At 42.2% G+C, this 102479-nt stretch overlaps 4 protein-coding genes and 1 long non-coding RNA gene across 5 annotated transcripts; 4 read left to right on the top strand and 1 right to left on the bottom strand.

Annotated features, from left to right (window-relative positions):
* Positions 1-9878: 9878 nt before the first annotated feature.
* On the bottom strand, positions 9879-14291 carry LOC124988776 (uncharacterized). The gene is made up of 3 exons (XR_007109487.1): positions 14047-14291; positions 13292-13472; positions 9879-10011 (listed from the first exon to the last, which is right to left on the bottom strand). It is a non-coding gene; the product is annotated as an uncharacterized LOC124988776 (long non-coding RNA).
* A 165-nt stretch (positions 14292-14456) lies between these two features.
* LOC124988775 (UL16-binding protein 1-like) lies at positions 14457-25412 on the top strand. Its single transcript, XM_047558523.1, has 5 exons — positions 14457-14564; positions 21863-22126; positions 22349-22624; positions 23211-23335; positions 24568-25412. Exons 1-4 carry the CDS (start codon positions 14459-14461, stop codon positions 23330-23332), a joined length of 768 nt encoding a protein of 255 aa, XP_047414479.1. The 5' UTR covers positions 14457-14458; the 3' UTR covers positions 23333-23335; positions 24568-25412.
* Positions 25413-36837: 11425 nt separating this feature from the next.
* On the top strand, positions 36838-39458 carry LOC124988871 (ubiquitin thioesterase ZRANB1-like). Its single transcript, XM_047558678.1, is given in 4 exon segments — positions 36838-37451; positions 37453-37769; positions 37892-39024; positions 39027-39458. Coding segments are annotated over 4 exon segments (2124 nt in total). The 5' UTR covers positions 36838-36953; the 3' UTR covers positions 39203-39458.
* A 13790-nt stretch (positions 39459-53248) lies between these two features.
* On the top strand, positions 53249-73970 carry LOC124988965 (UL16-binding protein 1-like). The gene is made up of 5 exons (XM_047558816.1): positions 53249-53446; positions 70307-70570; positions 70790-71065; positions 71576-71683; positions 72939-73970. The coding sequence occupies exons 1-5, from the start codon at positions 53263-53265 to the stop codon at positions 72941-72943; spliced, it is 837 nt and encodes a 278-aa protein (XP_047414772.1). The 5' UTR covers positions 53249-53262; the 3' UTR covers positions 72944-73970.
* Positions 73971-78457: 4487 nt separating this feature from the next.
* On the top strand, positions 78458-79473 carry LOC124989012 (glucose-induced degradation protein 8 homolog). Its single transcript, XM_047558915.1, is given in 4 exon segments — positions 78458-78521; positions 78642-79045; positions 79048-79281; positions 79284-79473. Coding segments are annotated over 3 exon segments (681 nt in total). The 5' UTR covers positions 78458-78521; positions 78642-78654; the 3' UTR covers positions 79340-79473.
* Positions 79474-102479: the final 23006 nt, after the last annotated feature.

A 102479-nucleotide genomic window follows, 5' to 3' on the forward strand; every position in this document is an offset into this window, starting at 1 on the left:
TAGTCCATCCAATGGACTCATCCACTGATGAGGTACAGATCTCATAATCTAGCCATTTCACTTCTGAACGACCCTGCAGTGTCTGCCACAAGCTTATTGGGAAACACCTCCCAACCAACCATAATACCCAGCAAGTGGTCGTAGAATGAGTGAGGCAGCTCCCTGGCCCAGTCCTGTGACAAAGTAGACACCGGTCAGGAAAGAAGGACAAACAACACACTGTATCCCAACCAAATCTAAAAGACCCCCTGGGTGAGTTCTTTGGGGATAATTAAAATTGGCTCTGTGTGATCTTCCAGCAGACCACAGTGAACTTTCATCCCAGATATTTAGTTATTGATCATCAGACTCTAATCCTGACCCAAATGAAGCCATAACACAAGTGGTAAAATAATAGCTTGAAGAGAAACAGTGCAAGTTTGAGATTAGAAGGAGAGTGTAGCTCAAAAACATTCAAGTGGCTCTCTTTACCTAGCATGTCCCTCTCCCAGGCCAGGGTTTGCAGCTGAGGTCTCAGAGGCACAGCTATGCTGTTCTCTCCTATCACGGTAGCGAGTGGGAAGCCAGATAATTGCCCTGGCTGCCCGTGAAAACCAAGCCTCGTGTGTACGAATGCTTATCAGCCTTTCCAGGGGAGGCCCCTCCAGGTCCCGTCATTTCATCCCACACCAGGAGAGCACTCCCGAGGGCCATCAGAATCTTCTCTAAGGTCAGCCCAGCTTGCATAAAGAGTATTTGCCAACTTTCTAAAGAACACTCAGAATTCATTAGTATGAAATAATCGTGGGAGAGCTGAGAGCAATCGCCACCAGAAGAGCTGGGTTTAAACTCATTTATTCCTACTCAAATTGTGTATTTTCCTCATAAGGCACTGACCATCAAGGACATTTCCAGTCTGAGATTCAGCAATGACTTCCAAAGGGTCGGCTGGGCTGAAGCCAGCACCAAAGAAATTCCCTTTTCTAAGTTTTGTGTCAGGGATGCGAGAACCCCAACCCGCTGGAAGGGGGCCAAGGCTGTAGGAGAGGAGGCTTCAAAAGAACTTCCGGGGACTCATAAACCAGGCTGAACTTTTCATTTGAGAACTTACTATTTTAAGTGCTATTTATTTATTTCACTCATGCATCCATGTACTCTATTGTTTATGGATCTCACAACATTCCATGTCCTGGACTAGGTGACAGTGACACAGAGAGCATATGAGCATCCCCTACCCTCATCCATCAAGGGAGACAGAGGCACAAACACTGGAGAAAAGAGAGGAAACCATGTAGCCACGTCAAAGAGCACCAAGGGGGGAGTCCCTAACTGGGGATCCATTGAGACAGGCGACCCAAAGCTAGGTCATAAACACAGGATGCAGGAGTCCACCAGGAGAGAGGGATGAGGAAATATTCAGATAGACTGACACAGAATAAAGCGCTTAGCTTCTTTCAGCTTTGATGCCTTCATCCAATAAGACAGAAGAAGGCATGGATGTGACATTCTTGATGTCATCCCTACTGGTGCTCCTGAGAAGATCAGGGAGCAAATGGTGAGAACAACACCTGACATGTGCACAGCACCCAAGGAGCTCACCCTCTGGTGGGACCATTTCCCTGCCATGGTGAGTGGATTTAAAGAGATTCCTTCCTGCTGGGACCCTTTTCTCCAGTAGAATGGAGTATGACTTTAGCATCTAAGGACCAGAAATAGAAGGGAACCCGTAGCCAAGGAATAAAACAAAGTCTAGCAGTAGAAGTGGATTGATGAATCACCAACCACAGGCCATGCAGATAAAGCAGCAGCCAAGGACACCAGCTTGAAGTGAGACTTGTTCAAGGCAAGCCCACCTCCGGCCTGTTGGCAAAGTGCCTTCAACCACAGGATTCAGTCTTTGGGTTCCATTTCCTCATTCAGCACTTCAAACTTCATTCCCCATCTGTTATCTGGTTCAATAACAAGTGGGATGAGAATTCAGATTTCCTTTTGTTTTACATACATTTTTCTACTGCTGAGGAACTGAGACATTAAATCTCTCATCTGAGACACACATTGGTTAATGGCACAGCAGGGACTAGGTTCACGGACCATCTTGGGTTCTTCCATAGGCTACTTAATCATGCCTTCTCTGAATTTTCTAATTGGTCAAGAAGTATCCAAGGTGAAATCAAAGATGGAAAGTGTATAAAGTCAAAGTACATTCACAAATCAAGTTTTCTCTTTGTACCTTAGTTTCCTTGGATGTCCAATGAGATTGTTAAGAATGTATCTTATCTGCAAATGTTTAAAGAGCATGAGTGAGCATTTGTTTTAGTCCTAAGACCCAGGAAATTCATCTCAAAGCTCTCTGCTAGACAGAAGTATTTTTGAAGTTCTTGGTTCTTGCTGGAAAAAAACAACCATGATGAGTTTTGCACTTTACTCCATAACGTAGCTGGATTTGCTTTAATAGAAACATGAATAATGGGCTTATCCTCTGCAAGTTTTTGACTAAAATAGATTCTCCCAGGCAATGTATTAGCTTTCCTTCACTCTTGTCATTCAACAGAGAACTAGCAGGTGCATGCAAGGTGAGATTCAGAGACTTACACACCTCTTCCACCTCTGTCCCTGCATCTTAAAAGGCCTTCACTGGGTTTCAAAGAAAAAAAGCTATGAAGTCACATCCAAATTTGATAATGAGTACCAAAAAGATAACAATGCAAAATAATGATTTTTACATTTGTATGTGCTCCATAATGGGGCAGACCTTCCACTTGCAGTCACACCAGCCTAGCCCAGGACCCAAGTGTTCCCTGGAAGAGGATCAGCCAGGTTCCAGGTGAAGCTGCTGCCAAAAAGTAACACATCTCCTTCATGCCAACACACTAGTGTACTATGGATCTTCAAATGACACTCATTGACTAGGAATTTACTTTAAATATGAAACATCATCCCATCATCTATTAATCACTAAGCAAGTCTATAGTCAGCTGCTTTGGGAAAGCATGCTTCCTTTGATAGCTATTGGCAACCAAGTATATTGTCACCGTTGTGTGTAAGTACTTCCTTCTATGGAACTACCTAATGTACTGTAGAGGTATCTGCTCAATTTTGGGAATTTTCATATGCTCAAGTTGGGATGTCCATTTCTCTTTATGCTCATGTCAGCTACAGTTACAGCTAATGAGGATTTCTAAATTAATTTTATTTTCTCCCCCACCACCTACCCGCCCCCACTGGTGCTAAGAACCAAACCCAAGGTTTACCAAGCACTGTGGCACACTGCCATTGAGCTCCCCACCCCAAGCCCAGAATCTCTACTTTTCTAAACCTGCAGTGCTGAGATCAAGATGGAGAGCAGCAGTTAATGAAAACTTCCGTTATCTATGAGAGGCTTTATTTGTCTGAATTTCCATTATATTTTAACCCTCAGGAGGTTTATTGTATTATAAAAGGTCATTTGCACAAACATCTTTATTTGTTCACATAGAATATGTTAACTGGGGAAAAGTACTATGTAACAGGATAAAATCCCTTGCCATATCAACAAATAATGGGAGAGAATTTAAGAACCCTGTATAGAATTTCATGTTCACGAGCTCTTTTTCTGTAAAGTTCCTTATTTTGAGAATCAAAACCGGTTCAATTGAATAACATAATATATAATATGGGCTAATGTGGACTGCAGTCACTGTATGTATACTAAAGCTTAAATCATTTCCAGGGGTCTCTCCAATAACTACAGTTGAAAGTCTAGAATCTTGACAGGCTGGAAATGTGGGCATTTTCTCATTCATCCAACACTAGACTGCTGGGCACACTTCCCATTGCATAAGAAACCACAGCAAAAGTAAAGATCTTTACTTTGTTATGTGTTTTTGTTTTATTATTGTGACCCTTTAAGCTTTATAACAACCATCTGCCTGAGGGTAAGAAAACTACAGGGTTGCTCTCCCAAGGCGGGCACATCCAGGTAGCTGAAGATTGCATTAAACAACCTTTTTCCTCTTGTTTTGCATGGAAGACAAATGTCCTGCTACCTTCACTTGCAGCCTCTGCACTCAGACTTTTTCTCACCCCATGGAAAAACCTGGCTAGTGGACCTTCCTTTTCTCCATCTTGTTCTTTGACTGAAGCGCCCTCTGGTGTTCGTCTTAATTTTAGCAACCAAAGTCATTGGCCTCTTTCTATTTCAAATGCTTCAATGTGGACGTTTTAACATGTTTCTCTCCTGCAACATCTACAGATAAAATTCTAGGACTTCAGAGCTAAGAAATAGCTCATTTTGGAGAGTGCTCCCCTAGCACGCACAAGGACCGCGGTTTGAATCCCTGGCGCCTTAAAAGGAACAAAAAAAAATTCTAGGACTTCACAAAAAAATAATAGTAATACAACTGAATATCCCTTATCTTCAAGGATTACTAACAGAAGCATTTCAGATTTGGGATTTGTTTAGATTTCTTAAACAAAATTGTCTTGTAGACCAAGAGTTGGGCTGGGACCCAAGTCTACACACAAAATTCATGTGTTTCATAAATACCTTCTACGCACAACCTAAGGATAATTTTATAAAATATTATTAATGAGTCTTCATTTGGCTGCAAAACATCACTTGATGCCAGGCGTGGAATCTTCCATTTGTGGCATCACGTCAGTGCTCAAACACTACCCGCCTCCACACCGCTTACCATTAAAGTCTAAGTAAATAACCTCCTCCAGTCCTCACTTTCTCTCTAAACGGACCTGGAGATTGTCAGCTCAGGCATTCACCTTATAGATTACTTAGGAAAACTTCCTCATCTGAAAGACCAAGAAATCAAGATCCAAAGAAAATTAAGTGACTTGTTGAGATGATGTGAGTTGGTTTTACCACCTAGACCATCTGCTACTAATAACAAAAAGAGTTGCAATTTACTTCGTGGTATCATGAGTCAGGCACTACACTTAGAATATTGCATGCATTATTTTAATTGAGACTCACAACAGTTCTATGAGGTAGACTGTCCTTACACCTATTTTAGAAAAAAGGAAATAACTAAAAAGAACAAATACAAAAAGAAAATGTTAAAAAAAAAAAGAGAGAGAGAGAAATAGGGAAATAAAATATCTGGGAGAGAAGTTGAGGAAAGATGGGTACCCACTCACACACAAACAGGTTTTGAACACCAGGATGAATCTGGAACCCATGCTTGAAATCACTACTGATCTCACTGCCTTTGTGGTAACTGTATATGTAGACACACAGGTAAAGATGTATGGAGATACTTTACTTATATATATATATATGATAAATCAATAAGCAAGATATAATATTATTTTTGCAGGTGTTCAAACCATAACTAAATGGCATTTCAACTGTAGGGTGGACAGAGGAAACAGGTGTAAAACATCCATTCATTCTTCTTTCAACTGTACTTTCTATACCACACAAACCATAAAAACTAACCACTACATTTCCCAGACTCCTTTGCAACCTAACTCCTGCAGGTGCTTTAGATTCTGTCAATCAAATGTGGAAGAACTGGAGCAGAGACCAGGCATCTGGTGTTCCTGCTGCTACACTGATTGTGAAGACATGTGGTTTCTTTCCTGTACCACTAACAGAGGTCACTGGCCTAGGAGGGTTGAGAGCAGGGCCTGGGCATCCATTCTGAGGGTACAGATGCTTACAGGCACAGTGTGATTCTGGAAGCAGCAATATTGTTGTGGCTATTGTGGTGAGTTACTGATTATGGTGGTTTCCCAGCCTTACTTGATGGCTTTGTGGTTGTGACAGAGCGATATGGCAAAGACGTCAGCAGTCTTTTGATCACAAAAAGGGCCCCTGTCTTGGTGACTCATGAAGATTTGGATAGCTTCCTGGGGCAAAGCAAGAAGTCAGAAGTCCAGGGCCTGCCAAAAACAGGGACCCTGATAAATTCCCTACTCTTTGGATGGACTTGGACCCTCAGGGTAAGGATGAACTGGAGGATAACCTGTCTTCAGACAGACTCTAGTCCAGCTTCAAGGCTTCTGTGTGGCCCAAAATAGCTTAACTCTGAAATGTAAGTAAGAAATTCTGAACTTACGACTACGAAGTGTGATGCAAAACAATGAAAGTAATTCTGGAGGAAGGAAATATCCCAAACTTCACATCCATTCAATGGCAACTTTTAAAACAGCATATCCACACACAGACCATGATAATCAGCAAATATGACAGTAAGAATGAGAACCAGCAGAAACATACAATAGAAACAGAAAATATACAGAAGCTGTAGATCAGAATTCTAAGAGAAATCTAGTGCCTGTTACAAATACACTTTAAAACTTTCCAGGAATAACATCAAAAAGGTAAAAAATAGTTTGTAAATACTTTTCTTCAACTCAATATATTCTAACAGATACTTTTACTTAATCACTATTATTTCAACAGTCACTCACCACAGACCACATCTTCACTCCTTTGACTCTCACAGTTCAATCCATCCCCCTTCCCACCAAGGGCTACCGAACAGCTGCTTCCTCTAGGAACTGCAAAAAAATAGGCATGGCTTGCACTGCACCTTGACTCACAGTGGAATGACAGGGACACTGCGTGTTATAATCAGGAAGATGCATCTTGTGGACCAAGAGTCGAGGCCAAAACAATTGTAAGAAAGAATTCTTATAAAATATGAGAGGAGAAAGCTAAAGTTCAAGTAGTACTTACTTGGTAAGAATGTTCTAGAAGCTGAACTCATACAGAAGGCAAGCATATTCCTTTGAGATAAGGATTACTGATATAAAGAGATATGAAATATTTTGACAGTAAGAAAAATGGAGAGCATCCTCTGAAAGGAGCAAGATTTTAATATTGTGGGAGGAAGAAAAGAAAAATATCTTACAGTTTTAAAAAAAATTAGAAAAAAAGGAAAGTAAAAGTTATCATCTGCTTATTTAAAGGTCAAATTCAATATTTGGCACATGACTAACAGAAGAAAACATTCTCATAAGAAATGTGTGTTGTTGGCCTCTCATTTTCTGTTCATACACTGTTTTTAGATAAATAAATATTAATTCACTCTATTTTTAATTCACATCCAGTAGTGCAGGAGTCATGACGTTGTTCATCATTGTTGTTGGTGTTGCTTGTTTGTTAGTTTGTTGGGGGAGGAGGGACCTTAGACAAAATGCTTTCCAAAAGAAGATTTGAAATACACCACAGTGACTCTCCACATCTGTACAACCACAAGACTGGGGTCCTAATTCGAATAAGATGGACTCCATGTTTGTAGAAATATGTCAAACTACACTCTGCCGTCATGCATAACTGAAAAGAACAAATGAAGTAAGTAAAGAAGTTTGAAGTAAGTTTGTTTCTAGTAGGAGCGTTTCCTGCTCCTCGGAGGCTAGGTCACATGGGGTCTGCCAGCCAGAGCTGAACAGCTGGTTATGCCTATGCGGTTTCCGGGCAGAAAAATGCTCACGTGACAGTGAACACCAAGGCTTCCCAGAAGGTGGCTCCAGGAATGGGTATTTCCTTGCTCATTTGTACTCTTAAAGGTACAATTCTCCTGACTTTTTACATGTTTTCCCAGGTGCCATTCTGTATGTGAAATCCAAAACTGATTTCTTTTCAAAGGCAAAATGTTACTATAACTCATATAGTCTAAGTCTAATCTTTAAGAATATTTACATCTATTTACAATTTATTCATTAAACTTCTTAGTCACAAAATGTCTCATAACATCTGATGAACTAAGGTGACAGTATGACTATTGTGAAGCCTAAGATTCACACGTGCCTCCAATGACTGAAAGGATTGTATACTTTATTAAAATACATATTGTAATTACAATTAATCTAGGATAACATGGACTAGTTTTTTGAAATCTATAAAATCCTGGAAGTCAAAGTGAACTTAAGTAGTTTCAGCATTCATTTGGTCTAAAAGCTAAACTGTTTTTACTTTTAAAAAAAATTAGGTTATTTTGTTTGTTTGTTTTTCCCTCTGCAAACCTGAAGACAGTGTTGCCTGGAAATACAATTTTCAGGATTTATAGGTCGGGAAGATGACGCATGGCAGCAGTAATACCATGCATCTGTTTTTACTTCTGTATCCTGGGGATATTCTGCATAAATTAGACATACTTTTTACATAATCTCAAAGATAAGGAACTTTAAATTCAAAAATGAGTGGTGTCTTAAATTATTTCAATTCATTTGATTTTTATAAAAAGGAAGAGGAGACTAGTAGCAGCTGAATAAAAGAAAAACAAGGAATTTCTCTTAGCTACAAGTGCACCCAAGAGACACAGGGAAAGAAATTCCGCCGCCCCACCTCCAGGAGACCATGACCCGCAGGAAGTAGACTCCAGCACTCAGCAGAGATGGTAAACCAGCACAGCCTTCTGGCTCCCTTCCCAGACGGCCTTGAGAAATAAGTAAGAAGGAAGCAGAGCGACAGACTCCTGGACAACCACCATGGTCACGTGAGGACAAATGTTATTTCTAAAGTACTGAAGAAAAGAATTTAATATCCAGTCAAATTGTCATTTAACTGGGAAGGAGTTGGTATTTTTTTCTATTGCAGTCATGACAATTTACCCCAAACCTAGCTGCTTAAATCAACACATTTATTATCTTATAGTTCCGTAGACCAGAAATCTGAGTTAGCTTAACTGATGTTTCCACTTTGGGTTTCACAAGATCAAAATCAAGATGTTGAAGAGCTAAACTCTTATGTGGAAACTCTGGAAAAGATGGGCATTCAGATTGCTGGCAGAATGCACTTCCTTGCTGGCCAAGAGCTAGGACACTCCTTAACTTTAAGAGGCCTCTGTCTAGTCCACACATCTCAGATCCAGCAACAGCACATCTAATCCCTCTCTTGCTTACAGTCTAACTTCTTCTGCTTCATCCTTCTTGCCTCTAGCCTGAGAGATTTCTCTGATTTTAAGGACTCATCTGATGGCAGTGGGCCCACTCAGGTAATCTGGAAAGATCTTTTTATTTGGAGGTCAACTGATTAATAATTATAACTACAAAACCCTTTCAGAGCAGTGTCTAGATTAGTGTTTGAATAACCAAGGGATAGAAACTTTAGAAGACAGCTTTAGAATTTGTCTGCAAAGTGTGCTAAAAATATTTTGAACACAGAAAGTCTAGAGACTATTTGCCCCTTAGCGATCCAAGTTGGTCATAGAGTAGAGGAAATGGAGAGGTAGGGAGGAGAGAAAGACATAAGGACAAAGACATGCTATGTCCATGTATGAATGGACCACAATGAATCCTGCTTATATATATGACATTCTAAATAATGTAATAACCATAACAGAAGGGAGATCAGTCGAGTAGAGCAAGTGGGTTAGGAAGAGGAGGGGAGGAAGGAGAGAGAAGGGGCTGGGGAAGAAATTTGACCAAATAAAATTTATGTGCATATACAAATATGGCATCATGAATCCCACTATTATAATGCACCAATACATTGTTTAAAAGGCCTATGTTGAAAGTACTTTTTTGCAGAAAACACTCCAATTTTAAGAGAAAAAAAAGAAGAAGACAAGAGAACCAAGGAAGGGGAGGAGCCAAGTGAGGTGTTAAAGACCCTGAGTGGGGAGCAACAAGGGGAGGCAGGCAGAACTGAAAACGGATCAGAAGGATGCTGACGGATGACCCAGACATCCTTCAGAGCAGCCTCAGAGCAATAGGGCAGCAGGGGGCCCACAAAAGGGATGTGGAACTGTGCCACATACTTGTTATTAGGGGCAAAGCAAAACTCAGGGTAAATGCAAATAAACCTTAGTACTGGACACAGGTGAAGGGCAATGAGCATGGCAAGAAACACAGAATGCATAACTCATGAACCAGCAGAAGAAAATTCAACACAGTAACGGAGAGGGAGGAAATCCCCATAATACACAATAAATAGAAAATATGGTGACCGGGAAAAGTCCAGATATTTAAGAAAAAGTCCAAATGAAACTCGTATAAATTACTCACCTCAGCAATGAAAGACCTGAAATGCTCAGGTTGAATGTTTAAAAACTCTCACAATGTGCATTGTGTTTGCAAGATACCCTTAACCTGAAAAGAAAAAAATGAACAATTTTAAAAGTAGTGTATCAGTCAAGACAGGCAAGGTTTGACCACAGGAGTGAATGCCAAAATGTCAGAGACCGAACACATTTATTGTACACTCAAAATAGTTGTAATGGTAAATTTTGTTCTATTTTTATCACAATTTTAAAAAATTGCCCAAATTGGAGTGGCAAGAAGACTCTGCACATTAAAATAAAGGACAGCAATTAGAACCAGTTTCTTAAAGTCATACTTGTTGATTTTGAAATCACAGAGGTTTGGCACATTCCACTCCCACTTAAGGAACTGTCCTTCCTCACGCCCACTGGCTGCTGATTCATATGGCTCAGCAGTGCTGGGCAAGGTGCATACCTGTAATCACAGGAGCTTGAGAGGCTGAGTCAGGAGGGTTGCAAGTTCAAAGCTTGCCTCCACAACTTAGCAAGGCTCTAAAACCTCAGCAAGACACTGTTTCTAATTAAAATATAAAAAGGGACTGGGATGTGACTCAGTGCCCCTGAGTTCAATCCCTGGTACCAATAAATACACACATACATACATACATAAAATAAGGCTCAGCAGCACCTCTTTGTTTAAGCATTAAGGTCCTTGGGCTGGGGCTGTAGCTCAATGGCAGATTGCTTGCCTGGCATTCTGGAGGCTCTGGGCTCAATCCCTAGCACTTCCCCAAAAAGAGTTAAGTCTCTAATGGTTGTTCATGTGCCACTGGCACGGTCCACGCCTCCAGCCCTGCATCTTATATAATTCTGTGGTTAAACAGTAGAATCAAACCAACAAGCACAATGGTTGGAACTGTTGATCCTCAGATTCATAAAAGCTAAAAAGCAAGACAAAGGAAGGTGGACGCTGCATGAGGAGGACTGTGCTCAGGTGACAGAGGCATGAGCAGCGTTTGGTTCACGTCAAAGCAGCGAGTCCACTTAGCTGCCCACGCCTGTTCTCACCGGTTGGCACAGGGGATGGAAACCATGAGAGGACAGGTAAACACCATCAGGTGGGGACTGGAAGACTTGGAAGCCTGTTGGCAACAAGGGCATGTCAAGAAGAGAAGGTGGTCACTTCAGATGAGGGGAGGAAGTTCTTCGGGCTCACAGGCCGAGAAGAGGATGCCATGATACGCTCAGCACTCATGGGGAATGGCTCCCTCCTCCTGGACTGGACACCACCTGCCCCCAACCCAGACCACGCTTCAGGAATAGAAGGGAAATGGGAGAGCCCAGGAGGATGGGCAGTGTTTCTGGAAGGTCTCAACTGAGGATCACAGGGCAAAAGCAAACTAGGAAAAGCTCCTTGTCCCTGCAGAGAAAATACAGAGCTGACAGGGGACCAACGGACAGAACAGGAGTTGGCAGCTACCTGAGGTGACCTCAGCCCGCTTCTCTCTGAGCGTGCGTGTTGGTACGAGTGGGTCAGGCATGCACTGCGGGGACCTGCCTGCACCGAGGCCCAGACAGCTGGTTCCCCCCAGATTTCCTCCCATAGCTCACAGCTGCCCTAGCAAGTCCCAGACCTCCTCACTCCACCATCTCTTCCTCTCCAACACCCCACGGCTGAGCCTCCTAGTCCACCCACTAGTCCTCACTGTCCTGCCGCCAGGCTTTCTACCGGGCACATTCCTCTGCCTGGAGGACCTGCTTCCCCCTGGCCAAGAGCCAGTCAGCCTGCTAGGTGGACACGATCTCTTCCTCGCCCTCCCAGGATGAAGACATCCTTCTCTCCTGAGTTCTCTAAGCCTGAGTTCACAGTAAGAGTACCTCACGTTGTGATCACTGTTTACATATTTCAAGGAATGAGGTCTTTGAATATGCAAATCCCCTTATAACTTTCGTTTAAAATAATTTACAAAGGACCTACCGGAAACTGTGGCTCTATGATTATGTGATACATTGTATTTCCATGGGAAGCAGCGGCTAAGGGAGGGCTCTTCCTGTGTTTGGGGGTCCCTTTCCCACAAACCATCAGGGACAAAACAATACCTGAATCCACAGCTGTCTCCACACCTCCCCTCAGTTCACCCCTAGGGTCACTGCAGTCATCCTCAGAGTGTCCCCTAGTTGCAGCCCTGTCCTGGTCAGCATGAGGCCAGCAGGTCATGGGCAGAATTGAGAGTAAGTAAGGGCCAGTGGCTTCTGGCTGCTGAGGAGACCAACCTGGGATGAGGACTGGGGAGAGGACCTGAATCCCACTCTGACCCCATCCACTGAGCCTTCTCCCCATTAAATGGTCGCATGGACAAGACATGCTACCCTGCACAGCCGTCGGCGGGGAGGATAGGTACCGACTGACCATAAATGTCATGGTCCTCAGGCTGTAGAAAGTGGAGGGCTGCTGAACCAAGTGCAGAGCCTGCTGCTGCTTCAGGACAGGGGCACAGGACACCTGCAAACCCAATTCCTTAGGTACGAAGAGCAGAGAAGACTCTGGCCTGATTCACCAACATCTCTACCCAACAGGGCCATGTGGAAGGTGGGCCACAGGACAACAGAAACACAAGGCTGGGCAGTACACAGACTTGGGAGGAACAGGGCTTGGTGGCTCCAGGTGCTCTGTCAGTACCAGGGCACTCCCATGCACAGGGCTGGGCACAGGAGCTTGAGTCATCTCTAGGGGAGGCAGCTGGGAAGGGCTTGGCACCCGTAACTCACCAGTCTGGGTGAACCAGGCAGTAACCTGGAGAACAGAAGGAACAGAGGGCTGCAGTAGAGACCTAGGAAGGATGGCCAGGAGAGGAGATGGGGAGCACATCCGGGCACTCCTGCCCTTGCTTGGCGGAGGCTCCTGGCAGCCAGACTCAAACCAGATCCCAAGTGGGGATGGAATCACTCCAGAGTTGACTGAAAGAGTATGAGTTGTAGACCGTACTTAGAAATAGAGGGCATGACATTTTGACTGAGGAGTGCTGCACTTCCTTTTTTAAGCATTTTCCTGTATCAATTTTCACTCTGTCATGTGGGATGAAAGAGGTGAATGAAGAGACTATGCAACTGCCCTGCACTTAGACAAGTGGATGACTCAGCAGGGCTTTCCTAATTAGGAATTAGCTCCCCCTTCTCTGACGCCCACAGGCCTGCGGCCCAGGCCATGACATAGGGCCCTGTGTGCAGTTCCTGTGTCTGAACCTCTGAATGGCAGTGTAAGAGGGGGCAGAGCAGGAGCCACTCATCAGGAAGCCAGAGTCTTCTCAAATTCACGTGACCATTTCACTCATCCACACACTGACCTGAGATGTATATTTGCAGGTATGGTGACCAGGTATGGTGCTTACCTGGTGGTTGGATGGATGTTCAAATGATTGGCTCTGCAGATGACAATGAAAGCGAGCAAAGGAAACTTTCAGACGTTAATCACAGCCAGGCTCTGCGGCACATGCCAGCGATCCCAACTTCCCTGAGGTTGAAGCAGGAGGACCACGACTTCCGGGCTCGCCTGGACGATTTAGCGACATCCTGTCTCAAAATTAAAAAAAAAAAAAAAAAAAAAAAAAAAAAAAAAATTTAAATGAGCAGGGAATGTAGGTCAGTGGCAGAATGCCTGAGGCTTCAATCCTCAGTACCTGAAAAGAAAAAACGCTTTCTTGGCAAGCCTCAAGGGGGCAGCAGAGCTGGACATTTCCTGCCTGACTGCCTGAAATTTTCCAAAAAGAGAAGGTGCTTTTGTTTTTGCTTTCGGAGTTTTTGCTGAAGGTTTCAGACTCCAGGGGCACAGAACAAAAACTATCCTGGATGACAGCCTAGCTAACAACTGGCTTCAAGCACGTTAATTTTAGCCGAGATTTTATTGGGGGCCCGAACTTCTTTGGTCCTTTCAGAATGAAACGGAGGAGTCTGCAGGTGGGGCTGCAGATGGTTGAACACCCAGGCCCAAGACTTCGGCAGAAAGGAAGGAACGAGGATGAGGTGAGGAAGACGAACACCGGGAGGATTAAGAAGTTCAGTAACGTGGAGCAGGCAGCGGATGCGGCCCGTCTTGGGGACCAGTCAGTGAGGAGGCTGCTGATGGTAAAAAGGAGATTTTTCTTACCCTCGGACTTAGGTCGCCAGCTTCCAAGGCTGGAGGTGCCCACTGTATCCTCTACGTTGGGTTCCTCTTCTGCGGTAAGAGCCGGGGTGGCGGGGAGAGTGCGGGGGGAGGGCAGAAGGCGGTGGCGAGGAGGCACCGCCCCGCGCTGTCCCAGGACTTTGTACCCGGCCAGGACCTGCAGAGGCGGCGATTCGGCCCAGGTCTCTGGAAGACACCGCGGGCCCAACACCCGAGGGGAAAACCAGCGGGTGGGTGGAGCGCTGGTTGGGGAGACCCGAGGGGCGGGGCGACTCAGACAGGCGTGACGCAAGAGTACAGTGGACCAATCAGCAGGAGGGAGGGCGCGGCCTGGGGATCCCGCTATAAGGATCGACCAGCTGCGCGGGCCCCAGTGCGCGCGAGTCCCTTGGCCATGGCTTCTGCGGTGGGCGCTGCGCTGGTTCTCGCGGTCCTGGCTCAGCTCCCGCCTCTCTTTCTTTGCGCGGCGCCGGCCGGTTTGTCGCGGGATGGAACTTTCGGTGAGTTGCGGGATGGAACTTACGGGGACACCTCTGTCCTCTCCTCAGTCCCCAGACTTTCCCTGCGGCTCCCTCGGTCCACACCCCAGCGGCAGGTTCAGGACCCTGCACCTCCGAGGGAGCTCAGGGAGTCGGAAAGAGAGGAAAAGTGAGGGCAGGAGGATGGGAGGGAGCGAGATGGCAGGAGAACGAGATGGCTTGCTGACGGTCCCCAGTCCCCTCCGTCCTCAGAGGGGGCGACAGAGCCTCTCTCTCCCCGGACCCCTGAGCTTGGAAGAGCCACTGGGGAAGGGTGTGCGTGTCCGCGCTGCGGCGGCATTTGCTTCTGGACACCAGGCTGCCTTGTGCGTTTCCAGTTAGGAATGGCCATGAACTCCACGTGGCTCCTCAGCCTCGGACAGATCCTCTGTCACAGGCTGTCCTGAGTCACAGTGGCAGGTCCAGTCGCTTCCTAGTTCCTGTGATACCTACTTTTTAGAATTTTCTTTTAAAGGAAAAGAAAGGTGGATGGAGATGTCTCATGAAATTCGAAGGGAGATCAATAAAGAGACCAGGGGGAGGGAGAAGAGGAAAGAGGAAGTTCTGGGGAATTATAGTGCCCAAATTCTGTCGCTACAGCGTGCGTGTATGAATTTGTAAAAACAAACGCCACCTTTAAGGACACCTATAATACACCAATAAAAATAAGGAATGAAATTAAAATTCGTCAAAACAATTTTCTTATATTTGAAATATCCCTATTTCAATCACTAGAAAAATAAAGTATAGGAAATCCTTATAAGAGAGAATTATTCCGTTGTTATAAAGTACATCTGAAATATATCTGTATTTCTGATAAAAAGAGACAAGTTAAAAAAATTTTTCTTTAAAATATTTTTTCTTCTTTATTAATTGGTGCATTATAATCATACACAATAGGACCAGGGATGTAACTCGGTAGTAGGGCTGCATGCAACAGACCCTGCATTCAAGGAAGACCTTAGAAGGTGAATCGGTGGAATTAAAATTGTTAAAATGACCATTTTATCAAAAGTGTCACAGATTTGATGCAATCCCCATTGAAATATGAGTGACATCTTCACGAAACTACAGGGGGGAAAAACAGTTGTAAAATTTATCTGGAAGAATTAAAGAACAAGAATAACCAAAGCAGTCCTGAGTAAGAAGAGGTATGCTGGAGGCACATGTAGTATAATTGATCTCCAATTATAATACAGATCTATATAGAAGCGGGGGAAAAACTCCATGGTATTGGGGGGCACATATGAAGACCAAAAGAACAAAATAGAAAACACAGAGAAAAATCCACATAGATACAGTCATCTGATCCTTGACAAAGGTGCCAAACATATATGTTAGAGAAAAGATAACCTTTTTAACAAATGGTGCTGGAAAACCAGATATTCATATGTAGGAGAATAAAACTAGATCCCTGACACCCTGCACAAAAGTCAAATCAAAATGAAACAAAGACTTTGGAATTCGACCAAAAACCTTGCAACTGCTAGAAGAAAACAGAGGGTCAACACTCCAACATCTCGGTGCATGCACTGGCTTCCTTAACAACACCTGCAAAGCTCAAAAAATAAAACCACGAATAAATTAAAATTCTTTGCCAGCTGTTACTCTGACAAGGGATTAATATCCAGAATATATAAAGAACTTGAAAAAGTCATCGCCAAAAAACAGAAAACACAATGCAATCAACAAATGGGCAGAAGGACTAAAGAGACATTTCTCAAAAGAAAGAACACAAATGGCCAACAAATATTTTAAAAATGTTCAACAACCATAGTAATTATGAAAATGCAAACCAAAACTACATTGCCATTTCATCTCACCCCAGTTAGAATGACAGTCATCAAGACAACAAATACCGATCATTGCTGATGAGGGGAAAACATATACACAATTGCTAGGAATGTAGTTTAGTGTGGCTGCTTCTGAGACACAAGAGCAGGGTTGAGTGGTTGTAACAAAGACTGCAAGGCCTAAAATATATAATAGCAAACCCTTCACAGAAAATTTCAGGATCTAGCCTGGGAAGAACACAGGAGAAGTTAGAGTTGGCCCATGTGCATCCTTCAAGGTTTTAGACTGGCACAAATCTCCATGCGTTCTCCAGGATGAGATAGTACTTTAAACATAGTGTCTGGGGAATGGGGAAGACTGTCAGCAGACTGCCCTTGGCCTTCCCTACTAAGGTAGCACTGACTCCACAAGGGACTCACCAAGTCCTTGATTGTTCATTTCTATTACAAATTCAGGGAATTTGAAATGACCCCTATGAGCAGGACCTAGGATACGTCCATGCATTCCTAGCCCCACATGTACCTTGTCAGTACCAGGGGACATGGTGTTGCTTCAGATGCTTGGACATGAGGTCAGCTCACACTGTCTCCAGGATGAATGAATGCCTGTTTTCTGCTTCTCCACGCACAGAGACCCAAGTGAATGGGCAGATGGTCCTGTGGGGCAGGCTGGGTTCCCTCCTGATAGGAACCTGGCCTCTCCTCCTAGGAATGTGTTCAGACTGAGACAGGGCTGAGGTCTGGAAACTGAGCAAACAGCCAGACTTTTGGTGGGCGTCAGCTTTCAGCCTCCTGATCATCCATCCTTGGGCTTTGCTTTACTTCTTGATATCAGGCAGAATCTGGATTGCCTGCCCAGGGGCTTTGCCATGAGGTTCCCTGTGATCTCTCAGCCCCAGGCTTAGCTCCTGAGGATCAGACCCCTGGCAGGCTTCCTCCTTTTTAACTGTATGCATCGCTGCACACGCTTTTCCTCTGCCAGTTCATCGCCTCCATTTGGGGTCTATGGTATCAGTAGTTTTCTTCCCTTTACTTCTGGGACCTGGTTCTGAAACCCTAACTTCCACCATAGACCCCAGCCTTTAGCAATCATCACCAGTGACCTTCTAGACAATGCTGGTGCCCTTGTGAGCAGACTTTATTTTACATTATTAACTGATACTTCAAAACATAAAAATTATGCATATTAAGTGGTGCCATGTGTAGTTTTGGTACATGTGTACATTGTACAATGTTTAAAGTGGGTTAAACTTATATCTCTGCTAATTTCAAAATCCTTTCTTTTTTATTGGCATTAGAGCATTATAGTTATAGAAGGTAGCTGGATTCATCCCCACACAATCACACATGCATGGGATCTGACCCACTCCATTTTAGGCCCCGTTCTCCCCCACTCCCCACCCCATTCCCCCTCCACTGAACCTCCCCTCACTCATCCATTTATCCATCCTTGATTAATGCTTTCCACACACACATGAAGGGGAAGTTTCCTGTGGTATGTTTATATATGAACAGAATGTGATTTGTTAACTCCATTCTGCATTTCCTCCCTTTCCTGTCCATCCTGCCTGCCCCATCTCCTTCTCCACTGATCTACCTTGGGAGAATAACCAGTGTTCTACATGACAGTAGCATGCATTCTGACACACCATACATAAATGGAGTATAACTTCTCATTTGTCTAATTGTAGGTGATGGAGATTTAACAGGTCATATTATCATATATGCATACTGGGTAATAATGTCCAATTCGTTCTATCATTCCTACCCCCATGTCCCCTCCCATTCCTTTACTCCCCTCTCTCTAGTCCAAAATAGCGCTATTCTCTCCTGCCCCCTTATGGAAGTAGAATCCACATATCAGAGAAAACATGTGACCTTTGGTTCTTTGGGATTCGCTTATTTCGCTTAGCATAATATTCTCCAATTCCATCCATTTACTGGCAAGTGCCATGATTTCATTCTTCTTTAAGGCTGAGTAATATTATATATATGTATATATATATGTGTGTGTGTGTGTGTGTGTGTGTGTGTGTGTGTGTACCACAGTTTCTTTATCCATTCATCTGTTGAAGAGCACCTAGGTTGGTTCCATAGTTTAGCTTTGTGAATTGAGCTACTATAATCATTGATGTGGCTGCATCACACCTGTCCCACCACTGAGCAATATCCTAGCCCTACATTCAATTCTCATCACTTTCACTGTGTTCCTGTTGACAATGTCACTCTAATTGTTTGTAACATGCACTAACGTTAGGGACCTCCTCACTCGCCATCTTGCCCTGGCTGCCTAAACCCTTCTAAATCTCCTCACTCTGAATTGACTTTCCCAATAACAATATACAAGGATTCTCTTGCCAGCACTTACTTTCTTTTTCTTTTTTCTTAGCAAACACTCTTACTGTAGTGAGATGATATCTTATTGTGGTTGTGATTTGCATTTCAAAGATGATTGGTGACACTATTTTTGCATACATATTGGACATTTGCTTGTCTCTTTTGAGAACTGTCTTTTCATATTTTTCTCATTTTTTATCAGCCTACTTGTTTTCTAGGTATTAAGTTCTTTGAGTTGCTTATTTATTCTGGATATTAACCTCTTATCTGATGCACAGCATGCAAATGTTTTCTGACATTCCATAGGTTGTCTCTCCACTCTCAATATTGTTGCCTTTGTTGTGCAGACAATTTTTTATTTCCATGTCATCCTATGTCTGGTTGTGCTTTTGTTTTCTGTTCTTTTAGGAACTTCTCCAAAAATCTTTTCCCATTTCAATGTCTTGAAACATTTTCACTATGTTTTCTTGTAGTAACTTCATAGTTTCAGGTCTTACATTTAAGTCTCCAACTTTTTTGTGTGTTTGTTTTTTCCCATCCTGGGGCTGACCCAGGATCTCCTGCATGGAAAGCAAGCATTTTACCCTTGAACTACACCCAGACAATTTAATCCACTTTGACTTGATTTTTGTAAGTGAAGAGCCGCAGGGGTCTAGTTTCATTCTTTGTCCTGTGCATGCCCTCCCTTCTTTTCTTCAAAACTAGGTTGCTGTAGGTGTGAGGGTCTGATTCTGTGCTCTCTCTTCTGTTCCACTGGTCCATGCTTCTGTTTTTAAGCCAGCACCATGCTGTTGTGATTCCTCCAGCTTTGTTGTGTATTTTGAAGTCAGGTAAAGTAACTCCTCTTGCTTTGTTCTTTCCATGAGAGATGGCTTTGAGTCTTCAGGAATTTTGTTGTGCCATAGCAATTTTAGGGTTGTCTTTTCTAGTTCTGTAAAAAATGCCCTTGATGTTTTGATAGGGATTTCAGTGAATCTGCCATTCTTTTTGGGTAGAATAGATACTTGAACAACATTGATTCTTCCAAACGATAAACATGTTTATCTTTCTATTTGTGTGTGTGTGTGGTTTTCAATTTCTTTCTTCAGTGCTTTATAGTTCTCATTGTAGAGTTCTTTTACCTCTGGGTTTAAATTCATTCCAAGGTATTATATTGTATATTTTGCAGTTATTGTAAATAGTACTGTTCCCTTGATTTCTATTTCAGATGATTTGTTATTGGTATTTAACAACTCTAATAATTTTATTTTTTGTATTCTGCAACTCTGCTAAATTCATCTATTACCAGTAATATTCTTCAGTAGAGGCTTTGGAGTTCTCTATATGTAAGGTCAGCTCATGTGTGAACAGTGAGAATTTTCTTCCTTTGTTTTTTCCAGTTTGGATACTCTTTATTTTTTCTCTTGCCTGACTGCTTTAGCTAGCACTGCCAGAATTCTGTTGTTCAAAGGTGGTAAGAAGTGGTCATCCTTCTCTTGTTTTAGATCTGAGCAAGGAAACATTCATTGTTTACCCACTTGATATGATGCTAGCTGATGGCTTATTTTGTATGTCCTTTATTATATTGAGATATGCTCCTTCTGTACCTAGTTGGTTTGACATTTTCATCATGAAAAGATATGGATTTTATCAAATGCCTTTTCTACATCTTCATTCTATTAATGTGGGGTGTTTCATTTATTGATTAGCTAGTGTTGAACCATTCTTGCATCCCTGAGATGGGTTCCACTTGATCATGATGAGTATTTTTAGTGGGCACTTGGATTCAGTCTGCTAATACTTTGTTCAGGATTTTTGCATCCTTGTTCATCAAGAATATTAGCTGTGGATTACTTTCTCTGTGTATTCTCAGGTTTGGGGTTCCTGGTAATGCTGGCCTTATCACATGTATTCAGAAGAATTTGTTTCTCTTCTCTTTTGGGGAATAACTTAAGGAGAACCTAAAACTGTTCTTCTTTAAATGTTTGACAGAGCTCAGCATACAGTTCTCTGATCCTGGGATTTTCTTTGATGGGAGGCTATTACTACTGATTCAATCTTGTTACTTCTTATTGATCTGCTCAGCTTTTTTTATTTCTTCATGATTCAGCATTGGTAAGATATATATGTGTAATGTTCAGGAATTTCTCCATTTCTTCTAGGTTGCCAAATTTTTGCTAATAATAGTAAACATGGATATCTTTGTTCCTACTAATTTCTAATGACCCTTTGAATTTCTGTGGTCTCGTTGCAATGTCTCCCTATGCCTCTCTGAATTTATTTGAGTCTTCTCTCTCATTGGCCTACTTAGTCTAACAAAGGGTTTGTCAATTGAGGTTATCTCTTTGAAGAACCAACTCTTTATTTCACTCATCTTCTGTGCTCTTTTTCAGTCTCTAATTCATTTATTTATGCTCCACACTAATTTTAGTATTCCTTCCTTTCAACTAATTTTGGTTCTGGGTTTAGGTACCGGACATTTTCTCATACACTTAATAAACAAGTGTCTGCCAGGCTTTCTTACAAAGCACAGTGGACTGGGCATTTTTCTGGCTTTTATAAATAATCCACCTCACAAAGACACTTTTCTGAGCCTCGATACACATGCTTCTGAATCCTTCCTCTACCACCTTGCTTTAAACTGGATTTTCCATTTCATTCAGGGTAGGATATCACTTTCCACCCTACAAGGAGGCAGTCTACTGGCACACTAGCGCGTCTCCTAACAGTCACGCTGGAGGCTCTGAGCCATAACTATCCACCCTCAGCATGCAGCTGTGGTCCCATCCTCACTGCGCCCACCATGACCCAGCTGCACACTGTGCCCCTCCCTCCCCAGGTCCAGTGCACTGCTTCTCCACATCCTCTGCCATCAGGCCTGTCCCTCACAGCAGGCCTGGCACCGCCCTTGCGAGGTCGTGCGCTGCTGGATGTAGGCATTGTTCAATGGGCAGATGGGAAATGAACCATGTCCTGAACATGAGGTTGTTCACCAGGTAGTGTCCCCCTCCTCCTCACACAACGGGAGCATGCCCACCATAATCAGGTGGAGGAGACAGCATGGGAAGATCACACTTACTCTTACAGCTCAGCCCTTCAGAGGGATGTGGAGGGGCTGCCTAAAGGGTCCTGTTCTCACCACCCCAACCCTTGCTTCCCTTTCCTCCACAGGCACTCACTCTCTCTGCTATGACTTCACCGTCAATCCTAACCCTGCACCTGGACAGCAGTGGTGTACAGCTCGAGCCCAGGTCGATCAGAAGACCTTTCTCTCCTATGACTGTGGCATGGACAAGGTCAAATCCTTGAGTGCCCTGGGAGGGAAGGTGAATGCCACAGTCACCTGGGAAGAGCAGAACACCGCACTGAGAGATATGGGGCAAATGCTAAAACAGAAACTGGCTGACATTAAAGCAGAAAATCCCAGAGCCAGGGGTAAGTCTGAATGGTCCAAGGGCATGAGAGAGCCGGCTGTGGGTTTAGGGTGATGGTTATATGCATGTTAAAGAAAAAAAATTGAATGTTGGTCCTTCCAAAAACCCCTGACCGGGCTGGTTTGGAGCACAGAACAGCCAGATCAGGAGACCAGGGAAGGGGGTGCTGGGGGGGGACAAGGGATTGTTAAGAATGGAGGCTGATCTCTTTCTGTTGGGGCAGATTTCCCCATCCTGGAGGGCAGGATGTCTTGTCAGCTTCAATCCAGTGGAGCCACCAGCGGGTCCTGGCAGTTTGGCTTCAATGGACAGATGAGGCTGCGCTTTGACTCAGACAACCGAAGGTGGACAGAGGTTCATCCTGGATCCAACTGGATGAAAGAAAAGTGGGAAAAGGACAGGGAGGTGACCGAGTTCTTACACAGGTCCTCTAAGGGTGACTGTAGAGCCTGGCTTGTGAAGTTCTTGGAACACTGGAAGGCCGAGCTGGAGCCAACAGGTAACTGGCAGGAGGGGAGGAGGTGGTGGCTGACTTCATATGAGATGCTCCTACTTGCGTGTGTGCCTGCGTGTGTGTCTGTGTGTGTGCATGATCCCTCCACCGTGAGTCAGGCCTAGATTAACAGCCAAGGGTATACCCTTCCCATCTGTTCCCTCCTCACCTCCTCATACTTCTGCCTCAGTGCACATAATTTTGGTCTGGCATTTCCTGTGGAGTTCTTGCTGGCTTCATCCTGTGAACATCCTGGTCTTTCCGGGACTTTTCATCTTATTGTTCCCTCTATTTAGAATCACTTTTCTTTCTCATCTCGCCTGGTCTCTTTTTCAGAATTCTTGTAAGTCACTTCACATGTCAGCTCCTGAGTCCTTCTCCACCACCATCCTCCTGGGTCACCTTCTATTCTGCACCAGTCATCCAGGCTTCTCCAATACCTGTAGGAGCTCCTTAAGGACTTGGCCCTTCTCCAGTCTCCTTCAGTCCTCAGGCGACACAGCAGCTGCCACGGAGCAGTGCTCTAGGGACTATTTGCCTGCCCAAGTGACTTGGTCTAACAAGGACTAACACTCTGGTGTTTCTATCTCAGGACCCTCAAGCACCACCACAGACACAACCTTTCAGAAGTCCGCAGCCAGCACTCTTATTCCTCTGACCCTGCCATGGATCCTCACCTGCTTCATCAAATGGGCATCCAGCAGTTCCACTTGACAGGTGCTGTGGGCAGAACCAGGAGAGAGGCAGGGGGCAGATGAGTGAGGAACAAGGACAGGAAGTTGAATTCCCAAGGTCCCAGTCTGCATCTTGACTGGTCCTTCTGATCCTAAGAAGAGACAGGAGAATCAGAACTCCTGTCACTGGTAGCAATAGTTTGGCCATGCTCAGCCCTGAATTCTAAGAAATCCTCCCTTTCAGGACCCATGGGAAAGAGGAGGGACCGTACTAAGATGGCCTGTGGCTTCTAATGGGTGTTAGCTTATGCAGGTCTGATTCAGACAGATTCGTATATGAGAGGGGCCAGCGGTGCATGGTGTGGAGATAACAGGAACACAGGAAGGAAAATACCCACTCCTGGATGATGGCAGCATGGTAGCTCCATTCAGTGTAAAGAGGATGGGACTCCAAGCCCACAGTCAAAAAGAGAGTGTCCTATGGCTAATCCCAGAATAGGGAGTACAGAAGGCCTTTCTCACCCCAATTTGGAAGGCTGGAGTTCAGGGCTGCTTTCCCACAGGAGGCTCATTTCCAGCAGTTGTAGGGCAAACTGAGAGTAGAGTCTGTCCAGGGTGAAGGCAGAGGATGCCAGCTCTCAGGGGACTCTTGGACTCCAGGCCTTGCCCTTTGCTGTGGCCCTGGAACCCAGTCTCCTGCAGACTCCAGATCCTAAGCCAGCTCAGCAGCCTCTGCCTTGAGCAGAGTCTCTGCAGAGACTGGAGGGTCTGAGCAGCGGCAGGAGTCTTATGCTGCAGCAGACTTAACAGAAAACGAGGGAGTAGGACAGGGCCAGTCACTCTTAGAGCTACGCTGCTCCCATGTAAGGAGCGGTTGAGAGAGGAGAAGAAAGATGTGTGTCTGTAATCCCACCCAAAGCTTGGGAACCAGGTTCCAGGCCCCTCTCTTTGGACAAGGCTCTTCCTACCCACCATGACCTACGGCCCCTCCTATGGGGTGAGGAGCAGGCTCCCAGTCAGGGAGCAGATCCTGTCATTACAGCTTCAGTCCTGAGACAGCAAGGCCAATGGCAGGCCTGGGGCTGATTCTGGACTGTGGGAAAGAAGGGAGGAGGTTGGTAGAGGCTGCAGGACCCTTGGGTGATGGTGGAGGGAAACACATGACCCAAGGTGAGCATGGGTCTGAGATGGGGAGTGACCGGAGTGGGGTCCCCCAGGAGAACTGACTCAGGATATCTTCAGAGAGTTGAAGGAACATCTGTTTCTTTTCTGAAGGTTGAAGATGCTCCCAAGAAACTTCTGGAAATGTGATTCAGTTAAGTGACTCTCCTGGTTGGTCATCTGCCAGTCTACCACCTGCTATTCCTCCGTAGAGCAAACGAAGATAGAACAGCGAATCCAGAGGCCTCCAAGATGTCAGTCAGACTTTCCCACACAGCCTGGAGCTCTTCTGCTTATTCAGGTCTAGGTAGGATTTGGAAGAGATAGTGTAGTTCACTTGTGGGAACACCATGAGCCCATACCCTACTTCTACAAGTGTTGGACCATCCTGACTGCTGCTTTCTCTCTCCTGTCCATTGTAGCAATGACACTCACCTTTCCTTTGCAACCTTTGGCCTTGGGCACCCAGGATCTGATTATCCCCATGAAAATCATGTAACATCAAGTTCAACTTCCAGCTCTTTATTCTGTTTTGTGGTATTCTAATTCTGCACTTTTTGTTAAGATGTTAGGTCATGTCCTTTGCTACCTATGGAATTGTGCTCTTAGCCTCTGGTAGAGCAAGAAATTCAATATTTCATCTTGGTCAAATACTTCTCTGCACTTTGAGCTGCCCTTTGTATAGTTTGGATCTGGAATGTCCCCCAAAGATTCATGTGCTGACTATGGTGCTTTTAAATGTGATGCAATCTTTAGGAGAGGAGGCATAGAGTCACTCTTTGAAGGGCTATTTATGTCCCAGGCCCCTACCCCCCTCCTCGTTAAAAAGAATAAATTTTTGTTATCATTATTTATCATTGCAATATGGTGCAATATTGTCTGTTAAGTACCATGGCAGACAACATTTTTAACATCAGCGACTCTTTGTATGTTTTATTGTATTTAAATAAACATCTGTGTTTTTAAAAAAATCTTAATGATTTTGGAATTTTTTCTCTACACATTATGATGGTTAATTTAATGTATCAACACACTGCCTAAGGTAAACCCTGATAGCTTGTACAACATTCTTTCTGGGTGTTTCTATGCTGGTGTTTTTGGTAAAGATTTGTTTTAAGGCAGTACAATGAGCAAAGAAGTCTCCCTCCCTAGTGTGAGCAGGTATTATCCAATCCTTTCAGGACCCTAACAAAACCAAAAGTCAAATTTGGAAGGAAAAATTCCTCTTTGTAATCTGAGATGTCCATATTCCCTGGTTCTGGGATACGACAAAGCCTCACTGTTTCTCCAGTTCTATGAATCAGATCAGGACTTACACATCAGCCCTCAGTCCCAGGTCTTTGGTTCAAACAGAATTATACCCCTGGCTGTCCTGTTTGTCCAGCCTGCAGACAAAAACTGGAATTTCTTGGCTCTATACCCATAAGACAATTTCTACAATAAGTCTCTTAGTTGTTTCCCTGGAGAACCCTGACCAATATATCTTCATAGACTGAATGTCATTTCATGCTTCCTTCCCATTTTAGAGTAAATAAAAGCAGTAAAACCAGGGATTCTGCTAAATTGTTTATATATGTAGAATTTAGGAATCACTCTTAAACTAACAGGTAGTCTGGATGTCAATCTCAGACATTTTGTTGTCTCAAAGTATGTTCTTGTGCCTAAGGAATGAAATGTTTTCCGGTTTTACCCCAACACAGTTTTTTTGTGTTATTCCTCAACCTCCCCTCACCTTCAATTAGAAGTAAGTTGTATGCATGTGGTTTTGTGTGGATACAGTGGAGAGCAAATTGGAAAATAGTTCCATTTATCCTGTTCCTTGCCCCAGTAGAAATAAAACAAATCTTTAAGTTCAAAGAAGAAGAAGAAGAAGAAGAAAAAGAAGTTTTTGCTGTTGCACAGAAGAACACTCTCTACTTTAAAAAGTCATTTTATTCATTCCACAATAGAATTAATATCCAAAATACATGAAGAATTTCTACCCAAGTCAGTTCTTCTGAGATACGGAGAAATGTTGTGATCAATTCACAGCATATAACACTGCAACAAGATTCAACATATCTGAAAAAATCAAGAACACAGATGAAAAGCATAATGGGCCATTATTACAACCACCAAATCGAAAACTTCTTGAACATACCTGTAGCACGTGGAGAATAGGAAAATGACTAACAGAGTTATCATACATGTTGGTTGAATCCTTTGATATGTAATTTGATAATAACCAGTTGGTTAACAGTGTGCTCCTCAAACTTCACAACAAACCCAGCTTTACTTCTGGGCTTCCAAACATGTTCCATATAGCATTTAGATATATGATGGTTTATTGCAGGGTAGTACCATAAGCCAGAAAGAGTTCCGATTATTTCATTTTTCCTAGTGTGCAGTGACCCTGGTGATAGGCCTTAAGTCTATTCTGGGGAAAGTTGAAAGAATCATTAAAAGTATAAATATTGAATTAGTGTTCCAAGATCTTACTCATCACGGCACACCTCCTCTGCACTCAAAGGATCTGGGTGTGTAATCTGGCTTAAGTCTTGGAAGTGATGGAGGATATATAACTGTTTTTCTTGTTCCAGTTGGACCTTCTCCCTTGGACTTAAACTACGATGCTCATTCAGATCAAGAGAGGATTTAGTAACCCTTCCATGTATTTCTCTTCCAGAATCACCATGAACCTACGTCCTAGGGCTGCAGGAGTCAGACTGCTCATTTGCTGCTCTGACTCTCCTTCCCATTACCATGGCCTCCTTTGCTCTGCAGGTTGAGTGCCATCAAATTACTCCCATTGAGTTTTGGTTCCCAATTCAGTGAGTGCAGTTCCCTCTTTGAGGTCTGGTCTCAGGATTAGAGTGACCACAGAGCTCTTCAAGGATGCCAGGGGTTGTCTTGTAAGCTATTTTGCACAGAGGTGGTGACATGATAAGAAGCAGTGGGGATTCTCAGGGTGCCACTGCCACCACCAACCAGTGGAGGTCCATTGCCAGGGTGCTGGCAGCCATCTCCATCTTGGGACACTGGCCAGGGCCTGGGGGTCCAGGGTTCCTGCAGTTTTGCCACCACCAACAACTCAGGGTGCAAAAACTCTGGGGACACTGGCCAGAGCCTGGAGGTCCAGTGTCAAGGTACCTGCAGGTTTGGCTGCACCTGAGATTCTCCTGCTGGGAGTGCTGTTGGCCGACATCTTGCTGCTTCTTTGTACAGTCAATCCTTTGTGTGAGTGCATCTAGGGTGGTCTCTCTGCAAGTTGGAATGGCATTGAGATCCTGGGACTGCAATGTGACCTATCTGAAGATCCTTCAGATAGTGACTGAATTTGAGTGGACTTGAGTCTTGGTCAGGTGATCCTGTGAAAAGTCAGACACTGGGGACATTATGCCAAGGGCAAGCACAGATTGGAGAGGATGGAGAGAGCCAGGCTACCCAGCTCCACCATTCCTGAAGTGCATGGAGACAGACTGGGCAGTCTTCATCTGGTGGGAAGGTTGGAAGAAGGCATGAGGGCCTCTTGCTCTCAACTCACCCAGTCAGCCAGTTCGGCACCCGTCTGACTGGAGCTACCATCAAACTTCAGACAACTCCACCATCACAACTCTAAATGAGCTCAAGTCCTGCCCATTTGGGAGCCATTCTAACATGGAGTTAGGTGGGAGGCAGTCTCATCACACGTAAGGCAGAATTCTTGACAAATATCAAACACAACTTTACAACTAAAACACAAATCAAACACAGGCTATGGAAGCTTTTAGCTTTCTTTTTGTGGAAAACGTGGCAAAATGCTTCCATGTTTTACAATGTCACCTTTGAACAGACCAAACTCTCCTTATTATCTTCCAAAAATGCATTTAAATTCCAATTCCAGAGTGGAGAGTAACCCAGAATTGTAAATATAACTTATTGACAACAGGTTACTTGATTTAGCTATCAAACATCAAATGACGTGAATAAAAACCAACCACATTTGTTATTTTGGTACAAATCCAAGATTTTCCTACACATAATTTTAGTTTAGAGAACACCAACTTGGCAAAGCTCTACACTTAACTAAGTTTAATTTTTTTTTTGTTCAATTTAGAATTGAAAGTGTGTGGTAACAATAATCAAAGTTCTACATGGATTAACAACAATCAAAGACAGCCTTACATCTCTTATACATTTAGGAAACAGGGTTATGTCGGGGTTTCCGGGACCCCCAGCCTTGAGCACGGTCAAGATGGCGCCTGACGCTGAGCCAAAAGCGGCCAGCTATGCAGTAAACAACCAGCGAGTTCCAATGATTGGCTAGTTAACGATGTGATTAGAGCATGCCCCCCTCGTGTACCTATTCTATACCTGCAGCTGTCCGCGCGTTTACCTCGTGTGCTCTCCCCTGATTGGTTGAGGTGTATATAAGCTTGATGGGCGGGGGAGTAGAGGAGAAACTGGGAGTAAGGCAGAAGAAGAAGCTGGGAATGCGCGGGAAGCTGGGAGTGCACGGAAGCTGGGAGGAAGGGGAAGCTGAGAGTGCGCGGGAAGCTGGGAGTAGCGGAAGAAGCTGGGAGTAGGAGCAGAAGCTGAGGGAAGAAGCTGAGAAAGGGGGGTAGAAGGGAGGAAGAAGAGTGCGAGCGAGGGCGAGAGCCCAGCGGGAGAAACAAAGCCGCCGGAGCAGGCGAGAGCCGAATGGGAGAAGGGTGAAGTGCAGGAGAGGGAAAGAGAGCGAGAGAAAGGGATAGATAAGAAGGAAAGAAAGGAAGACTGTACGCAATAAACCCCCAAAGCTTCAGACGTTTGTCGTGTCTCCCTCTGCGGGCAGAGGGAACGCGATAGGGTTAGTGATCAAAAATTGACTTAGTCAAAGCAAACATATGTAAGATAGGTCTTCAAATGTCAGTGAAGTCCTTCTATGTCAAATACAATGTATAAAAGAGAGAACTTAATAATTATCTTGCCAGGAAACTTCAATAAACTTTCATTTTACAAACTTTTCCATAACACTAAGACAAGGCTTAGTCAGATACAGTTCTCAGATGCATACTTATACCTAGTCACATATATTTAGGGTATCAAATATATTGTTAGGTTTAGGTAACCGTTGTTCGTTTAACCAGTAACAAAGTAATCATTTGTGACGTAAAGAGGTACAAACCCTAATTCCTTTAAGACTTAGTTTCCCCAAGTAATAAAACCTGATAAATACAAGAAAATTTTGTTGATATGTAACTTACAGTCAATTTAATCACAAACACAAAATTTTTGAGATTTCCCTTCCACAAACCTTCAGCAACTTACTCAGACATTCACACTTCACATCCTTAGTTTTGTCCTCTTTCATCTTGTAATTTTCAACAAGAAGATAACATTACCAGACAAAATATTTTCTCACCTAGAAACATTTCTTTTACCTTCCAATTTTCCATACCAAAATATATTTCCATACCTGTAAGTTTCTTTTATATTTTCTAAGTTTGAAGCCTTTCTTAAATTCATATTCTGAAATAATCCTGATGAATGTTATCTGCACATTTAATTAACACAACTAATCTCATCCCAGGAGAGGATTGGAAAATGGAGTGTATACACAAACTGTGCTTAATCTTTTTTCTCCCAGGTTGCATTCATCAAGTTGGAGCACAGGATATTTTTGAGCCTGACCTGCCTCTGTTATCATTATCACAATGCCATCCCCTTTATGTGAGTTCCCCACTGTCAATTGCACCCAGAGGCTCCTTTGGGCCTTTATCTTATACCAGGCATATTCATACATGATGGAGGAGGCCCTCCCCACCCTTTTCTTTAGGCTTCCTTGAAGATCCTTTTGCAGAGGCTGCCCGCAGAACACAGGTTGGCCTTACTTTCTGTCTTTTTCTTTTCTGGGTACAGTTATTTATTCTGCCAGTCTCCCCAGGCATTTAGCTTGATGGAATACTATTATAGCAAGAATTTCTTTGCCCCAGTGATGAATATCACATGGGCATATTGGGTGTTCTGTCAGATCTTAAAGGGGACAATTTCCTGTCCCTTGGTCATAAACTGACTGTGCTGAGACCTACTACCACATGCTTCGTGGCCAGCAGCCTTTACCCCCTAGGAACAAAAGCAGCTAGAAGGCAGGGCAGAGGCCAGGTTCTCTTTGACCATTTTTCTGCAACCTAGGCAGCTTTTCTGGAACACTACCCCCACCCCAGTTTACTGCTGGTGTCCTAGATCCACAGTGAGAGGTGATCTGTGACTGCCTGGGGTCAGGCTGAGAAGCAGACTGGGAGTGCCAGTCCTGGGTTTAGCAGATTGAAATCTATTTTCACCCTTTCTTCTGGTGCCCTGATATCCTTGCATACCAGTGGCAGGGCCTTCAGCACCTTCAGCTTAGTTCCTGATGGTTTAGACCCCTTACCAGGCAAGTGCATAAGTACCTGGACATACAGAATCTCTTTCACATACTTTACCCCTGACAGACTAACTTCAGTTTCAGAATTGTATAATAATCCAGAAAAACCATTCACAGGTCAGGTTCTGTTACAGTAAATCATCTTTCTCTTATACAGGCTTATATCTATTGGTGGCCCATTCAGACAAGATCTCTCGGCTCAAGAGTCTACTAGTAAGATCAATGCAGCATGGACCATGCCTTAAGAACCAGTAACAAATACAAAAAAACACAAAGAGAGAATCACAGAAACCAGGGCTGAAACACGGGAACCATTAAAACAGACAGTCCTGCACATACGAATTTCTCCACTTACTTTAACTTTGACAGACCAACTCCAACTGGAAGATGTATAATAATCCAGAAAGCTAATCAATAGCCAGATCATTACAGTAAAACACCATCTTAGACAGGCTTATACCCATAAGTGGCCCTTTCTTCAACTCAAGTGTTTTTTTCTGACAGATCAACTCCAACTGCAAGATTATACAAAAAGAAACAGAGAGACAACCATCGAGGAGCCCCCAAACCATGACTGACAAATGGGAACCATTACATTGAGCAGCCAAGACCTTTCCCTAGAGGCTCCCTGTGTATCAATGCTGTACTGACCATGTCTTAAAAGAGGCAGAAACCGATACAATCAAAATAGATAAACAAAGGAAATTCCCAATCCCAAGGCCAACATCCAGATGAGAACCTAGGACAGATGAGAAAGGAGTAAGCCCCTAGGTTCCTGAGCCCTGCTTAACCATGACCCCTACACCAGTTGGGGCACACATGTCCCATAATGAGGGATGAGATGTTCTCATGAAGAGGAACCCGATGTGTGGAATAAAGGGTCTCATTGTGCACACCAGGGGACTTACCAAAAGGTCAGGGTGTCGCAACATCACTGAGTTCAGTCTCCTTTTTCTTAAAGTGGACCAGGATGGTGCCACCTGTGCCATTCAGGCTCAGGGAGAGAAGCAGGAGTTCCCCAAAGAACAGGATCCTCGGCAGGTGCTGGGATGGTGCCTCAGACCCTCCCTTTACTCACAGGAAGAGCTCCTCTGGTCTGACCCAAGGCAAGCTCTCCATCCCCCAACTCTCCTGCCCTTGGTTCTCAGCAAGTCTGCCAGCGTCCTAGCATCCTCAGAATGGAGGGTGGGGTTCCTTGGAGAGCCAGGCCTGTCCAAGAAAGTCGGCATGGGGGCTGCTCTCGGGTCCCTTCTGGGGTGCCAAATTTGTTGTCACTCTCAGTCCTTGTCCCCAATGCCAATCCAATAAGGAGGACATGGTTTTCAGAAAAAGGAAAAAGATGGTTTATTGCTTTGCTAGCAAAGGAGAAACACAAGGGACTCCAGTTCCAGAGGCTGTGATTCTGCCCATCAGCAGAACCAGGGAGCTTCTCTTTATTTATGTGTTTTTATTAAATTTTTTTCTTTTCACAGACTACATTTTTATTTCATAGTTCACAAATGGGGTACAACTTTTCATTTCTATGGTTGTACACAATGTAGATTCACACCATTCATGTAATCACACACATACATAGGGTAATACTGTCTGTTTCATTCTACACACCCACTTTCACCTCATTTTCCTCTACACCATCCAAAGTTCCTTCGCTCTTCTCTTCCCCCACACCAAACCCCCCTCATTATATATTGTCATCCACTTATCAGAGAGAACATTCAGCCTTTGATTTTTTGGACTTGGCCTATTCCACTTAGCATGATATTTTCCAAACTCATCCATTTACCAGCAAATGCCATAATTTTATTCTTCTTTATGACTGAGTAATATTCCATTGTGTACATATACCACCGTTTCTTTATCCATTCATCAACTGAAGGGCATCTCAATTGGTTCCACAATCTAACTATTGTGAATTGAGCAGCTATGACCATTGATGTGCCTGCATCATTGTAGTATGCTGATTTAAAGACCTTTGGGTATAAACTGAGGAGCAGGATAGCTGGGTCAAATGGTGTCCATTCCAAGTTTTCTGAGGAATCTCCTTACTGCTTTCGAGGGTGGCTTCACCAATTTGCAACTCCACCAGCAATGTACGAGTGTGCCTTTTCCCCCATATCCACACCAACACTTATTATTGCTTGTGTTCTTGATAATAGCCATTCTAATTAGAGTTAGATGAAATCTTAGGGTGGTTTTAATTTGCATGTCTCTAAGTACTAGGGATGATGAGCACTTTTTCATCTGGTCACCTGTATATTTTCTTCTGTGAAGTGTAAGACTACATCCCCCATGTTCTCTGTTGGAGTTGTAATACACTTTTTAATTTGGGAGATAGTCATTTCTGAGATCTTCTGGTACCATCCCCAGAGTCTGGGTTGCTTCCTTCCTAAGGTGGGTGTGTACTCACGGAGAGGTAACTGCCTAGGATGGGAAAGAAAGGTAATCCTGTTTCCCCTGAGATTAGGGAGAGAGAGAGAGAGATTAGGAAGTAGCAGGGAGAGAGGAAGAGAAGGAATCATGTCCATTTTAAAAACAAGTTGCAGTGGCTGAGCAGCAAGGGCTCTATTCAGAGCATAAAGTGGACCATTGTTTAGTTGGATTAGGGACCACTCCTATTATGTTCTCGCTGAGAAGTGGTCTGCATTAGGCCCATGTCCTGAGACTTTCTGTGAGGCTGAATTTTAAAGCGATGGAGTTCTTAATCTGGCAGAAGAAATGTCTGGCAGCAGAGCATTCAGGCAGTGGCATAAATATGGCTGGTGGCTTTTATCCAAATTTATTGTAATATTTGGGAGCAGAAAGCAGAGCAGAAAGATTTTAAAACTCAGGACTAAAGAAGTTGCCCTTGTTAGACACATTACCACACTAAAGAAATGCTGAAGACTTGGTCCAGAGACAATGAGAAAGCTGACTTGAAGGCATCTCAGGAGCTGGCAAGACACACCCATCTCAGGCTCAAAGGAGTGAAAGTGAAAATTCCCTTGAGAAGAGACCAGTGGGGATCCTTGCACCAGGTGGTTAGGAAGATTTTCAACGTGCTCAGTCAGCCAGGCACTCCGAAGCTGCTGCCCCAGGGTCCCTGGAAGCTCAGCTACTGCTCAAGATGGTAGCAGACCTTGGCATCAACCATGAGGTGCTGGTTCTGCAGGAATGCAGGATGCTGGAGGTCAGGGGTCCTAGAGGTTTCCACCAAGACTTCCGAGGAAGTTCTGGGAAGCCAGGCAAGGTGCAGCAGGGTAGAAGTCCCTGCGGGCACCCCCTGAGGAGTCAGGATGTGGAGATGTGAGGAGGAAGCCCAAGCTGCAGTGGAGACCCTTGAGATTGAGAAATGCCAGTAACAGGTGTCATCTTCCTAGAAAAGCAGCAAGAATTGAGCTGAGAAAGCCAACAGAAAGGCCACTTGGGCTGCAACCAACAAGGCCATAGGGGTAGAGCTACACCAGCTCTTTAGAGGGGACATCATACCATGTGCCCCAGGTGCCAGACACAGAACTAACGGACCTGTTTGACCAGCTGGATTTCAGTCTCGCTGTAACAGTGGCCACTTGATGCTTTGACTACATCCCTTTTTGCTCTCAAACTTACATGGTTTTATCTTTCCCTTTTTTTGTTTTTTGGTTTTTGGTTTTTGGTATCGGGGATTGAACTCAAGGGCACTCAAAACACTGAGCCACATCCACTGCCCAATTTTTTATTTTATTTTGAGGCAGAGTCTCAATGAGTTGTTCAGTGCTTCGCTTTTGCTGCGGCTGGCTTTGAACTCATGATCCTCTTACCTCAGCCTCTTGAGCCCCTGGGACTACAGGTGTGTGTCACCATGCCAGGCTGGTTTTTTTCTTTTTCACAACATTTTCCATGACCTTCTCCTTGATCTTCTTATCCCTAAGTTTCTTCTCCCTGTTCATCTTTTCCCTGATCTCTCCCCCGTAGTCTAATTTTGTCTGAATCACCTCTTTAAAAGCTCCCTTTTTCTATTGATGGGCAGAATCACAACCTTCAGGTCAGGAGTCCCCTGTGTTTTTTCTTTGCTAGCAAGGCAATAAACTTTCTTTTTCCTTTTACTGAAATCCGTGTCCTTGTTACTGAGTTGGCATCAGAGACAAAAAACGAGTTTTCAGCAATATAACTTTGGTCCCATCCCGTCTTTCTGTTCCCCTATTTTTATCAATTGTAATGTTTACTCAGTACTGTTCAGTAGTAAATATTTGTCAATTGCTTTTAAATGTATAGGACCTCAGTATGCAAGATTGCCTTGAACTTCAGAGAAGACTTTGGACTTTAACTCTGAGCTGTGATGGCAAAAGCAGATCTGGATGTGAAATGAAATTACAAAATCATTATCGCAAGAAACCAATGCCTAGTGAAGGGGTCAATTCCCCTTCCTTCTCTCAGCCTTTCTCCAGGAAGCCTAGTTAACCATGAGTCCCTAGCTTTTGTGTTGTAAATAACTGCCCTAGGAGTCAGACTACTTGCTCTTGGAATGTAACAGATGCCTGCGAAAAGGGCCATTTCTTCTTATTTGTTCTGTGAGCATGCTTTATGTTAGAGACCCTGCCACCTAGGTCTTCAGCCACCTAGATTAGGAACTTTTTTTTTTTTTTTTTTTTTTTGTAATTCTGCAGGGATTGAACCCAGGACATTCTGCATGCAAGGCAAGCACTCCACCAGTGAGCTATCTCCCTGGCTCTGTACAGGAACTTTTTTAAAAGGAGGAAAAACCCCAGTGATACAATGGGTCTAAGATGTTATCAAATAACCTACAAATATTGCAGGAAAATAGATCAGGACTCAAAATTGGGGTTTGTTTTCCTCTGGGCCCGCTGGCCTAGAATAAAGTTTGGCCTTATCCCCCCTTCCAAGTGCTACTTGCTGCTTCTCAACCAGTCTGCTCCTGCAACAGAGGAGTCTCAGAGCTGTTGAGATTATGGGAACTCTGGGAATGGACTACATGTGTTTTGCATTGTTAGATAACTGTGAGCTCTTGGGGGTCAGGGGCAGAAAGTTACGGTTTGCACGTGAGGTGTCCCCCAAATGCTCACATGTGAGACAATGCAAAAAAGTTCAGAGAGGGTAATGATTCCGCTGTGAGAGGCTTAACCCAATCAGTGAATTAATACCCCCATGGGACTAACTGAGTGCTCACTGGAGGAGGTGGAGGCTGGGGCGTGGCCTTGGGGTATATATTTGTATCTGGTGAGTTGAGTCTCTCTCTGCTTCCTGATTATCATGTGGCCACTTCCCTCTGCCACTTCTTCCATGAGTTCAGCCTCAACTCAAGCCTTGAGGAATGGAGCCGGCCTTCTGTGGACTAAGAGCTCTGAAACCGTGAGCCCTCAAATAAACTTTGCCTCCTCTACACTTGTTCTGGTTGGGCCTTTTTGTCACAGCAGCGAGAAAGTTGACTAAAACAATTCACAAATGGATTAATCCATTAAAGAGGTCAGAGTCCTCATGAGTCAATCACCACCCAAAGGCCCTACTTCTGAACTCCGATGCTTTGGGCACCAGGCCTTCAACACATGACCTTTTGAGGGACACTTAAGATCCAAGCCAGAGCAGACAACCTTAACTACTTAACATTTAGATGCAGGAACCACTGCTGTGCTTTTACAAAAGATCTCTGCCATGTGCCCAGATGTCCCTCGGGAGTCCATTACCATCCACCAGCACCTTCACCACCTTCACCACTCAGGTACATACAGTGAACAGCCTCCTAGGGCATTGCACCCATTTGTTTCAGGTCCAGAGCAGAGAGGAGGAGGGACTGGAAATTGAACACCTTAGAAAACAGAGTTAGGGATTAGGAGTCGGCAGCGCCCGAGGCCGTCCCCCTCTCCGCCTCCGCGCCTCCTCTCCGCCCCTCTCCCCTAGCCTCCGGCAGCCGGGAGCCGCGCGCGGGCCCGCAGAGACCACGTCCTGACTGAGGCGGGAGGGCTGAGGCGGCAGCAGCGGGGCGGGGGGCGGCGCCGAGGGAGGTGGAGAGGGGCGGAGCTCGCCTCGTCGCCGCGGGCAGTGCGGGAGTCGCCGTCGCAGCCGGGCGCCTAGCGTCGGACGGGGAGGAGGAGTGGGAGCTGGAGGAGGAGCCGCCGCCGCCGCCAGCTTCCTGCTTGACATAACTCACTTCAAGAAGTGCAGAATGTCAGAACGTGGAATTAAGTGGGCTTGTGAATATTGTGCGTATGAAAACTGGCCATCTGCAATCAAATGCACTATGTGTCGTGCCCAAAGACCTAGTGGAACAATTATTACAGAAGATCCGTTTAAAAATGGTTCAAGTGATGTCGGTAGAGATTGGGATCCTTCCAGCACCGAAGGAGGAAGTAGTCCTTTGATATGTCCAGACTCTAGCGCAAGACCAAGGGTCAAGTCTTCATACAGCATGGAAAATGCAAATAAATGGACATACCACATGTGCACATACTTGAACTGGTCAAGAGCAATCAGATGTACCCAGTGCTTATCCCAGCGTAGGACCAGGAGTCCCACAGAATCTCCTCAATCCTCAGGATCTGGCTCAAGACCAGTTGCTTTTTCTGTTGATCCTTGTGAGGAGTACAATGATAGAAATAAATTGAACACAAGGACCCAGCATTGGACTTGTTCTATTTGCACATATGAAAACTGGACCAAGGCTAAAAAAATGTGTTGTTTGTGATCATCCCAGACCTAATAATATTGAAGCAATAGAGTTGGCAGAGACTGAAGAGGCTTCCTCAATAATAAATGAACAAGATAGAGCACGGTGGAGGGGAAGCTGCAGTAGTGGTAATAGCCAAAGAAGATCACCTCCTACTACAAAACGAGACTCAGAAGTCAAAATGGATTTTCAATGGACTGAATTGGCTGGTGCTGTTGGCAGCAAGGAGGAACTTGAAGTGGACTTCAAAAAACTAAAGCAAATTAAAAACCGGATGAAAAAGACTGACTGGCTATTCCTCAATGCTTGTGTGGGGTTCCTGAAATTGTGCCTGCTGACTCCAGGTCCACCCTGACCCCACAGCATAAACCATGCTGTGATGTCACAGCTACCATAGAACTCCAGGGTAGTGTTGAGCTGGCCCATGTGGGCTCAGGAGTTGTAGAAGGGGATTTAGCTGCCATAGAAGCATACAAGTCGTCAGGAGGAGACATAGCACGCCAGCTTACTGCAGATGAAGTTCGCTTGCTGAATCGTCCTTCTGCCTTTGATGTTGGCTATACCCTGGTACATTTAGCCATACGTTTTCAGAGGCAGGATATGCTAGCAATATTGCTTACAGAGGTGTCTCAACAAGCAGCAAAGTGTATTCCAGCAATGGTGTGTCCTGAACTGACAGAACAAATCCGGAGGGAAGTAGGGGCCTCTCTTCATCAGAGAAAGGGGGATTTTGCTTGCTATTTTCTAACTGACCTTGTAACATTTACACTGCCAGCAGATATTGAAGACCTACCCCCAACAGTCCAAGAAAAATTATTTGATGAGGTGCTTGACAGAGATGTTCAAAAAGAATTGGAAGAAGAATTCCCAATTATAAACTGGTCCTTGGAGTTGGTTACACGTTTGGATAGTCGACTGTATACACTTTGGAACCGAACTGCAGGAGACTGCTTACTTGACTCAGTACTACAAGCTACCTGGGGCATTTATGACAAGGACTCGGTGCTTTGGAAGGCCCTGCATGACAGCCTGCATGACTGTTCACACTGGTTTTACACATGCTGGAAAGATTGGGAATCCTGGTATTCTCAGAGCTTTGGTTTGCATTTTTCCTTAAGAGAAGAACAGTGGCAAGAAGACTGGGCATTTATCCTCTCTCTTGCTAGTCAGCCTGGAGCAAGTTTGGAACAGACCCACATTTTTGTCCTTGCACATATTCTTAGATGACCAATTATAGTGCATGGAGTAAAGTATTATAAGAGTTTCCGGGGAGAAACTTTAGGATATACTCGGTTTCAAGGAGTTTATCTGCCTTTGTTGTGGGAACAGAGTTTTTGTTGGAAAAGTCCGATTGCTCTGGGGTATACAAGGGGCCACTTCTCTGCTTTGGTTGCCATGGAAAACGATGGCTATGGCAACCGAGGTGCTGGTGCTAACTTGAACACCGATGATGATGTCACCATCACATTTTTGCCTCTGGTTGACAGTGAAAGGAAGCTACTCCATGTGCATTTTCTTTCTGCACAGGAGCTAGGTAATGAGGAACAGCAGGAGAAACTGCTCAGGGAGTGGCGGACTGCTGTGTGACTGAAGGGGGAGTTCTGGTTGCTATGCAGAAAAGCTCTCCTCGGCAGAATCACCCCCTGGTCACACAGATGGTAGAAAAATGGCTTGACCGCTATCGGCAGATCCGGCCTTGTACATCCCTATCTGATGGAGAGGAAGATGAAGATGATGAAGATGAATGAAAAAACATTACAGAGCAGAAGACCAAGACATCAGAATCTGTGATGACCCCCAAGTTAGCTTGGTGCTCCAAGCAGAATGTATAGCATGGAGTGAACCAAATCTGGCAGGATCGACTCACAAGTATTTTTCTGATCCATACCCAGTGGAGATAATGATGCATCTGCTGCATGAGGAGACAGAGAACTGGTTGAACTAGTTTGTAAAAAAAAAAAAAAAAAAAAAAAAAAAAAAAAAACCTAATTTTATTAAGACAGAACTTTTTTCTTTCCAATTGTAAATCTATCTATAAATGTAATGCATGTGGTTGTGTAAGAAATTGTGTAATAGGAAAAGTTGTACCAGCATCTTCATATTATTGAGAAAATTTTTTCCAGCATGGGCACTTACAAAAAGCACATGGCAGACCACTCTTATTCCTTTGATATTCTCATTAGAACCTGACATTCTACTTTCACCTTAAAGATCCATTTTACATTAAGTCTGAGATCTGGAAACTTTGTACAAATTGTCCACAGCAAAACATAAAATAAGCTTATTTTATGATTAATTAAAAAAAAAAAAAGAAAAGAAAACAAAGTTAGGGGGGAAACTGGGCCCCATCTCACTTACTACTGCATGCAGTTGTGGAGATAGGGAGGTGCATGCCTTTGAGTGACCTGGACTGAGGAGGAAGTGCTCTGAGCTGAGGACTGTGATCAGAGGTGCCACTGGGGGCTGGGCACTCCTCCACTGGCAAGGTAGTCAGTGGCACGTACCCTCAGCTTCCTTAGCTGCATTAGAAGCAGCATGAAGGATTCACATCCGATGGCATGAGTCAGGGTTGGTTCTGAGAAGCACTTCAGACCTGTGGTTTCAAAGTCCCCTGAAGGTGTCCATAAACTTTATAATACTGGGGTTACCCTATAGCATGAAAATTACAATTAAATATCACATCAATCATGCACAGTGCTTCCAAATTTATGGAGCTCTCTCTTGACCTTTACAGTGTTACTACATATACAGGCCCCTGTCGCCAATGTGTGTGAGGGCGGTGGGAGGGGAGAGAGAAAGAGAGAGAGAGAGAATTCGAACCCTGGAGATAAGGCCTCACCCAGGACCTGGACTGCAGAAGAGAAATTGTGGGGAGGGGAAGGTTGCTCTGCCAGAGGAGTTAGAGGGCAGCCATGGAGGACAGACCAATGCCACCCATGCTATTATTCCCAGGTCAGCTGGTGCAGCTTTACTCCCGGCTCAACTGGAAATGATACAGTAGTTACTTCTGGGCTATAAAGGAGAGTGTGGGGGAGGACATTTTGAAATATTTATTTTATGCAATTTTGTAGTAATTGAATAAATTTTAATGAACTCTTGTGTCTCTGTGTGTGTGTGTGTGTGTGTGTGAGGGTGTGTGTGGGGGGGAGAGAGAGAGAGAAAAAGAGAGAGAGAGAGAGAGAGAGAGAATTTGAACCCTGGAGATAAGGCCTCACTCAGGACCTGGGAGGGAAAGTCTCCATGGGGAAGGATGGACCTCAGCATGTCACCAGAATCTGGGAGTTTGGACAGGGGAGGACTGACTTGATGGCCCCCTTCCAGGATGGTGACAGTGCCCTCCCACTGCTGCCTCACCTACAGCAACCTGGTTTTAGGCTGGGTGCATGAATTCATCTTCTACCCCTCATCCCTGCCACCCGGACCACCTGCATGGCCCCAGCCTTCCAAGGGCATCTCCTACACGAGGTCTTCATTGGAATTCATGTGGCTGGGGCATGAAGGACTGGATTTGTAAGTGTCTCAGCACATGTAAGATGTCCTGTTGGGGACCATCATTCTGTCCCTCACCATGAGCCCATCCTGAGTTCACAGAGCTGGTCCCTCAGCACCTGCTGCTTCCAGGCTCCCCAGAAACATGCTGGCCTTTTAGCTCTCACCTTCTACAGTGTCCAGCTGGTGAAGGAGGGTGACTGACCCCTGGTGCTGGGGAAACGGGCAGGACAAGGACAACTGAAGGAGGGAGGGAGAGGAAGGGCTCTGCTCAGCTATTCCTGTGCCTGGAGGCCTGACTGGCAGAGTGCAAGACTTTTCAACCACACACACCCCCACGCAGCACTGCTAATGTGTGTGAAGGGAGAGGAGCACACTGGTTACGTCTTGTGTTCAGGGATAACCAGGTATTTGCCTCCAGATATATTAGTCATCAACTCCCGTGATTCTGTATTGCCTGACAACCAACCTTATTGTCAGGTTAGAGAAGAACAGGGTCCCAGCCGGGAAGCTGAAGGAGTCCCTGACTTTGGTAACAATGAAGGAGGCCTGTGCAGGATGTGACTAAGCAGGTGGGGCCCACTCCCCTACCCAGCTCTGCTGGTCCAGATTCCAGGCTCCAAAGCAGGCACCTACCAGCTCCTCACCCACCTCCCACCAAGAACACCAACAGGTGCCTGAAAGGACATTAACTGGACTCAAAACTGCTGTGCTTTTTTAAACACACATTTTAGAAGAAAAAAAGGAACAAAACTTCATTGTGGACAAAATGAAGTGTTATGGAAAATAATATTCCAACAAGACAGATCCCCAAGATAAATGGAGGGACAGTGTGACTCTAGAGGAGGGAGGGGAAATTGGCCAAACATTAATCCTTTCCTAGTGCATTCTTGACTGATAATATTGGGCCCTAAAGGAAAGGGGCAAATGTGGGATGCTGGGCCCTAAACCTTGACCTTCCCCCTTGGCAAATTAGTCCTAATGCGCAGGATTTGAGTACTCATCCCTCGGGATATGGTTTAGCCTGGACATCTAGCCCCTGATGGTCAAAACTGCACGTGCAGGGCTTCCACAGATCACATCATCATCATTGTGCCCTCTAAGGCCAAAATCCCCTCTGTAACTGAGGGCCAGTTTTCGCATCTGGAAAATGTGCCCTGACGGCGCTCGAGTCCAAGAAGGAATAAATAAAGGCTTCTCTGATTCCGTGGAGGTCTGCTTCCCATCCTTTTGTGATTACAAAAATGACTTGCAGAAAATGGGTTTTTCATAAAACCATTTCGATGGAAAAGAAAAGAGCAGAGGCTAGAACCTCGGATGAAGCAACCACGGGAAAGTGACCTCACTTGGTAAGTGAAAAGTCTGAAAAGTGTCATTGGAACTATGCCCGGGCAAGCAGCGCCCAGCAGCCTCACCCTCACATCCCCCACCCTGGCTCCCATTCGTCACTTCCCAGCTGAAGGGACAATGGGTTAACAAGGCTGCAGCCACTCCTCCCCTGATTCTGCCCCAGCCACACCATTTTACAACCTAGATTGTTACTGACTGTGAACGATCAATCCAGGTAACTCCCTACCTTCCTAGATTGTTATCCCACAAACTTCCTCGTCAGTCATTGGTCAGGTTGTTATTAGTCCACAAACTTCCACAATAGCTCCCCCATCATTTGTGCCCTCTCTCCCCCTCCCTCCCTCTCCCCCTCTCCTCCTCTCCCTCTCTCCCTCTCCCCTTCTCCCCCTCTCATCTCCCCCTCCCTCCCTATCCCCCTCTCTCCTTCTCCCTCTCCCCCTCTCCCTCTCCCCCTCTCCCCTTCTCCCCTTCTCCCGCTTCTGGGCAGACACTGCTCCTCTGCTAAATAAAATCTCTTTTGTGAGTTCCCGCATCTGGAGTGGTTCTCTGGGTGCTTTCATTGGTGCTGTGACTTGAATGGGCTCTTCTACCACCACTTAGGTGGGTGGAATCCCATCTGACACCCACATCCACCACTGGCCGTCAGATTGGTGAGTTGTACCCTTAGGTTGACTTAGACACTTCTCTGCTGACCTGAGATGCGGTGGTTGATCGTCCAGCACCCTCGAGGATGTTGAGGAGTAGGGGTTCCCCCAGCCATGACCTTTATAGTTACGGCTGGCCCCCTTAGTTGACATTATCTGACAGGTGGGTCCCTGATCTTTATGGTGGAGAGTCCCTCTCTAGGTTGAGACTCCTCTTTAGTTTCCCTCTAAAAATTTCTGGCGCCAGGTCCTCAACCCCCTTGATTTCTGCCCGGCACACACTGACGAGAGTGATGACCCCATCATTGTGCTGCCTCCTCGTTTCCAGGCAACAGGTCTGGCACCTTGGGACACCTTGGACACTGACTCAGCTGCTTATCAGTCTCCACCATGGGATCTGGTCCTCCATTCTGACAGATTCATCCCTGGGTGCCTACTAGACAATCTTAAATCCCTTCACCTGACCCCAGACCTGGAGCCACTAAAACTCATTCATTTGTGTAATGATATTTGACCACAATATCCTTTAGATTATCAATACAAGTGGCCAATTATGAATACCCTGGATCCCAATGTTCTATGGGACTTATATAACTTCTGTGAGCAAGTGGGCAAATGGAAAGAGATTCCTTACCTTCAAGCTTTCTCTTTCTTGTGCACTAAACCTGATCCTTGCTTTTCCTGAAAACCCAAATATCTCCTTTTGGCAATGAAAGCTTCACTTCCCCCTGCTTCTTCTCCCCCTCCTAATCCCTCCTACTTCTCTGACTCTGATCCGGCTACCAAACAATTGCCATATCAATCTTCTGTGGCAGAGCCCACTCGGGCCCCTGCTCCTCCATCTCATTTGCCCTGCTCTGTTTCTACTTCTGCCCCCACAAACCAGACCACCCATCCTCCCACCACAAGTCCCTCACACATGCTCTAGCCCCCCTACAGGAGGTGGCCAGTGTGAAGGGAGTGATCAGAGTCCATGTTCCTTTCTCACTCTCTGATCTTTCTCAGATAGAGAAGTAGCTAGGCTCCTACACCCAAGTTGGAATGTCCATTTCTCTTTATGCCCATGTCAGAAAAGTTACAGCTAATAAGAATTTCTAATTTTATTTTCTTTTCTCCCCCACCACCTACCCACCCCCACTGGTGCTGAGAATCAAACCCAAGACTTACCAAGCACTGTGGCACACTACCACTGAACTCCCCATCCCAAGCCCAGGATCTCTAATTTTCTAAACCTGCAGTACTGACATTAAGATGCAGAGCAGCAGTTAATGAAAACTGCTGTTATCTATGAGAGGCTTTATTTGCATAGATTTCCACTATATTTTAACCCTCAGGCAGTTTATTATATTATAAAAGGTCACCTGCACAAACACTTTATTTGTTCCCTTAGAACATGTTGGGCTGGGGATATAGCTCAGTTGGTAGAGTGCTTGCCTTGCAAGCACAAGGCCCTGGGTTCAATCCCTAGCACTGCAAAAAAAAAAAAATAGAACATGTTAACTGGGGGGAAAAGTATATTACAGAATATAAACCCTCACCATATGAACAAATATTAAGAGAGAATTTAAGAACCAATATAGAATTCCATGTTCATGGGTTCTTTTTCTGGAAGTCACTTATCATGGAAAATCAAAACTGGTTCAATTGAATAACATAATATAATATATAATACCAGCTACTGTGGACTTCAGTCACTCTCTGTGTACTGCCAAAGCTTAAATCACTAACTACTCTCCACTAACTACTGTGAAAGCCTAGACTCTTCACAGGCTGGAAACATGGGTATTTCCCCATTTATCCAACACTAGACTGCTGGGCGTGCTTCCGGTTACACAAGAAACCACAGCAAAAGTAAGGATTTTTATGTGTTATGTGTTTTTGTTTTATTATTGTGACCCTTTAAGCTTTATAACAACCATCCACCTGAGGGTAACAAAACTATACAGTTGCTCTCCCAAGGCGGGCACATCCAGGTAGCTGAAGATTGCATTAAACAACCTTTTTTCTCCTGTTTTGCATGGAAGACAAATGTCCTGCTACCTTCACTTGCAGCCTCTGCACTCAGACTTTTTCTCACCCCCTAAAAAATCTGATTAGTGAACTCTTCTTCCCTAAGCCTCTTCTTTGATTGAAGTGTCTTTTGGTGTTCATCTTGAGTTCAGCAACCAAAGTCATTGGCCTCTATCTCAAATATTTCGATGTGGAAGGTTTACATGCTTCTCTCAGGCAACATCTATGGATAAATTAAAATTAGAGGATTCTGCAAAAAATGATAATAAAAATGAGAATACAGATGAATATTGTTTATCTTAAAGACGGTTGCCAGAAGCATTTCAGATTTGGAATTTGTTTAGATTTCTTAAACAAAAATGAGAGCTTGGGGCTAGGACCCAAGTCTAAACACAAAATTTATGTACCTTCTATGCACGGTCTATGCATAATTTCATAAAATATTTTTAGTGAGTCTTCATTTGGGCTGCAACCAATCACATGAGGTCAGGTGTGGAATCTTTCAGTCGTGACATCATGTCAGTGGTCCAAGGCTTCTGCTACTCCCCGTGAAATGTTAGTAAATCACTTCTTCCTGTCCTCACTTTGTCCCCGAAATGACTTGGAGTGTGTCAGCTCAGGCATTTGCCTTATAGATTATTGAGGACACTTCCTCATCTGAAAGACCAAGAGATCAAGACCCAAAGAGCCCCAAGTGCAGCAGGGCAGGCAGCTCAGAGGGGCCTGCTGGGCACTCTGGGAGGCTGAGGCAGCTCTCTTCACTCATTCGCACAGATTTGCGACTGACTGGAGGGAGCATTTACTTTTGAAGGTGCAAGATACTATATGAAGAGGCCAACCCAGACTTGCTCTCTGATGGAGGAAGACATTCAGGAAGTGAGCAGAGGCCCTCGAGGGCTCCTGAGGCTAAGCTCACACTGGGGAAGTGTCACTTCTACCCCTGTCTCCTGGCAAAGGTGGTCATGAGGCCAGCTCTCATTCATGGACTGGAGATAGAGATTGTAATTTTTGAGGGAAGGGGTTGCAAACCTACATTGGAAAGGGTTGTAGATGCAAAGATGAAATGAAAATTGGGGCTTTTTTTTTTTTTTTTTTTTTTTTTTTGTAATCCATATATCAAAAGATTACTGAACCCAGCTGAAGTTTATGATTCCTCTATCTCAAATAACAGGATTACACATGGTCACAGGCACACTGTTGATTGTATACCCCTTTGATTATATTTAAGAAAATATTAAGTGAACACATGAAGATCCTTTTTTATAAACTGATTTTTTGGTACCAGGGTGTGAAACCTAGGATGCAAAGTCATGGAACCATATCACCAGTCCTTTTTAAAAATTTTTATTTTGGACAGCATCTCTCCATGTTGCTGAGGGCCTTGCTTAAGTTCCTGAGGCTGGTTTTGAACTCAGGATCCTCCAGATACAGGCTTCTCAGTCACTGGGATTACAGGCAGGTGCCACTGAACCGGGCTTTTGATTTATTTCTGATTCTGTGTTTAATTGGTTTGAGATTGTGCCACTTAGTTAAGAAAAAAAAACAATCTGTATGTGTTCAGTGCAGATCAAACCATTAAGGGTCTAACTGCATAGTACATGAACAAGACTCAAGGTGCTGGAGAAATCAAGGATCTCTGAAATGGCAGGAGACCCACATGTCACTTCATTCCCATGGAGTCAGCCCACTGCTCGGTGTGAGGCAAACTAAAGTTGGAATTTTAAGAACTTCCTGGGAAACCCCTCCCATTCTTCTTGTCTGCAGTTGATTGAATCTGAGGATGCTGAACCCACAGATATGGAGGACTGACTATATACTCATTTCACAGCTTTGTTATTTGCACTGTAGTTTTTTTCAGAATATTTTAAATATCTTTTTTCATTAGAAATGACATTGATAAACTATTTAAAGATATGACATATTAATGATATTTGCAAATACTAAAGGATAATGAGTTAAAGTATGTAATGCTATTTATTAAGTACTAAGGCCAACTGAAATGCAAAGATCAAGATTTTCAGATTACTATTTTGTGATTTTTGTACATAAAAGTTTTTTGCATTGTACTAACAATAGATAATTTAAATGTAAATATTTAATTTCTTACTTGTTAGCGTTAGTCATTTTGAAAGTATAAAATGTGTGAGGAACAGAGCAAAATTTCATAATCTTTAAACCACAATGTTGGCTAATAGGCAAAAAACTAGGAAAAACAGTAATGAAAGATTTACGAATTCCCACAAGTACCTAAAAATAATTTTAGGAAAAGCATTTTACTATGATTTCATAGATAGGGATTCTTGAAAATGAAGAATAACTAGTACCAGTTACTTTCTTGCCTTTAACCCTTTGCTCAGACTTGTTCAGTGAGAGAAGCAAGACAAGCTAATCTACATGATCTTAACTGTCTGGTTGTGTAAAATAGGTCAGTTTTTTCTTGTTTGTTTTTGGATTTTGTGCTGGGGATCAAACCTGTGTCATTGCTATATGAGTCAGGTCTCCATCTTTCTATCACGTGACAAAATAGCTGAGTGAATCCACTTTTAAGGCTCTCAGGTTTGGAGGTTCATAGTTTTTGGGCCTGTGGGGCAAGGCAGCATATCATGGTGGGAAGTACAGAGCTCCCAACAGCACACCTGTGTCATCTGCCCCTTCCCCACACCCCTGTCTTAAAGATCCCACCAAGTCCTAACAGTGCCAATTTAGGGCCAAGTCCCTAACCCATGGGCTTTTGGGGGACATTCCAGATTCAAACTACAGTACTTCTACATACTAGGCCAGCGCTGTACCACTGCCCCCAGGTCAACTGGAAATTGTCTCAATTCTGAATCAAACAATATTTTTTATATTATATGATTTACATATGAAGGTAAGAATTTCTTTAAACTCTTGGGCATGTGTTTTATTTCATTGTGAAATTTAAGTATGTAGCAAATGAATATAATGTTTATCAAACATAAAAGAAAAATAAGATGAATAACCATATACTGCATATGATACTCACTTTAAAAATACAGAACATTTTTCTCTATAGAAATTTCTCTAACACAGGTAACTAGGAGTGTAACTAAAGGTGCAAGATACAGGCATTCCATCTTTATTGAAAAAATCTAAATTATTTTCCAAGATAGATTTTATTTAGTGGCATTTGCTTCTGTATTATAAGCCTGTGTTCTTTCATTTCTTTGCAAGACTAATAGTGTCCAATTGTTGCATATTTGCCAGCCTAGTGGTTCTCAATGCTTTCTCCTTGTGGTTTTACTTTATATTTCCCAGATTAATGAGATAAGTTGTCCTTTACTAGAAAAAATAAAAAGACCCAAAGAAAATTAACTGAGTTGTCAAGATGATATGAGTCGCTTTTACCACCAAGATATTCTGCATAATCATAACAAAAAGAGCTGCAATTTACTTTGTGGTATCATGAGTCAGGAACTACACTTCGACTATTTTAGGCATTATTTTAATTGAGTCTCACAACAGTACTTCAAGGAAGACTGTCATTACACCTATTTTAGAGTTGGGGAAATAAAATACCTGGGAGAGACACTGAGGAAACATGGGTACCCACATCACATACAAACACAGGTTATATACATATATATATATGGTAAATCAATAGGCAAGTTATAATATTATTTTTGCAGATTTTCAAACAATAACAAAATGACACTTCAACTATAGGGTAGAAGAAGAAAACCAGAGCATGACATCCAATCTTTCCTCCTTCGACTGTATCTTCTGTACCACAGAAACCTTAAAAGCTAAACACTACGTTTCCCAGAATCCTTTGCAACCTAACTCCTGCAGTTACTCTAGATTCTGTCAATCAATTGAGGCAGAACTGGAGCAGAGGCCAGGTATCTGGTGTTACTGCTGTCATACTGGTTATGAAGACATGTGGTTTCTTTGCTGTACCATTAACAGTGGTCCTGGGCTGTGGTCACTGACTTGAAGGATTGAAAGCAGGGCCTGTGGTCTCCACTCTCAGGGTACAGATGCTTACAGGCACAGTGTGATTCCACAGCCAGCAATAATGTTGTGATTATGGTGGTTCCCTAGCCTTACTTGATGGCTTCCTGGTTGTGATGGAGGGATATGACAATGATGTCAGTAGTCTTTTGATCACAAAAGGGGCCCCTCTCTTGATGACTCAAGCAGGTTTGGATAGCTTCCTGGGGCAAAACAAGCAAATACTGAAATTCAGGGCCTGCCAAAAGCAGGGACCCTTGCAGGGGTTTCAGCCGCATCCTCTGTGGATAAGGGAAGGGTTAACAGCCAGAGAACAGTGTACCAGCTATAAATCAACTAATTACCCATAAAATTGTCTAATCAATAAACACACAAGAGCCAATACTCCTTTCAAATGGGAGAGGGCTTGTCAGATCAGGAAATACCAGATCTGGCCTCTAACCACACGGAGTAGCCCAACTCTCCTTTATTTTATAGTCACACAGGTAAAGGGACCCGGACATGGAGGGGCTTCTTCTGGACAGGATGCGGTGGGTTTAGCAAGCCATTTGTTCAGGGAAACTAGCATATAACCGGACAGTGAACCCCTCCCACACAGGGTCACTCCTCCCTCCCAGTGATCAGGAACAGTTCCTCATGGCTGCAAGTTCCTGGGAGTCAGGCCCCTGTGTCCCACGGCTCAACCACGTCTGATTCAGCTACATATGGATGGCTCCCCACAGACCCTGAAAAATTCTCTCCCTTTGGGTAGTGATCCTTCAGGATCAGAGTAAGGATGAACTGGAGGATAACCTGTCTTCAGATAGACTCCAGTCCAGCTTTAAGGCCTCTGCATGGCCCAAAATATCTTAACTCTGAAATGTAAGTAAGAAATTCTGAACTTATGGCTACCAAGTGTGACACAAGACAACGAAAGTAATTCTGGAGGAAGGAAATATCCCAAACTTCACATTCTTTCAATGGAAACTTTAAAACAGCATATGTGTGGGCACATAGACCATGATAATCAGCAAATATGACAGTAAGAATGAGAACCAGCAGAAACATACAATAGAAACAAAATACACAGAAGCTGTAGATGAGAATTCTAAGAGAAATCTAGTGCCTGTCACAAATATAAAACTTACTAGTAACAACATCAAAAAGGTAAAAATAGTTTGTAAACACTTTTCTTCAACTCAATATATTCCAACAGATACTTTTACTTAACCATTATCTTTCCAGAGTCACTCACCACAGGCCACATCTTCACTCCTTTGACTCTCACAGCCCAATCCATCCCACCAAGGGCTACTGAACAGATGATTCACCCAGGATCTATGAAAAAATAGGCATGGCTTGCACTGCACTTTGACTCACAGTGGAATACTAATGACAGGGACACTATATGTTATATAAACAGAAAGAGCATCTTGTAGACCAAGAGTGGAGACCAACACAATTGCAAGAAAGAATTCTTACAAAATACAAGAAAAGTACAGTTCAAACAGAGCTTGGAAAGAAAGTTCTACAAGCTGAACTCATACAGAAGGCAAGCATATTCCTTTGAGATAAGGATTACTGATATAAAGAGATAGGAAATATTTTGACAGTAAGAAAAATGAAGAGCATCCTCTGAAAGGAGCAATATTTTAATATTGTGGGAGGAAAAAAATATCTTATGGATTCAAAAAATTAGAAAAAAAGGAAGGGGATTGAGAGGGACAGGGGATGGAAGGACATAGGGAACAAAATCTACCAAAGCAAGCTGTGACCATGTATGAATGGGCCACAAGGAATCCCACTTATATACAGAATCATGATATTCTAATTAAAATAATAACCATAACAGAAGGGAGACAGTCAAGGAGAGCAAGTGGGTCAGGAGGAGGTTCCTGGCTGTGAAACTCAAACCAGATGGGGATGGAATCAGCTCCACAGTTGACTAAACAGTGTGAGTAGTAGATGGTACTTTCATGACTGATGAGTGTTGCATTCATTTTTTTCTTTTTTTAAGATTTTCCTGCATCGATTTCCACTTCTTCTGTCATTTAATGCTCTTTGGTGGAATGAAAGAGGTGAATGAAGAGACTATGCAAGTGCCCTTCACTTAGACAAGCTGATGACTCAACAGGGCTTTCCTAATTTAGTAATTAGTGCCCCTTTCTCTGATGCCACAGGCCTGAGTCCCAGGTGGGGCCCTGTGTGCAGTTCCTGTGTCTGAACCTCTGAATGGTGGTGTAAGAGGTGGCAGGAGTCACTCATCAAGAAGATGGAGTCTCCTCAGGTGATCATTTCTTTCTTCCCCACTGTTAGCACAAAAAGACCAGGCCTGACACAAACTTCACAGATCCTTTGTTCCTTTATTCAGGAACAAAGTCACAAGCAGGATCAGGTGGGGGGCCAGAACAATTCTCCTGGTGGAAAATGGGTCATTGAACAAAGAAGGAGGTTTGTTTTATCACTAGGAAAGAATGTACTGGGAAAGGATCAATGATCTCAGTGTATGGCTTTCTCTGTTAACCCCTTTTCCTAGGTCTGACTGTTGGGGAGGGGGGTGTCATTTTCCATATGTAATACCCATGCGGGCCTGAAGTGAGTATTTGAAGGGTTTTGTTTTTGTTTTTTTGCAGTGCTGGGGATTGAACCTAGGGCCTCCTGCTTGCAAGGCAAGCACTCTACCAACTGAGCTACATCCCCAGCCCCTTGAAGTTATTTAAATGGTACTTACCTGGTGTTGAATGGATGTTGAAATGATTGGACCTCGAGATAACAATGAAAGTGAGCAAAGGCAACTTTTTGAGGGTAATCATAACCAGGTACTGCAACACCTGCCTGTGATCCCAGCTTCTGGGAGGTTGCTGCAGGAGGATCTCAAGTTCCAGGCGGGCCTGGATGATTTAGCAACAGCCTGTCTCAAAAACATTTTAAAGGATCAGGAGATGTAGCTGAGTGGTAGAGCGCCCTGGGTTTAATCCTCAGTACCTCAAAAGAAAAAGAGAAGAAGAAGAAGGAGGAGGAGGAGGAGGAGGAGGAGGAGGAGGAGGAGAAGGAGGAGGAGGAGGAGGAGGAGAAGGAGAAGGAGAAGGAGAAGGAGAAGGAGAAGGAGAAGGAACAAAAAGGGATTCTTTCTGGAAGCCTCAAGGGAACAGCAGAGGGCATTTCCTGCCTGACAGCTCAAACTTTTTCTAAAAGACAAGGTACTTTTGGTAAAGGACGGGAAACAGACCTCCATGGATTCACAGAAGCCTTTATTTTTCCGTGGACTCTGGTGCCATTAGGGTCCACTGTCTGGATAGGAAAATGGTCCTCAGTTAGAGAGGATTCTGGTTTTATAGGGCACAATGAGGATGATGTAATCACTGGAAACCTTGCACATGCAGTTTTGACCCTGCAGTTTTGACCATCAGGGACTAGTTGTACAGGTGAAAACCAGACCTGGATAGATGAATACTCAAATCTTGCCCTTGGTCATTCAGGACTAATTGACATGGGGAAGTCCAAGATTTAGGGCCTGCCGTTCCATATCTGCCCCTTTACTTTAGGGCCCATTGTTATCAGGAATGCACTGGGAGAGGTTTAATGTTTGGCCAATTTCCCCTCCCACTTCCCAAGCCACGCAGTCTTTCCACTTTTGCTTTTGCTTTCAGAGTTTTCCTGAAGGTTTCAGGCTCCAGGGGCACAGAATTTACTAAAAACCATCTTGGACGGCAGCCTAGCTAACAACTGCCTTCGAATACGTGGATTTCTGACAGGACTTTATTGGGGGCCCGAAATTCTTGGGTCCTTTCCGAATGAAACGGAGAAGTCTGCAGGTGGGGCTGTAGATGGTTGAACAGCCAGGCCCAAGACTTCGGCAGAGGAGGCAGGAAGGAGGATGAGGTGAGGAAGACCAACACCGGAATGATTAAGAAGCTCAGGAACGTGGAGCAGGCAGCGGACGCGGCCCGTTTTGGGGACCAGTCAGTGGGGAGGCTGCTGATGGTAAAAACCTGATTTTTCTTACTCTCGGACTTAGGTCGCCAGCTTCCCCGGCAGGCGGCTCCCACTGTATCCTCTACTTTGGGTTCGTCTTCTACAGTAAGAGCCGGGGTAGCGGGGCGAGTGCGATGGGGAGATCGTTATCAACGGGGAGCAGGCAGCGGAAGTCTCTGGGGACTCGCCCCAGCCCTGCGCCAACCCAGGACGTGGGACCCGGCGAGGTCCTGCACCAGGCGGTGATCCCGCCCACGTCTCTGCGAAGGCACCGCTACAGCTGGAAACCACCAGGCCGGGCTGACTGAGCACCGCCGGGGAGCGATTTATACCCGACGTCTCAGCGTGACGAAGAGCTGGCGGGGCGGCGGGACCAATCAGCAGGCGGGATGGAGAAGTGGGCGGGTACAGGGGTTATAAGAAGCGTCCCGCAGCCGCGGGTCACCGTGCGCCCCCGCTGCTTACCCATGGCGTCTACGGTTGGCGCTGCGCTGGTTCTCGCCGTCCTGGCTCAGCTCTCGCCTCTCTTTCTTTGCGCGGCGCCGGCCGGTTTGTCGCGGGTTGGAACTTTCGGTGAGTTGCGGGATGGAACTTACGGGGACACTTCTGTCCTTTCCTCAGTCCTCAGACTTTCCCTGCGGCTCCCTCGGTCCACACCCCGGCGGCAGGTTCAGGACCCTGCACCTCCGAGGGAGCCCAGGGAGCCGGAAAGAGAGGGAAAGTGAGGGCAGGAGGATGGGAGGGAGCGCGATGGCAGGAGAGCGAGGCGGCTTGCTGACGGTCCCCAGGCCCCTCCGTCCTCAGAGGGGGCGCCAGAGCCTCTCTCTCCTCGGACCCCTGAGCTTGGAAGAGCCACTGGGGAAGGGTGTGCGTGTCCCCGCTGCGGCGGCATTTGCTTCTGGACACCAGGCTGCCTTGTGCGTTTCCAGTTAGGAATGGCCATGAACTCCTCGTGGCTCCTCAGCCTGGACAGATCCTCTGTCACAGGCTGTCCTGAGTCACAGTGGCAGGTCCAGTCGCTTCCAAGTTCCTGTGATACCTACTTTTTAGAATTTTCTTTTAAAGGAAAAGAAAGGTGGATGGAGATGTCTCCTAAATATGGAAGGGAGATCAGTAAAGAGACCAGGGGGAGGGAGGAGAGGAAAGAGGAAGTTCTGGGGAATTATAGTGCCCAAAGTCTATTGCTAAATGTGCGTGCATGAATCTGTAACCACAAATGCGACCATTACGGACAGATAAAAATATGGAATGAAGTTAAAATTTAAGATATCAAAAAAGAATTTTCATTCATTTGAAGTATCCTATTTCAGTCAGTAGAAAAATAGTTAACTAAAGTGTAGTAAATCTTTATGATAGAGAATTATTCCCTAACCCTCACCCTGACCATATTTCAATCATTTTGCTTTTAATGGATATCTTTTTGTAAAATTTAATTTTGTTTATTTATATAAAATATTATCATATTTTATATGACATAAAGTCATACTCCCAAAGTAAAATTTACAAAACCAGTTATATTCAAACAATTTTAACTTCTATTCCTGTCACTTCCACTTTGATTTTTTTTCCTTCCTTTTCCAGACAGTGAAATGCAGAAAGAAATCTCCTGGTGCACCTTCTCTACAAGTCTCAATGTGTTCCCATGAAACTGTCCCTTATCTCCCCTTTCCCATGGAGCCTCTTGATCCTCTTCCTCATTAAGCTGACCCCACCATCCATGGTCACTTTCTCCACCTGCTTGCTGTCCCCACACCAGTATGCATAATGGCTCTAGCTCCTGCTCATCTCTCCATTTACATTATTTTTTCCTCCCAGTCGGGTAGTAACATTTCTTCAGGGCTAGGTGTAATGTCATCTGCTATCATGTCTCCTCAACTTCTCCCAGATGATATGAACTTCTCTTCTATGTCTTAAAAGTTCTGGCTACAGAAGAATGCCACTAGATGTGGACAGAAGGTAGTCCCTCTGACTCCCACACCTGACTCTTTAAGGAACGGGAACATTTTCTTTGCCTTTGACTCTCTGGGAGAACTATATACACAAATTAGTGTATATTAAGGAACTATTCAACACACTAACAACTGAAATTTCCCCAAATCTTGGGAATTATACGCCCATCTAGGTAGTTTGCTTTTTGTTTGTTTGTTTTTTTTTTTTTGTATGTGTGTGTGTGTTGGTACTAGAGATTGATCCCAGAGATGCTTCATAATTGAGTTCCATCAACAGCCCTTTTATATTTTGTCATTTGAGACAGGTTTCATTCAGTTGCTTCACAGTCTCACTAAGTTTCTGATGCTGGCTATGGGACATGCGATCCTCCTGCCTCGGCTCCCTGGGCCACTGGGATTACAGGCGTGTGTCATCATGCCCAGCTCGGTGTTAAGTTCTTTGAGTTCTTTATATATTCTGGATATTAATCCCCTTGAGAAGAACAGTTAACCAAGATCTCCCATTGTGTAGGCTCTCTCTTCACACTTTAATCATTTCTTTGCTGTGCCAAGGCTTTTTAATTGGATGACATCACCTTTATTGACTTAAGCTTTACGGGTCTTGCTAAGGAAGTAAGTGCCTGCACTTACATGCTGGAGTGTTGACCCTGTGTAGTCTTCCAGAGGTTGCAAGATTTCTGGTCTAATTCCTCAGTCTTTGGTCCATTTTGATGTGACTTTTGTGCAGGATGACAGACAGAGATCTAGTTTCATTCTTCTACAGGAGGGTGTCTCGTTTCCCCTGCATCATTTGTTGAAGACTGTCTTTTCTCCAACACATATTTGTGGCACTTTGTCAAGGATCATATGACTGTATCTGTGTGGATTGTCTCTGTGTTTTCTAATCTATTTCATTGGTGTTTGTGTCTGTTTTGATGCTGATGTCATGCAATTTGTGTTACTATCGCTCCACAGTATAATTTGATCTTTTTTTTTTTTTTTTTTTTTTTTTTTTTTTTTTTGCGGTGCTGGGGATCAAACCCAGGGCCTTGTGCATGCAAGGCAAGCACTCTACCGACTGAGCTATCTCCCCAGCCCCACAGTATAATTTGAAATGAGATATTGTGATGCCTCCTGCGTTGCTCTTCTTGCTCAGGATATCTTTGCCTATTCTGGGTCTCCTCTTCATCCAAATGAATTTTAGGACTATTTTATCTAGTTTTGTAAAGAATGACATTGATATTTTAATGGGAATGGTATGAAATCCATATATTTCTTTCAGTAGTATGGCCAATAAGACCATGTTGACAATATTAATTCCACCTGTCCAAGACATGGGAGGCCTTGCCATCTTCTGAGGTCTTCCTCAATCTCCTTCTTCAGGGTTCTATACTTCTCATTGTAGAGATCTTCATCCCCTTGGTTAGATTAATTCCCAAGGTTTTGACTGTTTTTGTTTGTTTGGTTTTTGGTTTTTTATTTGGGGTTTTGTTTTGGTTTATTTATTGAGATTATTGTGAATTAAGTGATTTTCCTGATCTCCTTCTCACCTGAATCACTGTTGGACTATAGGAAAGCTATTTCTTTATGAATGTGGATCTTATATCCTGCTACTTTGGTGATTTATCATCTCTAAAAATTCTTCTGGTGAACTTTTGGGTCTTGGCAAAATGTGGAGGTATGGTTCCTTCTATTTCTAGTTTCTCCAGAGTTAGCATGAATGGGTGCTCTTTAAAGACCTTTTCTGCATCTATTGAAATGATCACATGATTCTTGTTCTGAATTCTTGGGAGGAATTCCACTTGATCATGGTGTATTATCTTCTTAAAATATTTTTGATTGTGGTTTGCTAATATTTTATTAAGGATTTTTGCATCTATATTCATCAGGGAGATTGGTTTGTAGTAGCCTTTGCTTGCTGTATCTCTGTCTGGTTTTGGTATCAGGGTTATACTGAATTCCAGTGTTCCCTCCCTTTGAATGCTGTGGAATAATTTGAGAAAGACTGGTGTTAGTTCTTCTTTAAAGGTCTGGTAGAACTCAACTGAGAATCCATCTGGTCCTGGACTTTTCTTTGTTGGAAGACTTTTAAATGCTGTTTCATTTTCTTACTTGATATTAGTTTATTTAGGTTTTCTATGTCTTCCTGGTTCAATTTGGATTGTTATATATGTCTAGAAATTAGTCACTGTCTTCTAGGTTTTCCAGATTATTGGAATATAAATTTTTAGAATGGTTTCTGATGATTCTCTGAATTTCAGAAAAATCTGTGGTAACATCTTTTTTAAAAAAAATATTTTATTAGTTCTTGATAAAGCTTTATTTATTTGTTTGTATGCAGTCTGAGACTCGCACCCAGTGCTTCACACATGCTAGGCAAGTGCTCAGTGGTACTGAGCCACGTTTCCAGCCCCCAACATCTCTTTTTCATCTCTGTAATTTTGCTTATTTGAGTCTTCTCTCTCCATTTCTTTTGGTTAGTATGGCTAAAGGTATTTTAATCTTGTTAATCTATTCAAAGAACTAACTCTTTGTTGTATTGATCCCATGTGTTTTTTAAATTCCTAATTTCATTATTTTGGGCTCTGACCTTAACTATTTCCTGTCTTCTCTTTTGGGAATTAGTCTGTTCCACCTTTTCTAAGGCCTAGAGATGGAGCATGAGCTTATTTATTGGGGATCTCTCCATTTTTTTAATGTTGGCATTCACTGCTATCATTTTTCCCCCTAGAACAGCTTTCATCCTGTCCCAGAGATTTTGATATTTTGTATCTCTCTTTCCACTGGTTTCTAAGAACTTCCTCATTTCTTCTCTGATTTCTTCTATGATCCATTATTCAATTCAAAGACTATGGTTCAATCTCCATGTGTTTATGTAATATCTATTAGTTTTATTCCTGTTGATTTCTAGTTTTATTCCATTATGCATGCCATTATGACAATTTTTTTTATTAACTAAGACTTACATGGTGACCTACAATATGGTCTCTTTTGGAAAATGTTCCATGAGTTTATGAGAAGACACTAAATTCAACTCTTTGGGAGTGAAATATTCTGTCAATGTCCTTTAGATCCATTTGACTTATATGCTTATTTAGGTTGAAGTTATCTTTATTGATTTTATATTTGGATGACCTCTATGGGTGATAAGTGTGTGCTGAAATCACTCAGTATTATTGCATTGGTGTCTGTGGAATATAATGACAAGAAGTTATTCTTTTTATGTAATTAAGTCTTCTATAGTTTGGGATATGTGTGTGTGTGTGTGTTTGCTCTTGTTATATCTTCTTCTTGAATTGCTCCCTCTACCTGTTAGGTGGCATCTTTGTCTCTTCTAATTAATTGTGCTTGAAATCTACTTTGTCAGATATGAGAACAACTACTCCTGCTTGTTTTTGGACTGCATTTGCATGGAATAATTTTTCCATCCTTTTACTTTCAGCAGGCAGGTGTCTTTGCCTATTGGATAGGTCTAGTGCAAACAGCAAATATTTGGATCTTGGTTTTTGATACATTCCACTAATCTATGTCTTTGAATTAGTGAATTGAGATCATTTACATTCAGCGTTATTATCAATATGCATTTATATTTTCCTGCAGTTTGACCTGGTTTGCTATATTTAGTTCTGTCTAGTTTTTCATTTGGTTGGTTGTTCTTCTAATGATCTTCATCCATTGGTGAGTTTTGGAGTTTTTCTTGGGGAGTTCCTCTGGGTGCAGTTTAACGTGAAGTGTTTTTTGTAGTGCTGGCTTGGTGGTCATGAATTCTCTTGTCATGGAAAGATTTTATTTCCCCTTTGATTTTGAAAGAAACTGCTAGATATAGAAATCTTTTCTGGCAATTGTTTTCTTCTAGAATTTGGAATATCTTATTTCAGGCCCTCCTTGATTTTAGGGTCTGATTTGAGAAGTCAGAAGTAAACCTTATTGGTTTACCCTTAAATATGACCTAATATTTTTTTCTTTCAGATTTTAATATTCTTTCCTTATTTTCTGTTAGGTGTTTCCACTGTGATGTGTCCTTGAGAAGTTCTGTTCTGATCTTGTCCATTTGGGGTCCTATACATCTGTAGGTAGTTGTCTATCTCATTTCTCATATGGGCAAACTTCTGCTACTATCTCATTGAAAAATTTCTTAATGCCTTTACCCGGTATCTCCATGTTCTCTTCTATCCCAGTTATTCTCAGGTTTGCTCTTTGATGCTGTCTCAGAACGCTTACATATTCTTTCATTTATTATCTTTCTGTTCCCCACCTCCTCCCACCCCATTTTCCATGACACCATCCAAAGTTCCTTCATTCTTCTCTTCCCCCTGCTGAACCCCCCCTTCTTTATATATCATCATCCACTTATCACAGAAAACATTCAGCCTTTGATTTTTTGGGGGCTTGACCTATTTCACTTAGCATGATATTTTCCAGCTTCATCCATTTACCAGTAAATGCCATCATTTTATTCTTCTTTATGACTGAGTAATATTCCATTGTATATATATACCACAGTTTTCTTATACATTCATCAATTAAAGGGCATCTCAGTTGGTTCCACATTCTAGTTATTGTGAATGGAGCTGCTATGAACATTGATGTGGCTGCATCACTGTAGTATGTTGATTTTAAGTCCTTTGGTTATAAACCGAGGAGTGGGATAGCTGGGTCAAATGGTAGGTCCATTCCAAGTTTTCTGAGGAATCTCCATACTGCTTTCCAGAGTGGCGGCACCAATTTGCAACTCCACCAGCAATGTATGAGTGTACCTTTTCCCCACATCCACACCAACACTTATTATCTCTTGTGTTCTTGGTAATAGTCATTTTAGTTGGAGTTAGATGAAATCTTAGGGTGGTTTTAATTTGCATTTCTCTAATTACTAGGGATGATGAGCACTTTTTCATATATTTGTTGATCACCTGTATATCTTCTTCTGTAAAGTGTCTGTCCAGTTCCTTAGCCCATTTATTGATTGGGTTCTTTGTATTTTGGGTGTAAAGTTTTAAAGTTCTTTATAAACTTTGGAGATTAGTGCTCTGTCTGAAGTGTGTGTGGAAGAGATTTTCTCCCACTCTGTAGGTTCTCTTTTCACATTATTCATTATTTCCTTTGCTGAGAAAAGGCTGTTAGTTTGAATCTATCCCATTTACTGATTCTTGCATTTATTTCTTGGATAGGGGGTCTTCTTAAGGAAGTCTGGTCCTAAGCCAACGTGATGGAGATTCAGGCCTACTTTTTCTTCTATTTGGTGAAGGGTTTCAGGTCTAATTCCTAGAACCTTGATCCATTTTGAGTTGAGTTTTATACAGGGTGTGAGATAGGGATTTAATTTCATTTTAATACATATAGGTTTTCAGTTTTGCCAGCACCATTTGTTGAAGAGGCTATCTTTTCTCCATTGTAAGCTCTTGGCACCATTGTCTAGATGAGATAACTATACTTATGTGGGTATGTCTCAGTGTCCTCTATCCTGTACATTTACCCTACCTATATTGATGCCAATACCATGCCTTTTTTTAATTATTATTGCTCTATAGTAGAGTTTATAGTAGAGGTCTGGTATTGTGATACCTCCTGCATCATTCTTCCTGACCAGGATTGCTTTCGCTATTCTGGGTCTTTGGTTCTTCCAGATGAATTTCATGATTACTTCCTCTATTTCTATGAGAAATGTCAGTGGGATTTTAATTGGAATTATGTTAAGTCTGCATAGCACATTTGGAAGTATGACCATTTTGATAATATTAATTCTGCCTATCCAAGAACATGTGAGATCTTTCCATCTTCTAAGGTCTCCTTCAGTTTCTTTCTTTAATGTTCTGTAGTTTTGTAGAGATCTTTCACCTCTTTGGTTAGATTGAGTCCCAAGTGTTTTTTGTTTATTTATTTTTTTTGAGCATATTTTCAAGAGTTGTTTTCTTCATTTCCCTTTCAGATGTTTCATCACTTATGAATAAAATGGTTTAGATTTATGCATGTTGATTTTATATCCTGGCTATTTAGCTAAATTCATTTATGAGGTCTAGATGTTTCTGGTGAAGTGTTTTGGATCCTCTAAATATAGAATCATGTCATCAGCAAATAATGACAACTTGATTTCCTCTTTTCCTATTCTTATCCCTTTAATTTCTTTAGTCTGTCTAATTGCTCTAAATAGTATTTCAAGGACGATGTTGAATAGAAGTGGTGAAAGAGGGCATCTCTGTCTTGTTCCCATTGTTAAAGGGAATGCTTTCAGTTTTTCTCCATTAAGAATGATGTTGACTGTGAGCTTAACTGAAATAGCCTTTACAGTGTTGAGGTGTGTTCCTACTGTATTTTTTCTAGTGTTATGAGCATGAAGGGGTGTTGTATTTTGTTGAATGCTTTCTCTGTGTCAATTGAAGTAATCGTATGATTCTTAATCTTAAGCCTATTGATGTGATGGATTACATTTATCGATTTCCAGATGTTGAACCAAACTTGCATCCCCAGGGTGAGCCCCATTTCATCATGGTGCACTATCTTAATATCTTTTTGTATAAGATTTGCCAGGATCTTGTTAAGGATTTTTGTGTCACTATTCATCAGAGATAGCAGTCTAAAATTTTCTTTCCTTGATGTGTCTTTGTCTGGTTTGGGTGTGAGGGTGATACTAGCTTCACAGGATCAGTTTGGAAGGGCTCCCTCCTTTTCTATTTCCTGGAATACTTTTTGGAGTATTTGAATGAGTTCTTCTTTGAAAGTCTTAAAGAACTCAGCTGAGAGTCCTGTATTCCTGGGTTTTTCTTGGTTGCTAGGCTTCTATTTCATTGCTTGAAATTGATCTGTTTAAATTGTGTATGTCCTTCTGGTACAGTTTGGGGGGATCATATGTCTCTAGAAATTTGTCAATGTCTTCAATATTTTCTATTTTGTTGGAATACAGATTTTCAAAGTAGCTTCTCATTATGTTCTGTATCTCAGTGGTGTCTGTCGTGATATTTCCTTTTTCATCACGAATTTTAGTAATTTGAGTTTTCTCTCTCCTCTTTGTTAGTGTGGCTAAGGGTTTGTCTATTTTGTTTACTTTTTCAAAGAACAAACTTTTTGTTTTGTCCATTTTTTTGAATTTTTTTCTTTTGTTTCAATTTCATTGATTTCAGCTCTTATTTTAATTATTCCTGTCTTCTACCAACTTTTGGTGGTGTTCTGTTCTTCTCTTTCTAGGACTTTGAGATGTAATGTTAGGTCATTTAGTTGTTCACTTTTTATTCTTTTCTTGAATGTGCTCCATGCAATGAATTTTCCTCTTAGTACTGCTTTCATAGTGTCACAGAGATTTTGATATGTTGTATCATCATTCCCATTTACCTCTAAGAATTTTTTTTACATCCTCCCTGATAATTTCAGTTATCCATGATTCATTCAATAGCATATCATTTAGTCTCCAGGTGTTGGAGTAATTTCTGTTTTCTATTTGGTCATTGATTTCTAATTTCATTCCATTATGATCCGATAGAACACAAGGTAGTAACTCTGTTGTTTTGCATTTCCTAAGGGCTGCTTTGTCGCATAACATATGGTCTGTTTTAGAGAAGGATCCATGTGCTGCTGGGAAGAAAGTGTATTTACTTGTTGATGGATGGAATTTGGGACATAAATATTTATGATCTTTATGTCTTCCTGATTTATGGTTCCCTTAAGCAGTATAAAATGTCCTTTTTTTATCCCTTCTAACTTCGACTGGAAGTCCACTTTATAAGAAATAAGGATGGAAACCCTGCTTTTTTACTGAGCCCATGTGCATGGTAAGGTTTTACCCATTCTTTTACCTTTAGTCTGTGGGTATCATTTTCTATGAGATGGGTCTTTGGAAGGCAGCATATTTGGGTCTTTCTTTTTGATCCATTCTGCCAGTCTATGTCTTTTGGTTGATGAGTTAGACCATTAACATTCAGGGTTATTATTGAGATATGATTTGTATTCCCAGTCATTTGGGCTTATTTTCTGTTTTTAACTTGACTTGGTTTCTCCTTTGATTGGGTTTTCCTTTAAGGTAGTTCCTCCCTTTGCTGACCTACATTGTTGTTTTTCATTCCTCCTCATGGAATAGTTTGCTGAGAATGTTCTGTAGCATGGACATTTTATTTGTAAACTCTTTTAACTTTTATCATGGAAGGATTTTATTTCATCTTCAAATCTGAAGGTTAGTTTTGCTGGGTATAGGATTCTTGGTTGGCAATCATGTTCTTTCAGAGCTTGAAATATGTTGTCCAAGGCCTTTCTAGCTTTTAGGGTCTGGGCTGAGAAATCTGCTGATATTGGTATTGATTTCCCCCTACATGTAATCTGATGCTTTTCTCTTGCAGTCTGCAAAATACTATCTTTATTTTGTATGTTCTGTATTTTCATTATAATGTGCTTTGGTGTGTATCTGTTGTGATTTTGTGCATTTGGTGTTCTGTAAGCCTCTCGCATTTGATTTTCCATTTCATTCTTCAGGTTTGGGAATTTTTCTGGTATTATTTCATTGAATAGCTTGCTCATTCCATGGGTTTGTATCTGGATGTCTTCCTCAATCCCAATAATTCTTATATTTGGTGTTTTCATGATGTCCCATAGTTCCTGCAGATTTCATTCATGATTTCTTACCACCTTCTCTGTTTGGTCAACTTAATTTGAAGATTAAATATTTGTCTTCATTCTCTGAAGTTCTGTCTTCCAAGTGATCTAGTCTGTTGGTAATGCTTTCTATTGAGTTTTATTTGGTTTATTGTGTCCTTCATTTCAAGGATTTCTGTTTGGGTTTTTTTGTTTTTGTTTTTGTTTTTGTTTGTTTTTTGAGAATCTCTATTGCTTTGTTGAAATGATCTTTTGCTTCCTGCAGTTGCTCTTTCAACTGCTTATTGGAGTGACACTTCATTGCCTGCATTTGCTCTCTTATCTCATTCTTTGTTTCACAAATCATTTTAATTATGTAAATTGTGAACTCCTTTTCTGCCATTTCTTCTACCATGTTGTCACTGGATTCCATTAATATAGAATCTCAGTGTTTGGATCATTCTCTTCCCTTTTTTTTTTTTCTTTTCATGTTGTTCACATATCTTCCGCTCTAGCAGTGCAGATCTGGGGTATTGCAGTTTCCCCCCTATAGGCTTATAGTGACCCTATAGGTTTCCAAAACCTCTTCTTTAAGGAGGAGATCAATATTAGCAGTGCCCAGTACAGAAAATATACAGCCCTAAACCATATAGCCCCTATGAAGATGTTAACAATATTGTCATAATAAACAGATGAGTTCAATTATTATCTGCAGTATAACAAATAGATTTGTATTACGGTCTTCATTTTCTAATGGAGGACAAAGGGGATGGGGAGGGGTGTAGGGTTTAGCTGTAAATGGGATAAGGAAAGAGTATATAGAAGTTCTAGATCATAGAAAGAATGAAAGTATAATCAAAATAAATTGGTTGTTAGCATGAGAAGGGAGAAAGAGACTCTTAGGAAATAGGTAAACCAAAGAAAAATAGAGCAAGAAGAGTAAAGAAATACAAACATAAAAATTGTTCAAAAGGATAAAAATAAAATACTACACTATAACAGTCATATAATATGCAAACCTCCCAGTCTTCAGTTCCCTGATGCATGAGAGGTACCTGACAACGAGCTTCCAGTTTCCAGCAGGAGTCTCAGGTTGGGATGTGCCCCACCTAAAGATGGGAGCTACTGCTTCCAGGATAATCCAAGATGGCCACAATGGCTTCCAGATGTGTTGGCAAATGGGGAGCTAGAACTCAAGATGTGGGTGTGGTCAGCTGGGGGTCCTTGAGGTGGGGTGCAGTTGGTTGCACAGGGGTCCAGGAGGTAGGGTGTGGTCTGCCGGGGGTCCTGCAGGTCCTGGCTGTTGTCTCAAAATGGCAGCAGCCACGTGTAACCAAACATGTAGGTACTGTGACAGTGGACTTCCATGCAACATCAGGCAGCTGGTGATCCATTGGTGGTCTGTGTTCAGTCTGCAGGATACAGGTGGATGATCAGCAGGTGGACTTCAGGTGGTGGGTGATAAGTAGGTGAAAGGCAGGCAATGGCCTGGCAAAAGACTGGCAAATGGGCAAATGGCAGATGATAGGTGGTGGTCAGTGAGCAGTCTTCACTCAAAAAGTACTTGATATGCTGGCAGACTGCAGGTGATCACAGTGGACAAATGGGGTAAACATCAGGGGATCAATAAGAAGCAAAATCTGCCTCACAGAGAAACAGATATCCTCTGCTTGACAACCCAGTTACAGAGCAAAAGGGAAAGCCACCTCCCTTTCAGGCATATTTTTTTAAAAAATGGAAAACATTGTGTTTCCTTTTAGTTGTCTATGCGGACTGTCCATGTTGGAGGTTATATTCTCCTGCCAGGTGTTTAAGACCAAGCTGGTCAAAACTAACCTTGGCCTATTTTTTTAAGAGTCAGCTGAGATTCCTGAGTGACCACACTTGGGGACATGTGTGAAGCCCCCTGACTCCTTTACCTTTCTTCTACCAGTAGTGCCATGTGCCAGGATGGGTCATGTCAGGGTCCTGATGACCATTTGTATCTTCTCTTGGAAGCATCAGGAACATTTCTGTCTTGAGTGATCCTCCACTTTGCAAAATATGTACCACCAATTGGTTTTCTGTTTTCTAGTGTCCACTGGATCTTCCTGATTGGCAGATCAGGTGACTTACTGGGGTTTCAGAGCACTTAGAGGGATCCCATCATTGTCTGGGTACTTGCTGACTTTAGAAGGTACAGGCCAAACCTGGCTACTTTTCCTTGGCGCTTTTACTTCCTTGACTTTGGTCTCCAAGTTTTGGGTTTTAAATACCTAGTAAGACAGTAAAGAGGGAGTAATGGGTTATAACTTCAGTAACTATCATTCTGGTCATTTGCCCCTTCTATGTAATTGGGCTTTGTGTTAGTACTGGTTGCATCCTGTCTGTCCTCTGTGAATGATGGCCTGTTGTCTCAAATTCACTCAGGATGTTATATTAGAAGTTACACTTCTGTAAGCCACGAAGAGAACAGTTAAAGTTTACAAGGAAAATACAAAATGAAATTAACAATAGCAAAACACATTCAGTCTGTATAACACATGTGGTCCAAGAAACGTCATTTTTTTATAATCTCAAATCTCCTGTTTATTTTGAGATCACAGTAAACTTTACAACAAAAATCAATTTTTTGAACACAACTTTAAATGAACTGAAGTGTAACACCTATTTTGGAGCCATTCTAACATGGAGTAAGTTGGGAGGCAGAGCCTTATCTCAGGTAAGTCAGGGCTCTTCACAAATAACAATACAACATTACATCTGAAACATGAATCAAAGAAAAGCTAAGAGAGCTTTTAATCCTTTTTTGTGGGAAAGTGGCAAAATGTTTGCATGTTTTACAATAGCCACTTTAAACACATCAGGTGCTCATTATCTTTTAAAAGCACATTTCAGAATTTGCCTCAGTGGAAAATGTAACAAAATTTTGCATACATCATATTGATAACAAGTCCAGTTACAAAGCATTAAGTTATATAAATTTCCAATTCAATTTATTATTTCTATAAGATTTAACATAACCATTCAAGATGACTTTAGTTTGGAGAACACCAACTTGGTAAAGTGCTCTTCCAAGTTTTACATTTTAAAATTTGACAAGGGGAAAGGGGTAGAGGGGTATGAAAGATGATAGGATGAGACAGACATCATTACCCTATGTACGTGTGTGATTACATAAATAGTGTGAATCTACATCATGTACAACCGTAGAAACAAAGTGTGTACCCCATTTGTGTACAATAACTCAAGTGTAGTCTGTAAAAATAAAAAAATTTGTATACTAGAAGAGTATGAGTATACTTAATATACGAAAAGCTAATAGTGTCACCATTATACAAATGTCCTTATAATAATTAGATTTAGTTTTCACATTAAAGTTCAGAATCCACAGATATTTAGAGTCTTTCAGAGTTTAGCAGTACTAGCAAAAATAAAAGATAGCCTTAAATTTCTTATATGTTTAGGGAACAGTGATAATAATCAGAATTAGACTAAGTCAAAGCAGTTATAAGTCAGTTTTTTTAAATGGCAGTGTTTTTATGATAGATGCAGTGTATTAAATATAGCAGACATTGCTTAAACTGAAATGAACTTTCATTTTATAAACTTTTACAGAACATTTAGATAAGACTCAGACAGCATATTTAGTTTCAGATGTATATGTATATCTCTCTAGTAACATGTATTTAGGTTATTCATGAAAATCAAGCCTGGTCAAGATCTTAAGTCATCTGTTTCTCTGACAAAGAAAACACCTAAAAGCAATGGACACCACACTTTAATATTTCATAGCTCTCAGGTCTTGCAAGAATTGGTGCTCATCAGTGTGAGGATTTTTTAACAGGCAAAAGAGGTAGAGTAGAATACCTGGCAAAGCTGACTCATTGTACCATTTAAACAACTGTTCAGACAAGAATGAATGCCTCTTCTTAAGGGTTATTATTCCCCCACTCCCCTGGGGCAAGTTATTTCTTGCTAAAACAAATCTTGCTTAAGATAACATTGAACACCTTTCTCAGGTCCCTTTGGCCTAAAACGCCTTACTCACTTCTAGTACACCTCCAGCAGAGCAGGTCTGTTTTCTTTTCCTAGAAGGTACTTGCAAAATGAAGTTGTTAATTTTGGAGTAAGTATGTTATCTGAACATTTAATTTACACAACAAATCTTATGCCAGGACAGGGATCAGAGAGTCAGGCATGTTTAAAAAACTGTGTCTTAAATTTTTTCTTCTAGTTTGCACTCAAGGGTTTGGAGCATGGGTTATTGTTTGACCAGTCTCCCTTATTGTCCTAATAATGCCATTAACTTTAAGTGAATTCCCCACTGTCAATTGTTCCCAGAGAATCTCTCTTTACATACCTATGTATCTAGGGCACTCTGTCTAATGAGGGTCACACTAACCATACAGATATTGTGAATGACCTCTCTCAAAAAGTAAGCAGGGTCAAGACATGTGCTTCAGTTCATGGGGACTTGGGGAAGTCTTTGTATTTTAGCTCTGTGGGCAATAGGCATGTCTGCACCCAGAAGTGTCCCCTGGCCAAATAGGGCAGAACTTAAGAAGAGGAGACTATTTTGTCCCAGGTTATACTTTAATAATATTAGAACCCATTGCTTTATTCCTCATGATTGGTGACTTTCATCCATCCCATTAAAATAGGCTAATCTGCACACAATGAGTGTAATGAGAGCCAGACAAGTTTTTTGGTTTTTTTTTTTTTTCCAACTGTATAGGCAATCCTGTGAAGTTAAGCATTCCAGTCCACTCCTTTGTCCCAGTGTAGCAGGAAAATGGAAATGGGTTTGGCCTCATTACAAGAAATTCAGACTTAAGGACTGGAAGCACACAGTCAAATGGAAAGTCTCGGCCATGCCAACAGCCTGGGTACCTTCCCACCATCTGTACAGCATAGATTCCAACAATTAGCCTCAACATTTTGAATGTCTGTTCAGCATGGACTCTGATCAATGCCTTTAGCGAGCAGCCTAATCTCTGAACTAGTGCGCTCAAGTGGAAAGCTGTCCACCACTTTCCCCTCACATCACAGGGAGTTCCACTGGTTTTCCTCTCATTCAAAGCTAATTTTATTTCTCTTATTGTTGTCCTCTGCCACCATCGTGGATTTCATTCTTTGAACCCAGAAAGAAAATCAGTGAGGCCTATAGCCCACATAGATTTCATTTATCTGCAGAAGCAGCAAACTGAACCTGATCTCAAGCTCAGTTATATTCCCATGAGCAGAGGGGCTGGAAAGCAGGGTAGAGGCCAGTTCCTTTTCGCCCATTTCACTATAGACCAGGCAGACTTCCTAGGATTTTTTCTCTCCCTTTCTCTCAGGACTGGTGTCCCTGACCCACAGCAGGATGATTTGCAGCTGCCTGGGACCAGACTGAGGAGTGGTACTCTGACTGTTAGCACTAGGTTGAAAAGGAAAAAAAAAATGTTTAAATGCTCCTTTGCTGTCCTGCTACACTCACACATTGGAGGCAGCACGTTTTGCATCCAACGTAGTTTTTGCCTGTTAAGACTCGTTATGTAATTGTATACTCTTCTTCTTTCAATATTTCACAGAGGTAACTGTACAGTTTTCTGATCCTGGGATTGTCATTGATGAAAGGCTACTACTACTGATTCAATCTTGTTACTACTTATTGGTCTGCTCAGCTTTCTTATTTCTTCATGTTTCAATCTTAGTAAGATATATATATATATATATATATATATATATATATATATATGTCAGAGTTCAGGAATAGGTCCATTTCTTCTAGGTTGCTAAATTTTTGCTAATTATAGTAATAAACATGGATATCTTTCTTCCTATAATCTTGAATGATCCTCTGTATTTCTGTGGTGCCACTTGTCTCCCTTCTCTTCTCTGAATTTATTCGAGTCTTCTCTCTCTCTCTTTCCTATCAGTCCAGCTAAGGGTTTATCACTTGTTTTTATCTCTTTATTTCATTCATTTATTTAGCTCTTTATTTCACTCATCTTTTGTGCTCTTTTGAGTCACTAAATTCATTTATTTATGCTGTGCTCTGATCTTATTATTTCTTTCTACTAATTTTGGTTCTGGACTTGGGGACCAGCCATTTTCTCATACACGTGAGAAACAAGTGTCTGCCAGGCTTTCTTACAAGGCAGAGTGGACTGGGCTTTTTTCTGGCTATTATATTACATCTCACTGGCATAGACACTTTTCTGAACCTCGATGCACATACTAGTTTTTTTAAGTTGTTGATGGACATTTATTTTATTTATTTTTATATGGTGCTTAGTATCAAACTCAGTCCTCACAGATGCTAGGCAAGTGCTCTACCACTGAGCCACAAACAGCCCGGAAATGCACATACTTCTGAATCCTTCCTCTACCTCCTTTCTTTGAACTTCTGGATTTTCCACTTCATTCAGGGTAGGATATCACTTTCCACCCTACAAGGAGGCAGTCCACTGGCACACTAGCACGTCTCCACACAGTCACACTGGAGGCTCTGAGCCATAACTATCCACCCTCCAGCATGCAGCTGTGGTCCCATCCTCACTGCGCCCACCATGACCCAGCTGCACACTGTGCCCCTCCCTCCCCGGGTCCAGTGCACTGCTTCTCCACATCCTCTGCCATCAGGCCTGTCCCTCACAGCAGGCCTGGCACCGCCCTTGCGAGGTCGTGCGCTGCTGGATGTAGGCATGTTCAATGCCACCCTTGTGAGGTCATGGGCTGCTGGATATAGGCATTATTCAATGGGCAGTGGGCACGTGGGCCAAGTCCTGGACATGAGGTTTCTTGCCAGGTAGTGTCCCCCTCCTCCTCACACAAGGGGTGCATGCCCATGTTAAACAAATGGAGGAGACAGCATGGGAAGATATTTCTTGCTTTGCCAGTTCAGCCTTTCAGAGGGATGGGGAAGGGGTGCCTAAAGGGTCCTTTTCTCACCACCCCAACCCTTTCATCCCCTTTTTATTCACAGGTCCTCATTCTCTTTCCTATGATGTCAACATCAATCCTAACCTTGCACCTGGACAGCAGTGGTGTACAGTTCAAGCCCAGGTCGATCAGAAGACCTTTCTCTCCTATGACTGTGGCATGGACAAGGTCAAATCCTTGAGTGCCCTGGGAGGGAAGGTGAATGCCACAGTCACCTGGGAAGAGCAGAACACCGCACTGAGAGATATGGGGCAAATGCTAAAACAGAAACTGGCTGACATTAAAGCAGAAAATCCCAGGGCCAGGGGTAAGTCTGAATGGTCCAAGGGCATGAGAGAGCTGACTGTGGGTTTAGGATGTTGATTGCATGCATGTGAAAAATTAATTGGATGTTGGTCCTTCCAAAGGCCCAGACAGGGCTGGTTTGGAGGACACAACACAGCCAGATTAGGAGACCAGGGAAGGGGGTGCTGGGCGGGACAGAGGATTGTTAACAGTGGAGACTGAGCTCTTTCTGATGGGGCAGATCTCCTCACCCTGGAGGGCAGGATGTCCTGTGCGCGAAAATCCAGTGGTTGTACCAGTGCTTCCTGGCTGCTTGGCTTCAATGGACAGATGTGGCTCTACTTTAACTCAGACAGCCAACGGTGGACAGAGGTTTCTCCTGGGTCCAACTGGATGAAGGAAATGTGGAAAAATGATAGGGATATGACCGAGTTCTTATACAGGTCTTCGATGGGTGACTGTAAAACCTGGCTTAAGAAGTTCTTGGAGCAATGGGAGGAAGAGCTGGAGTCCCCAGGTAACTGGCAGGAGGGGAGGACGTGGTAGCATCTTCACATGAGATGCTCCTATCTGTGTGTGTACCTGTGTGTAAGACCTATGCATCCACAGTGAGTCAGAGCTAAATTACATCTATAGGTATATTCTTCCCATCTTTTCCCTTCTTACCTCATAATACTCCTTTCTTAATGCACATGCTTTTGGTCTGGCATTCGCTGGTCACTTTTTGAAAATCCTTGTAAATCACTTCATTCACATATCAGCTCCTTAAACCTTCTCCACCACCCTTCTCATGGTTCACCTCTTCCCTGTCACCCGGATGAGTTTCACTGTGACCCAGGCTTCTCCCATTAGCTGTGTGAGCTCCTTAAGTACATGGCCCTTCTCTCCCTCAGTCCCCCAGAGTCAGAGCAACTGCCACATAGCAGAGGTCTAGGAACTATCTGCCTGCCTGAATGATTTGGTACAGCAGAAGCTGAGCAGGCACCTCCTCAGATCAAGGACTGACACACTTGTGTTTCCATTTCAGGACCCTCAAGCATGAGCCCAGACAGAGTCTTTGAGGGGTCCACAGCCAGCAAACATGTTCCTTCGATCCTACTGCTTATCCTTATCTACTTCATCCTCCTGGCCCTCTGTAAGTCCTTCCTGACAGGTGTTGTGGGCAGCAGAATGGGGAGAGAGGCAGGGGGCAGATGGGTGAGGAACAAGGACAGGAAAGTGAATTCCCAAGGTCCCAGTCTGCACCTTGACTGGTCCTTCTGATCCTGAGATGAGAGAGAAGAGTCAGACCTCCTTTCACTGGTAGCAATAGCTCGGCCATACTCAGCTCTGAGTTCGGAAAAATTGTCCCTGTCAGGGCCCATGGGAAAGAGGAGGAACAATACCAAGGTGTCCTGTGGATTGTGAAGGGTTTTAGCTTATTCAGGTGTGATTCACATTAGGTTTCTCCATGAGAGGGCCCAGTGGTACATGGTGTGGAGATAACAGGAACACAGGAAGGTAAACACACACTCCTGGGTGATGCAGCATGGTAGCTCCGTTTAATATAAAGAGGATGGGACTCAATAACCACAGTCAAATACAGAGTGTCCTATGGCTAATCCCAGGCAGGGAACTGGGAAGGTCTTCCTGATGCAATTTAGAAGGCTGGAGTTCAAGGCTGCTTTCCCACAGGAGGCTCATTTCCAGCAGTTGAAGGGAAAACTGAGAGTAGAGTCTGTCCAGGTTGAAGGCAGAGGATGCCAGCTCTCAGGAGACTCCTGGAACTCCAGGCTTGGCCCTTCACTGTGGCCCTGGAACCCAGCCTCTTGCAGACTCCAGATCCTGAGCCAGCTCAGCAGCCTCTGCCTTGAGCAGAGTCTCTGCAGAGACTGGAGGGTCTGAGCAGCTGCTAGAGTCTGATGCTGCAGCTGACCTAACAGAAAAGGAGGGAGCAGGACAGGGCCAGTCTCTTTAAGACTATGCTGCTCCCAGGTGAGGAGAGGTTGAGAGAGGAGAAGGGAGAAGAGGTCTGTCTGTAATCCCACCCAAAGCTTGGAAACCAGGTTCCAGGCCCCTCTCTTTGGACAAGGCTCTCCCTACCCACCATGACCTATGGCCCCCTCCTATGGGGTGAGGAACAGGCTCCCAGTCAGGGAGCAGATCCAGTCATTACAGCTTCAGTCCTGAGACACCAAGGCCAACAGCAGGCCTGGGGCTGATTCTGGACTGTGGGAAAGAAGGGAGGAGGTTGGTAGAGGCTGCAGGACCCTTGGGTGATGGTGGAGGGAAACACATGACCCAAGGTGAGCATAGTTCTGAGATAAGGAGTGACTGGTGAGTGGTCCCCAAGGAGAACTGACTCAGGGTTTCTTCAGAGAGTTGAAGGAACATCTGTTTCTTTTCTGAAGGTTGAAGATGCTCCCAAGAAACTTCTGAAAATGTGATTCAGTTCCGTAACTCTCCTGGTTGGTCTTCTGTCAGTCTACCACCTGCTATTCCTCCATAGAGCAAATGAAGATTGAACTGCAAATCCAGAGGCTTCCAGATGTCAGTCAGACTTTCCCACACAGCCTGGAGCTCTTCTGCTTATTCAGGTCTAGGCAGGATTTGGAAGAGACAGTATACTTCACTTCTGGGAATACCATGAGCCCATACCCTACTTCTGCAAGAGTTGGACCATCTGATTGCTGTTTTCTCTCTCCTGTCCATTGTAGCAACAACACTTGCCTTTCCTTTGCCACCCATTGGCCTCTGCCACCCCAGGATCTGGTTACCTCCGTGAAGATCCTGTAACATCAACTTCAACTTCCAGCTCTTTATTCTGTTTTATGATATTCCAATTCTGCCCTTTATGTTAACGTGTTAGGCCATGTCCTTTGCTAACCTATGGAATCTCCTCTTAGCCTCTGACTGCTACAACAAGAAATCCAAGATACCATCTTGTTCATGTGCAATCAAATACTTCTCTGTACCTTGAGCTGCCCTTTGTATAGTTTGGATCTGGAATGTCCCCCAAAGATTCACATGCTGACTATGGTGTTTTTAAATGTGATGCGCTCTTCAGGAGAGGAGGCATAGGGTCACTCTTTGAAGGGCTATTTATGTCCCAGGCCCCTTCCTTTCCCCACCTTCTCTTTTTAAAAAGAATAAATTATTTATCATTGCTACCATAAGGTGAGGAATCTCCTCTGCCACGGCTGCTACTGCCATGATACTCTGCCTTCCTCAAAAGCAATGCAGTCCACCAAACTTGGACTAAATCTTTTGAAACAGTGAGCCAAAACTTAATCTTTCCTCCGTCAGGTTACTGTCTCCAGATGTTTTGTCACAGTGATGAAAAGCTGACTAATGCTATCTCGATGTGCAATATTCTCTGTAAGTACCATGGCAGACATCATTGTTAACTTCAGGGACTCTTTGTGTATTTTATTGCATATAAATAAGCATCTATTTTTTTAAAAAACATCTCCATGAGTTTGGAATTTTTTCTGCAATCAGTGTGGTCATTAATATTTTGTGTCACTCTACTGCCTAAGAAATACCCTGATAGCTGGCAAAACTTTATTTCTGGGTTTCCTCTGATGGTGTTTTTGTTTTAAAACATTTGCTTTTAAAGCAGTAGGCTGAGTAAAGAAGTCTCCTTCCCTAGTATGAGCAGGCGTCATCCATTTCTCTCAGGGCTCCAACAAAACCAAAAGTCACATTCATTGGAAGAGTAAATTCCTCCATGTGATCTGAGATGTCCATCTTCCCCCATCCTGGAACATGACAAAACATCACTGTTTCTCTGGCTCCGTGACTCAGATCAGGACTTACACATCAGCCCTCAGTCCCAGGTCTTTGGTTCAAACTGAATTATACCCCTGGTTCTCCAGCCTGCAGACAAATAGTGGAATTTCTTGGCTCTGTACCCATAAGACAATCTCTGCAATGAGTCTCAGTTCTGTTTCCCTAGAGAACTCTGACCAGTAAAATTTCATAGAGAATGAATGGCATTTCATGCTTCCTTCCCATTGTAGAGTAAATGAAACCAGGGATTCTGCTAAATTATTTATATATGGGAAATTTAAGAATCACTCTTCAACTGACAGGTAGTATAGATGTCAATCTCAAACATTTTGCTGGCACAAAACAAATGTTCTTGTGCTTAAGGAATGAAAAACTGTTTCTGGCTTTACCCCAATGCACTTCATCCATAATAGTGGTTTGTTGTTGTTATTCCTCAACCTGACCTCATCTTCAATTACAGGTAAGTTTTATGCAAGTGAGTTTGTGTGTATACAATGGAGAACAAATGGGAAATAGTTCTATTTATCCACTTTCTTCCCCCAGTAGAAATAAAACAAATCTTTATGACAAAGAAGAAGAAGGAGGAGGAGGAGAGGGAGAAGGAGAAGAAGTTGTTGCACAGAACACTGTCTTCTTTGAGAAGTCATTTATTCATTCCAGGGTAGGATTAATATCCAATATTTATGAAGAATGTCTATCCAAGTCAGTTCTTCTGAGATATAGGCAAATGCTATGAGCAATTCACAACATATGATCCTGCAACATGATTCAACATCTGACAAAATAAGAATGCAGATGAAAAGCATAGTAGGTCATGATTACAGCCATCAAATTGACAATTTCTTGAATATACCTGTACCATGTGGTGAATAGGAAAGGACTAAACAGTTATCACATTTGATAGTTGGTGCATAAGTTGAATTCTTTGATATGTAATTTGATAACAACCAGTTGGTTAACAGTGTGCTCCTCCAATTTTACAACAAACTCGGCATTACTTCTGGGCTTTCCAACGTGTTCCATACAGCATTAGATATCTGATGATTTATTGCAGTGTGGTAGTGTAGCCAGAAAGAGTTCTGATTATGTCATTTTTCCTGGTGTGCAGTTACCCTGGTAATAGGCTTTACGATGATTCTGGGAAGGTTGGAAGAAGCAGTAAAAGGATAATTTTGCATTTATGTACCAAGATCTCACTCATTGTGACACACCTCCTGTTCATTCTGGGTGTATAATCTGGCTTAAGCCTTGGAATGATAGAGGATATATAACTGTTTCTATTATTGCAGTTTGACCTTCTCCCTTGGCCTTCAACTATGCTGCTCATTTAGATCAAGTGAGGATGTATTAACCCTCTCATGTATTTCTCTTCCAGAATCACCCGAACCCACATCCTAGGGCTGCAGGAGTCAGACTGCTCATTTCCTGCTCTGACTCTTCTCTCCATTACCGTAGCCTCCTTTCCTCTGAAGCTTCAGTGCCATCAAATTTAGGCATTGAGTTTGGGTTCCCAATTCAGCGAGTGCAGTTCCCTCTCTGAGGTCTGGTCTCAGGATTAGCGTGATCGCAGAGCTCTTCAAGGATGCCAGAGGTTGCCTTGTAAGCTATTTTGCACAATAGTGATGACATGATAAGAAGCAGTGGGGATCTCAGGCTGCCGCCAACAATGCCTGGAATTCCATGCCAGGTTGCCTCCAGGTTTGTTTGCACACAGCCATCTCCATCCTGGAACACTGGCCAGGACCCGAAGGCCCAGTGTCGGGGTGCTAGGGCTGTAAATGCACCTGAGGTTCTCCTGCTGCGAGTGCTAGTGGTTACCATCTTGCTGCTTCTTTGCAGGGTCACTCCTTTGTGTAAGTGCATCCCTGGGGGCCTCTCTGCATTGAGATCTTGGGACTGCATCGGAATGGCATTGAGATCTTGGGACTGCAGTGTGACCAGGTCTGGGGTATCTGAAACCCAGATCTATCAGATAGTGACTGGATCTGAGTGGACAGGTCTTGACCAGGCAATCCTGTGAAAAGTCAGAGACTGGGGGCATTCTCCCCTGGGGAAGCACAGGTTGCCGTGGCTGGAGAGAGCCAGGCTCCCTAGCTCCATGAGCCCTGAAGTGCACAGGGACAGGTGTGACTGAATTCATCTGGTGGGAAGGTTGGAAGAGGGTGTGTGGGCATGTTTTTATCCACTCCCCCAGCCGGTCAGTCTGGCACCAACTTGGCTGGAGCTACTGTCAAACTCCAGGCATGCCACCCATGACAACTCTTACAGAGCTCAGGTTTAGCCTATTCCGGAGCCATTCTAACATGGATTATGGTAGGAGGCAGTCTCACCTCAGGTAAGGTGGAGTTCTTGACAAATAACACAATACAGCATTACATCTAAACATGAATCAAACAAGGACTACCTGAGCTTTAAACTTTCTTTTTGTGGAAAAAGTGGCAAAATGCTTCCATGTTTTACATGGTCACCTTTAAACAGACCAGGCTCTCCTTAATATCTTTCAAAAATTCATTTCAATTCCAATTTCAGTGTGAAGAGTAAACCAGAATTGTATATATGACTTATTGACAACAGGTTACTCAATTCAGCTCTCAAACATCAAATGACATGAATAAATACCAACCACATTTGTTATTTTTATACAAGCCTAAGATTTTCCTGCATATAATTTTAGTTTAGAGTACACCAACTTGGCAAAGTTTTATATTTAACTAAGTGTAACTTTTTAAAGTGCAATTAAGAAACCAGAGTGTATGATTACAATAATCACAGGTGTGCATGGATTAACAAAAAATTAAAGGACAGTCTTACATCTCTTATATATTTAGGAAACAGGGTTAGTGATCAGAAATTGACTTACTCAAAGCAAACATATATAAGACAGCTCTTCAAATGTCACTGTGGCCCTTCTATGTCAGACACAATGTATAAAACAGAGCACTTATTGGTAAACTTGCCAGTAAACTTTACATAACACTTAGACAAGGCTTAGACAGATACACTTCTCAGATGCACACTTATACCTAATCACATATATTAGGGTGTCAACTATATTGTTAGGTTTAAGTAACAGTTGTTTGTTTAAACCAATTACAAAGTACTCATTTATGACTTTAAAACAGGTACAAACTCTAATTCTTTATGAACTTAATTTTTCCAAGTAACAACACAAGAAAATTTCCTTGATAGACAAATTGTCACCAAAACCCACTGTAAGTGCAAATCATGGGAAGCAGACTTCAATGGATTCAGAGAAGACTTACTCCTTCATGGACTCAGGCACAGTTGGGACCCATTTTCTGGATGAGAAAATGACCATCAGTTACAGAGGGAATTTTGGTTTTATAGGGTACAATGATGTAATCACTGGAAACTGTGTATGTGCAATTTTGACTGTCAGGGGCTAGTTGTACAAGTTAAAACTTTGATTTAGGAGGGTAATTGTAAAAAGTTGAAGCTCATTGTTGTGTAGAGAGATGAGAGTCCAGATCCCAGGGATGGGTACTCAAATCTTGCCTCTTGCTTTTCTTTCTCTGGAATCTATTGTTTCCCAGAGTTTCAATATTTGCAATGCCCCCATTTAGGACTAATTTGCCATGGGGGAAGGTCAAAGTTTAGGACCCAGCATTCAGTATTTGCCCCTTTCCTTTAGGACCCTTGTAATTAGGAAAGGGTACGCTGGGAGAGCGTTAATTTTTGGTCAAGTTTCCCTCCCTCCTCCCTAGCCACAACTGTCCCTCCATTTTTCTTGGGGAGCCATCTTGTAGGAATATTATTTTCCATAATCACAAACACAGAATTGAGATTTACCTTCAGCAACTTACTCAGACATTTAAAAATTTGCATGCTTAGTTTTGTCCTTCTTCATCTCAGAATTCTTCACAAGAACATTATATTACTAGGCAAAATATTCTCTCATCCAGAAACATTTCTTCACCTTGTAATTTTCTATACTAATATAATTCCATACCTGTAATTTTTTGTAATCTTTTCTAGCTTTGGACCCTTTCTTTAATTCATATTCTGAAGTGATCCTTTTGAATGTTATCTGTGCATTTGTTTTAAAATACAAATTTCATCCCAGGAGAGGGTTAGACAATCCAGCATGTACAAAAACTATATCTTAGCTCCCCGGCCCCGGGAGCGGCCGCGGAGCCGCCGCCGCCGCCCAGACTGCGCCGCGCGGGAGGCGGGATTCGCAAGTTGCAAAGTATGAAAAGTAGCAGGTTGGAGCGCTGCAACTCCACCTCAAGAGCCCAACTAGTGCTCCTGAGCTAGCACAGCAACCCCTTTGGTCTCCATCATCCCACCCTCCTACACAGAAAATAAACCAGAATGAGTTATGCAGAAAAGCCTGATGAAATCACGAAAGATGAGTGGATGGAAAAGCTCAACAACCTACACGTCCAGCGGGCGGACATGAACCGCCTCATCATGAACTACTTGGTCACAGAGGGCTTTAAGGAAGCAGCGGAGAAATTTCGCATGGAATCTGGGATTGAACCCAGCGTGGATCTGGAAACTCTTGATGAGCGAATCAAGATTCGGGAGATGATTCTGAAGGGTCAGATTCAGGAGGCCATCGCATTGATCAACAGCCTTCATCCGGAGCTCTTGGACACAAACCGGTACCTTTACTTTCATCTGCAGCAACAGCATTTGATTGAGTTGATCCGCCAGCGAGAGACTGAGGCAGCGCTGGAGTTTGCCCAGACGCAGCTGGCAGAGCAGGCGAGGAGAGCAGAGAGTGCCTCACCGAGATGGAGCGCACCCTGGCCCTGCTGGCCTTCGACAGCCCCGAGGAGTCGCCCTTTGGAGACCTCCTCCACATGATGCAGAGGCAGAAGGTTTGGAGTGAAGTTAACCAAGCTGTTCTAGATTATGAAAATCGCGAATCAACACCCAAGCTGGCAAAATTACTGAAACTGCTACTTTGGGCTCAGAATGAGCTGGACCAGAAGAAAGTAAATATCCCAAAATGACAGACCTTAGCAAAGGTGTGATCGAGGAGCCCAAGTAGAGCCTGTGCAGCCAACCCCGCGCTTTCTGCGCACAGGACTCACCTTCCCTCGGCTCGACCCAAGGATCTCACTGCAGTAGAAACCTTTTCCCCTGTACTTTTTTTTTTTTTTTTTTTTTTTTTTTTTTTGACTATCAGCATCTTTCTTAAAAGGAAACCGGCCCTTTTAAATGCTGGAAGCCCCACAGTAAAGGGCACATCTGGGAAGGCTGGCTGGCTGTGCACGTGGTGTGTCCTGAGGACCTGGATGCCATGCATCACTGTCAGGGTGCTCCTGTGCCTGGCTGCCCTCGGGCTGGGTTCCTAGGGCTGCCGGTTTAACCTGGGCCTCCCCTCAAGGGACATGAAGAGCATCCATCACCTTGCTTTTGTTGGCTTGTAGGCAGATGATGCCTTTGTTGATTTTCCTGAGTCTTGTCAGGCCTTCATCTTCAAGTTTTTCCTCATCCTGTGTTTTTCATTTTTTTTTCTTCTCTAGGACAGAACATATAAATTTGTAAATCCTAATTCACAGATGACTTTTGCGTGAGGGTATTGAGTTGAATTTGTTTTTCTCTTTGGTCTGGGTTATGTGGCTCTTGGGGAGATGTGTGTGCGAGGGTGGAGCTGTGTGCGTTTTAATTTTTTAAATATATATTTTGGTGCTGTATGTGATGAGGGACGAATCAGTGAATTATCTCTTATAGGCAGTTTTGTTAAAAATAAAGGTTTCTCTCTGAAAAAGAAAAAAAAAAAAAAACTATATCTTAATCTTTTTTCTCCCAGGTTGCATTCATCAAGTTGGAGCACAGGATATTTTTGAGCCTGACCTGCCTCTGTTATCATTATCACAATGCCATCCCCTTTAAGTGAGTTCCCCACTGTCAATTGCACCCAGAGGCTCCTTTGGGCCTTTATCTTATACCAGGCATATTCATACATGATGGAGGAGGCCTCCCCACCCTTTTCTTTAGGCTTCCTTGAAGATTCCTTTGCAAAGGCTTCCTACAGAACACAGGTTGGCCTTAGTTCTTTCTTTTCCTTTTCTGGGTGCAGTTACTCTGCCGATCTCCGCAGGCATTTAGCTTGATGGGATCTTATTATAGCAAGAATTGCTTTGCTCCAGTGATGAATATCACATGGGCATATTGGGTGTCCTGTCAGATCTTAAAAGGGGACACTCTTCCTGTCCCCTGGTCATAAACTGACTGTGCTGGGACCTACTACCACATGCTTTGTGGCCAGCAGCCTCTACCCCTGGGGACAAAAGGGACTACAAGCCAGGGCAGAGGTCAGGTTCTCCTTGGTCATTTTTCTGCAGCTCAGGCAGCTTTTCTGAGATCCACCCCCCACCCCCAGTTTAGGGCTGGTGTCCTAGATCCACAGTGAGATGATCTGAGAGTTCCTGAGGCCAGGCTGAGACACAGGTTGGGAGTGCCAGCCCTGGGTTTAAAGATTGAAATCCACTTTCACCCTTTCTTCTGCTATCCTGCTATTTTTCAATACCAGTGACAGGGCCTTTGGCACCTTCAAATTAGTTCCTTATTGTTCAGACCCCTTATCAGGCAAGTGCATAAGTGCCTGGACATGCAGAATCCCTTTTATATACTTTGGCCCTGACAGACTAACTTCAATTTCATAATTGTATAATTTCCAGAAAAACCATTCAAAGGTCAGGTTGTGTTACAGTCAATCATCTTTCTCTTAGACAGGCTAATACTTATATGTGGCCCATTCAGCCAAGATCTCTCCACTCAAGAGACTACTGGTAAGATCAATGCAGCATGGCCCATGTTTTTAAAAACCAGTAACAATTCAAATAAATAAACAAACAAACAAATAAATAAATAAACAGAGAGAATCACTGAAACCAGGGCTGACACAGGAACTTTTAAAACAGAACTGCATGTACAAAGTTCTTCCCCTTGCTTTATCTTTGGCATACCAGCTTCAACTGCAAGATTGTCTAATTATCCACAAAGCTATTCAAAAGCCAGATTGTTACAGTAAAACACTATCTTAGACAGTTTTATACCTATAGTGGCCCTTTTTTCAACTCACTGTTCCTCTGACAGACCAACTCCAATTGCAAAATTGTTCAAAAAACAAACACAGAGAGAAAACCATCGAGGAGCCCCCAAATCATGGTTGACAGGTGGGACCCATTACATTGAGCAGCCAAGACCTTCCCTAGAGACTCCCTATACTATCAATGCTGTACTGACCATGTCTTAAAAGGGGCAAAAACTGATACAATCAAAACAGATAACCAGAAGAAATTCCCAATCCCAAAGGCGACAACAGATGAGAACCTAGGACAGATGAGAAGGGAGTAAATATCCCTAGGTTCTAGAGTCCTCTTAACCATGATTTCAATACAGTGGTGCCACAGATGTCCCCACAATGAGGGATGAGATGTTCTCCTGAAGAGGAATCTGACGTGTGGAATAAAGGGTCTCGGCATGCACACTGGGAGACTTATCAAATGGTCAGACTTCACTGAATTCAGTTTCCTTTTTCTCAAAGTAGACCAGGATGGAGTAACCTGTGCCATTCAGGTTCAGGGAGAGAAGGTGGAATATCCCCAAACAAAAGGAGCTTTGGCAGGTGCTGGGATGGTCCCTCAGACCCTCCCTTTACTCACAGGAATAGCTCCTCTGGTTTGACCCAAGGCAAGTTCACCATCTCCCAACTCTCCTGCAGTTGGTTCTCAGCAAGTTCACCAGCATCCTAGCATCCTCAGAATGGAGGTGGGGTTGCTTAGAGAGCCAGGCCTGTCCAAGAGAGCTTGAATGGGGGCTGCTCTCAGGTCTCACCTGGGGCACCAAATTTGTTGCCACTATCTTGGTTGTTGTCCCCAATGCCAATCCAATAATGAGGACATGGTTTTTCAAAACAGGAAAAAGAAGATTTATTGCTTTGCTAGGAAAGGAAAAACACAGGAGACTCCTCTCCCAGAGGCTGTGATCCTGTCCATCAGGAGGAACAGGGGGCTTTTAAAGAGGTAACTCAAAGGCTACATTCCACAAGTTCTCTGTTGGAGTTGTAATTCACTTATTAATTTGGAGATAGTCATTTCTGAGATCTGGATTACTTCCTGAGTGTGTACTCAAGGACAGAGAACTCTACCTAGGATGGGGAAGAAAGGTAATCCTGTTTCCCTTGAGATTAGGGAGAGGGAGAGATTAGGGAGGAGCAGGGAGAGAGGAAGAGAAACATGTCCATTTTAAAAATAAGTTGCAGCGGCAGAGCAGCAAGGGTTATATTCAAACATAATGTGGACACTGTTACATGAGTTGCCTGATTTCATGCATGTAATGTGATGAGACATCTGCCTTGCATACAGTCAATGCTCAGTAAATGTTTATTATCATCATCATAATCATTCTCAGCAGCATTTTATTTCTACACCCACCTTCTCATTTTTCCAGGTGAGAAGACTAAGACCCAGGAATCAGCCGTGTACTATCCCAAGGTCAAAAAAGAGTTTGGAACAGAGTTGAGACTACTAACCTCTGGGAGAGGAGTCTCCTTGTGTTTTTCCTTTCCTAGCAAAGCAATAAATCTTCTTTTTCCTGTTTTGAAAACCATGTCCTCATTATTGGATTGGCATTGGGGACAACAACCAAGATAGTGGCAACAAATTTGGTTAACAGTGGTCCACTTTATGCTTTGAATATAGCCCTTGCTCCTCAGCCATTGCAAATGTTTTGTTTTGTTTGTTTTTGTTTTTGTTTTGTTTGTAGATGTACACAAAACCTGTATTTATTTGCTTATTTTATGCGGTGCCCCAGAATTAAACCCAGTGCCTCATATGTGCTAGACAAGTGCTCTACCACTGAGCTACAACCCAGCCTGGCAACTGATTTTTTAAATGGACATGTTTCTTTTTCTTCCTCTCTATCCCATCCTGATCTCTGGGATTACCTTTCTTCCCCATCCTGGGCAGAGTTATCTGTTCCTGAGTACACACCCACCATAGGAAGGAATCTCTCTCTCTCTCTCTCTCTCTCTCTCTCTCTCTCTCCAGTGTCCCAGTCATATGGTCATCACACTAGGGTCAGGGAATATGGGGGCCTGGTGAATTTTAGGTAAAGTGTTCTAGTTCTGTAACAGAACTCCACTTCACCTTTTAAATATAGCAGAGGTTTATTTTTAAAAGAACCAAGTTTTTCTTTTTTTCTTCTCCCTATCCCTCTACCTAAATTGGGGGCAGGGAATGAGATTACCCTGAGCTATCTGTGCTCCACAGGAAGGAGATAATCTGCCAGAGGGTCTGGGAAGTGAATGTCTTCCAAATTAACAAACGAATGTTAACACACTATGGGATGCCCTGGGACACTATCAGAGCACACTTGGAATATAGCCTTTGAAGCGCTCCTTTAAAATCCCCCTGTTCCTCCTTATGGACAGAATCACATCCTTGAAGATAGGAATCCCCTGTTTCTCCTTTGCTAGCAAAGCAATAACCATCTTTTTCCTTTTTCTCAAAACTGTGTCCTCATTATTGAATTGGCATTAGGGACAAGTATCGAATTTTCAGCAACAGTTCTGAAGCTGATCTTTGCCTCTTTCTTAAATGTCATTTTACAAAGTTTGTATATATTGTTTCCTGAGTCTACATGTATAAGAACTCAGAAACCACTTCAGACGCGGGAACTCACATAAGAGAGTTTATTAAGCAAATAGGCAGAGTGTGTCCCTGCAGGGTAAGAGAGAAAAAGAGAGAGAGAGAGAGAGCACACACAAGAGAGAGTGAAAGCCAGGAGGAGAGAGCATGAAAGCGAGGAGGAGAGTGAGTGAAAATGGCAGGGGATCTATTCTTAAGCAGTGGAATTCTTAGGGCTAACAAGGACCAATAATGGAGAATACTTGCAAGGTGACTGATGAACCAGTAGGTAGCTAGGATGTTCACAGACTGACAAGCTAGGTTGTAAGTTGGGAGGCAGAGAATGGCTGCAGCATAAAGGGCGGGGGAGCAGCTTTATATTATATTATAATGTGAACATTAGTTAATTAACATTACATTTAAAACATGAATCAAGGAACGACTGAGAGAACTTTTAACTTTTCCTTTTTGTGTGAAAAGTGGGAAAATGCTTTCATGTTTCACAATATTAACATTTAAACAGACTAGGCTCTTATTATCTTTTAGAAATACATTTACCTTTTTATCCCAGTATAAAAAAATAGCATAAAACTTAGGGTCAGTTACAGAGTATTAAATATGTGAAAAAATCCCCAATTAAATCTGTTATTCTTATAAGTCTAAAATCACCATTCCAGACAACTTTAATTTAGAGAACAGCGTTTGATACAGATATTCTTTAAAATTACTGCTTTAAAGTCTTGTATACCTGGAAGATATGAACACATTCAATATTCAAGAAAGAGTAATAGTACCACAATTACATTGATGTTTTTATATTAACCAAGTTTAACTTTTAAAGGAAAATATAGACTCTGTAATGTAATGTAATACTCAAAATATTTGCTGTTTAACCAGAGTTGTATAAAATCCCAATTTCTTCAAGATTAGTTGCTCTAAAGAGTAAAACTTAACAGGACACAATGTTAAGAGTAAATTAATGTTTTAAGAAATTCTTGTCAGTTTAATATATATAGATTAAACCTAGGTTTTATATCAGTACATTAGTATTTGGCCTTAAGGAAAAACCTTAATAGCTTTAACCAATTATTTCACGTACATATAACCAACATGTAACACATAAACTGGTTGAAAGTTGCCCTTTACTTACATAGATCTTCATGTTGTTATTTCATCATACAAAGACTTTCTTACCCAGAAACATTTTTCCTTCTATTAAATATATTTTCATACCTAGAACCTTCTAATTTTCTTTTGCTGTTGACTCCCTTTTGAAATTTACACTATGAAATAACCCTTATGAAATTCTGAACGTAGAAAATTACTCCCCTTTAGTAAGAGGAAATGCATTATGTTATTTACTATACTTTAATTGAAAAATAGTTGAATCTTTGGACCCTTTGTATATAGAATTGATACCACCAGTTATTGGTGATGATTTCTGCTTCCTCAGATTTTGAAGTATAACACCAGAAAAGCATGCTAAGGCAAGCATATGAAGCAGGTTTCATTTAAATGAAGTAACACAGACTATTCCCAGGAGGGAGAAGGGGACCATGGCTGGTGTTCTGGAATCCCAAGAAGTGAGTGTGCCCTGCCTTTTTAAAGATTATCTCCTGCTCTCTCCCTCCCTTATCTCTTTTCTTCCTGCCTAAGTGACTAAGCCCAGGAGATGCCAGTGAGATGGCAAAAAGGTGAGAAGCAGATGGGCAGGGGGAAGGGCCACAGGGGGCATTAATTAGCAATTCCCTGTCTGCAGTCTTTTCAGTGGGATAATATAGACAGATAACCTGGGTGATCAAAAGGGTTCTGGAGACAATGACATTCCCATCTCTCAGGGGCATTGTCCAACTTCACGACTCAGATGGCCTCCATTCCCTGATTTAACCAGATTCACTATTCTACCCTAAACGCCTGTCCTCAATGCTGTCTCCGCTCCCCCATCTAATTTTAGGAAATCCTTACTGCTGTAGGGAAATCAGATGATGACTGCTCTGGCTGCTTCAAGCTGGAAGGGGATGGTGTGGGGCAAGCAGTTTAGAGTTCCCTTTTAGAAAGTGAGTCAATTGAGGGGTTCATGGTAGAAGTCTGGTTGGGGAAGAATAGGTTGCAAAGTCATCTGGGGGTCAGTGGTTCTAAGAGAGAGAAACAATGACATGAGTATTGAAATGAGATTAATACAAAATAAATGTTGCAGGATCTGGAAGAGTAGTCTCTCACCAGGAGGTGGAAAAGCTGAATTGTTCCCATAACAAGGCCTAACAAATGCTGGAGAAGACAAGGCCTTTATTTGGGATTGTAATCTTTAACATTGTCAGAGTTATCAGAAATGTAAATACAACATTTAATTTTTAAAGTTATAGATGCTCCCATACAATATAGTTGTTACTTAATGTTATCTGATTTTTGTAAAATATGCTTTTATTGGTAAACCTCTGTGTTTAGTAGAGATCTCTATATTTCTATTATTTAGGGCCAGATAATTATACCAGCAAACACAGATTAAGCCTACCTGTGTAAGTTAGGAAGATCTGTAGACCTTAAACTGACTAAAATTTCTGACTAAAATTGGCAGTTTCTCTTGATAGTTATCAGATACTCCTCACTAAGAATCATTCTTTTGTAGACTCCAGTCTTTACTTAATCTCAAGGGCTAACGCAAGTGTACATCTTAAGTTACATTTAACTATTATTTCTTCTTTTAAATGTCCAGGAATAACAAAATTTTGGTTTTAGCTGTTTTTCTAGGTGTTCAAGATCAAACTGGTCAAATTGACCTCTTCTGATCTATTGTTAAGAGTCAGCTGAGTTCCCACAAGGGTCACTCATGGGGAACTTGACAGCAACTTCTTAGCTCCTTTAGTGCCATTCATTAGGTTGAGTCACCTTGATGAGGTGGCTTCCTTTGGAAGCATCAGGAATGTCTCCCTTTTCCAATGACCCTCTTCTACAGCAGGTTTTTTATCCTCTAGTGGTCTCATAGGTCTCCCTGATTGGGAGGTCATGTGGCCCAGAATTGCAAATCTCTTCACAGAATTTCTGTCATTTCCTGAGTTCAGGCTGGCTCTGAGGACAAAAGCCAAATATTGGTTTTCTTGGTTTCTTTATTTTAATTTCAATCTTTAAGCCTTAATCTTAAACATCCAGCAAGCCAGTCTCACCAGTCATAAAGCAAAAGTACTGGGCTTTAACTTTATTATCTATAACTTTATAGTCATTAACCCCTTTTTATTTAATTGGGGTCAATATTATCTTATCTGTCCTATAGGTGATGGTTTATTATCTCAAATTAATTCAGGTTGTTTGTTCTTGAAGCAGTACTTCTGCAAAACATTTATAGGCAAGTAATAGAGTCTACAAAGAAAATGCAAAATGGAATTGACTACAGTAAAACCACATTTAGTTTGTATAATAGCTATCTTGAATTTTGGCTGAATTGTATATTATATCCCCTGTTTGAGAGCACAGTAATTTTACAACAAAAAACAATCTTTTGAATATAACTTTAAATGAGTTGAAGTCTGGCCTATTTTGGAGTCACTTTAACATGCACTAAGGTGGGAGGCAGAGCCTTATCTCAGGTAAGGTAGGGCTCTTCACAAATCTTAGGTAAAGTGTTCTAGTTCTGAAGCTGATCTTTGCCTCTTTTTACATATCATTTTATAAAAGTTTACATATATTGTTTCCTGAGTCTATATGAATGTTAGTTAACATAATATGATGTTACACCTAAATCATGAATCAAGAAAAGGCTAAGAGAGCTTTTAACTTTCCTTTTCTGTGGCAAAGTGGCAAAATCATTTTATGTTTCACAATATTAACCTTTAAACAGATCGGGTACTCATTATCTTTTAGAAGCACATTATGTTTTTTTTATCCCAGTGTAGAAGGTAACATGAGGTTCAGATCCAGATACAAAGTGATATAATAAAATCCCGAATAAAATTCTCTATTCTTAAAGTTTAAAATTACCATTAAAGACAAGTTTAGTTTGTAGAACAGTAGCTTGATAAAAATATTCTTTTAAATTTTCTGTTTTAAAGACTTGAGTACCTGGAAGCTATGAACACATTTAGTATGCCATGCCGATGTTTTTATATTAACCAAGTTTAGCTTTTAAAGGAAAATTTAGACTCTGGAATGTAGTACAATACTCTAACAGTTGTTGTTTAACCACAATTGTACAAACCCTAATTCATTTAAGACCAATATTTCTAAAGAATAAAACATAAAGGATAGTGTTAAGAGTAAATTAATGTTTTAAGAAATCTTTGTCATTTCAGTATATGGATTATACTTTGGTTTATATCAGTACATTAGTATTTGACCTTAGGAAAAAACCTTAAATAGCTTTCACTGATGGCTTCACATACATATAACCAACTTAGTTACACACAAACTTGTTGAAATTTGCCCTTTACTTCCACACAGACTTCTTAGTATTTACTTAGACCCCCATGTATTTCATCACATAAAGACTTTCTTACCCACAAACATTTTCTTTCCCTTTTTCCATACTTAGAACCTTCTATTCTGTTTCCTATCAGTTGACCACTTTTTTTTTCACATTCTGAGATAATCCTTATAAATTTCCAAATTTAGATAAATTACTCCATTTTAATAAGATGAAATACTTTGTCATCAACAGTGCTCTAATTGAAACACAGTTGCAACTTTTGTGCCCCTTGCACATAGAATCATATCTGTTTGTTTACCAATTTATGGAAACAGAAACAATGTTTAAGTATATCACTCCATGGAATTCAAGAAGTTAAGAGTATTTGGTGTTATATTTAACAGCTGGAATTTTAACTTTGTAAATTAACCAGATAGCCTAACAAACAAATTTGAGTAATACTATATATGTCAAATCTAATTTACTTATTTTACTGTAAAAACCAAGATATCAGACAAGTGTATTGAACCATATTTGTCATTTTTTGTGTGTGTTGGAGAAAAGTCCTAGAAACAATGGGTATTAGACATTTTATAAACATCAACATTCTATTAGTTTGACCACCTAAAGAGACTTGTGAGTTAAATAATTTTAAAGATATTTTACAGGCTGGAGAGATAGTTCAGCTGGTAGAGTGCTTGCCTCGCAAGCACAAGGCCCTGAGTTTGATCCCCAGTACCGCAAAAAAAAAAAAAAAAAAAAAAAAAAAAAAAAAAAAGAGAGAGAGAGAGAGATTTTACCTGCATTTGTTTATGCAATTTAAATTGAACCTTTTTGGAGAACCGAGATGGCAAACTAGAGGGAGGCTGTGTTCCTTGTCGCTCCGTAACTCAGGTTTCAAGCAGAGGATATCTGTTCCTTGGTGGGGCAGTTTTTGCTGCTTATCCATCCCCTGTTTACCCCATTTGTCTACTGCAATCACCTGCAGTCAGTCAGCATATCAACGCCTTTTTGAGTGCAGATTGCTCACTGTCAGGCACCTATCATCTGCCATTTGCCTGTCTCTTGCCTGTCCATCGCCTGCCTTTCACCTATCCATCACCCACCCCCCGAGGTTCACCTCTGATCGTCGACAGTAGTCAGCAAACTGACCGCAGACAGCCAGTGGAGCGCCAGCTGCCTGCTGTTGCTTGGAAGTTCACTGTCACAGATTTGGTTACACGTGGCTGCTGCCATTTTGAGATAACAGCCAGGCCCCATAGATCCCCTGGTCGCACTGACTTAGCCCCGTCTCCAGGATCCCTCAGCCCAACTGATCACTCCCTGCCTCCGGGACCATCACATCGACTACTCCCTGCCACCAGGACCCCCAGACCAACTGATAGCACCCGGCCTCCAGGATCCAGCAACCAGACCAACCGCACCCCGCCTCCAGGACCTCTAGTCAACCACGCCCACACCCCAAGCTGCAGCTCCCCATTAGCCAACACATCTGGAAGCATCTTGGATTATCCTGGAAGTCATATCTCCCATCTTTAGGTGGGGCAGATCCCATTCTGAGATGCTGCTGGAGACTCGAAGCTCATTGTCAGGTACTTCTCATGCATCAGGCTACTGAAGACTCAAGGTTTGAATACTATATGACTGTATAGTGTAGATTTTCTTTTTTCTCCTCATTGAAAATTTTTAAGTTTTATTTCTTAATTTTCTCGCTCTCTTTTCCTTTTGTTTACCTGTTCCCTCAGAGTCTCTCCCTTTTCACATGCTAACAACCAACTTCTTTTGATTACATGCTCACTCTTTCTACTATCTAGAACTACTATATATTCTTTTCTTATCCCATTAACAGCTACATCCTACATCCCTCTGTATCCTCTTTGTCCTCCATCAGAAACTACAGACCTTATTACAAATCTATTTGTTATACTGAACATAATAATTGGACTCATTCTCTTTATTATGAAAATATTGTTAATGTCATCATAGGGGTTATTTGGTCTAGGGTTGCATACTGTCTGAACTGAGCACTGCTAATATTGATCTCCCCCTTAAAGAAAAGATTTTGGAAACCTATAGGGTCACTATAAGCCTATAGGGGGGAAAACTGCAATAAATTGAACTTTTTAAATCACATGGATCAAAAGTATTTGGATCCATTTTGAAATTTTAATTCATGAGTGCTCATTATCTATATGCCAATTTTGATATCATGTATATGATATATGAATGCACATACATAGATAACAACATGATATACACATAACACTAAAGTAAAGGCCTTCTAGTTTCTTATGGGTGAATGTCCATTGCAATGTAACAGATGTTCAAAAACTATAGTTGGCTACATATAGGACTGATCAGAAAAATATTAAAGTAATGAGCTCAGGAAATATATAATTTAAGAAAAAAATAAGAGGCCTGGAAAATATGGCAGGGCCATTAATTATTCTAGTAAAGCACCATAAATTTACTTTTTGGTTTAGATTAGCTGGAGTTCAAGTCAAAGATGCTTTCTCCCTTTTTTTTTCCATTGAGTCTGAGATTGGTCTCCTACTGAGCCTGAGATTTCTTCCATTTACATTTCAATGTAAACCTTGATTGAGATCTGGAAGGAGCTGAGAAAAATTGCAGGTTTGAGCAGAAACCTCATGCCTAGGGCATTTTAACCTTTTTTTTTTTTTTTTTTTTTTTTTTCCAGTTGGTAAGGGACAGGTTTGCATGTTGAAGAAAATTATGAGACCTTATTTTCCATGACTTTTGAGAATGAAGCTACTATGCTAAGTTCCTTACTGAGATATGCCATTGGCTATTGAACTGGTTTGTCTATGACTGCCTATCCAGTATTTTCAGGTGACTATTTTTAGGGTTATTTTTCTTCTTAGTTACAAACAAGTTAAATCTTTTTCCACAGGTAAGCTGAGGACAGGGACTTGAAGTAAGTTCCCTTTTTGATGACTTAAAATCCCTTAGTCATGTAATTCGTCACATCAATAGGCTTAAAGTTAAGAATAATGTGATTACTTCAATAGATGCTGAGAGAGTGTTTGATAAAATACAGCACCCCTTCATGCTTAAAACACTAGAAAAAATAAGGATAATAAGAACATACCTCAACATTGTAAAGGCCAACATCATTCTAAATGGAGAAAAACTGAGGCATTCCCTATAAAAACTGGAACAAGGCAGGGATGCCCTCTTTCACTACTTCTATTCAACATCATTCCTGAAACACTAGACAAACCAAATAAATTAAAGGGATATGCATAGGATAAGAACTCAAGCTATCACTATTTGCTGATGACATAATTCTATACTTGGGGAATTCAGAAAACTCCACCAGAAAACTTCTAGAACTAATAAATGAATTCAGCAAACTAGCAGAATACAAAATAAATACACATAAATCTAATGCATTTCTATTCATAAGTGATGAATTCTCTGAAATGGAAATTAGGAAAACCACTCCATTCACAATAGCCAAAAAAATAAAATACTTGGAAATTAATCTAACAAAAGAGGTGAAAGACCTCTACAATGAAAACTACAGAACATTAAAGAAAGAAATTAAAGAAAGTCTTAGATGATGGAAAGATCTCCCATGTTCTTGGATAGGCAGAATTAATATTGTCAAAATGCCCATACTACCAAAAGTGCTACACAGATTCAATGCAATTCCAATTAAAATCCCAAAGACATCCCTCATGGAAATAGAGAAAGCAATCATGAAATTCATCTGGAAGAATAAGAGACCTCGAACAGCTAAAACAAATCTGAGCAGGAAGAGTAAAATAGGAAGTATCACAATACCAGACTTTAAACTATCCTACAGAGCAATAGTAACAAAAATGACGTGGTATTGGCACCAAAATAGACAGGCAGACCAATGGTACAGGATAGAAGACACAGATACAAACTCACATAAATATAGTTATCTCATACTAGACAAAGGTGCCAAAACACACAATAGAGAAAAGATAACCTGTTCAACAAAAGGTGCTGGTAAAACTGGAAATCCATGTGGAGTAGAATAAAATTAAACCCCTATCTCTCACCCTGCACAAAACTCAACTCAAAATGGATCAAGCACCTAGGAATTAGACCATAGACCCTGCACCAAATAGAAGAAAAAGTAGACCCAAATCTTCATCATGTTGGCTTAGGACTGGACTTCCTTAACAAGACTCTCAAAGCCCAAGAAATCAAAGCAAGATTCAATAAGTGGGATGGATTCGAACTAAAAAACTTTTTCTTAGCAAAGGATACAATCAATAATGTGGAAAGAGAGCCTGCAGGGTGGGAGAAAATGTTTTCCACACATACTTCACATAGAGCACAAATCTTGAAAATTTATAAACAACTTGTAAAACCTTACACCAAAAATACAAAGAACCCAATCAATAAATGGGCCAAGGAACTGGACAGACACTTTATGGAAGAAGATATACAGGTGATTAATAAATACATGAAAAACTGTTCAACATCTCTAGTAATAGAGAAATGCAAATTAGAACAACTCTAAGATTTCATCTTACTCCAATTAGAATGACTATTATCAAGAACACAAACAATAATAGATGTTGGCATGGACGTGGGGGAAAAGGCACACTTGTCCATTGCTGGTGGAGTTACAAATTGGTGAAGTCATTCTGGAAAGCAGTGTGGAGAATCCTCAGAAAATGTGGAATGGACCCACATTTGATCCAGTTATCTCACTCCCTGGTTTATACCCAAAGGACTTAAAATTATCATACCACAGTAATGCAGCCACATCAATGTTTATAGCAACTCAATTCACAATAGCTACATCTTGGAACCAACCAAGATCCCATTCAACAGAAATGTGGTATATATACACAATGGAATATTATTCAGCCATAAAGAAGAATATCATTATGGCATTTGTAGATAAATGGATGGAATTGGAGAATATCATGCTAAGTGAAATAAGCCAATCCCAAAAACACAAAGGCCGAATGTTTTCTCTGATAATTGGATGATGATATATAATGAGGTTGGTGGGTGGGGAGTCAGAGAAGAATGGAGGAACTTTAGATTACATAGAGGGAAATGAGAGGGGGAGGGGAAGGTGGGGGTATGAAAGATGGTGGAATGAGACAGACATCATTACCCTATATGCATGTATGATTACATGAATGGTATGAATCTACATTGTGTACATAGAAATGAAAAATTATACTCCATTTGTGTACAATGAATCAAATGCAGTCTGTAAAAATAAAAATAATTAAATTTTAAAAGTTTTTAAAAACCTTTAATATGTTCTGGTTCCCATATCAGGACAGTTCCTTGGTGTAGAGTTTCTTTAAGGAGGCTGTAAGATGCTTAGGTAATTCCCTATACCCAGGAACCCAAAGCCTACAGTATCCAATTATCCCTATCAAGTTTTTAAGTTGCCTTATGGACTGGAGTAGAGGATATTGTCCTATGGAGATTAGTTTTTTCCTGTCCTAGCTTGTGGATTTCTTGGGACAGTTGCAATTTTTAATATTCATCCTGTTGATGGCATAATTGAGCTTTCTTTTTTGAGATCTTATAACCCCTATAAGCTAAGAAGTTTAGGAATTCTGTAATGGCCTTGATATTTCTCCTGTGTGGTGACACATAAAAGAATGTCATCTACACATTGGAGAACAATTACAGATGTTTTATCTCAGAATTTTGCTAAGTCTTTAGGTCGGGTTTGTCTGTACAGGTTAAGGTCATCTCTAAATTCTTGAGGCAACACTGTCCAGGTTAGTTGAGGTCCACTATCTGGTTTCTTAAAGGTAAACAGATATTGTAATTTTGAGAGTCTAGGGTACATAGAAAAAAGAATCTTTTAAATCTAACGTAGTAAATCAAGCAGTAGCTAGAATCTCAGATAACAGAGTATATGGATTAAGAACTACAGGGTGGAGGGAAATGACTGCTTTATTAATTATTCTAAGATTCTGGACTAGGTGCCATTCCCCATTTGGCTTTTGAACTTCTAAAATGGGTGTATTGCATGGGCTGTTTCAGGGTATTAAAATTTCTGCCATTTGAGGTTTTGAATGATCTTTAATAAGCCCTTTTTTTTTGTCTTTATGCTCCCTTTCATTCTTTTCCTCTTGATCTCTATTATAAAAAATGGAAGATGCAAGCTAGAGGAGATCATCTAAGAATTGAACAGGGCCATATGCCAATTTTTGAAATTTTTTCCAAATGTTTGGGGCTGACTGAAGGATAATTGTATCCTTTAAAAGTAGGCAGCACTCTATGGATTCAGGATCCAGGGTGGTGTTTTTTCTTATTGCTTTCCTGAGTCTCTCCATGAAAACAGCAGGACTTTCCTGAAGGCCTCATATAAATAATAGTTTCCCAGGCATCCTCTTCATCATTTGGATCCCAGTTAGCATTGTTTCTGGGACCTGCCTGTGTTCTAGATGTTTAAGTAATAGCATAATTTTTCCAGGTGAAGTCAAATACCTGGTATGAGTTCTGAAACATCTCAATATATTTGTTTGGATCCTCCAAAAATCTCCCTAAATTTATACTTACCTGTTTTAGATTTGGGGGGCGGTCCCCTTGATTTTTCTTCCTTAGTAGATGATTCCTTAAGGTTTTCTCCTTTCATGGTAGAGATTATTGAGGCCAAGCCTGGTAACATATGCTGGGCTTATGTTTTTTTTTTGTTTTTTGTTTTTTGTTTTTTTCCGGTGCTAGGGATTGAACCCAAGGCCTTGTGCTTGCAAGGTAAACACTCTACCAACTGAGCTATATCTCCAGCCCAAGCCTGGTAACATATAAAAGGCACTTTTCTTGATCATTTGTAATTTTGCAGTATGCAGGCTATACTGTTGAGAGAGAAGCTCCCATCTGTGTGACAGGAATATTAGGGATATCTCCCTAAGTTTGAGCTTCAATACAGTCCAGAAAAACCCCTCTCTCACCACCTGGCTTTGACAAAGTTATTTCTGGCCTTCTTTGGCAAAGTGCTAGGGTCCCAGTTTGTCATATGCTAGAGATCCTTGGAGGATACAGACTTAAGGACGTTACTGCTTTCCTCCCTGCCAATATAAACTCCTAGTTATGAAAAACCCATGACAAAAGTAAAAATTGCTTATTTTTTGCCCTGTAGACTAAAGGAATCTCTGGAGGGTGTGGGGACATCTATTGGTTATTGGGTATATAAAGCCCTTTTCCTGAAGGGACTCATGGAAGGGGTTGATTTTAAATGCCTCCCTCTTGCGGCTGGGCTCAAAGAGAGTACAATGAGCACGCTTAAGCAGAGCAACAGTAATGGGAAGATAAGACTAGTGAAGGCAAACTCTGGGAACGAAGGGAACCTGGGCATTTTCTTACTAATCGTCCCATGTCTTTCTCTTAATCCTACAGTCTGAATTGCTACAGTCTGATCAGGGAGGGAAGGGGAACATCCAGGAGGAAATAAAAAATGTGGTCTCCAGTTTCTTAATGAAAGAGCTACAGGTGAAAAATATAATAAAGAAAACATCAAGCTTCTAAAACACACACACACACACACAGAGACACCCACACACATACACACACACAAAGTAGAATTTATTTTTCCAGATTTTAAGGAGGATGGAAAAGGATAGAATGTGGAGGTAAATACCTGGTTATCCCTGAACACAAGACGTAACCAGTGTGCTCCTCTCCCATTACACACATTAGCAGTGCTGCGTGGGGGTGTGTGTGGTTGAAAAGTCTTGCACTCTGCCAGTCAGGCCTCCAGGCACAGGAATAGCTGAGCAGAGCCCTCCCTCTCCCTCCCTCCTTCAGTTGTCCTTGTCCTGCCCGTTTCCCCAGCACCAGGGGTCAGTCATCCTCCTTCACCAGCTGGACACTGTAGAAGGTGAGAGCTAAAAGGCCAGCATGTTTCTGGGGAGCCTGGAAGCAGCAGGTGCTGAGGGACCAGCTCTGTGAACTCAGGATGGGCTCATGGTGAGGGACAGAATGATGGTCCCCAACAGGACATCTTACATGTGCTGAGACACTTACAAATCCAGTCCTTCATGCCCCAGCCACATGAATTCCAATGAAGACCTCGTGTAGGAGATGCCCTTGGAAGGCTGGGGCCATGCAGGTGGTCCGGGTGGCAGGGATGAGGGGTAGAAGATGAATTCATGCACCCAGCCTAAAACCAGGTTGCTGTAGGTGAGGCAGCAGTGGGAGGGCACTGTCACCATCCTGGAAGGGGGCCATCAAGTCAGTCCTCCCCTGTCCAAACTCCCAGATTCTGGTGACATGCTGAGCTCCATTCTTCCCCATGGAGACTTTCCCTCCCAGGTCCTGAGTGAGGCCTTATCACCAGGGTTCAACCTCTCTCTCTCTCTCTCTCTCTCTCTCTCTCTCTCTCTCTCTCTCTCTCTCACACACACACACACACACACACACACACAAACACAATAGTTCATTAAAAATTTTTCAACTGCTACAAAATTACATATAACAAAAATTTAAAGTACCCTTCCCCACACCCAACTTATACCCCAGAAATAACTACTATGTCATTTGTCATTTCCAGTTGAGTGTGAGTAAAGTTGCCCCAGATGACCTTCGAATAATAGTGGGGGTGACATTGGTGTGTCCTCCATGGCTGCCCTCTTCCTCTTCTGGCAGAAACACCCTTCCCTTTTCCCATGATTTCTCTTCTGCAATCACAGAGGCTGGTGGCTGGGGTCAGTGTGTATGTAGAAACATTGTAAAGATCAAGAGAGAGCTCCCTAAATTTGGAAGCACTGTGCTTGATTGATGTGTAATATTTAATTGTTAATATTCATGCTGTAGGGTAACCCCATTATTATAAAGTTTGTGGACACCTTCAGGAGACTTATAAGCCACAGGTTAGAAGTGAAATAAACCAATCCCGAAAAACCAAAGACCAAATGTTTTCCCCGATAAGTGGATGATGATATATAATGGGGATGGGGAAGTGGGGGGGTAAGAGAAGAATGGAGGAACTTGGGATTATGTAGAAGGAAATGAGAGGGAGATATGAAAAATGGTGGAATGAGACAGACATCATTACCCTATGTACATGTACATGCATGATTACACAAATGGCATCTACATCATGCAGAACCATAAAATGAAAAGTTGTACCCCATTTGTGTATAATGAATCAAAATGCAGTTTGTAAAAAAAAAAAAAAAAAAAAAAAGAATTATGAGAATTATCTGAGAATATGTAGACAGATCATTCAACTAAGTATGTGGCATATGCAAATCTTTCATTAAATGTTCACTTTCATCAAAAAAATCATTTTGCTTTTGCTTTTCAGGGATAACATTTTGCATAATTTCATTTTGTTTTTTGTTTATATAAAATATTTTCATATTTTATATATATTAAGATTATAATTAAAATGTATCATATAACTATGAAATTAAAATATGTAATTCAATACTTATATTTAAAATGTCAAACTCCCAAAGTAAAATTTACAAAACCAAGTATGTTCAAACAATTTTAACTTCTATCCCTGTCTCTTCCACTTTGTTTTTTTCTTCCTTTCCAGACAGTGAAGTGCAGAAATAAATTTCCCGGTGAGCTTCCTCTAGGAGTCTCTATGTGTCCTCATGAAACTGTCCCTTATCTTCCCTTTCCCATGGAACCTCTTGATCCTCTTCCTCATTAAACTGACTCACAGGGCCCATGGCCACTGTCCTGGCCTGCTTGCTGTCCCCACACCACTATGCACAATGGCTCTAGCTCCTGCTCATCTCTCCATTTACATTTTTTACCACCCAATCAAGTAGTAATATTTCTTCAGGGCCAGGTGTAATGTCATCTGCTATCATGTCTCCTCAACTTCTCCCAAATGATATGAACTTCTCTTCTATGTCTTAAAAGTTCTGGTTACAGAAGAATGCCACCAGAAGTGGACAGAATGTAGTCTCTCTAACTCCCACACCTGGTTTTTTAAGGAAAGGGAACATTTTCTTTGCCTTTGACCCTCTGGGAGAACTATTACACAAAATAAGTGCTTAGTGTATGTTAAGGAATTACTCAGTAAACTAATAACTGAGATTTTCCCAAATCTTGGGAATTATATGCCCATCTAGGTACTGGGTTTGTTTGGTGTGTGTGTGTGTGTGTGTGTGTGTGTGTGTGTGTGTGCATGTGCATTACATTCCCTATTATAGAGAATAAGCTTTTGGATTTCCTCCATTCAGTATGATATTGGCTTTGGGTTTGTCCAATACTGTCTGTAGTGTTGAGGTATGTTCCTTCTGTACCTAATTTCTCCAGGATTAGCATGAGTGGGTGCTGTTTCTCATCAAAGGCCTTTTGTGCATGTCAAGATAATCATGTGATTCTTGTCCTTAATTCTATTGATATGGAGAATTACATTTAATCATTTGCACGTGTCAAGCAGACCTTGCATTCCTGGGAAAAATCCCACTTGATCATGGTGTATTATCTTCTTAAAATATTTTTGGATGTGGTGTGCTAACATTTTATTAAGGATTTTTACATCTATGTTCATCAGGGAGATTGGTCTGTAGTTTGCTTTCCTTGATGGCATCTTTGTCTCTTCTGATTAATTGTGCTTGAAATCTACTTTGTCAGATATGAGAATAACTACTTCTGCTTGTTTTTGGACTGCATTTGCATGGAATAATTTTTCCATCCTTTTACCTTCAGCAGGCAGGTGTGTTTGCCTATTGGATGAGCCTAGTGCAAACAGCAAATATTTGGATCTTGGTTTTTGATACATTCCACTAATCTGTGTTTTTGAATTAGGGAATTGAGATCTTTTACATTCATTGTAATTAGGGATAAGTATTTGTACTTTTCTGCCATTTGACTTGGTTTGCTATATTTAATTCTGTCTTGATTTTCATTGGTTAGTTGTTCTTCCAGTGATCTTCATCTATTGGGGAGTTTTAGAGTTTTTTGGGGGGGTTCCTCTGTGTGCAGTTTAACTTGGAGCATTTTTTTTTAGTGCTGGCTTGGTGGTCATGAATTCTTTTAGTTTATTCTTGTCATGCAAAGATTTTATTTCTCCATTGATTTTAAAAGAAACTCTGCTGGATATACCAATCTTGTCTTGGACTTTTTTCTTTTAGAACTTGGAATATCTCATTTCAGGACCTACTTGATTTTAGGGTCTGATTTGAGAAGTCAGAAGGGAGACTTATTGGTTTACCTTTAAATATGATCTAATACTTTTCTCTTTTAGCTTTTAAAATTCTTTCCTTATTTTCTGTGTTAGGTATTTTGACTATGATATGTCCTTGAGAAGTTCTGTTCTGATCTTGTCCCTTTGGGGTCCTATACACCTTCTGTATGTAGTTTTCTATCTCATTCCTGATATGGGGAAAATTTATGTTAATATCACATTGAAAACCTTCCTAATGCTTTACCCTGTATCTCCATGTTCTATTCTATCCCAGTTATTCTCAGATTTGCTCTTTTGATGCTGTCCCAGAATTCTTGCATATTCTGATTATGGTCTTCAATTATTTTTTCTTGATTGCATTTTGGGTATTCAAGCTTATTTACCTGTCTTCAAGGCCTAAAGTTGTCTTCAAAGCTGGAAGTTCTATTTTGTAGGTAACCTAATCTGTTGGTGATGCTTTCAAGGAAATGTTTAATTTGATGCATTTTGTTGCTTATTTACAGCTATTCTGATTGGTTTCTTTTCAATATCTCTATTTCTTTATTGACATGGTATTTCATCTGTATTTATTCTCTTAACTCAATTGTTAGATCTTCTTGTAGCTCATTAAATGTTTTAGTAATTAGTTTTTCATAATCTTTATCTGGAAAATTATCTACTTTCATATCTGTGGGATCCTTTACTGGAAGATTGTATGTGTGGAGGGGTTGCCTGTTTCCTCATATTTTCTGAGATCTCAGACTTTCACATCAAATGAAATGAATTCCCTTTCCTCTTTATCACGTGTGTCCCTTTGTCTATAAATATTCTGTTTGTTCTGGTATTTCTCTGTTTCTGATATATGAGTAGATGTCCAGGAGTAGAACCTGAACTTTCCCTCTGGTTGTTCCTCTTTGTGGCTTGGTTGTGACTTTCAGGTTTTTGTCTCCTCAGTTCTATGTGTTGAGGTATTGTTGAGGCCTAGGTGGGACTAAACCACATGTGGGGTGAGGTTTCCTGTTACTTGGTTGAGTTGTGAGTGTTGCTTGGCAACAAGATCTGTACTCTAAACATGAAGCGTCCCAATCACTTTCCAGCCCCTCTTAAAGGAAGAGTGGAACCGTGAATTGCACTGATGTTAGCAGCAGATGTACAGTCTTAATATTTATGCCCAGTGTCTACTTTGACATCTATAATACTAATGGTAACCTATATAGGAATGGTGGGGTCAGCAGTTAACATCAATACAAATAAGAAAAGAACTATGAACTACATAAGGCATTAAACAGCAGGTATCTACTACAAAATTCACTGTTAACAATTATAGCAACATGAGTGGTGTTTGGAATTGTAAAAACTATACCATTCTATTAGACAGTGGAATTACAGCTTCTTACGTGAAGAGAAAATAGGGTGGTAAGGCAAGATAAAGTTTGAAATATTTTAAAAAGTGAACAAAGAAGACATAGAACTATGTAGCATGTGTAAGCTATGAAGAAGGAGGAATAAAAAATTAACTTAACTTCCCTTAACATGATCATCTGCATTTCCATCAATTGTATTGCAGATGACAGAATTTTATCCTTTTAATGGATGAAAATAGTATTCTAGTGTGTGTATGTAGCACACTGTCACTACCTGCTCATCAATTGATGGACACCTAGGTTGCTTCCATTTCATGGCCTTTGTGAGTAGAGTACTGCAGTGAACACGGGAGGGCGGATATCTTTGACAGACTGGATTTATTTCTTTGGCTATTACCCATGAGAGGAATTCCTGGATCATATGCTAGTTTTGTGTTTTAACTTCTGAGGACTCTCCATACCGTTTTTCCCAGTGGCTCTATTACCATCTAGTGGTGCAGAGACAATAGTCTCTGTTCAGCAAAGAATTGAAGAACAGGACACAGATATAGCAAGCAAGAAGTAGATTTATTGCAAAAATGACAGAGATACAGAGAAGACTTCTCTGAAGAAAAGGGACCCCAGAGCTGGGAATTCAATTGGGGAGTTTTGGCCTGTTCTTTTTGTGATCTCTGGAATTCCTTCTTTCCTTCTCTCCTCCCCTGTCCATGCTCTCCTCACTATTATTGATTGGTGCCCCCCTCTGTCCATATATCTTGTAAGCGCAAAAGAATTGGATGCAGACCTCAACAGATTCAGAGAAGCCTTTATTCATTTGAGAACTTGGGCACCATCGGGGCTCATTTTCCACATGTGAAAATGACCTTCATTTAGAGAGGCGATTTTGGTTTTATAGGTCACAATGAGGGATAATGTAATCATTGGAAGCCGTGCACATGCAGTTCAGGGGAAAACTTGAACTTAGGAGGGTAGTTGTAAAAAGGTTGAAACTCATTGTTGTCTGGTAGATAAGAGTCCAGACCCTGAAGGATGAGTACTCAAATCTTGCCCATTGTTATATGCTGTGCCTCCATTTAGGACCAGTTTGCCATGGGGAAGGTCAAGGTTCAGGGCCCAACCTTCAGTGTCTACCCTTTCCTTTAGGGCCCCAAATATTATCAGGAAAGAATTTTATGGGAGGTTAATCCTTGGCTAGTTTCTCTTCACTACTTCCAAGCTGTACCTCTCTCCATTTGGGGGGAGGGGGCTATCTTGCAGGAATATTATTTTCCATAATCCTTCACATCTTAGTGTTTCTGTTGAATCCCCTGCTGAGGCGCAGGAGGATGGAAGTGCCTGTCTGATTAGGTCCTTCACTTGATTCCATGAACACTTACATCAAGCAAGAGGTTGACCTCAGAAGATCCTCTCCATGCTCCTTCGTTCTGGTCCTGCCCTCAACCTCCTCACGCGCCATCTTGTCCTGGCTGCCTAAACCTTTCTAAATCTGCCCCCCTAGGAATCTATATTCCACCTAACAATATACAAGTATGCTCTTACCAGCACTTATTTTCTTTTGTATTTTTGTTAACAACCATTCTTAGTGGAGTGAGATAATATCTCATTGTAGTTGTGATTTGCATTTCAAAGACGATTGGTGGTAATTACTATTTTTTGTATGCCTATTGGCCATTTGCTTCTTT

This window comes from Sciurus carolinensis, chromosome 7 (assembly GCF_902686445.1).
Source record: "Sciurus carolinensis chromosome 7, mSciCar1.2, whole genome shotgun sequence".
Classification (NCBI taxonomy): domain Eukaryota; kingdom Metazoa; phylum Chordata; class Mammalia; order Rodentia; family Sciuridae; genus Sciurus; species Sciurus carolinensis.

Excerpts from the sequence above, each read along its gene's own strand:
- LOC124988775 (XM_047558523.1), top strand. The coding sequence starts at position 14,459 with ATGGCTTCTGCGGTGGGCGCTGCGCTGGTTCTCGCGGTCCTGGCTCAG. Across the intron at positions 14,565-21,862 it reads GTCGCGGGATGGAACTTTCG|GCACTCACTCTCTCTGCTAT; the intron begins GTGAGTTGCGGG and ends TTTCCTCCACAG. Across the intron at positions 22,625-23,210 it reads GGCCGAGCTGGAGCCAACAG|GACCCTCAAGCACCACCACA; the intron begins GTAACTGGCAGG and ends TTTCTATCTCAG.
- LOC124988965 (XM_047558816.1), top strand. The coding sequence starts at position 53,263 with ATGGAGAAGTGGGCGGGTACAGGGGTTATAAGAAGCGTCCCGCAGCCG. Across the intron at positions 53,447-70,306 it reads GTCGCGGGTTGGAACTTTCG|GTCCTCATTCTCTTTCCTAT; the intron begins GTGAGTTGCGGG and ends TTTTATTCACAG. Across the intron at positions 70,571-70,789 it reads AGAAAATCCCAGGGCCAGGG|ATCTCCTCACCCTGGAGGGC; the intron begins GTAAGTCTGAAT and ends CTGATGGGGCAG.